The sequence below is a fragment of the Ambystoma mexicanum genome, chromosome 6p, assembly GCF_040938575.1.
Source record: "Ambystoma mexicanum isolate Mex_15411 chromosome 6p, UKY_AmexF1_1, whole genome shotgun sequence".
NCBI classification, from domain to species: domain Eukaryota; kingdom Metazoa; phylum Chordata; class Amphibia; order Caudata; family Ambystomatidae; genus Ambystoma; species Ambystoma mexicanum.
In genome coordinates, this window is record NC_090935.1 from 1,248,531,130 (window position 1) to 1,248,675,308 (window position 144,179).

Consider the following 144,179-nt stretch of genomic DNA (forward strand, 5'->3'; position numbering starts at 1 on the left):
TTCATCCCTTTCTCCTCCTTTGGCTGGTCATCTGGCCCTATCATCCCCACAGGGGAGCGACCAGCGTTACAGAAGGTTTATAAAAACAGGTTAAACCCTGCCCCTTTTCTCTGCACGGAATTGCCATGCTGCAACAATGGCGACTCACGCTACAGTGTCTGGGTTCGTGCTGGGGAAATGTAGCCTGTTTCCCCTTAGGTTAAGTTCAATTCTTGTCAGTTTTTGGGTCTTTTTTTTGTCCCAGGTGTTCTAGGGTAGCTGCATCAGTTTTACTACCATGCGGTCAAGACTGGCTTTCTGTGTGCAGCATCTGCAACAGCTGCAGAGGAACTCTGGCTCCTTGTTCGATCGTTCTCTCTCTCTCAGTAGCGTTTGTATGCTGATTGCATAGTGCTCAAGGCAGGCTCATAGGAGCTCTTGCTCTCTTTATGCTGTCTCTTTCCCTGGCTGGGGTCTGGTATGGGACTGCATGGGGCACTGATGGGTTGCTGTCCTGTGGCTGGTTTTCTCTCTTGATTGCAGTTTCTCTTCCATTTCTGTAAAAGAAAAAAAGAGAACTTGACCAGCACTTTGGTTAAGAGGTATGGGGTGATGCATATTGGTACTAAACATGGATAGACTGGCCCTTGAGGAGGGGACAGGAAATGAGGCCCTCTCAACTGTCACCTCTGGGTATGCGAGGCTCAGAAATGTTCCCTGATAAGCCTCCCGCACCAGAGAGGGGTTCCTTTACCCTCTTGACAAAGGCAGGATACTTGTTAGGCCCCAGGTGACCTTTCTTATAACTTCTTCTTGGGTTAGACCCCATGTGACCTGCATTGTGGCTTCTTCCTGGGTTAGTCCCCTGGTGACATTTAATTCTGTCTTCTTCTTCAGCGCGCGATCTTTCTCTCTCTCTCTCTCTCTCTCTCTCTCTGTCTCTCCCTCTCTCTCTCTCTCTCCCTCCACTTCCACTCTCTCTTTGGTCAGGACCATTGCCCTACCTTTCAGTGTCCTCTCTTTGAGAGATTCCTCCTTTTACTTGGCCTAAACCTCAGCTCATCGTTTCTGTACATTTTTCTTGGAAAACTCCTCTTTCATTCTCTCTGCAGTCCTTCCCCAGACTACCACCTCCAACTGCTTCTAGGCACTGCCTCCCTTCTTTCTCCTCTGTCTGGTGTTAAGGATCTCTGCTCACCATTGTCTATTCCTGAGTAAGCTCCCGTGCATGACCCCTCCTCTTAGTATGAGCTCTCCATTTCTTCTCCACTCTGCCTGTGTTACTGCCTTCCCTTTCCACCACCCCGTCTCTTGTCTTCCACTTTGCCCATGTCACCTCATCTCTTCTTTAGATCTTACAATCTGCTTACCCTCTCCAGGTCTTACAATCTGACACTCCTCTGTAGGTCTTTTAGAGGTCTACCACCTCCAAAGGGGGCTTCACACAGCTCATCACAATACTACCAGAGGCACTCTTTCTATCTGTCTGAAGTTGCGACAGAGGTCAGGGAACCTACAAGAAGCATCCAGGATTGATCTAGGGACTGCCCATGTGAACTCTGACCGCACAGCTGCCATCTTTGAAAGGTCTCTCCACCTCCAAAACGGGCTTCAACTGGGCTGAGAACAACACTGACCTTATCCCAATACCACCAGAGGCACTCATTCCATCTGCCTAAGACTGCCCGTGGAGGTGAGGGGAGCCACAGCAAGCATCCAGGATCGATCTAGGAACTGCCGACCCCAAAAATGCCGTCTTTGAAAGGTCTTTCCACCTCCAAATGGGCTTCAACTAGGTTGAGAGAAACAGAGCTCATCACAATACCACCGAGCTCATCACAATACCGACTAAGACACTCTTTCCATCTGCCTGAGGCTGCCTGCAGAGGTCAGGGGACCTACCAGAAACATCCAGGATCAATCTCTGACCCAAACACCGCCATATTTGAAAGGTGTTTTTATCTCCAAAAGAGGCTTCAGTTTGGCTGAGAGCAACACAGAGCTCATCCCAATAGCACAAGAGGCACTTATTCCATCTGCCTTAGGCTGCCTTCAGAAGCAAGGGGACCTACAAAAAGCATCCAGGATCGATCTAGGGACTGTCCAGGTGACCTCTGACCCCAGAACCACCATCTTTAAAATGGCTTTCCACCTCCAAAAGTGGCTTAAACTCGGCTGAGAGCGACTCAGAGCTCATCCCAATATTTCCATCTGCCAGAGGCTGCCTACAGAGGGCGGGGGACCTACAAGAAGCATCCAGGATCGATCTAGGGACTTCCCACATGACCTCTGACCCCGCTACTGCCCTCTTTGAAAGGTCTTTCCACCAAACAGGGCTTTAACTGGACTGAGAGCAACACAGAGCTCATCCCAATACCCCCAGAGTCCTTATTTCCATTTTCCTGTAAAATTCAGGACACTGTCCTTTGGCCGTACTTTTGCACGGGCGTCCCGCGCAAAGGGGAGACAGAGCTAAGTGTTGCTGCTATATCCTTCTCTATTTCTTCCTGTATTTCCTGTAAACCCCAGTTTGCCACAAAAATGTGTCGCATAAAGCACAAAATAACATCCAAATCATACTCAGCACAACACTCCACTAAAACAACTAATTGCATACAAAGTCTAGAAAATGAGCTACCACCCCATCGAGTTATCTACCATAATAATAAATTAATATTCACCAATCTCCAAAACTGCCTTGTTCTAATATTGTGGGTTGGCAAGCACTTGTTTTTAGTCTTTCGCTCTCTTTGACAGAGGATTTTCTGTGATGCAGGTAAGGTTTCTACTCCCCCCGATGCCAGGGTTGTCTTGATAGAAAAGACAAGCCTGGCAAAAGGGAAGGAAAAAACCCAAGGAAAAACTCTCAGTGGAGTAAAAAAAACCTTGGTGCGGGATGGTTGTCTGCAGTTGGTTAGTTGTCCAGAGCAAACAGCAGCTTGGCTGTACCAAAGCAGGCCAACAGTGTCAAAGGGCCCATGAATTAAGGTAAGTGAAAACAAGGCTGAATCAGAGAGTAGCTGGTCGTAGCAATCATCAGGAAAGGGAAGGCCAGAAACAGCAAAGAAGAGGGTAGCTTGATTACAGGGTTCAAGCGAACAAGGAAGGAACTGGAGCAGGAACAAGGAAGAGAGCGGAGCTAACAATAACAGAAGAAAGCGTTACCGGCAACAAGGAAGTTGCAATGCGTTGAGTTCCTTTGATTGTTTTGAATGGCCGGGTGTTAGTTAGCTCCTCCCTCATTCGTAATACTGCGTGGGGAACGCTACGTTCGAGATTGGTTGGCAAGACCGATATGTTGGTTGGCAAAATTTGAAAGGCGCCATGTCGTGGTTGGCAAAAGCGTACACTGAAGGGAGCGCCATGTTGTGGTTGGCGTACTGAACGCCAACTATCTTACAGGGACCAAGAATGGGAGGACATCTAACATCATGCCCTGTGTCAAGCCGGGTCATGCCTGGTTTCCAGGGATTTAATTGTGAAACCGATGAAGCAGGGCTGGCACATGGATATGACAGGCAGGTTCCCAGGTCCGTTCTGACGGAAGGTATCCCTTCCATTGAATCAAGTATTGCAGGGTACCTCGATGAAATTGTGAGTCACAAATCTGTTCTATTTCAAACTCATATTGTTGATCACGGATGATGGAAGGTGGAGGAGTAACCTGATGATAAGATGCAGTATCTGGTTTAACTGGTTTGAGCAGTGAAGAGTGGAATACTGGATGAATGCAATGCCATGTTGGAGGTAATTGTAATTTAAAGGCCACTGGATTGAGTTTCTTCTTTATTTTTAAATGTCCAAAATACTTTGGTGCAAACTTGGCTTTATGTTGATGTGCTGGCAGATACCTGCTGGACAACCAAACCCGGTCTCCTATCTGATATGGAGGATCAGGGTTACGATAGAGATCAGCGTTCCTTTGAGCTGCTGCAATAGTGGATAAGGCTAGTTTCTGGGGGGATAACGTTTCTTCCACTGCAGGTACTGGCGTACTATGGATAGGAAGGGATGGAATCCAGGTAGGATGATACCTGTAGTTGCATTTGAGTTATCCCAATGGAGGAATGAAGCAAGTTATTATATGAAAACTCTGCAGCTGATAACAGTTACACCCCATTAACTTGGGCTGCTGATATGAAGCATCAAAGGTATTGTTCGAGCGTCTGATTAGTATGTTCTGTAATCCCATTAGATTGGGGGTGGTAACCAGAAGACATACACATTTGAATATTGAGGTTTTTGCATAGATTTCTCCAAAATACAGATGTGTATTGAGTTCCACGATCAGATAGGATTGTCTTGGGTAACCCGTGGGGTCTAAAAATTTCCCTAAAGAAAATTGTGCTCATCTCTACTGATGATGGAATATTTGGACATGGCAAAAAATGGGCCATCTTGGAAAAGGTATCTACCGTTACCATAATCATGGTACATCCGTTAGATGGAGGCATTTCCTCAATGAAATCTGTGGCGATTCTTTCCCAAGGTCTTCAGGATATCGTTGGTTGAAGGAGTTTGCCTGCTGGTCTTTTCCGGGGTGTCTTAATCTGTGCACACACCAGGCAGGATTGGCATAACTGCTCTATTTGGTTGCGCATGTATGGCCACCAGAAATGTCTTTGGACTAGATGCAGTGTTGAACTGATTCTTCTATGACCTGCTATTGTAGAACTATAACAAATCTGCATGGCTATTCTTCTCAATTCTTCCGAAGGTAAGTACAAGGCAGAATCTGAAAACTACAATCCATTTTGAGTCTTCAAGGTGGATAAGGATGGATCAGTAGGCGAATAAGCCAGCCAGACTTCTTCTACTAAGGTTTGCACCATGCCAATGAACGTGGTTTCTGGGAACATCTTCTCATAAGGATCCAGTCTTTTATCAAAGGGAGCTTCCATTCGGGAGAGTGAATCTGCTATAATGTTGTATTAACCAGGAATTAAAAATAAGATGGAATTGGAATTGAGCAACAAAATATGCCAAACAGGCTTTTCGACTGTTTCTGCAGTCAAATGATTGTAAGAGGACCAGATTACGGTGATCAGTTCTCAACTCTGTCTCTTGTTCAGCACCTAAGAGGTGATGCCACCATTCCTTGCAGGACAACTCAAGGAAGCAGAAGCTCGGTCCCCTGATCTGGCATCTCCCTCTATCAGGCCGATTCAAACCTTCCTAATTCAATATAAATAACAATTTTCCTGATCTCCTTTCTGCGTTTCTGCTTCCTTACATCTGGAGCACCTTCGGCTGAAGTTTTCCAGTGATTTAGATTCTCCTTCTGCCTGCAAATACTAGCTGCGTCAATGTCATTTTGGCCTCAAACTTGCTTTCGCCCCAGAGCGGGACCGACTGGCCTCCTCCTACAGTGCCTTGACTCTTCCTCCATCCTGCTTACTCTCAACGGCAGGCCGCCTGGTTTCTTCTGGGCTCTCCTCTGGTCTGCGCAACTCTTCCAGAAGCGGACTCCTGTGGCACCTGGAATACTCTCACCCCAGAACAGGCCCGACTGGCCACCTCCTACGGCGTCTTCACTCCTCCTCCATCCTGCTTGCTCCCGACGGCTGGCCGCCTGGTTCCTTCTGGCTCTCCTCTGGCCTGCGCAGCTCTTCCAAAAGCGGACTCCTGTGGCACTTGGATTACTCTTCCTTCCTGCCTGCTCCGGATGGCGAACCGCCTAATTCCCTCAGAGCTCTCCTCTGGCCGGCGCAGTCCTCCTGAGGCGGTCTCCTGCATTGCCTGGATCATTTCCTACATCCTGCCTACCCCTGATGGCGAACCACTTAACTCCCCCAGGGCTCTCCTCTGCCTGCGCAGCTCTTCCTTGGACGTGTTGCGCTGGAGTCCTGCCCCTCCCCCTGGAGTCTACTTCCACCCGGCTCCCCTGACGGGTCGCTCTGAGGCCAGGCTCCATCTCGCCGGGCACCCCCTCCTGTCTCTTTACAGACGCTTGGCCTTTTCAGCTAATCCCATCCCGGAACGTCCCCACTTGTTCCTGCTTTGATTCGCCCCTGGTGCAACCTGCTTGTCCCCTGTCGCCTACCTCAGCGCCTCCTGGGTTTGGCTGCCCAGCACCGTTTTTTCTCCCGGTTTGAGTCTTTCCCTCGCTGCCCTGCCTCCACTGTGGATAGCCTCCTCCCACGGTCTGCTCTTCTGCCCTGTCGCTGGTGCCCCCAGCCTCCCCACCAGTTTCCGAGCCTCTGTGTGCCTGCTCTGTCTTTATCTCCCCACCTCCTATCGGCAGCTCCTCTCTAGTGTGGCACTTGGGCCGGGTGTCTCCCTGCCTGTATTGCCGCGCTGCTCCTCCTGACTCTCATCACTGCCACCTGACGGCTTAACCCACTGCGGCGCAGCTGGATCTTTGCCGCCCTTCTTCATCGTGGGTCTGCCTGCCTCCTATTGTTTGCCTTCTCGAGCAGTGTTTGTGCCGCCTGGCCTGTTAAGCCTGCCTCCTAGCCCTCATTGCCCTCAGCTGCTGGAACGTCCTCGTCTGCTTCATTGGACCTTCGTAAGTCTTCTTCACCTTGGACCTGCCCGCCACCAGCTGCCTCACTCTACAATTGCCCGGGTCCTGCTGGCTGTGACCCTATCCTACCCAAGCAACTTGGTTCTATTCCTACCTGTATCCCGCTGGCTTTGACGCTGTCCTGCCCAAGCTGCCTGACTCCACACCTGCACTTGGCCCTTTGTGGGCCTTCTCCACCTTGGACCTGCCCATCACCTGAAGCCTGTTTTCAACACCTGCCCAGGTCCGGCTGGTTGTGACCCGGTCCTCCCCAAGCAGCCTGTTTCTACTCCTGCCTGGGTCCTGCTAACTGTGATGCTCTCCTGCCCAGACAACCTGACTCTATACCTGCCTGAGTCCTGAGTTACCCTGCTGCTATCTCCTGCTGCACTTGGACCTCAGTTAGCCCTGCACTTGGACCTCAGTTAGCCCTCACCACCCTGCCTTTCTGTCTCCTGCAACCTACCGCCACACCTGTCTGGTTCCTGCTCTGATACTGGGCACGCCTCTGATTTCCTCTACGTCCAGCCCCCCCACAGGTCTTCTCAATCACGTAGCTGACCTCCGCCTTTGACCAGCCAGCACTGTATATCCTCCCCTGTCCATTTCCCATTTCCACTTCCACCACTGTCTCCTCCTCAGCCCCTTCTTGACCTCCCCCAACTCCCTGTGATTCTCTTCAATTCTACCTCCCTCTACCCTGTCCTTACTGCCTCCCCAGACCTCTTCCTATACCCAGCGACTCTCAGCACCTCCCATCCTCATTCCCTTATAGCACCTCCCTTCCCTTTCTCCCTGGTTGGCTGTTTTGGCTGTTCTGGGCACTGTTATCATCTGCCCTGACCTCTCTACCCGTGTATAGCATCTAGTGTTCCTCCCTACCTGCTTCTTACTTCCCACCTTTGACACCCATACTAGTCCCACGGTACCTACCCTTTTGCACTCCTTTTCTTACAGACCCTTGCCCTATCTATTCCACCACACCTCTTCTTCTTCCTTCCTCTCAGCTCCTCAGTTTACTATTTTCCCTTGCCCCCTAGTTTTCTTCCTCCTCCTATACCCCTCCCCTCCCCCTCTTAACTTCTTCTCTCAACTCTCCCCTCCCCTCATCTGCCTCCTTCTCAAGCTACTCTAATCACTCTCACAGCCCATCCCTCTCTTCTCCCCCCTGACATGAGTGTTCCCTTCCTCCACCCTCCTCAGGCTCTTTACTCCTTGCTCCCCTCCCCCTCCTCTCACCCCCACTTCCTGCCCCTCTTCCTATCCCTTTCCCTCATCCACATGCCCACCCCCTCTCTCAACCTCGCCATCCCCCTTCTGTCCTTCCTCATCAACACAACCTCATCTCTCCCCCTTTCCTTAAACCCTCCAGCTTCATCAACATTGCCCATTGGAACGCAAGATCACTCTGCAACAAGACTGCAGCCGTTTTGGACATGTTTTTGAGACTCAACCTTCAATTTCTCTGTATTACAGAAACATGGATTCCCCCTCACAACTCCACTGTACCTGCATCTCTTACCACCTCCTCCTCCTCATTCTCTCACGTACCCGCCCCTCGGGTTGCAGAAGAGGCATTGGTCTTCTCTATCACCCTAATTTTCACTCCTCTTCCTCTCCAACTCCTCTCCCTGTCTTCCCTTCCTTCGAATATCTTTACAAATCCTTTACTTCTCCTCTCGCCATCTCTTTCCTAATTATCTACAGACCACCTGGCCCCCTCTACTCCTTTTATGATGACCTTGATCACCTTCTTTCCCTCATCTCTCACTCCCCCTCTCCCCCTACTGTACTTGGTGATTTCAACCTTCACCTTCCCTCTTCCCATCAACCTTCCCCTATTCTTTCTATTCTTGACTCCTACCTTCTAACTCCTCTCTTGACCTCTCCTACTCACTCCTCAGGCTCCACTCTTGACCTTATCTTCATCCCTACTTACTCCTCCTCCCCAGTCTCTATTCTTCCCAACTATCTTTCTGACCATGCTTTACTCTCTTTCTCCCTCACTCGCCCGCACTCTCCGTTCACTCCATCCTCCTCCCCTGTTTCCTTCTCTCGTCGGGATCTCCGTAACTTTAGCCCCTCTCTTTTCCTCGACACATGCTCTTCCTCCCTACCCCCTCTCTCTCAGCTAATGATGCATTATCCACTCTGACTTCTTCTATCTCCTTCAGCCTTGACCAACTTCACCCTCTATCCACCTTCCGTCCTACCCGCAAACCCTCTCAACCATGGCTCTCCTCTCCACTACTGTCTAGGCGATGCCTCCTTCGTCGCCTTGAGCGACGCTGGCTCAAGCTACGCTATCCCTCTAATCAAAGCTCCTACTTATCATATCATTCTCTCTATGACTCCTGCCTTAGCTCTGCTAAGCGCTCCTTCTATTCTAACCTCCTCCTCTCCCACTCCTCCTACCCACGTCGTATCTTTCAGACTTTATCTCGTCTTCTCTCCCCGCCTACCGGTGACCATTCTTCTACCTCGCCTCTCTCTCCCTCGGACTTTGCTAACTTTTTCTCATCCAAGATCCTTACTTTATGCCAAACCATTCTTTGCTCCCCTTCTTACTCCCTTCCTCCCTCCGCTCTCACCACCCCTTCCACTTACATGTCTAACTCCTCTCCTGTTACTCCTTCCGAAGTCTCACTCCTATTGTCCAACACTCACACCACTGCTGCCCCCTCTGATCCCCTCCACCCTAATTCCTAAAATCTACCCTCTTCTCATCCCTTACCTCACCTGCTTCTTCAACATCTGTCTCTGCCACCTTCCTTTCTGCCTTCAAAAACACCACAATCATTTCTATACACAAAAAACCCTCTGCTGAACCTCTACTTACCTCCAACTTTCGGCCAATCTCTCTTCTCTCATTCCTTTCTAGGCTTCTCGAAAGCCTAACCTACTCTCAACTCTCTACTTTTGTATCCAATCTCTTTCTTCTCCCTCCTTCTCAATCTGTATTCCGCCCCAAACACTCCACTGAAACTTCCCTCACATCTGTTCTCAACTCCCTCCTCTCTGCTCGCTACTCTAAGCAATCCTCGTCCTCCTTGATCTCTCTGCTGCTTTTGATACTGTTGACCACCGCTTGCTCCTCAATACTCTTTCTTCCTTTGGTTTCAAAGGCCTTGTTCTTAATGGCTCTCCTAGAGCCTCTCCAACCGTTCTTTCGCTGTTTCCTGTGGCGGCCGTACTTCTCCTACTCTCCCCTGGACTTCGGTGTCCCACAAGGCTCTGTACTTGGCCCTTTTCTTTTCTCTCTCTACACTTCTCTTCTTGCTCCCATCATCTCTTCTTTCGGTATCTCTCATCATTTCTATGCTGATGACACCCAGCTCTTTCTCTCCTTTTCTTCTTTCATCCCTGACATCCACCTTAATCTTTCTTCCTGTCTTACTGCTATCAAAAACTGGATGTCCTCCCACTTTCTCTCCCTCAACTCTGACAAGACTGAGATCTTATTCTTTCCCTCTACATCCCATCCCCCGCCTTCCCTCCTCCTTTTATTCTCTTCCCCCCTCTAATCACCCCATCTCTAACCATGCTCGCAATCTTAGCCTTCACCTTGACTCCTCCCTCTCCTTTAAGCACCATATTCCGCTCACCTCCCACGCCTTTCGCTGTAAAGACTGGAGGGGGGTGTCTGTGTTCCTGCTCTCTATATCGCAGAGGCGAGACACAGAGGACCCCAGCCCAGATTCTCTATTCGGTAGCTATAGTCGAGCAATCAAGGCCTAGCTTCTCAGGAGGTGATGCAGGCTGGTTCTTAAGTACAATGTAGTCCTCAAGCACCCATAAAGGAATGTCCACACACTGTATTAGTTAAAACACAGTCTTTATATAATTAAGGTTCAAAGTTATATTCAAAATCACAATAACTCACTTTGTGCTCAGTTAATCTACAATGGCAAATATATACAGTTCTAAGTGGTACCACAATTATTATCAGGTTTCATTAAAGTGCATCAACTGTACTCTGGTCAAATGTCACACAAATCAATTAATAAAGGTAACCAACAATAGACATGGTAGGAAAGCAGTTGGTTAGAACAATTGGCAGCATACTGGTCCCATTACCTAGACGCAATCCGTTGTGGAGATCCCCCCACCTGAGCAACCCGTAAAATAAAGATATGTTACAAGCCCAGCCCATATATTGTTCAATGAGTCTTATTCCCTTCTAAAATGTTTCTACCACCCCAATGTACCTGGAACAGCAGAGTTCTTCGAGGAGGCATCGAGGGATCCTTCCTGAGTGACTCCCTTTAAAGCAGGAGCCACGGATTGTCGATGGGCCTCGAAGAAAGTGAACTCGGCGTCGAGAATCCTCGATGGAAGTTCGGTGGCATCGAGGCAGCAGCTTCGGTCCTGCCGGTGCTCGTGGCCGACGAGTCAAAGACGTCCTGCAAGAAAAAGGCGTGCGGGGCACCTCGATGTCGATTATTCAGGACCGCAAAGAGTTTGTGAAGAACTTTGGCCCAGCAAGGGCCAAAGTTCGAGTCGTTCTGCGTCTCTATGGACTTTGGATGGCGGGAAACCCACTGGCGGATGTTCCTCGGTGCGTCGATGGCCTGGCCTTCTCTGGTGGGATAAGGCGGTCGGCGGTGCGGACGAGCACGTCTGGCAATCAAATGTCTTAATCAATGGGCCGTGCGGCTCCGGTCGTCGATGGCACGCTGTCAAGCGGTTCCCGCTCCTGGGCAACACGACCTTGCCGGGCCTCCAGCGGTTATAGCAAAATTGCAAACCCTGGTCGACGACGGTGGACGGAATGTCCGGTGCTAGTCTTCATTCTCCAGCATGGGGTCTGGCATGGATTCACATGCTCATGAATATTCCCCGTCGTCAGGCTGGGAATCCTCGGTAAAGAAAAAACCAGTATCAGTTTCGTTTCTGATCTGTCTTTCGTAGTAATAACCAATCACTGGTCTCTGCGTCATACTGACCACAGCCAATGACTGCCCTCTACCTAAGCACCGCCTCTGGCAGCCATCTTCAGATTTTTACCGCACGTTCATGTGTTGGGATCCTCGTGCTATTGCTCTCGAGCGTTAGTGCTATTTTTTCGCGCTTTTTACAAAAAACTTCGATTCTTTCGGTCAAAAGAGCCTCAAGCTCCATCGATCCTACATCCGATCAACGGGGACCCGTGTCGGATTCATCTGTGCCCCTCAAGGGTGAAGATTTCGTCGAGCTACACTTCGGAGGACTCCAGAAGCTTCTCAGGCCCTGTCTCGGAGATGGCCCAGGAGAAGGGAAGCTCGACGCCCGGAAAGCTGTTCAGGGTCTGCCCTGGATGCCAGCTGCAGAACGTCTTCAAGGAGGACGAACACTCTTTCTGCCTTTACTGCCTTCATGAGGACAAGACGCACGTGGAGAAGGACTGTGCGTTTTGCGGCAACATGTCGGAACGGACCATGAAGGACCGCCATCAACGTCTCGCCAACTGGCTGGAGGGTAAGAGCCCGTCTGGCGAGAAGAAGAAGAGATCCGAGCGGTCTTCTAAGACCTTTGAGGGCGCCCCGGCGACGGGGGCCCAACATAAGGCCAAGCACCGCGAGTCCGCTGGCACCGGGAGCGCCGAACGGTCGGGCTCTACGGGCGCCAGGCAGGGCGCACCCTCCCCGGCACCATCAACCACGAGCCAACGCTCTGGGTCGGGTAAGAGGAAGGCCGAGCACCCGGCGAAGCTCCTGGAGAGGCCCCGGTCGAGCTCTAAGGCAGAGGAGGAGCGTGGCAGTGCCCCCTCCCTCAAGGATAAGGCGGTGAGCGCACCTAAGGTGGTGAAGGCCTTGATCCATCCGACCAAGCCCTCTATCGAAACGGTCGCGGCGGCCCTGGCTCAGCCTGTGGTGGCTGCACCAGTGGTGGCGACCTCAGGGCCCAGAATCTCCCTGCCTCCTCGGAGGGAGTCTTCCTTTGTGCCCATCGATAAGACCCCCGTGAAACCCTCCGTGGGGAAGAAGAAGGAGGGGCAGGGCGTCGTCGTAGAGTCGGCCTCAACCTCAGAAGAGGAGCTGATCGAGGTCTTAAGCCACGGCCTAGGCGTGGAAGAAGGCCAGCCCGTCGGAATGGACCCCGACGCAGGTGACGACGACGACATCGTCGAGGATACCGACGGGGCCCCTGCTCGCCCGTCGGATTCCCCTCTGCCAGCGCCGCAAGACAACTCGGCGGCCATTTTGTTGGCCATACAGTCCTTATGCTCCGAGATAAGGACGAGGCTACCGTTACCGACGGAGGAACCTCTCCCGTCGGGGGATCCAGAACCGGGACCTTCTGGTGTTCCCCCTACCAAGAAAAGAAGGATCCATCCACCACCTCCTTTTCAACCGTCGCGCCCCTTCCAGCCCTCCTCCCCGTCCACCCGAGGGGATGATACGGGGACTGACACGGCAGCGACGGGTACGGACGACGAGGCATACGACGAGGATTTCCCGTCGTCGCCTCCCACCAGGGCCTCTCCGCCCGACGAGATCGGATCTTTCCACTCCATGATCTCCAGGGCTTCCGAGCTTTTCCAACTCTGCCCTGAGGAGAAGAAAAAGGAAGGCTTCCTTTATCAGCGGCGCGAGGCCAAGAGGAAGACGGTCCTCGCAGTGCCTCTGTTGGACGACATTTGGGATGAGGGCCTTTCCCTCCTCAAGAACCCTTCCACGACGCCAGCTAGAAGAGACCGGTACGAGAAAAAGTACCGGGTCCCGGACACGGCCCCCCTATGCCTCCGGGCGCAGCCTACCCCGGACTCCGTCGTCTCCGCGGCAGCCAGGAAGAAAGCGGGGGGGGGTGCGGCCTCCACATCGACTTCCCGCCGGACGGCGAGGGAAAGAAATTGGATACTATGGGGCGTAGAGTCATCTCGTCGGCAGCGACGACGATTAAAGCGGCCAACGCCTTGGCTATCGTGGCCCGCTACGACAGGGAGCTCTGGTACAAGATGGCTCCCCTGCTGGATTTTCTGCCGGACGACAAGAGGGCGGAGGCCCTTGAGATCCTGCAGGAAGGTGAGGTGGCCTCGGACCACGCCATCACCGTAGCGACGGACATCGCCGACACTGGATTCCGCCAGCTGGGCAACGGTGTTTGCCTTCGACGTCGTGGATGGCTCAAAGCTACGGACTTCCGGCAGGACGTCCAGACCAGAGTCCTGGACATGCCCTTCGACGGGAACAACCTGTTTGGGAAGACAGTGGACGATTCCCTTCAGGCCATCAAGGCGGATACTGAGACGGCCCGGGCCCTTGGAGTCCTGCAACGACGGACGCCCTTTCGGAGCGGCGGAGGCAAGGGCGCCTCCAAAGGTTCCGGCGGCGGTTTCGCTTCCTACCGTCAAGCGGCCCGCTCGTCGTCGCAAGAGGCCTACAGAGGACGAGGCAAGTCTAGCGGACCCCGCCGTCGTCGCCAAGGAGGTCAAGGCGGCAAGGCCGCGTCCAAGCAGGATTGAACCGGCCGTGGGGTCGGGCCCCCACCGAAGCACCCCGGTGGGAGGCCGGCTGGCGGGCTTCGTCAGCGTGTGGGAGTCCATCTCCACCGACCGTTGGGTGCTGGACGCCCTGGCCCGGGGCCACGCGCTCGAGTTTCAAAGAAGGTGCCCGCGCGTCCCCCCCGTGGCCAGGAAAGAACTTCACGTCCCTCAACTTCTCCTGGAGGTAAAGGCGATGCTCAGAAAGGGCGCCATCAAACTCGTCCCAAAGAGGCGTTGGGGCTCCGGAGTCTACTCGAGATACTTCCTCGTGAAGAAGAAGACGGGAGGATGGCGCCCCATCCTGGACCTGCGACGTCTGAACAAGTTCATCAAGGCGCAGAAGTTCCGGATGGTCACCCTCCAGCACGTCCTGGGTCAGCTGGAGGAAGGAGACTTCCTATCGTCGTTGGATTTGGAGGATGCCTACTTCCACATTCCCATCCTAAAGGGGCACCGCAAATTCCTCAGATTCGTGGTCCAAGGGCGTCATTACCAGTTCAAAGCCCTTCCCTTCGGACTACGGTCGGCACCCAGGGTATTCACCAAGTGCCTTGCACCGGTGGCGGCGCAGCTGCGCCGCGAGGGGATCCACGTCTACCCCTACCTGGACGACTGGCTCATCCGCGCCAAGACGAGGGAGCTCGCCGTGGTCCACACGGCAAGGACCGTCCAACTCCTCACGGACCTGGGATTCTCCGTGAACTACGCCAAATCCCACCTGGTGCCCGCGCAAGTCGCACTGTTTCTGGGAGCGAGGCTCGACACAGTGTCCCTTCTGGCCTCCCCGTCGGAGGAGAGGACCAGGACCATCTTGGGCAAGGTGCAACGGATGTTGGTGGCCGACGCGGCCAAAGTGAGGTCCATCAAGTCCCTCCTCGGGATGATGTCTTCCTGCATCTACCTCATTCCCATGTGCAGGCTCCGGATGCGCCCGTTGCAAGAATTCCTGGATGCGCGCTGGATCCAGACGACGGGCAGCTTCGAGGAAAGGATCAAGCTCGACGAGAGTTTCCGACGAGCGATACGGTGGTGGGGCACCCGCGCGCATCTGACGGCGGGCATGGACTTCCAGACCCCAGCCCACCAGGAGACTGTGACCACGGATGCCTCCCTGGAAGGGTGGGGAGCGCACACCGAAAATCTGCACGCAAGGGGACTCTGGCTCCCGACGGAGAAGTCCCTACATATCAACGTCCTGGAGCTCCGTGCAGTGTTTTGGGCCCTCAGGTCCTTCCTTCCGTCCCTCAAGGGCAAGGTGGTGAGGATCTTCACCGACAACACCACCACCATGTTTTACATCAGGAAACAGGGCGGAACCAGGTCCCCAGCGCTGTCCAAGGAGGCGCAGGACCTGTGGCATTGGGCCGTCGCCCAAGGGATTTTTCTGGTGCCGTTTCATCTGGCAGGGATAAAAAACACCATCGCCGACTCACTCAGCAGGGAGCTGCGCTCGTGCCACGAGTGGGAACTACGGCAGGATCTGGTGGATCGCCTCTTCCGACGGTGGGGCACACCCCAGATCGACCTGTTCGCGACGGCGACGAACACCAAGTGCCGGAGGTTCGCCAGCAGGTTTCCCCAGACGAGGAGCATGGGCGATGCTTTCTCGTTCCCCTGGGAGGGCCTGTTCCTCTACGCGTTCCCTCCCTTGCCTCTGCTAATCCGGCTCGTCAACCAGCTCAAGAGGTCACGGTGCAGGATGATCCTCGTCGCACCTGCGTGGCCGAGGCAGATATGGTTCCCGGACCTTCTGGACTTGTCAGCGTCCCTGCCGATCAAGCTGCCGGCGGACGCGGATCTACTCTCCAGGGAAGGAGGCGCCATCCTCCACCACGACCCGAAGTCGCTGAACTTGCAGGCCTGGCTCCTGCAGCACTAGAGTTTGGAGGATACGACATACCGGCCGATTGCAGAGAGGTTCTTGCAAAGGCCAGGGCGTCCTCGACTCTTAAATGCTACGGACACAAATGGAAGAGGTTCTCTGTCTGGTGCCACGCACAGAAGATTAACCCTCTACGGATTACGGCTCCCCAAGTACTGCCGTACCTGCTGACGCTGGCCAAAGCTGGTCTGGCACATGCGTCCATCAAGATTCATCTTGCTGCGATCTCCCGATACACCAGAACCACGGGCCGGACGTCCTTGTGGTCTCATCGTCTGGTGAAAGAGTTCATGAAGGGACTGTTCAGATCGTTCCCGCCGGTGAAGGCTCCGGCCCCGGCGTGGGAGCTCAACGTGGTGCTGACCAAGCTCATGGGACCTCCGTTCGAGCCTCTGCACTCGGCCCCGTTGAAGTTTCTATCGTGGAAAACAGCTTTTCTTGTGGCCATCACCTCCGCACGACGAGTGGGAGAGATCCAAGCCCTTTCCTGCAAGGCCCCGTACTTGACTTTCCACGACACGAGGGTAGTGCTCAGGACGCACCCCTCCTTCATGCCCAAGGTACCGTCGGACTTCCATCTCAACAAACCCTTGGTGTTACCTGTGTTCTTCCCGTCGCCTTCGTCGCCGGCTGAGAGGACTTTGCACTCGCTGGATGTAGCTAGAGCGCTGAAGTTCTACGTGGACCGCACGAAGGGTTTTCGGAAGACGTCACAACTCTTTGTGAACTTTGGACCTGTCAATCAGGGGAAGGCTCTCTCGAAGGCTTCCATCTCCAGATGGCTCTCCGGCTGTATCATGTGCTGTCACCGGTTGGCAAACCGACCGCTGCCTGGCCGTCCGAGAGCCCATTCCACCAGAGCGATCGCAGCTACCACGGCGTTCCTATCTGGTGTGCCCCTGCTGGACATATGCAGGGCTGCTACGTGGAGGTCGACGCACACCTTCACGAAATTCTACTGCGTCGACCGGGATTCCAGGGAGGAGTCCAGGGTCGGCCAAGCAGTGCTGCGCAACCTGTTCGCCTGAGGTGAGCCTGGTGAGGAGGTAAGATGCTTAATGTTGAGTTGATGTGATGCTTAATGTTGAGCCTTTGCCACCTCCCGTGGTTGTGCATGTGTGTACTGCTATGTATTCTTTATTCATGAGCATGTGAATCCATGCCAGACCCCATGCTGGAGAAGGAACAAGTTACTTACCTGTAACTGTTGTTCTCCAGCATGGGTCTGGCATGGATTCACATGCGAACCCTCCCGCCTACCCCTCTGCGGCTCTTCACTTGGTCATACTGCCACTTCACGTGCTTCCAAATCTGAAGATGGCTGCTAGAGGCGGTGCTTAGGTAGAGGGCAGTCATTGGCTGTGGTCAGTATGACGCAGAGACCAGTGATTGGTTATTACTACGAAAGACAGATCAGAAACGAAACTGATACTGGTTTTTTCTTTACCGAGGATTCCCAGCCTGACGACGGGGAATATTCATGAGCATGTGAATCCATGCCAGACCCATGCTGGAGAACAACAGTTACAGGTAAGTAACTTGTTCCTTCTCCTCGGCGATCCCCGTCTCCGGTCAGCAGCCTGTCAAGGGACTGACTTCCAAGGAGCTTCAGCGAAGGTTAGCGGTGCTCGATGGTCCCTCGAAGCTCGGCAAGAGGGCGCCTAACCAGGTCCTCTCTTGGATCAGTCTCAACGTCACGGCATCTTTGCGTTTAAGGTAACAGCAGTCAACCTTCTTCGAGCTTGGCTTCGAGATCAAGCGTCTGTTTCGACTTCAGCTTCTGAACAATTTCTATCAGTGAGAGGCCCCCAGATATACTAGCTGATCTCCCATTCATTCTGCTGGGTCACACTCAGGCAACCAATCACTCAGAAGGGCATTCAGCAGTCATTCAGCCAATCAGGCATACAGTGCATTTAGGCTATTCTCCTCCCTCCCAGACACACGCAACAAGGAATGTGTATTGGGACAAGTACCCAGCCATTCAACACTACACACTGCAATCATACCAGTTTTCGGGCAGAGCAGTCATTGTGTTTCACACTAGAAACCAGACATCCACAACAAGAAGTGCATACTGGTCACACTCCATTCACCCAAGTCCCACCCACAGGGTGTACCCACAACATACAGTCACTGGGAAGGCTTCAGCCAGTCTGGCCTGGACTTCACTACAATACCATATATGGAACTTACACCCAACAGCCAGTCAGGGGGAAGGGACAGAGTCAGGACTTCCCAGGTATTTGGGAAAACAAGGTAACAGGCAATAGAAAGCAAGAGGCCACAGGGGCCATCTTGTTTCCTATCAGGAATCAACTGATTCCAATTACAGGGCCTTGGTATCCCAAAATGGAGGATACTCAGAGCACCTGTCAAATTCAGCATGGAGCTGCCACCTGCCCATACCCTGCTCTGTGGGCCACACACAGGTGCCCAAAAAATGCAGTAGGGATGCAGGGTTGTACCCCCACCCATGGGTGCCATAAGGGTATCCCATGGGTCTGTACACCAAACCAAAAATAGGAAGAGCTGCACTGCCAGGAGTCCCACATGGACTCCTGGGCTGAAAACAATACAGAACACAAATGCAAAAGGACTACAGGACAAGGACCCTGTCCCTCCAATGCATTTCCAGCATCACAGTCGCTACCACCTTTTCAATGTTCGTAAAATCCGTTCCTCACTCACCTTTCATGCCAACAAACTCTTAATCTCTTCCTTCTTCTTCTCTTGTCTTTTCTACTGCTCTTCTTTCCTCTTTGGCCTTCCTGCCTCTCATCTTGCTCCTCTCAAATCCCTCTATCACTCTGCTATCCGCACCCTGTGTTTTCTCTCTCCTCATGATTCAATTTCTTCCTCATTCTATGTTCTTGGCTGGCTTCCCTTCCACTCACAACTTAAATTTAACTTCCTTTGTCTCGTCTGTAAATCTCTTTATGATCTCGCCCCTCCCTACCTTTCCTCTCTCCTCTCATTCCACTCTCCCTCTCGCCCCCTCCGATCTGCTGATCTCTTCCTACTCACTGTCCCCCCGCCTCCCTGTGCCCCTTCTCGTTTCTGATCATTTCAGCCTCTTGCCCCCCTCCACTGGAATTCTCTACCTCTCTCTATCCGCTCCATTTCCTCATACCCCTCCTTCTGTTCTTCCTTGAAATCTCATCTTCTTCATTCCTGTCACGCCGCCTGTCCTGGGGTCTCCTTACCCGCTACGGCGCTCCCCGTCCTGGAGGTTGTATCCCCGCTTTCGGCTTCGGGGTCCGGGGCTGTCCTGGGTCTCGGGCGCTTCCGGGTCTTCTGTGCGCACTGCTTTGCGCATGCGCGGGCGTCCGCTCTCCGCGCATGCGCGGTGCGCAGGATGCTCGACTCGGGGAGATCTGCGGCTCAAGCCTCGTTGTGGGTTATCCAATGCCTGGGAGGCGGCACGGCTTGCGTTGCAAGCCTCCCAGGTGCTGGTGGGCCTATTTAAGGAGCCCTGATCCTTTTCCAAACCGCGTCTCAACGCGGTTTGTACGGATCGTGTCTTCGCTGCCCCTTGTGTTGCCTTCCCGTTTTCCTGTTGTCTTCCTCCTGCCCTTGTCTGCCTGGGGCACTCCTGACTCCTTACCTGTTCTGCCTCGCTCCCTTCTTCCTGCTTCCATTCTGGTTCTGAGTTCCCGTTGGCCCTCCTTGGTTCTGGTCCCTGTCATTCCTTTCCTGCCTGCCTGGCTCAGTCCTCCCTGATTCCATTTGGTTCCGAGTTCCCACTGCTCCTTCTGGTTCTCGTAGCTCTCCTCGCCTGCCAGCCAACTCCTCTTGCTGCCTAGTCGTCGCTCCTGGAGGTACTGTTCTGCTTCTGGACTCCTGATCCTCTTCAGCATCCGTCGGGATCACACTGCCTCCTGTGGACCTTGAACCTTCTACCCAGAGGCTCCCCTGTCAGTGCTTGCACTGTCCTGACGCCACGCAAATCAGGGGTGAGCCAACCCGTGGTGTTGGGAGCCGGTTTACCTCCAATCCGGTTCCATTCGGGCTGGTGTTGGGCTGGTTCCCCGCGCCATCAGTCACGTCTCCACGGATCATCTGACAGCCTGGCCTCATCACCAAGGAACCCAACCGGATGAACAGGTACGCAGCGTTCTCGTGACGCTATTTATAACAATTCCTCGTCCTGTTAACCTCATTACTTCCCTCTTACTCTTTCTCGGTTCTGCTTCTCTGTTATAGACCTAGGTAAATTGTTCTACTTATTGTCTTTTGAAGGTTTGTCTCATGTTTATAATTATGCTTCCAATTCTTCTATGTAATCTTGTTGTTGCTATGTAAAGCGCTTTGGATTAAAGCGCTCTATAAATGTAATTAATACAAATAAATAGTTATTTCTCTAGCACTGAATAATATCTTTCTGAAGTACTCAAGGTCCTGGAGAAATAAGCTAATGGATGTTCTCCAGCATTGGATCTTTCATGGATTCACATGCTGTGAATATTCCCTGTCGTCAGGCTGGGAAAACCCTGGCAACTTTAATAAAGTCGTTTTCCTATGGGAAAAACTTTGACACCTTGAGTGTCCCATCAATGTTATTATGGGTGCTTTGGGCAGCACCAATGGGATGTTGAGTGTATAGCTCCGACTCTGCGGCTTCTCCTCAGATTTCAACCCTCTTCCAAACCATCGGGATTACCTTGCATTCTCGCCCGAGAGAATTTGTCTTTTTGTGAGAAACATTTATTTTCTTCACTTCAGCTTTTGCTGATTTCAGTCTTTCGAAAAGGAAAGGTGTGTTTCCAGTCCTGTTATGGAATCGTCCGGTCCGAAGAAATCTCTGTTCAGGCCGTGTGAGACCTACGGCCTCAAGAATATATGTGAGGGAGACAGGCATTCAGAGTGCCTATACCGTTTGTACTCTAATCATTTGGCCGAAAATTGCAATATCTGTCAGGGGTTCTCTCAAAAAACCCCAAAGGAAAGGAATAAGCATATCATTTGTTGGCTAAACGAGGGAGCCTATACGGCTTCGGAGGTCGGCTCTTCACGCGGAGGCAGGGCTGCCACTCCCTCAGACAGGAGGTCGCCAACATGCCAAAGGTCAAGATCGGAAGAACCGCTGGCCAAGAAACAGTGGACAGGTGAGCACAGACCTTCTTCCAGTCCGGATAAAGCCAAGCTTTCGTCCTCCACGAAAAGGCCTCTGTCGATTAGTGAGGGGTTGCATCATGCTCCAAAAAACTGAAGAAGGGCTCGCACCTGCAAAAATCTGTGGACTTGGCCCACAAATCTTTGTCATCGGATAAAGTCAAATCAAGGCCTAAATCCTCATCCTCATCAGAGAAGATGGCTTCGTCCACGGACAAGCATCACTTTTCATCGGCATCCCATAAATCCTCTTCCAGCCATGAGTCTACGAAGCACAAATCCAGATCGCCATCCAAGCTGTCGCCTTCTCCATAAGTGGTGGTACCGGTGACGAAGACAACATCTACGATTCGTCTCCCGTCGACTACTCCTTTGTCGACGACCGGTTCATCTAACGGCCCTCCCGTTGACGACTACCCTGTTAACCACTGCCTTGTCAACGACCACACCGTCGACTCCTGCTCCATCGTCGACGAGGATGAGGAAAAAACCTCTGACGACACATAATCCCTCTACGAGGCCAGCTCAGCCGCAACTGGCAACAGGAGATCCGTCTCCCAAGGGCAAATCAAAGCACACAGCTGCGCCTACAGAACAACCTCTTTTAGAAAGGTTTCCAATCATACTACCAGAGGACATCCTTCAACATGCAAACACATATGATTTTGAGGCACGTGCCTACGACGAGCAGGCATTTTTTGAGTCGGATCCCGAAGAAGGAGGTTCGGAACCACCTTTTCCGGCTCCATCTGTTTTGGGCCTACAGCGAACAATGCAATCGCATTCCCTCCCGTCCACATCAATGGACTTGGGAGCTGTTCCACCTCAATATCCTCTTATGAATCCTCACTCATTGCTTTTTATGCAAGTACTCTCCACTTTGCAAGCACTCCTAGGGCAACTAGACGCCAGGCTCCCAATGCCTCAGGCTCCATCAGTCCTGCAGTTGCAAAGCATGCATATTGCCCCTCGCCAGAAGGATACTTCTGATACCTTATTAAACCAGGACTCTCGTTCAAGAAAACCGTCCTCAGCTAGACCTCCTGCCCCATCTCTTAGGGCTTTTAGTCCTCGACGCAGGGATCAGGAGGAAGGCGTCTGGATGACTCTGAACAGGACATTGCCCCACAAGAAAACCTCTCCACTGTCTTCTCTTCTTCCAGGAGGGCAGACACTTGGGATACAGAACCGGACCAGGATTTGCTGGGTAGTCTGGCCCAACCATCTCACCCCTATGACATAGACGCATTCCATGCCATGATGGCTAAAGCCTGACAGGAATTCGGTCTCACCCCGGAGGAAGAAAATAAGGAGTGTTTCTTGTTCGCCCACATGGGGAAAGGAGAAAAGCAGTTTTGTCAATCCCAATATTAGATCACGTATGTCAGGAGGGTCTCCGTACAATGAAACACCCTTCTACGGAGTCAGCAGTCAACGGCAGCTTGGGAATAAAATTCAAAGCTCTCAAATCCACTCCGAAGTGCTTAACATCGCAGCCAACACCGAGTCTGTTGTGTCTCCAGGAGCTAGCAGGAAAGCTCGCACCCAACACAAGTGTGCCACTCCACTGGATAATGATAACCATAAGTTGGATGCTTTTGGGAAAGTCCTTACTATTGGAGCGACTACAGTGAAAGCTGCTAACTCTTTGGCCATCATTGCAAGGTATGACCGCAAGAGGTGGCACCGTCTAGCGCCACTGTTAGACCACCTTCCAGAACAGCAGAGGAAAGAAGCTATGCTTTTGGTGCGAGAGGGGGAGGAGGCATCGAACTATAGCATAAGCATTGCTGTGGGCCTAGTTGAGACTGGCTTCAAGCAAGTTAACAACAGGGTGGTTCTTAGGCGTCAAGCTTGGCTTCGCTGCACGGATTTCCGCCAGGAAGTTCAACACAAGGTTGTAGACATTCCTTGTGAGGGTGAGAATCTTTTCGGGGAAAAGATCGATGAAACTTTGAAGACCATGTTATATGGATTTATATAGCGCAGATACGCCCGAAGGCATCTTGGCGCGGAGCAGTAGAAGAGGAATGGTAGAGCAGACACGCATTTAAAAGAGAAGGGTCTTCCAAGACCACCGGAAGGCCAAATTGTTGGAGGTTGCGCAAAGTGCCAATGGCAGCTGATTCCACGCCTTTGTGGCTACCACGGACAAAGCACGGCTGCCAGTTTGTGTCCTTATGACTCTGCAGGGCAGAAGATCTTTTCGCTCCTTTCGTTCCTTTCGTGGAGTCTGAGGAAACGCAAGATTTTCCGGTTCTCGAACCAAGAGATGCAGCAGATCCACCTACTACTCCCAAGGCTGCAGGCGTTCTTTTCAAACTGCCCAATGCAACAAGGATTAGCAAGGTCAAAGGAAACAGGAATCCCCCTCTTCACAAAGAGGCTGTCAAAGCAAAGCACAACAATGACTGCCACATGGGCAGTCAGATAGGAGGGAAGGTGGCATTCCACCTCAGCGAGTGGCGTTCAATATCCACAGACAGATGGGTATTAGATGCTATCCAATACAGCCACTTGTTGGAGTTCATGCGTCCACAACTCCCCATTCCTCTGGTAAAAACATCTCCATCTCACCTTCACATCTTGCGTGGATAGGTTTGTCTCATGTTAAAAAACAGGCCATTGAGAGGGTTCCCCCAACGGCAAAAGGAAAGGGTACCTATTCCATGTTTTTCATGGTCAAGAAGCAATATTATGACAAAAAGAGAAGCATATAAACTGTTAAAATGGATTTCTGAACTCTGACCTGGTGGGCAGAAGTTCAGAAGGCCAGCCTAGTTTCTTAGAACAGGGTAACCTATGGACAAGCCAGACCAATCAAGGTAGCTATGGCAGGTGGTCAAGACTAAGGGCCTCATCACGACTTGGGCGTTAATGCCGGCGGTATTACCGTTGGCGGTATTAGCCCTACCGCTGAACCCCCCGGCGCGAATAGCGCCGGATCACAAGTTTGGCGGGAATGTTAATCCCCAATCCCCATTGAGCCATTCGGGAATGCCCCATTCCCCATTGGGCTCAATGGGGAAATTTTGCGCTAATACCGCCGGCGGAGAGGGACCGTCAGGGGCCACTGGTGCATAAAAAGGGGCCCTGGCGCTAGGGGTCATTGGTTAGTGTCGGAAGTACTCACCGGTCCCAGGCGCACTCGGACCCAAACTTCGCCAGTTCAGTCCATTTCGATTGCAGGTTTGAATGTGGTAAAAAGGACGTCTCTGCGGCTTTCAGTTCCTGAGATACAGTGAGGATTCCCAAATAAGACAGTGGTGATTTCTACGCTCCAGGTGGATGGGTCAACCTGGTTTCACTGCAGCAGGCTTCAGGGGCAAGAGGTTCACAAATGAAGCGCACTTGCAAAGGTTGTTGCCGCGGCAGGGCAACACAGTAACCGCATATGCTCCGGTCCTGGCACACTCGTCTCATTTCAGACCTGGGAACGCTGAGTGTACCGTGGACACAGAGCTAGCAATATACCAAGTTTCGAGGGCCTCTTCGAAACGACACCGGTGACAGAGCAAAGCAACTGGGTAAGCTGGTCAGTCCACTGGTTGGCCCAGGGACACTTCTGAGAAAGCTTACTTGCAGGTTTTGATGAAGGTGCCAAGAATAGTTGGTCCCATTATTCCAATGGGTCGAAGCGTCTTCGCAGACTTTCTAGGATGACCAGATGCAGAGGGGTCCCACGGGACGACAGCAGGCTCAGGGTGCCAAACCTTCCAGCGGGTCACCAGCAGTTCCTCAACTCAGCTTCGTAGTTTCAGGATACATGGATCCTATCCTTCATTCAGTGAGCACTCCAGAGATCGACATGGTATGGGTGTTTTTGGCCTCTTCTTATCCAAAGTTCCCTTCACGCCAAAACGAAGAGGACCCAATGGGAGATCTGCTCACAAACACACACTCCATATGTGGACCAGTCATGGACCACGGTGGTCCCAGTCATTCAGGGCACTCAAGACTCTCTGGCACCGAGGATGTGTATTGGACTCAGACAGTCCAGCCCACATCCTGGAGGCTCAAACACAAGGCATGCAGAAGACTGCGAAAGCATTGTGTTTTGCAGGACAATGCATGACCAAATAAGGACGGACCCGGGTCGACTCGACCTGGGGAAGGTGAAGGGGCAAGATGGCCAAAGGACAGGACAAAGAACCTTGTGGCATGGCCATTTTAGAACCAGGCCACCTATTCGTGGTTAACATGGCAGGAAAAGGGTTAAAAATAATGCGAAAAGATAGCTGTCACCAGCCCCTTCCATGACACATCTGCAGATCTCACAAAAAGTACATTGGGATTTTCTAGGGCCTTTGGAAAATGACTGCAGACCCAAGTACACTGTACTGTAAGGTACATTGTGTACTTGTTACATGTTGCACAAAAGTTGCAACGTGGGAAAAGGACTAAAGGAAACAAAGTCTCCCAGTACTGACTGTCTTACGGGCAAACCTTCCAGCGGGTCACCAGCAGTTCCTCAACTCAGCTTTGTAGTTTCAGGATACATGGATCCTATCCTTCATTCAGTGAGCACTCCAGAGATCGACATGGTATGGGTGTTTTTGGCCTCTTCTTATCCAAAGTTCCCTTCACGCCAAAACGAAGAGGACCCAATGGGAGATCTGCTCACAAACACACACTCCATATGTGGACCAGTCATGGACCACGGTGGTCCCAGTCATTCAGGGCACTCAAGACTCTCTGGCACCGAGGATGTGTATTGGACTCAGACAGTCCAGCCCACATCCTGGAGGCTCAAACACAAGGCATGCAGAAGACTGCGAAAGCATTGTGTTTTGCAGGACAATGCATGACCAAATAAGGACGGACCCGGGTCGACTCGACCTGGGGAAGGTGAAGGGGCAAGATGGCCAAAGGACAGGACAAAGAACCTTGTGGCATGGCCATTTTAGAACCAGGCCACCTATTCGTGGTTAACATGGCAGGAAAAGGGTTAAAAATAATGCGAAAAGATAGCTGTCACCAGCCCCTTCCATGACACATCTGCAGATCTCACAAAAAGTACATTGGGATTTTCTAGGGCCTTTGGAAAATGACTGCAGACCCAAGTACACTGTACTGTAAGGTACATTGTGTACTTGTTACATGTTGCACAAAAGTTGCAACGTGGGAAAAGGACTAAAGGAAACAAAGTCTCCCAGTACTGACTGTCTTACAGGCATAGCGAAAACAAAGAGGTGATGGCTGGAAGGTTTAGAATGAATCTTAACCACTGGCAATGCTCTGGGCAACCCTCCAGACCACCGTTCTTCGCCTGCCAAGCCATTACAGAAGGGGAAAGACCATATGCAAATCAGGCTTGGTCCCACCCCAAAAGGGGCAGTCCAGCCCGAACTGCTAGGCCACATCCCTTCTGCACGAGACCACAAGCATCCCCAAACATGTTTCGCCCTTGTTGGGGCTTATCAGTGAGGAGTAGCTTGGGTCTCTAGGCCCAGCAGGCACGGGACCCACGTCTGGGCATACCCGTCCCACTCGGGGACGTACACATGGAGGGAAAATTACATACAATTATGCAATCTTTCCTAACATAACCTAAGGAAATAAACGGGAGTAGAGCTAAAAAAAAAATGGAAGCTGCGGGGCTCACCTTACTGGAACAGGCGTTGGAGCACCTCTCGTCACACTTGTACATCCTCAGCGTGTTGTTGATGCAGACAGTAGTGCCTGGTGAACGTACGTGTGGGGCACATCCCACGTTGCTGCCTGGCAAATGTCTCTGATTGGTATGCCCGCCTATAGAGCTGCTGAGGCCACTGTGGACCTTGTGGAATGAGCTGTGGCAGCTGATTGTAGTGGTTTGTTGGCCTTTGCGTGGCAGAAACATATAGTAGCAGCCACCCAGCGTGAGATGCCTTGTTTTGAAATCAGCCTGCCTTTATTGGAAGGGCCGAAAGCCACAAAGAGTTGCTAGGAGGATCTGAACGATTTAGTGCGATCTAGGTAGTACTTTAAAGCTCTTTTGACGTCCAGGGAATGTAAAGCCTTTTCAGCCAGAGTAAAAACATTAGGAAAACATTAGGAAAAAAGGTTGGTAGAGAGATTGTAGTGTTTTTATGAAAATTCAATAGAATCTTTGGAATTAAATGTGGATTTGTCCCTCATGAAGCGCAGATATGGTGGATTAATGACCAGAACCTGCAGTTCTGATATTCCTGTGGAGGACGAAATAGCCACCAGAAACATTACCTTCCAAGTGAGAAATTTGATGTCAGCTGTTGACATAGGCTCAGAAGGCAGTTTCATGAGGGCTGTTAAAACTAGGTTAAGACTCCAAACGGGGGAAACCTTTTGCTTGGGGGGAAAAGTTCTGAAAAGGCCCTCTAGGAAGTGCTTAATGAATTGTCGCTGTAAAGCGGGGTAGAAGTTCTTTTCCGTATGAATCTTGATGTCGCCTCTCGATGAACCTTGATAGAGGATACTACGAGACCATCTTTTGCTAACAACAAAAGGTAAGGAAGGAGTTGTTGAGGAGTAACACGCAGTGGCTGCAGGTTAGGTTGTTGAGCACACCAAACAAAAAACCTTTTCCATTTACGGGCATATGAAGTGTTGGTAGACGGAGCTCTTGCCGCAGCCAAAATGCAGCGACAGTCCTGAGGTATGTTTAGGTTTCCGAACTCAGATTGGTCAGGAGCCATGCAGCCAACTTGAGGGAGCCTGGGTTTGATGCCATACCATTCCCTTGTTCTGGGATAGGTGATCCGGCTGGGAACCCAGTTGAAGCAGGTCGCAGAACCAGGTCTGCCTGGGCCAGAACGGGGCCACTAGGATGATTTTTCAGGGAAGTTTGCGAATCATTTTAAGCGTTTTCCTTATCAGGGGAAAAGGAGGGAACGCCTAGGTGAACCTCCCGGTCCAAGGAAAAGAGAATGCGTCCCACCGGGAGTTTGGATGAGGGACCCTGCTGGCAAACCGCTGGCACTGTTGGTTTTCAGGGCTGGCAAATAAGTTTAAAGGGGAAGGCCCCAATTTGCGAAGATCTTTGTCACTTGGGACCTGTTCAGCTGCCACTCGTGCGTCTGGGAGGAGTCCCTGCTGAGGGCATCCGCCTGTTTGTTCTGAATCCCTGGCAGGTGGAAAGCCAGGATCTGAATCTTGTGCTGGATGGCCCAGTGCCAGATGGTTTGAGCTTCCTGGGATAGGATCTATGAGTGTGTCCCTTCTTGCTTGAACAGATAGAACAAGATAGTTGTGTTGTCAGTGAGAACCCTCACTACCGTGCCCTTGATGAGGGGGAGAAAAGATTTGAGAACCCAGTGCACCGCCCTCAGGACATTGATGTGTAGAGAGACCTCCGTGGGTAACCAGAGGCCTCTGACTTGGAACTGGTCCAGATGAGCACCCCATCCTATCTGTAAGGCGTCGGTCACAATAGTGTAAAGAAAATCCAGCTCTACCAGGGGCATGCCCTGTTTTATATTGAAGGGATGAGTCCACAACTGTAGGGCATACGCCAGTAGCCGGGAGATGACTATCTTGTCCGACCAGGAGCCCTGGATCTGGGACCATCTGGATGTGAGAAACTCTTGTGCTGGGCGCATATAGAGGTGGCAGTTTGGAATGAGGGGGATGCAGGATGGCATGGTGCTGAGGAGAGACATATAGGAGCGGACTGTGACAGATTATTCTGGTGTAAAAAAGCCTGCTAGGGTCAAGAGTTTGTCTAACCTCTATGCCTGTTATAGACTGCGTCACGAGGACGTTGCGTACCTGTTCGTTTGGTTGAAGACCTTGATGATGATGCCAGGCTGTCAGGAGTCCTGCGTTGATGTGGTTGATGACGCGAGAAGCCAGCCCAGCTCCCGCCCGAATGGAACCGGGTTGGAGATGAACCAGCTCCTAACGCCACGAGTCTGCTCACCCCTGATTAACGTGGCGTCAGGACAGTGCAAGCACTGACAGGGGGAGTCTTTCCAGATGACGATACTGAGTCCCAAGGAAGACTGGATCCGGAAGACGAAGTCCCAAGGAAGACTGGATCCGGAAGATGGAAGTCCCAAGGAAAAGTACACAGTGGGAGTTGGTAGGTGGCAGGATCCGGGAAGGAAGGTAGAAGTATGGCTCACAAGGTAGACACAAGGCAGAGGAAGGCTGAATGGGCAGGCAGACAAGGTACAAGAGCAAGGCCAACTGACACAAGGCTGAGAGAGGTTGAATGGACAGGCAGACAAGTTACAAGAGCAAGGGCCAACTAAGAGACACAGGGGAACCACCCAACTCAGAAAAGGGGAACAGGAACCACCCAACCACAGGACAGGGGAAGGGAGAACAAGGCAACTACAGATGTACCCGAGGGTACCAGGAACAGGGAGGACAAGGATCAGGTAACAGGTAAGGTAGGCACAAGGAACCGGCGAGGAAACACGATCCTAAACAAACCGCGTTGAGACGCAGTGTGAATGGAAGACCGGGCTCCTTAAATAGGACTGCCGACCCCAAGGAGGCTTGGAACGCAAGCCATGCCGTCTCCCAAGCGTGGGTTGGCTCGGAGAGAGGCGTGGACCGCAAGATCCTCCGAAGCGAGTACTCCGTGCAGCGCGCATGCGCGAAGAGCGCGGAACGGCCGCCCGCGCATGCGCTGACCAACCTGCCCAGGAAACCCGGAAGCACCCGATGACCAGGACAACCCAGGAACCCCTAAGCGAAAGCGCGGGTACAGCCTCCAGGACGGTGCACGCCGCTTCAAGTAAGTGGACCCCAATGCGGGCGGCGTGACACTATGCCCCCTCCCAGAAAGACCTGGAGCCCCCGGCTTCCAGGGACAACGAAGGAAAAAGTCACGAACCAGACGGGGCGCATGCACATGACAGCGTGGTTCCCAAGTGCGATCACAAGCAGGGTAACCCTTCCAACCAACAAGGAATTGGAGCACGCCCCGACGAATCCGTGAGTCACATATTTCCTGTACCTCAAATTCAGGGACCCCCCGTACTTGAATGGAGGAAGGCCGTGGACTGGAACGTCCAAAGACATCCTTCACAAAGGGTTTCAAAAGGGAGATATGAAACACTGGATGCACTCGCCAAGATTGGGGTAACACCAGTCGAAAAGCAACTGAGGACAAACGTTTAGAAATCTTGAAAGGCCCATAGAATCGGGGTGCCAATTTGGTGGGCAGATTGCGTACTGGCAAGTTCTTAGAGGACAACCAAACCAAATCGCCCACCTGGAGATCCGGCTCTGTAGTCCGATTCTTGTCTGCCTGTTTTTTCATGCGCTTCCGTGTCTCAACCAGGGTACCCCGTGCCAGGCGTGCTGCTTTTGGATGTCAGAAATCAATCGATCCGCCGAAGGAACAGCACTGGGTAGTACTGGAGTAAAAGGAACCAACTTGGGATGTAGTCCAGTAGAGCAAAAGAAAGGGCTGATACCAGTAGCAGTATGCGTTGCGTTGTTATAGGACACCTCAGCCAAATCAAGATTCTTCGCCCAGTTGGATTGAGTAGCATTGGCATAACAGCGTAGGTACTGCTCAAGAGTTTGGTTAGTTCTCTCCGTCTGTCCGTTTGTGTGTGGATGATAACCAGAACTCAAGGCTCTGCGGATACCAAGATGATTGCACAATTGATGCCAAAACGAAGAGAGAAACTGCGAGCCACGATCAGAGATGATCTTTTCCGGTAATCCATGAAGCCGGTAAATGTTGTGTAGAAATGCCAGAGCCATCTGAGAGGAGGTAGGTATCTTAGAAAAAGGTATAAAGTGAGCATACTTCGTGAAACAGTCCACTACTACCATAATGCAAGTATTGCCCTCTGAAGTTGGAAGCTCGACAATAAAGTCAGTGGCGATGGTGTGCCATGGGTAAGGCGGTGTTTCAGTAGGCTGAAGTAATCCCAAAGGTTTTCTCCTTAGCGTCTTAGTTTGAGCGCAAACTGGACAACTCTCCACATACCTCTTGACCTCCGTAGCCCAACCCGGCCACCAGAATTGTCTGGAAACCAGCTCCTGAGTGGCCTTGACGCCACGATGACCACCAACATGTGAATCGTGTAATCCTTGAAGGATGTCTAACCGGAGTGAACATGTCGGTAAGTACAGACGTTTCAAAAAGAACAAAAGACCGTTGTGTTCAGTGATCTGTGGCCGCTTCAGGATGTTGACTCGATCAGGGTCCACCAATGTTTCTTGTACTATTCTCTGCAGATGAGGAGAAATCGTCAAAAGAAAATGCTTAGGAGAAATCAATGGAGTGTTCTGACTGCAATCCTTCTCTTCCTTCTCCAGAGAGCGCGATAAGGCGTCAGCCTTCAGGTTCTGAGAGCTGGGGATGTAAGTAATGTTGAAGTCGTAGTGAGAAAAGAAAAAGGCCCACCTGGCCTGGCGAGCGGTGCGACACTGCAAGGATCGTAAAAATTGCAGGTTACGATGATCAGTGCGGACTTCTACAGAAAAACGACCTCCCAGCAAGTGGTGCCTCCACTCCTCAAACGCAGTCTTAATGGCCAAGAGTTCCTTCTCGATGACAGCGTAGTTCTGTTCACTCGGAGCGAGCTTTCGTGAGAAATAGGCCACAGGGTGTTCTTCGTCAGATACTGGATGCTTCTGTAGGAGAACAGCGCCAACAGCGAAGTTGGAAGCATCAGCCTCAACGATGTAAGGCATCTCGTCGTTGGGATGACGTAAAACAGGAGCTGTACTGAACGCCGTCTTCAAACGGTTGAAGGCTGCTAACGCATCTGAATCCCAAAGGAACGGAGTCTTAACGCTGGTCAAACGAGTCAACGAGGCCGTGATACGAGAAAACTGAGGAATGAAGCGCCGATAGAAATTGGCGAATCCCAGGAATCTTTGGAGGGACTTCAAATCATGAGGTTGTTTCCAGTCTCGGATTGCTTGTACTTTATCAGAATCCATGTGGATTCCAGCCTCGCTGATTACATACCCCAGAAACTCCATCTTGTTCCGATGAAATGAACATTTTTCAGCTTTGGCGAACAATTGATTCTGTGATAAACGTAGAAGGACCTCTCGTACATGTGAAACGTGTTCCTCTGGATTTTCTGAGAAGACCAGAATATCATCTAAATAAACCCAAACCGAGATGCCAATCAAGTCACTGAAGATGTGATCCATAAACCGCTGGAAGACGGCCGGGGCATTACACAACCCGAAGGGCATTACCCTGTATTCGTAATGCCCAAAAGGAGTCTTAAAGGCCGTCTTCCACTCGTCGCCCTCCTTGATTCTGACTAAATGGTAGGCTCCGCGAAGGTCTAGTTTGGTGAACTCTCTGGCTGACCGCAATGACTCCATGATGTTTTGAATCAAAGGTAACGGGTACCTGTCCTTAAGGGTGATGTCATTCAATTGACGATAATCGATACATGGCCGTAGAGTGCCCTCCTTCTTCTTCACGAAAAACAGCGGGAATCCCGCGGGGGATTTGGAAGGTACGATGTATCCTTTCTTGACACAATCATCCAAGTAGTTCCGAAGTACCAGTCTTTCGGTCTGAGTCAAGGAATAAACCTTCCCATGTGGGATCACCGCACCCGGAATCAGGTCAATGGAGCAATCAAAAGTTCTGTGAGGTGGAAGGGGTATGTCTCCAGGCTCAGAAAACACTGTCCTCAAGTCAGCATACGCATGTGGAATCTGGGACAAGGAGCACAAACCAAGTGGGTTCTTACCAGTGGTAAGAGAGGTTGAGGTTGGTGACTTCAATGACGTGCTGGAAACACAACATTCCTGAATACAAAGAGTAGAAGTAAACACTAGAATACGAGACTCCCAATTGATCGAGGGATTGTGTCGCTGAAGCCAAGGTAATCCCAACACCACTTGATATGAAGGCGATTTGATGACATCGAGAGCAATTCTTTCCTCATGAGTCTCGATTCGCAATAGCATGCCAACGGTATGCATTCGTATAGGTCCGGAAGATAAAGGTGTACCATCAATGACCTCCACAGGTATCACATTTCTTCTGGTAAGCAATGGTATGCCGTTGTTGATGGCGAATTCCTTATCAATATAATTACCGGAAGCCCCACAATCCAATAATCCATGAACATCAATAGTCTTATCCTGCCACTTCAGACTGATCTTCAAATTCATCAAGACGGCTGGCTGCATAGGCGGAAACGCAGTACTGGCACAAGAAAGGACTTGTAGCAAAGAGGGACCTGTCGTAGCCTTTCCAATAGACGACAGGTCTTCTAGTTTCCCCCTTTCTTGATAGGACGCAAAGGACAGGTACTCAGATAGTGACCGGCAGCACCACAGTATAGACACAATCGTAGTCTTCTTCTGCGCTTCTTCTCCTCTTCTGATAAGGGACCCCTTACTGCACCTAATTGCATTGGTTCAGTAGAGGAATCCGAAGGTACTGGCAATTCAGACGGTAGGGTTGAAGGCCTGGGGAACACCTTCTCAAACCGACGTCTCTCACCCTTTCTCTCGGCCAATCTCTGGTCTATCCTTAAAACTTGTTCAATAAGTTTCTGTAGATCTTCGGGTCCAGGAATGTGCAACAACTCGTCCTTGTATTCCTCTCTTAATCCCCGGCGAAACAAGGTCTTCTGTGTTATCTCTGGCCATAGGGAATCAGTCGCCAGTTGACGAAAACGGCTGATATAAGTTATTATATCGGAATTTGCCTGTTGAATATCCATCAATAGATTCTGTGCTGTGGAAGCCAGATTAGGAGACTGGAAAACATCCAAGAACGCTTTTTCAAAGGCCAAGAAATCGCTAAGAATGGGGCTATTAGTAACAACCAGGGGTGTAGCCCAAGCAAGAGCGTTCCCAGATAAATTGCCCAAAATGTAGCCGATCTTGGCTTTATCATTGTTGAAATGAGTCGAACGGTAGAGGAAATGTATCCGACAATGATTGCAAAATTCACCCACACGTCTGGGATCTCCATCGAATTTGATGGGTGCGGTGTGAGCCATGGTGTTTTCAGACTGAGGAGATGCCCCTATGTTCTGTGTCACCATTTGACGTAAAGCCACGTTCTCCTGACGGAGTGCCGTCATCTCAGCACGAAGAGCTTGTACTTCAATACGAAGACCTGGATCCTCTTCCATCTCAGAATCCGAAGTATCCGAAGGCAGGCGTCTCAATCTGTTATAGACTGCGTCACGAGGACGTTGCGTACCTGTTCGTTTGGTTGAAGACCTTGATGATGATGCCAGGCTGTCAGGAGTCCTGCGTTGATGTGGTTGATGACGCGAGAAGCCAGCCCAGCTCCCGCCCGAATGGAACCGGGTTGGAGATGAACCAGCTCCTAACGCCACGAGTCTGCTCACCCCTGATTAACGTGGCGTCAGGACAGTGCAAGCACTGACAGGGGGAGTCTTTCCAGATGACGATACTGAGTCCCAAGGAAGACTGGATCCGGAAGACGAAGTCCCAAGGAAGACTGGATCCGGAAGATGGAAGTCCCAAGGAAAAGTACACAGTGGGAGTTGGTAGGTGGCAGGATCCGGGAAGGAAGGTAGAAGTATGGCTCACAAGGTAGACACAAGGCAGAGGAAGGCTGAATGGGCAGGCAGACAAGGTACAAGAGCAAGGCCAACTGACACAAGGCTGAGAGAGGTTGAATGGACAGGCAGACAAGGTACAAGAGCAAGGGCCAACTAAGAGACACAGGGGAACCACCCAACTCAGAAAAGGGGAACAGGAACCACCCAACCACAGGACAAGGGAAGGGAGAACAAGGCAACTACAGATGTACCCGAGGGTACCAGGAACAGGGAGGACAAGGATCAGGTAACAGGTAAGGTAGGCACAAGGAACCGGCGAGGAAACACGATCCTAAACAAACCGCGTTGAGACGCAGTGTGAATGGAAGACCGGGCTCCTTAAATAGGACTGCCGACCCCAAGGAGGCTTGGAGCGCAAGCCGTGCCGTCTCCCAAGCGTGGGTTGTCTCGGAGAGAGGCGTGGACCGCAAGATCCTCCGAAGCGAGTACTCCGTGCAGCGCGCATGCGCGAAGAGCGCGGAACGGCCGCCCGCGCATGCGCTGACCAACCTGCCCAGGAAACCCGGAAGCGCCCGATGACCAGGACAACCCAGGAACCCCTAAGCGAAAGCGCGGGTACAGCCTCCAGGACGGTGCACGCCGCTTCAAGTAAGTGGACCCCAATGCGGGCGGCGTGACAATGCCGAGGGTTTCACCTGATTGTGGGTTATTCGGAATTGCGCTCCCAGGAAGACCAAATTCTTTGAGGGTGTCAAATAGAATTTGCTGAAGTTGATGGCGAAGCCTAGACATTGTAGAAGGGGCGTTGTGCTATTGAGAGACTCCCATAGGAAAACTACTATATTAAAGTTGCCAGGGGTTTTCGGAGCCTGACATCTGGGAATATTTACAGCATGTGAATCGATGAAAGATACCAACGCTTGAGAAATAGAGTTACACGTAAGAAACTACTCCCTTCTTGTTTGTCTGCCGATTCTTGTTTGAGTACTGCCCCAATGGCCCATTCAGAAGCGTCTGCTTCTACTATGAACATTTTGTGATGATCTGGAGGTATTAAGATTGGGGCTGAGGTGAGTATCTGTTTTATAAGGTGAAATGCCTTCTCAGCTTCCTGGTTCCACTGGAACACTGTGTTTATTTTTAGACAGGTGCTAATAGGAAGGACCATAGGTGAAAAAGAAGGAATGAACTTCCTATAAAAATGTACTAGTCCCAATAACCTTTGTATGACTTTCACGTTACAGGGAGTTTTCCAGTGCAAAATTGCAGATACTTTATGTGGATCCATTGAAACGCCTTCCTGAGATAATATGTAGCCTAAATAGAGTACTGTGGGAGAATCGAAGATGCACTTTTCAGGTTTTAGCCGTAGATGATTTTCTGGAAGACGCTGCAGGACTGTATTTACATAAGAAATGGGTTCCTTTGAGTTCTGGGAAAATACCAATACATCATCCAAATAAATGATAACAGTTTGGAAAAGAAGATCAGCAAAGAGCTGGTCCATGTACTGTTGAAATACCGCTGGAGCCTTTGGAAGACCAAAGGGCATTACAGCATATTCAAAATGTCCATAAGGAGTCCTGAAAGCGGTCTTCCACTCGTCACCTCTTTTAATGTAGATTAAATGGTAAGCTCCTCAGAGTCAAATTTTGGGAAAATCGTGGCGGACTACAGCATCTATGATATCTGCAATCAAAGGAAGTTGATACTTGTCTTTAACTCTTACTGCATTAAGACCCAGGTAATCCAAATAGGGTTGTAATTCTGTCGTATTTGTTTTAGGAATAAAAAAAAGTGAAGCCCTGACAGATGACACAGATTCTCGGATGAGACCATTAGCTAGGTTCTGGCCTAAGTATTCCTTTAAAGCCTCTTTTTCCAGAAAGGCGGTTAAATCGAAACATCCAGTTAAATGGCACTGATGTATTGGGAAGAAGGGATATGGCACAGTCGTCCGGTCTATGTGGAGGCAAAGTTTGGAGGAGGTCTTTCTGAAAAAAATTATTGAAGTCTGTAATGTGCTGGTATGGTGGTGAGTATCGTCTGGGCAGTTTTCTCATGTAAAGATACAGGAACTGCAGCAATGGGGATCAGTCTTTTCTCTCTGATACAATTGGACATGCAATGTTCTGAACCTAGGAAGACTGTATGATATAGGGATTATGCGTAACAAGCCAAGGTATGCCAAGTATGAGAGGAAAATGCGCAGCCTGTATTGTCGAAAACTATGGTGTCAGAATGATGATTTATCCACATGATGATGGGGAAGTATTGTGTACAATCGGTCCACTTGCCAATTCTCTGCCATCAACACATTCCACAGGTATGGACGTCGATTTGGTAGACAAAGATACATGGTTTTTTGTCGCCCCAAGTAGCGTCCAAAAAGAGACTTGCTGCTCCAGAACTAATAAGAGCCGAAACCTGGATGTATCGATCTCCAAGCAATTGTAAGGACACAGTGAGGACCAATAATGGGCTTAGATCCATCTTGGCGGAACGTATGGAAGTGAATTTGGGCTGATTGGGACTGGTTGATTGCTCCGGGCTCCCTCCGAGTCCCATCTAGGGCTTCAATGTGAAATTTTCCTTCTTCCTGGCAGGAGCAAGATAACAATTCCTAAGGAGATGTGATGGAGAACCACAGTACATGCATAAACCCTGTGTATTACAATGGCTTCTTGTGGACCCCTGGAAGCTCCGATTTGCATAGGTTCTGTGAGCTCATGGACAGGTTCTTGGGTCGGAGGTGATGGTAGTATCGGGCAGAGGTTTCCAGTTCCGGCTTTCCTCCCTTCAGCCGTGCCTTCCTGCAGGCGAAAGTCGATATGAACGACTAACTGAATCAAAGCCTCCAATGTAGGAGATCTTGGAACCCGGGACTTCATCTTTTTATTCCTCCGATTAGCCAAATGTCAAAATGTGGTAGCATAGGCCAGGACATCCATCGTACCTTGGTGGAAATCCAAAAGTTCTTCTTGTACGGTTTAGGCTAGATCCGGGCTGTCGGGCATTATCTTGAACGCATCTTTAAACCCATCCAATGAGTTCAACACAGGGTCATCATTTACCACCAAATGGGTGGCCCAAGCTAGGGCGCTTCCGGATAGGTGGGTTACAAAAAGCTGACTTTGGCTCTATCCGTCTGAAATGAAGCTGGGTGAACGGTGAAGTGGACGGTACAGGCATCCAAAAACTCTTTGAACCTCTTAGGGTCTCCATTAAAATTGTCCACCATAGGAGCTGTACTCGAAGGAACAGGAAACGTGTCCCTTAACTGTAGAGCCTGTGTCAAGACAAGATTCTCATCTTTCAATGTCTGTACTTCCATTGAAAGGTTCTGAACTTCTTCCAATAATTCCTGGAGTTGAGCCATGTTAGGCTCAGTAAATGGGTGTTGCAAACTTTTAGTCTTTGGCTTACGCGACTCTTTGACAGCAGTATTTCTGTGATGCACGTACAATCTCTCCTCTCCCGATGCCAGGGTTGTCTCGATAGAAAAAACCAGCCTGCCAAAAGGGAAAGAATAAACCCAAGGAAAAACTTCCACTGGATTAAAGAAATCCTTGGTGCGGGATGGTAGTCCGGAGTTGGTGAGTTGTTCAGAGCAAAACCAGATTGGCTGTACCAACGCAGGCCAACAGTGTCAGAGGACCCACGAATTACGGTAAGTGAAAACAAGGCTGAAGCAGAGAGTAGCTGGGAGGAGCAATGATCAGAAAAGGAAGCAAAGGGAGGCCAGGAACAGCAATGAAAAGGGTAGCTCCATTACAGGGTTCAAGCGAGCAAGGAAGGAACAGGAGCCGGAACAGGGATGGGAGCGCAGTGAACAAGAACATAAGAAAGCGTTACCGGCAACAAGGAAGTTGCAACGTGATGCGCGTAGTTCCTTTGATTGTTTTGAATGGCCGGGTGTGAGTTTGCTCCTCCCTCGTTCGTAATGCTGTGTGAGGAACGCCACGTTCCGGCTTGGTTGGCAGGTCCGATATGTTGGTTGGCAAAATGTGGAAGGTGCCATGTCGTGGTTGGCAAAAGCATACACTGGAGGGGGCCCCATGTTGTTGTTGGCGTATTGAACACCAATGATCGTACGGGGAACAAGATCGGGAGGACGTCCTAACACTGGTCAAAATAGAGTGCCCAACACCTGGGGTCACAAAAATGAATTATTGGCAATGAAATGACCACGTGCGCCACACCACACTTGAATGCAACAATGATATTTACAGTAACATTGACTCAATAGATAGACCGGTCATTTCCAAAAAATACATATTACCTTTACTGGACAGCCAACACGTGTTTCAAACTTATTATACACGGTCTTCCTCAGGGCTCTATTACCAAAAAATATAAATTTGACAATGAATGATCCCAACATGTTAATACATAAACACACATTGCATACAAAAACAAAACAATGCAAGGGAGACATATTAACAAAAAACAGAAATGGGACCGGGGAAGAGGAGGGAGAATAACACATAAATGACCATCTTTTCTTCATATGAGTAACACTATACATGTTAATTACTTAAGTAAATGTGTTCCGTTCCACCCACCCCTACTACAAGAAACACACCTAAACCACCTAATCTTGTGACCACCACCAAAACACAAGCAGTGACCGCTCAACCAGTGAGCCATCCTGAAGTTCGATAAACTGTATTCATAAAAATATAATTCTTGGGAAAATGAAGAAAAGTGTAAATAGTTACCACTTCTTCTATATGACCATTTGACATCCACTACCACAAAATCTTGAAGTTCCTGGTCCAAAACTCAATTGCTCTCTAAAATCAAAAAATCACACATTGTACAGCATTAGGGGAACAAATGGATCTGTTACCTTTAGTCAAATTCATTAGGTAAAAATCATGGTTGACCACTCCTCACCATGCTTGACGTGATGTTGTAATCCCATAGCAGGGGAGCACCTTGAATGTTTTTTTAGCCCTTCTGGAGCTTGAATTAAGAATAAGGGTCACCTCCCTTACAGGTGGCCCATCAGAATTCCCTGGGCCACACCTGACAGACGCGGCCCAGGTGGTGTGAGTAATGTGGTGCCCCCCACGCTGCCTCTGAGTGCTGGGCTACACCTGACATATACATCCCAGCCTACATAAAGACTTGAAGCCTTTGGGGCCCCACACACTGTTGTTGCTCCTGCCGCCTGCCACCCACTGCTGTGAGAGTCACCATCAAAGACGGCAGGAAGAAGGAAGGAAGATCAAGCGAGCAGCAAGGACCTTGAGACAGCCCTAGCCAGGTTGTCTTACAAGTAAGGTCTTTTTAAATAATTTTTTAATACAGTGCACTGTATAGACTTTGTATATATGTTTTAAGACATTTTATATTTTTAAAGGGCTCTTTTTATATTTTTGTGTTTCATTTCTTTGTAATGCAGCTGCTTATGAGAATTTAAGTTGTATTTACTGTCTAGTGTTTTGCCCCATTTTGTAAAAAACTCACAAACCCCTGCTGAAACAACTAAAAAGAACCGTACACCAGCATTCCTTTTGTCCGCCTTTCCTTGTGTGCTCCAGTTACTCTAACCTTGTGTTTTCTCCCTAGGGGTATTTGGGGAACCTACTTCCCCCTAACCTCTTGATCTTCCCTACCCTTACCTTCTGCCTATCAAAGTACACCAGGGTGATCTCGAACCCAGGAGAGCAGGGTTTGGAGTCAGGTAAGAGGCAGGTCAAGTTATAAGTGAAGGGTTAAGTTGTATATTGTGTGCCCGCATGCTCCCATTGTGTCTTTTGATTGTCGGAAGCAGCCACTTCTCGTACTGCTCGTACTGAGAACAGTACTGACGAGCGTTGGTGCGGCTTCACGATCACGTATCCCGTTGCTGGGTTCCTTCCTCTAACGATTCTGGTGGTGGAGGAATTGGAACGCTGTAGCGGGTGTAGCCATTGAGGAGACAAGGAGAAGTGCGGTGTTCACCTAACTGAGCTGACGATAAGGAAGCGAGGGGCGGCGTTTCCTCTGCGGGGGCTGGCAGTAGAAGGTGAAGAGCGGCGGTAGTACCGAGCGGCGCTGTGCTTCACGTTCCGTGATTTGGAACTCCCCTCCTCCTCGGGGCATTCAGGTATCCAGCGTCTCAAGTGGTGCTGGGCTGGGATGAGTCCTTACGCTTTGTGTTTGGGGCTACACTTCTCCTACGGCATCTAGTGTTCCATAGACTAGCCCTCCCCCCGCCCCCGGCTACCGTAAGTGCAGCACTACGATGAAGAAGGCATAGCGCCTTCACTCACTGGAAGGAGCAGGAGCGGTCCGCTCGGAACGCATTATTGCGTGTGGATGAGAGGGGACAGAGTGCAGTGCATAATATATTGGGTTGCAACAGGGTTGCCTTTACACAAAAGATCCTCGCCCTGATAATCCCACACAAGCCCACCCAATTTTTATATACTCACTCTTACTCTGCCGTGTAACGCTTGTGAAAGCCATTTGTACTACTTGACTGCCTTGCCTGGGTGATTGGGGGCATTGCCTTTGATCCCGTGTTAGGCGCAAGGCGCAACTTGCAACAGCAACAAGCGCTTGACTGCCACACCTGGGAGAATGTGGGCACCGCCCTTGATCCTGGTGCAAGGCGTTAAGCACACTTGCATTTGTGACAAGCAATTTAATGGTCAAATTGCAAAAGCAACACAGCGGCAAAAGTGAATAGACTCTAACTGCTACTACTGCCTGGCCTCACTTTGGTCTTGGGACATACAATCTAACTGCTTGTAAGACTTTTTACCAATCTAGCCCCTCCAATAGCAGACACTTTATACCGGATCTAGAGAGACCACCATATTGAGTTGTGCCGCAAGATCTACAATGCTTACAGTTAAGAAGTGTTCTGCGACAAGATATAACCTCCGCAATCAGGGGCAGGACTCTGATAGCCAGCACTAACAGAGGTAAGGGAACCAAAACAGCACCTGTGGAAAAAGGTGCAATTACTGACTTTTTCCGCTCCTTTGCACCTCAAGTACAACAACCATACCGCCACCAGAGGAGAAAGAGACCAGCAGCCATAGTATGAACAACACCAATGATGGATAAGAGGGAAGTGCAATTGACAATAATTCATTACTAGAACTCTGCTTATCTATGCAGAGATCCATGACCCCCTCATTAAGAAGCAATGCCGGCAATCAGATCGGTGGCTATCAACAGCCGGCCCTTGACTCACAACGTGAAATATACAATAGACTATCTGCCTCCCCCAACCTGGACGTGCATTTGGAGTCATCCGAACCAGACAGCAGTGAAGACCAAGGGGAAGCCGCACGACCCTGGTGGATCTGCAATCCTCGATTGCATCTCTACAATTTGCACTAAATATTCTGTTAAAGATGTGTGGGAGAATATTGGAAGTCACCCTTACCTTACCGGCAGGAAACACAGTTAACAATAATAGCAATTTGGAGCCTGTGCAGAAGGAAGGGAACTTCACTCTCCCTGAATGCCCGGAAATAGCTGACCTGCAATCAACACCACAAACAATTTGGATGTCTATTTTTCACAAAAACCGCAACGAATGGCCAGAAGAGCGATCGCAAGGAAAAAGCACCATACTGTGACCATAACATTACCTGACACAGAAGAGCCCGAGGAGGAAATATCCAGACCCACTGAAGGGAGTACCCCCAAAAAGGGACTGAGAAAAATGAAACGGAAAGCGGCGTGTGCCCGCAAACGCACCACAGGCAAAGAGGGCAAGCTGACTAGTTGGCTCATCCTCGATAAGAGTAACACCTCATACCCAGTTGATGAGGTGGATTTGGAGCCATCTCTTTTTCTAAGCGAGCTGGATGCGAACTCAGTTACGATTATTACAAACACTGATCCAATCTCACCACCCCAGTTCGACTTCGTACTTGTACCGTCACCTGCACCGTCACCTGAGGACAAAGGTAATACTATACTGCCCCACTGCGGAAGGACTTGCATTATCAAGAACTTGTACCAAAATAGCGACCACGATTGGATCACTAGATCAGCTTTGATGACCAGATTACACTCTATCCCCCAGCTGAGAGTGCTGAGATCGGAGGATTTCGAAATTGTCGAACCACTGAAAGTGATGAACTCTAACACATCGGCAATACACTGCAAATTTCTAGCAACAACAAATTTGATACACAAATTTAAAACCAGCCTGTCGGAAGTGGACATTGAAGTGGACGCTGATCCGAATATGGTTGACCCCAAATGGCCGTTACCATCGCCGAGCACCAAAACTGAAGAAACTATGATAGCGCAGCTACCTAAAGGCAACTCTGTGCAAATGGCAGACGTACAGAATGTCCTCAAATGGCTCGCTCAGTCTCTCCCTGCATTGACACTAAGACAATGAGGTTAAAGTCTGGTCTCATGGAACTGTCGGGGTTTGAGCCACCTATTATCTGTGGATGGCTCTATCCCTCTGTTAGCAGGTCATACCTGCATTTGCCTCCAGGAGACGTGGATTACCTCCCGGCCCTATTAAATGGATATACTATTCATCAGGAATTAGCTAAAAAGGGGCCGAGGGGAAGGACATATGGGGGTCTACTCATTGGGATTTTACATCCATTAAAGTCTACTCGCATCCACTCCGATATGGTTGAGTTTGTGCTAGTGGTTGAGTTAGAACTCCCCGGTAAAGACACAGTAGACAAAATGTTATTGATTAGTTTCTACAACCCACCAGGATCCTCCCACAGAGACCTTATTCAGGAAGCCTTTCACGATCTGTTGATTGATTGGATGATAGATCCAGAAAATGACCGTGTAACAATTGTTGGTTATTTTAACTGTCATTTAATGGGTGACATGGGTAGACATAATAAACCCTTGCTGAAGAATATAGGTAAAATGTGGCCCTTAAGTGCGAATCCAGAGGGATTACTATGGGTTAACTTTCTTAAATCATGGGATTTCGAAATCCTAAATGGCAGAACCAGCAGCGATTATCCGGGGCATCCCACATGGAGTAATATAAAATCTAGAAGCACACTTGATTACATCTTTGCAAGCCCCTCAATGGCCACTTGGGTCACTGATATGAGGGTCAATAACAACGATTGGAGTGATCATGCCATACTCACATTTACATTCAATTTCTTGATACAGTATGTTCGGACCAGACCTACTGGTGAATTTAGGACGAATCACGCTTCCTCAAACGTACGCTGGTCTGACAAAAATATCAAGAAAGCAATAGAAGCCACGATAGACAAGACAAGCATGGGGTGCAATGAGCTTCTCGCAATGTCCAGCAGCAAGATTGAAGAATGGATAACATCCTTCTCATATAGGTATGCTACTGTTAAAATAAATATGTTACCCCCAGAAGCTAAGTCGTCTAATGTCTTCGATATAGAAATCAGAGACGCCAAAAGAATATTAAGAGTAGAGCTCCAAAAGCTTAACAAAGACTGCATCACATGGAATAGTTACCAGATCTTAACTAGGAAGTACAAGAATGCTTTTAGATCATGGCTCAGGAAGAAACGCTACGCAGCCAAATTACTCAAATGGCAAAAGACGGTCCAAATATTATGCACAGGGAACTCCTGGTCTATATGGGGACTGCTGTGTAATGCAAGGGGTGATACTAGTAGTTCCCTCACTAACTCTATTGGTGCAGGCCAGTGGGAGGAATTCCTGAGAAGCCGCAATTACCATGTCCCTGGACAGACCCAGGCGATGGTAAATTTGGGTCGACCCTCTCCCCCTTTTAAGGTGACAGTTGAGTCGCTAACTGCCAGGATAAAAATGCTCAAATCATCGAGAGCACCCGGGCCTAATGGCCTGGCAAATGTTAAATTAAAAAGTAATCCGGAGTACTGGGCAGAAGTCCTGAAAATATTATTTGATAAGATTCTTAATGATGGGCGCATTCCGGAATCATGGCAGACAGCAATTCTGGTCCCGATTTATAAGAGGGGAGATCGGGCAGATCCATCTAACTATCGGCTACTGTCCATGTTGGATTGTACGGGCAAATTATTTGCGACGTACTTATTGCATGGACTACAAGCATGGGTGGACAGAGAGAAGATTTTAGATCGATTCCAATGTGGCTTCAGGGGTGGATACTCCACAGTACATAACTTGGTGGTAATGAACATACTTCGAAATAAGGCCAGATCAACTGGCAATCCACCACTATATGCATTATTTATTGATTTCAAGGCAGCCTTTGACGTAGTTCCGAGAGAACTTTTGTGGTCTAAACTTGAGATTTTGGGCTGCCCCAAAGGGATACTCTACTGCCTCAGATTACTACATCATAACACCTCAGTTTCTCTGAAGCTAGACTCCAAGGCGAACATGACTAGTAAGATTCGACAAACCCGTGGCGTAAAAGAAGGCTGTGTTATGGCACCACTATTATATAACCTGTTTGTCCACGACATACCGAAAGCACTAACAGCAGAACACAATTGCCCCCCTAAGATAGGCACTGCCCACTGTCCGGTCCTAGCGTACGCTGATGACTTAGTCATCATGGACCACACAATCAGTGGACTTAGTAGCTCAGCAGAGGCTCTATGGACTTATGCTCAAAGAAATGGCCTCTCAATCAATCTGGACAAAACCCAGATGGTGGCTTTCACCAGTAAGAAGATAGCACGAGTGAGCATTAAAATTCACGAGTCTGCAATCCAATACACACCCTACTATAGATACCTGGGCATTGAGATAGAGCCCAAGGGACAATACACTATGTGTAAGCAAGCTCGAATCACTTGAGCAGCCCAAATCACTGCCTTGATATACAGCTTCTCTACCTCTCACTGCAGGTACACTATCTCGGCTGCACGCCAACTATATCTGCAGGTATTAGCACCCATGATAACCGATGGCCTAGAAGCCTTACAGTTAATGGACCTGGGGTGGCTGCCGATACTTGAGGGGAAATATTGGAAGAAAATACTTGGACTCCCGATATGTATACCCATGTCCATTCTTAGACTGGAACTGGGTCCTATCTAGTTGAAATCTCAGGTACTCAGAAAGAGGGCGGAATTGTACTTAAAAATGACGTCGAATGCAGACAACCCCTTGCTTACTGCTATGCACAGTGAAATTAACACGTCTTCCACATTTCCATTTATGAAAAAACGCATGGATTGCTACCTGGACAAGATTGGCTGGACCAACAGGTTGTATGGGGACATCGCCATCTCACTGCGGGCACTGTCTAAGAAGACTGAACTAGATGACTCGATTGATAATCTTGCACATTTGGAAGATCTGAAATTCTACAAATGTGTCCCATACATGAGATATACCTTTAAGAAACCACTACCATACTTGTCTCTGTGCCCTTCACCTCATCTGAGATGATTCATCCTCTTGCTGAGGATTGACCAGCTGCCGGTATTGGCTACCAGTGGGATTATGAACAATCTTGCTATATCAGAACGCTCCTGCCGGCTCTGTATGAATAAATCTGAGACTGAATCTGGTAAACATGTCCTAACCAGGTGTCCTGCCATGTTAAAAACCTACTCAACATGCTATGGTGATTTTGTCTATAGTGTGGATCATATAAGTAGCAATGACTTCTGGCTAAGGGCGGTCAACGCAATTGGCATGAAACTTCATATTGCAATGTATGACGTATGGTTGATTGTAGAGAGCCTGCTAGGTATAACTATATAGGTGCTTTAGTGCTCCGGTGTATCGGTGCGATAAAGCATTATATATGAATTGATAAGTGTTTACACTGGCAATTTGTCTTTTAGAATTCTTAGAATGTGAAACTTTTATGGAAAGGAATTGAATATAGGTAAACAAAGATTAATGCCTGAGTACTGTTTATATATCATGTAGATTTGAATTTTCTTCATTTCTAGTACATCGAAAATCCTCCTTTACTTTTCATTTTTGTTCCTTTTTTCATTCTTATTTTTAATGTTTTTTTAAATGATTAATCAAGTTGTAATGGTACTTACTTTTTGTAATTCGTATTGATTTATGAAATGTGAAAAGCTTATGTTAAGCTATAACACATTAATAAATAAATTGTGTGATATTGTGTGCCGGCCTACACCGGTCTCCCTATAAGATGCGTTGGAGGATCACCACTGCTACACTCACATTGTATTGGGCTGGTTAGGCCTAGTAACCTTATAGTTGTGTATTTAGCTGCGTTCCACGTGGCATCTGCAGCCACCATTTTGATTTCCAAATGTAAATAGTCCTTGTGACGTCAGACACTTAGCGCCTGACGTCACACATTATTTTCATAACCAAACATTAGAAGCGCGTCATAGCGCGGTGATTCCTATGCGAGTCATGCTCGCTATTGTTATAAACCCCTTTCTTAAATAACAAACTAATTTAATCCAATGCATATTTATAAAGAATATATATGTATATGATTCCTATCCTTGTCTAGCAGCACACCTCACTGTGTGCAACTGCAGAATTGGTATAAACTGAATATGGTACTTTGTTGCCTATGTTATTCAATCTCTATCATTAATAAATATATATGAATTAAGAGTACCTTATTTGCACATTGTAACCCTGTTAGAGGGGGTATTCGTATTGAATAGCTGGTTTTAATTCCTTACTCTAAATATTGGAGATAATATCACCAAAATGACACTCCTCTAGGACTCATTGCTCCATTGATTGTGAACCAAACGTGCTATTGTAAAAGGTAAGTGTAATGACTAATTCAATACAGCTATTAAATCCATCAGCACTTGTCATGATTACTCTAAATTCACACTGTACCAATACTAAAGGTTCCAATGCAAAAAATCCAAACATGCCTTGGTAAAAAGAAAAGAAAAGGAAATTGGCTATGCCTCTTACACAAACTCAATGCTGCTGATAGTTCCATGGGGTGTCCCTACCCACCTCTTTGTAACACATAACATTAGGGAATGTTCTCCATACAAACAAAATAAACCCATTTCACCATAATAATACTCGGAGATTCACAACTAATCCTGGTAACACCTGAGTTTTGTTGGTAATCAAAAGCCAAAAAAGTGTTTGTCCTTTCAATTGTTCATTAATAGCAAAGAATCACATACTCTCACTCGATACAATGTCCATGTCACTCTATATATCATACTCAACCAGGGATTACAACCTCCACACATGTTCTCTTGTGGAAATGCAGGTTATAAAGCCAGATCTAGCCCTCAAGTGGCCTGACAGCTCTTGATTTAAAGAAAGACCCCCATCTTGTGATCTGTATTCAAACCACTATGTACAGTTCTGTATTTACAAACAGGTTGTTCCTCCATCTCTCATAGGGGTTCCTCCCTGTCTCCTCTGGGATCTCTTTGTATTATTTTCAATCCAATGAACTGTATTCCAGCCGTATCATCCAGTTTTTGCCAATGGGTTGACAGCGGTAATCGCGGATCATCATTCCATAATTGAATTCTCATGTTCTCTAATCCGTACTCAGAGTTCACGGATCATGCTATGTGAGAAACCTGACAGTATCCTCACTCCTACTCCCCCTGTATCCTCTTCTCATGTGGCCAGGGAAGGGCCTTCGCTTTTGGATCCTGGCCCTGGGTGTGGAGAAGCGAGGGAGAATCAGCTGGGTGGAGGGTCCTTGGGGATTGGGAGTAGGGTGCCCGCAGGAAAGACATGGTATCCCCCTTTCCCTATTGAAGACCAACTTAACTCTCCCCAGGCCTTTATAGGCTACTGTAAAACCTCTCCCCTAATTTCCCCACTTTTTACCTCTAACAATACTGGGATGAGGAAGAGGAGACTAAGAGTGATGAACACTAAAACCTAATTTCACCACTCAGTACTGGGATGAAGAAGATGCCTGCAGAGTGCTTTAAAGGTCAGGCATGTCCCTTTAATTATAGTCGGGCAATCCCAATTGAGAATCCACACCTCCATGAGTTCTTCTTTTACATTTTTCAGACAGTTTCTGGCCAAGTGGGCAGTTTCTCTACATAAAAGGAAAAAGGAGGCGATGGCTTGATTCCCTTAGGTTCTTCTGTTTTACCTTCCTCTCTACCTCTAGGGACAGGTCTTTTAACTTCCATTCTTTCTTTTGATATCCATTCCTTGGTTTTATAGGATCCTCCTCCCCAATCGAATACTTGGGTTTAGGGTCGTTGAGTACGTTTGTGATCTTTCCGCTCCTCACTTCGGTGTACCGAGTGGAATTGTTTGGCTGCATCCAAGTGGTTTTGGCAGTCTCAATGGCCATGGCTAGGGTAAGTCGATTTAGTTGTAGTATTGCCTTTTGCAAAAAGGGGGTAAAGAGTTGGTGAATTGTTCTAACATAATAATTTCTACCAATTCTTCCATGGTTTGGTTGTTAATCCGAAGAGTGATCTTGTTTTTAATTCGTTCTCCGAATTCATGGGGGGTTTCTCCGGGGTTTAGTCTAATAACCTTAATGTTTGCCGATAAAAGTTATAGGTTTGGCTTGCCCTTTTTAACCCCTTAACTGCCAAGGGTTCTCCCCCATAGTGCCAAGGCCTTTTTTGGTGATTTCAGTATGTCGCCATTCAATCCTTTTCTAACCTTTTTGTTACATGAGATATCTTGGCCAAATTTGGCCCCTTTTCTTCCCACATGTAAGTGGACATAACAGCACCAAGGAGTCCTAGTTTGCTGTTTGGGGGTGAGAGAAAATAAACAAAAAAGGGAAAGAAATTGGTTTTTTTCAGAAAATGAGAATAAAATGATGTACAAAGAAGCCTGTGGTTTTTTCCTTGTAAGAGCTAGGAACAATTTTCTGTGCTGAATTCACCATTTTTCAGGCTTTCAAGAACAGGTTGAGTGGAAACAAAAAAAACAAATTGATATGGTTACCAGCCGTTGTGAGAGGTAGCTGATTTTGTCCTTTTTTTTCAATGGGACATGCCTGGACGGAATGGAAGTGGAGGGTGGGAAAGCTGAATGGGAAGACAGAAAGGCATACATTTCTGAAAAGTAGACAACATTCCAAGTTTAGGAAGGGGTGATTTACGCAGGTCAGGCAACAACTATGTAGGGAAAAATTCCATAGTTTGGGGAAAAATTGGGAAAATGACAGAAAAAAAGGTATGTGGTGGACATGGTTGGCCCGGTAAGGCAATGGCTCCTGTGAATCTTGAGAAAAGCAGTGCTCCGCTACAGTCTCCGGACTCTTCCAGTTAGGAAATCATACATTTTTTGTAATGTTTCACAAAGCAAGCAATATCACAAACCAAAAACCGAGCCATGGTACACAGGATTTTTATGCTTACGGCCTAAACAGACGTATTTTGCATGTGTAAATAAGGAAATCAAATGTGGTGGGGAAGGGCAAGCATACATTTTTTGAAAGAGCACAGGCAGACCTTTTCAAGGGTAGGTGACTTGTGCAGGGAACAAAAGCGTATAGTGCCTAAAGCAGCGACTAGATGTCAGTCACATTTGGGAAATGAAACGGTTGTATTACAAAGTGCAGCAGCAAATGTATGTAAACATTACAAAAACCAAGCAAACACAAATGTCCTACCTTCCCGCGTTCCCACAGGTTTCCTGATGACAATGGTAACTCACATGTGTGGGTGCACCTACATGGGCGCAAAGGGACAATGCTAAACCATTGGTAACCCCAATCTTTCGGCAGAGCAGATTTTGCGGGAATTTGCTCTTGTGGACAACCTACAGATTTGTGCCTGGTGTGTCGCAGCCATCAAGGAAAACAGGGAACCCCATGCATTTCCAAAAAGAAGACGTCCGTGGGAATCCACAAAGGTCTGACTTGCGTAAATTGTCCCAGAATGAATTACCCACAATCCCCGGCAAAGTCCAAAATGTGGCTAATAAAATACAATTTTCAGACATTTCCCCCTGCCAACCCTCCGAAACATGCCGCCAACAAAACATGTCCTACCTTCCCGCGTTCCCACAGGTGTCCCAACAAAAACGGTACCTCACATGCGTGGATGCACCTACCTGGGCGCAAATGGAAAAAGGTAAACCACTGGAAACACCAAGTCTTTCGCAGAGCAGATTTTGCGGGATTTTGCTCTTGTGGACAACCTACAGATTTGGGCCTAGGGTGTCGAAGCCACCAAGGAAAACAGGTAACCCCATACATTTCCGAAAAGAAGACACCTGTGGGAATCCACAGAGGTTTGACTTGCGCGAATTGCCCTATAATGTATAACCCACACGCCCCGGCAAAGTCCAAAATTTGGCGAAAAAAACACAATTTTCAGACATTTCCCCTTGCCAACCCTCCGAAACATGCTGCCAACAATACATGTCCTACCTTCCCGCATTCCCTCAGGTGTCCCGACGAAAACGGTACCTCACATGTGTGGGTGCACTTACCTGTGCGCAAAGGGAAAAGGCTAAACCACTGGTATTTTGGCAGAGCAGATTTTGCAGGAATTTGCTCTTGTGGACAACCTACAGATTTGGGCCTGGGGTGTTGCAGCCACCAAGGAAAACAGGGAACCCCATGCATTTCTGAAAAGAAGACACCCATGGGAATCGACAGAGGTCTGACTTGTGCGAATCACCCCAGAATGTATTACTTACAAGCCCCGGCAAAGTCCCAAATTTAGGAAAAGAAACACAATTTTCAGACATTTCCCACCCGGAAACTACTGAAACACGCCACCAACAACACATGTCCTACCTTCCCACATTCCCACAGGTGTCTGAATGAAAGAAGTACCTCACAACTACCTGGATGGAAAAGAAAAAGTGTCGACCGTCCACAAGTCCAACGGCAGTCCCAGGGAGCCTCGGCAGGGTCCCCATCCGTTCCCCAGGGGAATTTCTGTAATGCTGCCTAGCCAGAGCTCTAGGATGGTCAGGGGTGATGTCCCTGGCCTTGAGTGGCTGTCCCTCATGTGGGTTGACCGTCCACAAGTCCAGCGGCGGCTTCAGGGAGTCTCGGCAGGCTCCCCGTCCTTTCCCATAGGGAGAAGGTTTACGCAACGCAGTCAGAGCTCAAAGATGGTCGGGGGTGATGTGCCAGGCCTTGGGCACCCGTCACCCATGTTGCTCGACCATCGCCAAGCCCAGCCTGGAGCTCTGGCTGGGCTGCGTTACAGCTTATCCCTTCAGGAAACGTCAGGGACCCTGCCGCGGCTCTCTGGAACTGCTGTTGGGCTTGGGTAGGGCTAAACTATATGGGAGTCAGCCGCCTAAGGCCAGAGACATCACCCCCAACCATCCTGGAGCGCTGGCTCAGCTGCGCTACAAAATGTAACTCTGGGAAGGGAGGGGGACCCTGCCTGGGCTCTCTGGGACTGCAGCTGCACTTGGGTATGGTCAACCCACATGGGAGACAGCCGCTCAAGGCCAGGGACATTAACCCCGACTTTCCTGGAGCTCTAGCTGGCCTGAGTTGCAGCTTCTCCATCCGGGAAAGGTCGGGGACCCTGCCAAGGCTCCCTGGGACTGCCGCTTAACTTGGGAAAGGTCAAGCCACATGGGAGACAGCCGCCAAAGGCTAGGGCCATTACCCCCGATTTTCTTGGCGCTCTGGCTGGCCTGTGTTACATCTTCTCCCTCTGGAAAAGGTTGGGGACCATGCTGGGGCTCCCTGGAACCTCTACTGGGCTTGGGGACGGTCAAACCACATTCGAGACAGCCGCCCAATGCTATGGACATCACCCCCACCCATCCTGGAGCGCTGGCTGAGCTGCGTTACAGAATTTCCCCGTGGGGAGGGAAGGGGACCCTGCCAGGGGCTCCCTGGCGCTGCTGCTGCACAAGGGGATGGTCAACTCACATGGGAGCCAACCGGCCAAGTTCAGAGACATAACCCCCCTGACTATCCTGCAGATCTGGCGGGCCTGCGGTACAGCTTCTCACTCCGGGAAAAGATGAGGACCTTGCCGGGGCTCCCTGGAACAACCGCTGGGATTGGAGATGGTAGAGCCACATGGTCGACGGATGCCCAAGGCCAGGGACACCACCTCCAACCGTCCTGGAGTTCTGGCTGGGCTGCGTTACAGCTTTTTCCTTTGGGGAGGTATTTTCTTCCCATCCTAACTGCTTGGCTAATCGCTCGAAATTCAGAAATAAATTTCCTAAATCTTCGCCCTCTTGGTATGGTTGGAGTATCCCTTGAGGTAGCAGCGGTCTTGCCTGTAACTCAACCAATTTTGTTAAATTCTCTTGAAGCCTAGCTTCGGCCTGAATCTGATAGGTGGTGTAAGGAACTAATGGTGGCAACAGTAAAGACAGACACAAGTGATCACAGTTCAAGGGTGTTTATTGAACTATAAATGGAGGGTGGAAAAACGCCTAAACTAAACCTAAATCTGAGATGGGAGCAAGCGTTGACCATCAGATGAAAATAAGGCAGTCCTAGTGAAGTTGTGTCAAAATAAAGAGGCCTATACTAAGACAAACATATAGCCAAATCCTTACAATTAATCACAGAAAGAGTGTGGGATAGGGTATCAAAACAAAGGAAACCGTGTTCAAATAATAAGTCACAATGTGATTGCCTTGAGGTCTCCCTTCCCCATGTTTTTAGCACGGGACAAGGTGGGACTCTGGAGCACAGCACACGCTCGAGCCTTCCCAGCACGAGCTAACAGTTTCGGATCAGCTATCAGGTTATTCGAGGGTTAACTATCTTTTCAATAAAAGTCTCACGCCCTTGAGGCCTGATGCTCTAAACAATCAAACACAAAAGTTCAGTTCTACAAACACTTTAGGTGATGGACTCAACTCTGGGTCCCCCTCTTCTGGGTGCTGACCCTTCAGAACACTTTGGGTGATGGCTTCACCCCTGGGTTCCCCTCTTCTGGACGCTGACCCTTCAGAACACTTTGGGTGATGCCTTCACCCCTGTGTCCCCCTCTTCCGGGTGCTGACCCTTCAAGACACTTTAAACTAATTAATAAGACAGTTCCTATTTCAGCGTACTTTGTTAACTTTCCACCCCTGCATCTCCCTCGGTCGGGCTTGGACCCTAGAAAACAAGGGGGATTCTTCCCTTCCCCTTGTTTTACAATGTTTCATGTTTTCACAAATTTGAATGTCTTTTTAAACAGGTTTTCGGCCTTTGCCCCTGGTTGTCGGCTTCCCTCTGCCGGGTTCGCTCTCGTCGACTTTTACTGCGTCCCTTTTCATTAGCATCCCTTGCCCGGGTTCACTCTTGCTAATTTCCACAGTTCATGTATTAATTTTCAACATGCAGGATTCACTTTCCTCAGCTTTCACAGTTCTTTGTCGGTCAAAAACTTTCGACGGTACAGAGGATTTTACGCGACCCCTGTAGGACCACTTTGACCGTCTTTGCCACTTTCCAAGGGCTTCTGGTTACAGTAGTTTCTAACTTCAGGTAATAGCCCAGAGTGTCCTGCTTGAGCACCCATGTGGTGTTGTAGTCCTTTGTTGCTGGTTTTCCCCCTTTTGTCAATGTATCATTAAGCTTTTCAAAGTTCAAAATAACTGTTTTTCGTTAATACAGTTTGTTTTCTTATCGATTCTCCCCTTGGTCTTGTATCGGTCTCCCAACTCACTAGCTATGTTGATTTCACTGACGCTGCCTTGTTCTTGGAGCCAAGATCGGAACTACGGCAGCTGGCAATTCTACCCGCCTTGATTATAGACACAGGAAGCCCTGGGTATCTCTGACACAGGATGCAGGATTCTTGAGCCTCTTTTCCTGGTTTTACGCTTTCCAGTCTCAAGCGCTCATGAGATCAACGGGCCGATACCCTTCTGTTTGGCCGTATTTCTCCTCTCGTTAAACTGCCATCTTGGAACTGCTGTCTTCTCGTGTGCTTTGCCTCACTCAGAGTGTGCTCTTGTGCTCTGCTTTTTATCCATGTGGGGAAGCTTAATGGAAGTCAGGTGTATGTGATGGTAAGTAATAGCCTGACCTTGTCTGAACATTGTATTGGGACACGTCAGGTATACAGCTCAGGTGTTAGTCCGTTTTCTCTCATAGCGGGCTGTCCTTGAGAAAGTATTTGTGTTGTAAAGGAGGCGGGGGTTCCTGAATAGCCTACGTTGTAGGGGGCGGTAAAGGTGTTACAGGGAAGGGGATATCGCGTCTCACCATCCGGTGTCCCATTCCCCGAAGACCCCTCACCCAGGTGATCCTCCCACACTGGTCCAACACAGGAACTGGATCCAAAAGCGATGGCTGAGTCCTGGGCACCTGGATGACAGATCCCGGGGACTAGTGAGTGAGACACTTTCTGGTTTCTCACAGTGTTGGCGAGGAGGGATCCTGCAGCGGGCCCTCTCAGCGGCAGGGCCTGTAAATCTGTGAAGCACTCTCTAGGGCACGTCAAGGGCTCGCCACCCCATCTTGAACGTGGGCAGGACTCCCTGCTTGGCATTAATAAGCCTCGGACCGGGGCGGTCAACGAAGGTGATCACGAGAGGGGATCCTGGTAGCTCTTCCACAGTGAAATAAGCACAATGATTCCTGCACACTGAAAATGGCCAAACAACAGAAGGTGTCCAAAAGCACAAATATATCTGCCCTGTTACAGCCTCAAGAGAAAGGGAAGAATGTGGAGACTGTGAAAGCCATTATCCACTCTCCAGCAAGACCCCTAATACACTAGGACACTTGGCAACAAAGGAATACTTGCAATCCTTCATGTCAGATATTAAAGTGGAGTTCAGGAATTGCATGGTGGAGCTCTCAGAGAAGATGTAACACCTAGATGGCCATGTCACGGAAGTGGAACATAGCGTTGGGGAGGTCGAAGACCAGGCCTCAGAACCAATGAGAATAATTGCAGACCTCCAACGCCGAGTATGGTCACTGGAAAGGGAGAGTAAGGCCATGGTTAGCAAACAGGAGGACATGGAAAATAGGACAAGGAGGAATAACCTCTGCATTAAGGGAGTCCACCTACAGCCCCTGGCCAAGCCCTGATTGAATATGCTGGGAAGGTTTTTCGGATGTTGCTCCCAGAGCACAACAAGGCCTCCCTGCTGTTATATTGGACCCATAGACTGCGTGGTACACAGAGGGCCGCCCAGGACCTCCCCACAAAGGTGATCACACAGGTTCACTTTTATACCACCTAGCAAGACATTGTGGCAGCTGCTAGAACACAGAATGAATTAATCTTTAAAGAGTCCTCCCTTCAAATAAACCTAGATCTAGCTGGTGCCACAAAACAGAAGCAGAGAGGAACGAGACCCCTGGCCTCCTTCTTGCAAATAGGAAAGTCTGTTACAGATGGGTGTTTCCAGCAATTTTCAATTTACCATGGAAGGTGCCATGCGCACAATCAGTTTGCTAGTGGAGGCGGAAGACCTACTGGATGGCCCTGGCTCTGGAATCAACAAGGAAGCCCCCCTAGGGTGTTTCTCGCCGCCGGCCGGACAGGACACAAAGCCTCTGCGAAGCCTGTGGTCGAGTCAAGAAAATCAGAAGCCCCTTTGAGACGTAAATAATAGCAGACCTGAATCATCCTCATTCAAACACTGCTTGAATAGAGTTTTCAATTGTACCAATCCAAGGAATCTGAAGTCATTAGCGCCCAGGGCTTCACACAGCCTTGCTGTCATGAGGGCAGGTCAGTGGAAGGTTTGGTCTAGGGGGAGCGCCATTGATTCACCCTTCACGGCGCGCGGAGCAGCATTCTAGTTGTTCCGTTTTGATTGTATTCATATTGAGGGAAGCCACGCCCCCTCAGTGCGTTGCAACTGTTTCTTCGTTCTATGCTACACTGATGCCTGCGGTTCCAGTGCCTCTGTGTTCTATTCTTCCTCCTGGTAGTTCATTCTCTTGTAGTTTCACCTTTGCCCTTGGAACCTTTTTGTTTACCACTTTGCCGTTTTCTCGGCTCCCTCCTTTGTTGTGCTTTCTGTCCGCCCGCTCTCGAGCATTTCATTTCTGTGAACCCCTCCTACTCCTCTCTCGGCATCTCTAGCTGCTCTGTGCCGGTCCCACCTTCTCTCTGCCTTTCTGCCTTGCTTGCAGCTTTCCTCAGGCTTGGGCTCACGCTGCGGTCGGTAGCATTTCTCTCGTAGTACAAACCCACCCTGTTTCTTATTTCCAACTCTTCAACATATGGTGAGTTCTTATTGGTTTTGGCATTCTTTCTCTTTCAATATACACGGTTCCTTTTTCTTTACTGTTTATTTCCTGCTTGAATTGCATTACGCTACCTTCCTTTCTTTTCCATGCAGTTCTGTGTATTTAGTAATCTCCCCTGGCCTTCTGTAGTTACCTATCTCATTACATCCACACTTCGGATTTACTTACCTGCCTTGTCTTCTGTTGGATTCCGGAAAGAAAAAAGGAACTTAAACATCTTGCCCCTGCTGGAGTCCTGCTGGAATTTCATACTTGCTTTGTCATTTGTCTGATTCCTGCCTGGACTTACTTACCTGCCTTTTGCTGGATTCTTGCGCACATCCATTCAGGAAAGGAGTTCTGCCACTTCAAGAAACGACGATTGAGACTTTACTCAGCTCTGTCTACGTTAAAGAACTACAGGGTTTTTTTGTGCCACTGGCTTTTTCCCCTTAACGGGTTGTGCAGGGGAATCACCACTTTGGTTGCTGTCTGTCCTCCAACACAACCACTGTGGCGAGTTTCCGGAACAGACCCTATCTCTTCCCCAAAAAATGAACTCCGGACAGGACTACAGAACCTACAGAATCTGATTTATCTTCCTGTGAATCGGATACCGAAACACAGGTGAGCCCCATTGTTGACACTTACCCAGACCATGAGGTTGGAACCGCTCATTGGTGGTTGGGGCGATTTGCCCAATTCAGCTGCTGCATGGTTTGCAGTGGTTCAGTTTTGGTTTCAAAAGTTGAAAACCTGGTTGCTCCAAGAAGCTGAAGCGATAATAGAACCAGAAGTGTGCTGACGCTCACCCTAACCACCTCCCCCCTCTCCTCTGTAGAGAACTCAGATACCCAACTGGCGCTTCGCCTCTACCGAAAGCTGACATTTGTGACTCTTAACGTAAAAGGCTTACATTCTCCAGTTAAGCGTAATTCAATGCCACAGCGACTGAAGGACCTGAAAAGCTCTGTTGTATTTCTTCAAGAGACTGACCTGACCCCACCAGACTTTGCTTGCCTGTAAAGCAGACACTTTCTGAAGCAATGCCTGGCATCCAGCAGAACTAAGAAAAGGTGGCACAGCGATCCTCCTAGCGAGGGGTGGTCCCCTTTGTAGAGCTAAAGATGTAACATGGACCAAGTGGTAATAGGGGATGACTTTAATGGGGTGCTGGATCCCCTGGCCGATAAAACATACTGACCCACGTTGAGGGACTTTAAAATTACACATGGGGTTACTACGCCTGTTTAAGTCCTTGGGGGTAATCGCTGTTCGGAGGGTTTTGCACTGCGGGGAAAAAGACTTCTCATTCTTCTCTCACATACATCGCACTTCAACCTACATAGATTTACTCTTAGCAATCCCCAGCTTATGCCGTATTTAGACGACCTGGTCATAGGATCAAGGGCGCTGTCAGATCATGCCCCAGACCGAATTCATGAACCTGATCCCTCGCTACACCCCCATGGAGTTTATATGATGCGATGCTCAATGATACGGTTCTTAGGGACCGGATTGCAAAGGGCAATCGAAAATGATTTCCGGAAGAATCTCATCAGATCCACCTCGATTGCGACAGTGTGGGAGTCCATGAAGGCAGCAATCACGGGGGAATTTATAGCCCATGTGGCCACCTTCCGAAAATGCTGATTTGAGACGAAGGCTCAGTTGGAGAAGGCACAAAAAGAGTTGGTTTCCAAAGGCGAATCGGTCCCTCCAGGTAGCCCATGTTGGGAAGGAGGGATGATCTTCCCAGACCCCCAAGCGATTTCAAATGAGGCAGAGCCCTGGATAATAATAATAATAATAATAATTTGGCACTTATATAGCGCTACGAACCCTCAGGTATCTGAGCGCTGCTTATTATTACCCACGGTGTGTGGTGCTCATTTATCAACCTCGGAAGGATGAAAGGCTGAGTTTTGGCCCCGCCGGGATTTGAACCTGCGTTAGCAGGCTCTGCACGGATGTCAAAGCGAGCGCTCTACTCGCTGTGCTACTTGACCGGCTTATGTGTGCAGTAAAGGGTCGGGGAGGTTACAGGGGGAGGAGGGTGTCGACAGGGAATATAGTGCGGGAGGGTGGTGCATGTTTCAGCTTTAGAGAACATTAGGAACCAAACGCCATTTTAGATAGTAGCAGCCATATTGAAATTGAGGCGCAGACCCGAGCCACATACACAGAAATAAGTGTATGCATGCAGGAATAAGGAATAGGTTGTAGCTTAGGCACCGGTGAGAATGTCGAGCACTGCAGAGATTCATAGACCCTTCATTGTCCCATGATGCCAGCATTCGTATACCAGAAGGAATGCACCCTGCAAGTCACAAGGGGGCTGAGAGCCCTCTGCGAGAAGCAATCCCACGAGAAGGAGGGCACGAGCCTCTGACATTCCCCGACCCAGCTCTAAGTAATAGCACCCAGATGCCCCATTCTGAAGACCCCCAGCATTCCAAGGTACCAGTCAGCCCCAAACCACTGATTATAAAATTGTTAGACCCCCAATCAATCAGAACAGATCAGAAAGCAGGGACCAGTTGCCTTCACCATAGGTCACGTGATTTGTGCTGCAAGGTGCCGTAAGAGGCAAAACAACAAATCTAAAATTAGGGTGGGGAGCTTTGGACAGGTGCTGATGGGTCTGGAATTGAGCTGTAGTCTGTTAGATACAATGACCTCAAAGTATACTCATAGCCCTTGTCTGCAGTACCAGGCGCACATTAGGGTAGAGATAAAGCATGTATAATTTTTCTTCGCATAATGACTAATTAATTGTAGTTTCATGCCTGATGACGCGCAAGGAGGAACCCACGTGGAAGAAGATGGACAGAAGGGGCTGAGACCAATGGCCTGGCATCCGTTATGGAGCAGGGTCTCACCAGCCAGCCATTTGGATTTGTACATTATGTAATTTACGTCACTGATGACGCTGTGTCTCTTCATAAAGTGTTGCTGGTACTGTGGCTGTAGAGTACTTTGCTGTTGCATCTTTATTTCTGTGGAAATAAAATCTAGTTCTCTTTGTAAGAGGTGTGCTGGGCCTTTTTCCCTAGTGAGTTGCATTTTTTTCTACATTTTTGGTGACCCTGAAGTGATCCCAGCGACCCCCACGAAGACGGAGGCTTCCAGGCCGCGTCTCTGGAGTGGCTGCACCCATCTGAAGTGACCGTGCCCACCTGCAATGACCAGTCGCAAGCACGCAACATGCAGTGGTGCACAGGAGCCGTTTTTAACAGAATTCCTGTCTGTGTTCACAAATGATAAGTCAGGATCTGGTAGCCGGAGGTCTCCCTTCCCCACGTTTTGTTCACAGGACAAGGTGGGACTCTGAAGCACAGCACACGCTAGAGCTTTCCCAGCACGAGACTACAGTTCCATTCTTAGTGGTTGTGATGCTGGAAATGCATCGGAGGAACAGGGCCTCCGTATCCTTGTCCTTTATTGCCTTATCATCTATGTTCTGTCTTGTTTTCCACCCAGGAGTTCATGTGGGACTCGTGGCGGTGCAGCTTTTCCTGTATTTGGTTTGGTGAACAGACCCTTGGGATACCCTCATGGCACCCATGGGTGAGAGTACGACCCTGTACTCCTAGTTTATGTTTTTGGGCACCTGTGTGTGGCCCACAGAGCAGGGTACAGGCTGGTGGCAGCTCTGTGCTGAATTGACAGTTGCCCTGAGTGTCCTCCATTTTGGGATGCCCAAGCCCTGTCATTGGAATCAGTGGATTCCTGATAGCAAACAAGATGGCCCCTGTGGCATCTTACTTTCCATCGCCTGTTACCTTACTTTTCCCGAGGTTCCGGGGAGCCCTGACTCTGTCCCTTCCCCCTGACTGGCTGTTGGGTGTAAGTTCCATATATGGTCTTGTGGGGAAGTCGAGGCCAGACTGGCTGGAGCCTTCCCAATGACTGTATGTTCTGGGTACACCCGTAGGGTGGGACATGGGTGAATGGAGTGTGTGACGAATACGCATTCTGTGTTATGGGTGTCTAGTATCTGGTGGTCGACACAAAGACTGAGACAGCCCTGCCCGAAACTGGTATGAATGCAGTGTGTAGTGCTGAATGGCAGAGTGCTTGCCCGAATCCACATTCTGTGTTGTGAGTGTCTGGATGGAGAAGAATGGCCTGTATGCACTGAGTGCGCCTGATTGGCTGCCTGACTGCCTGAATGCCCTTCTGAGTGATTGATTGCCTGAGTGTGACCCAGCAGAATTAATGGGAGATCAACAGTATATCTGGGGGCCTCTCACTGCTAGAAATCGTTCAGAAGCTGAAGTTGAAACTGATGCTTAACTTTGAAGCCCACTGGAAGAAGAAGAACTGCTGCTGCTTTCCTTCGCTAATCTGAAAGCTGCTGTGCCTTCAAGAAACTGATCCAAGAGAGGACCTGGCTAGGAGACCTCTGCCCGAGCTACGAGGGACCATCGTTGTTAAGATGGATTTCTGAACTCTGACCTGGAGGGCAGAAGTTCAGAAGGCCAACCTAGTTTCTTGGAACAGGGTAACCTATGGAGAAGCAAGACCAATCAGGGTAGCTATGGCAGGCGGTCAAGACTAACTCTCAGGAGGGATGAGGGTGACTGAAGGACTTCAATGAGCACACAGAGCAAGGACACTTACAAATTACTCCAGACAGGTGTTATATCAAATATATATATACATTTATTACAAGGCCTTTGTAACATAGACCATAGCAAATGAATCGCAGTAACACTAAGTAAACCAACACATCACAAGCATTACAATATATATACAAGACCATTGGGGTCTAAAGGGAGAAATGCACGAAATATGTCGACAACCTAGATGAGAAGGAAACAAGCAGTGCAGATTGTCTTTAGGCCCAGTTCGACATCGACAATACACCTAACTAAGAGGCAGCCAAGCACTAAGAAGAGAGGATCCTTGTGCTCAAAAGTACATGCAATGCAAATACACGCGGTTGTTCCAATGGGCAGAACAGGGTCTCTTCAGGGGTCTTTAGCAGCTCGGGAAGGTGGATGAGGTAATGCAGAATAAGTTCCCACTATTCAAGAAGGACCTCCGCTTGAAGGCAGAGGCAGTTTGAGAGTTTGGGATGGAGTCACTATTTCACAATGGCAGTGGAAAGGAGAAACACCCTCAGGGTCCACTTGTGTGTAAAAATGGGCCATTGTGCTAGGGGCCACCGGTTAGGGTATTGAGTACTCACCAGTCCCCGATGCAAGCAGACCTAAACTTCGGCAGGTCAGTCCTATTCGCTTGCAGGTTCGAATGCGGCAAAAAGGTCGTCTCGGCACCTTTTAGTTCCTGAGATACAGCGATGATTCCCAAACGAGACAGTGACAAATTCTCCGCTCCGGGTGGATGAATCGACCCAGTTTCACTGCAGCAGGCTTCAGGGGCAATAGGGTCACAAATGCAGCGAACTTGAAAAGCACATTGCCGTGGCAGGGCAACACCGTAACCGTGTTTACTCTGGGCCTGGCGCACTCGTCTCCATTCAGACCTGGGAACGCCAAGTGTACGAAATTCGGTGTGAGTGTGACGTGGACACATAGCTAGCAGTACACCATGTTTTGAGGGCCTCCTTGAAAAAGCGGCAGTAACAGAGGAAAGCAACTGGGTAAGCTGGTCAGTCCACTGGTTGCCCCAGGAACACTTCAGAGAAAGCTTACTTGTAGGGTTTGATGAAGGTTCTGAGAATAGTTGCTCCCACTATTCCAATGGGTCGAAGCGTCTTTGCAGACCTTCTAGGACAGCCAGAAGCAGAGGGGTCCCACGGATGACAGCGGGCTCAGGGTGCCAAACCTTCCAGCGGGCCACCAGCAGTTCCTCGACTCAGCTTCGTAGTTGCAGGATACTTGAATCCTATCCTTTGTTCAGTGAGAACTCAGGAGATCGACACGGCAGTGGTGTTTTCGGCCTCCTCTTATCCAAAGTTCCCTTTGCGCCAAAACGGAGAGGACCCAATGGGAGATTTGCTCACAAACACACACTCCATACGTGGACCAATCACGGATCACGGTGATACCAGTCATTCATGGCACTCCAGACTCTCTGGCACCCAGGATATGTATTGAAATCAGACATTCCAGCCCACATCCTGGAGGCACACACACAAGGCATGCAGAAGTCCACAAAAGCATTGGGATTCGCGGGAAAGTGCATGACCAGATAAGGACTGGCCCGGGTCAACTTGACCTGGGGAAGGTGAAGGGGCAAGATGGCCAACGGACAGGACAAAGAACCTTGTGGCATGGCCATTTTGGAGCCAGGCCACCTATTTGTGCCAAAGGCGGTTAACGCGGTTAACATGGCAGGAAAAGGGTTAAAAATAATGCGAAAAGATAGCTGCCACCAGTCCTGTCCATGACACATCTGCATAGTTCATAAAAAGTCTAGCTAGAGTATCTAGGGCCTTTGGAAATGACTATAGACCCAAGTGTGCTGTATGGTAAGATACATTGCACACTTGTTACATGTTGCACAAAAGCTGCAACATGAGGAAAGGACTAAGGGAACCAAAGTCTCCCAGTGTCGGTTTCACCATAAATAGTGAGCGAAAGTCCAGAGGAGTGCAGCTGAAGGCTGTGCTTCTCTGGCAAAGTCAGTCAATGGTGTCTAAACAGCAGCAAAGAGTTTGGGGTTTAACACATGGAGGGAAAATTACATACAATTATGAAATCTTTCCTAACACTCGCCCCTCCGAGACTAAGGACTGGGGGATCTAATCCACCCCTGGATGAGTTTCTTGTTGAGGTCGGTTAAACATTCTGGACAACCCATCAGCATTGCTATGTTGGACACCTGGCCTATGCTCAATAGTGAAGTCAAAACCTTGCAGACCTATGGACACCTAAGCAACTTTGGATTCTCTCCCTTCATGTTCATTAGCTACTTTAAGGGCTCATGGTCAGTTTGCACAGTGAAGTGGGTCCCATAGAGGTAGGGCCTCAGCTTCCTTAGGGCCCACTCAACAGAGAAACATTCTTTCAAAGGGATTGTGTCCTCCGACGTATTACTTATCTTGATAGATTACTTCCAGCTTGCTGACTTCGGAATTTCTTTTCAGTAGAGGGCGCTGCGCGTCGACGTCCCTCGAGTTGGTGTCCCTCGATAGCCTCCGTATCGGCGCCGACGTCATCGTGCATATAAATAGACTTGCGCAGCATCCGTTGCTCAGTTCCGTTTTTTCTGCGCTTCGTGGGCCTCGGAATCGTGTTGCTCAGTTCTTTCTTCAAGTATTTCTTATTCCTCGAAGATATCTTCTTCATTCGATGGCTTCCTCTTCCGAACCGTCGACCCCACGGTCTGGCTTCAAAAAGTGTCGAGATTGTGGGAAGAAAATGTCGTTGACGGATCCTCACAGGATCTGTATGTGGGCCTGGGATCGGAGCATCACTTTTTGGAGTGCGAGGACTGTATTGCCATGACGGCGAAAGCCTTTAAGGAGCGTAAGGGGAAGCTAGAAAGAGGTAAGACTCTTAAAACTTCAACTTCTTCGAAAGTTTCCTCGGCAGAGTCGAGACATTCGTCTCCTCGCCGTCACAGGAAACATTCCGTTCAAGGTCTCACAGCGGTTCCCATCAGTCTTCGAGATCTAAACACTCGAAAAAGAGGTGTCGTCGATCTCCCTCTTCTTCGTCTTCTTCCACTTCCCCGGAAAGGGTCACCTGCCCCACGAAACACAGCTCTCCAGCTAAGTGGGAGAAATTCCGTAAAAAAATGATTAGTGTCTTCGAGAAAGCAGCCTCGACCCCCCTCGGAGACGGCTAAAGGTGATACCCTGGGTGAAAGACCCAAAAAATCAAAACACCGCGAGTCGTTGCACCCGATGAAAGAAACTGCCCGAGAGAGTCATGAACCCTCGAGCAAAGGCAGTAAGACCGCATCATCGACGCCGTTGTTGAAGGTTCCTTCGACTCATAAATCTGCGTCATCGACGTCTTTATCGAAGGGCCCGTCGACACACAAATCGGTCGAATCAACGCCGTCCTCGACGCCGCTGTCGACACCGATAAAGGACAGACCTACTGCTGTTACTACATCTCAGTCAGTAGACGTACCGAGGGCTTCAACCATGACCTTGAGGATGTCGTCGATAACCTTGATGACTCCGAGTAGGATTCCGATCCTCTTGAGTTCTTCAAGGTCTCTTTATACTTTTTCGATGCCTTTTTTTTGGTTTCATCGAAGCCTTTGACTTCCGCGTCTACAACTTCGTCGTTTTCTCAACCGGTGACTACAAGCTTTCCCCTTCTGCTCTAGAAATGGGTTTTAAACCATACCCAAGGTCAGATTATTTCAGAGCTTTGTCCTCTATATATGAGGAAGGGGAGGATTCTGACCATGAAAGACCCTTTGGGTTACAGAGGACCACTACACCTATACCAGAGGAATTTATCTCTGAAGAGAACAGATTGAAGGACCTTCAAGACTCTTTGCATGAGGCAAGTGGTTTAGATACTTCTCCAGAAGTAGAATTCGCTGAACCAGACCCAGGGGAACATGCTGAGCCCCCTTATATGGTCTTAATGGCCAGAATAATAGAGTTCATGGGGTGGTCTACACCTTCACCTTCTTTTCAACAGGATGATCTTAAGAACATTTTACTTAAAGGCCTACAGGAAGATCCTGTGGTTCCCTTTCATGCTGCATTGCAGAGAAAGATATCTGTCAACTGGGAAACTCCTGAGGTTATCCCGGCAGTTAACAAAAAACTATCTGCCAAATATAGAGTATCTGCTTCTGACCTTGAATATTTGAGCAAACATCCAACTCCAGAGAGTTTGGTTGTACAAGCAGCAACTTCATCGAACAGTAGATCTGCATACCCTACTATTCCACAAGACAGGGATGATAAAAGGTTTGACGCTATGTCAAAAAAGGTCTTCTCGGCATGTAGTATGGCGCTTAAATCAATTATCGCTACTTGCACGCTCGCAAGATTCAGCCATACACTTTGGGAGTGTACTTCATCTGCAGCTGACTGTCTCCCGGAAGGAGAGGAAAAGGAAGCATTTTTGAACATCATTAAAGATGGTAAAGACTCAATGTGTGAGTCCCTTCAAACTGGCATTGATTCTGCTGACAGTATCAGCAGGGGCTTGGGGGCAAGTACTACAATCCGCAGATTTGCGTGGTTGCGAAAGTCTGGTTTTGCTCCAGATGTAAAGGCCAGACTTTTGAATCTGCCCTTTGACGGCACTTCTTTGTTTGGTAAGAAGGCTGATGACAGCCTAAAGAAGTTACAAACATCCAAGGCAGCAGCGAAATCTCTTGGAGCTGCAATCCATCAAACTCTGTATCGCCCCTCAGGAACCTCTTGGAGGGGTAGGTCCTTTCACTTTTATTCCACATTCGGAAAAGGCAGAGGAAAGCCGGCTCAAAGGGGCCAAAAACGATTCACTCGCGGTGGACGGGTTAAAAGTACAAAAGCCGCAGCAGCAGCAGGTGCCTCCTTGCCTTCGGCATCTGCGTCAGCCGCCTCTAAACCACTCTGAGGTCTCTCCTCACAAGACACCAGTAGGGGGCAGGTTAACTCAACATCTGACGGAATGGCAGGCTATTACGTCAGATGCTTGGGCATTGGAGACAGTTGCCCAAGGTTACTGCCTGCCCTTTCTACGCACCCCTCAGAGTCATCCACCAGGGAACAACTCTTTGAAGTTTCCCGACCCGCTTCTTTCGCAGGAGATTCTAGACCTGCTAGAGAAAGGTGCCATAGAACCGGTACCTGTAGCGGAGAGGAACAAGGGTTGGTATTCCCCCTACTTTCTAGTACCAAAGAAGGACAGAGGACTGAGACCCATCTTGGATTTACGAGAATTGAACAAATTCCTCAGGAAGGACAAGTTCAAGATGGTAACTCTCTTTCAGATCCTTCAGGCCCTCCAGCTTCAGGACTGGCTGGTATCCCTAGACCTTCAGGATGCTTATTTCCATGTACCAATTCATCTCAAACACAGGAAATACCTGAGGTTCGCAATTGGCAACTCTCACTATCAATTTCGAGTTCTGCCATTTGGGCTGACTTCCGCCCCGAGGGTCTTCACCAAGCTAATGTCGGTAGTGGCTGCAAGTCTAAGGAGGGAAGGGATCCACGTCTACCCCTACCTAGACGATTGGTTGATCAGAGCAGTATCTTCGGAACAAGCTCAGATCCAACTAGATTGTCTGCCACTTCCTTCACAAACTGGGCTTCTCCCTCAATTTAAAGAAGTCACAGATGATACCATCACAGAGACTCCAGTTCATCGGAGCGGTCCTGTACTCTTCCCTGGCGAAAGCCTCGCCACCAGAGGCGAGGGCTCAAGATATTCTGCAGATGGTCACCAAGTTTCAAAATGCCCAACGTCTCCCAGCCTTCGACTTTTTGAGGTTACTAGGCTTCATGGCATCCTGCATCTTCCTTGTGCCAGAGGCTTGCCTGAGAATGAGATCCCTCCAGTGGGCACTAAGAACCCAGTGGTCGCAATTCTCAGGAAGAATGACAGATCTCCTTCAGGTCCTGGACAAAGTGGCTCGAGACCTTCAGTAGTGGGCCTGTCGGGAGAACATTTTGAAAGGAGAACTGTTTTGGCAACCATGTCCGGAGATAACAGTAGTCATGGATGCCTCACTCACGGGGTGGGGAGCCCATGCCAACGACTTGACCATCAGCGGTCGTTGGTCTCCATCGGAGTCCAGACTACAAATCAACCTGTTGGAGCTGAGAGCTATCAGATTAGCGCTGAATGCTTTTCTGGAATCTGTACAAGGGATACATTTCCTAATAATGACGGACAACACAGTGGCCATGCACTACCTCAACAAAAGAGGAGGCGTAGGATCACTGCCACTGTGCAGAGAGGCGATGCTGCTCTGGTTTTGGGCAATTCAAGAAGGAATCTCTCTATCAGCACTTCACTTAGCCGGAGAGAAGAACTTGACAGCGGACGCTCTGAGCAGGCAGAGCACAGTCTCCCACGAGTGGGAGATAGCTCATCAAGTCCTTCAAGAGATCTTCATCCTTTGGGGAACCCCGCAAGTGGATCTGTTCGCCACCAGTATCAACAGGAAGTGCAATCAGTTTTGTTCAAGGGAATTTCCCCTGAGAGGAGCTCTAGGGGACGCGTTTGTAGTGGACTGGGAATTCCATTTCTGTACGCGTTTCCTCCGGTCCCTGTCATTCCTCAGATGATCAGGAGGTTGAGAAGATTCCGGAAGACTATGATCCTAATTGCCCCAGACTGGGCCAGGAGAACGTGGTACCCGGACCTTCTGGACATGTGCATCTGCCCACCGATTCGTCTTCCGCACAGGGAGGATCTTCTCTCGCAGAAGGGAGGTCAGGTTCTCCATACAGACATCAGAACCCTCAACCTTCATGCTTGGTTTCTGAAAGATTGAGATACAAGGATTGGGACCTCCCAGATGACGTCATGGAGGTGTTGCTTTCGGCTAGAAGGCCAGCAACAAAGACTTTATACCGCTGCCGTTGGAACAAGTTTTGCAGCTGGTGTAGAGAAAAGAATATCTAACCCTTTTCATGTGGTACACCAATGGTGTTATCTTTTTTGCTCTATTTGGCGAATTCAGGTCTTCCAGTTGGAACGATCAAGGGCTACCTCGCAGCGCTGTCGATCTTCAAGCGCACTGCGGAGGAGCCATCATATTTCAAATTACCCCTAGTAATTCAATTTCTGAAGGGCTTAACTAATGTCTATCCCCCAAAGCCGTTTCAAGTTCCCTTGTGGGACTTAAATCTAGTCTTAAATTTCCTGATGGGTACTCCCTTTGAACCACTCCATTCTTGTTCATTAAGATTTCTCACCCTTACAACAGTCTTACTAGTGGCTTTGACATCTGCCAGAAGAGTGAGCGAATTACAAGCTCTATCTTACAAACCTTCTCATATAATTTTTCACAAAGACAAAGTTGTCCTACAAGTGAAACCTAATTTCCTCCCAAAGGTAGTCTCTGAATTCCACATCACTCAGAAGATAACCTTACCTTCATTCTATCCTCCTCCCCATCCAGGGAAAGAGGAAGAGAGGCTACATAGGCTGGATCCAAGGCGAGCCTTGAGTTTTTATATCAGCAGACTTGCCAGGATAAGGCAAGCAGACCAACTGTTTATAGGTTATGCAGGACGCAAATTAGGATTGCCAATCACAAAACAGACCATTTCAAGATGGATTATTTTAGCCATTCTAGAATGCTACAAATTGGCAGGGAAAGAGCCCCCTCAACACCTTAGGGCTCATTCAACCAGGGGTATCGCAGCCTCTTCGGCCCTCCAAAGAGGGGTACCGATTCGAGACATATGTGCGGCTGCCACATGGTCGTCCGCACATACCTTTACAAAATTCTACAATCTGGATTCCTCCTCTAGCCAGGAGACAAGATTTGGCAAAGCTGTGTTACACTCTGTTCATTCTTAAAGGTAAATATTACAATTTTACTCCAACCTCTTTTTACACACCACTGCTATGGGAGTCTATCAAGATAAGGAATACGTCGGAGGACACAGTCCCTTCGAAGAACAAGTTACTTCTTACCTTATAACATTCTTTCAATGGAATGTTCCTCCAACGTATTCCTTATCGCCCCTCCCATCCATCCCCTCAGTAAAACTTCCCTTGTGGTTGCAGCTTACGCTCCTTCAAGGTCAATAACCAATTCATGCACATCTACTCTTACGCTTCAAAACGGAACTGAGCAACGGATGATGCGTGAGTCTATTTATACGCACGATGACATTGGCGCCGATACGGAGGCTGTCGAGGGACACCAACTCGAGGGACGTCAACGCGCAGCGCCCTCTACTGAAATTTCTTTTCCGAGGGCAGCAAGCAGGGAGATGTTCTATCAAAGATAAGGAATACGCCAGAGGAACATCCCATCGAAAGAACGTTACAAGGTAAGAAGTAACTTGTTCTTCTCTACTGTGGACCATCTGAGCTCTCTGTCCTTAAAATGGCGACTAATGAAACCAATGGGGTGTTCCTTACCCTTCTCATCTACTTGTGATAGTACAGCTCCAATCCCAGTGTTAGAGGCATCTGTCTGCACAATAAAAGGTCTTTGGTAATCAGGGGCCTTGAGAACAGGGGCCTGGCACAAGGATTATTTTAAGCCATTGAAGGCCTTCTCACACTCTTCAGACCGAGTTACGTTCTTGGGTTACTTTGGAGTAGTGAGAGCAGTCACAGGGGCAGCTATGGTACCATAGTCTGCCATGAAATGTATCTAGTACCCAGTGAGTCCCAAAAAGGCTCTCACTTGGGTCTGTGTAGTGGGGGTAGGCCAGTCCTGTACTGCTTGTACTTTACTGGGTAGAGGCTGTATCGTCCATCCACCTACTTCATGTCCAAGGTAGACCGCTGAGCCTTGTCCAATCTGGCACCTACTGGCTTTTATGGTCAAGTGGGCCTTCTGAAGATGCCTGTAGCACGATCCCAAGGTGGTTCACATGGTCTTCCCAGGTGGCACTGAAAACTGCTATATCATCCAGATATGCAAGACAGAATTCATCCAGCCCATTCAACACATGATTTACAAGCCTCTGGAAAGTAGCAGGGGCATTCTTCAACCCAAAAGGCATTACCCTGAACTGGTAAAGAAAGCTGTCTTCTCCTTGGCATGTTCTGCAAGGGCTATTTGCCAATAGCCTGCAGTGAGGTCAAACGTGCTGACGTACTTGGAGGCACCCAAACGATCCACCAGCTCATCTGTTCTAGGCAAGGGGTGTGCATCTGTCTTGGTGACAGCATTCAGAGCCCTGTAATCCACACAGAACCTCAATTCAGAAGTACCTGCCTTTGTAACCAAAACCACTGAGCTGGACCAAGGACTGCTGGAGGGTTCAATCACCCCAACATCCAACATCTTGTTGACCTCCGTCTTAATGTAAGACCTTACTTTGTCTGACATTCTGTATACCCTACTTTTGGTCGGAACACTCTCCTGTGTCAATGTTATGTTTGCACCAAGGGGACTGTAAAAACAAGGGGGAAAATCGCCTAAGCAAACTTTTCACCTCAGCCTGTTGATCAGAAGTCGGGTGAGGGGCCATTTGGGCACCCTCAATGGAGCTTTCTGAAGGACTGCTTTGGAAAAGGTCGCAAAGAGGTTCTGACTCCTCCTCAACATCTGAAGCCAGTAGCAGTGCAGCGATTTCAACTCATGGGATGAAAGCCTTCAGCCTATTTACATGGAACACTTTTGGAGCCTGTCCCGCCCTTCCAAGGTCCACTAAATAGTTGACCACACCCATTGACCCCACCGCTGTCTAAGGGCCTGACCATTTGTCCTGTAAAGCTCGAGACCTTATAGGATTCATGATCAGGACTTGCTGACCAGGTGTGAAATTGATGAGGGAAGCTTTCTGGTCATACCAATGTTTCACCAGAGCTTGTCCTGCCTTCAGTTTTTCACTAGACAGACCCATCAGGAGTACCCTCCCTTTTCTGAGCCCTAGCACATAGTCTACTACGTTGGTAGTAATGGGGGGAGTGGGCATCTCCCATCCCTCCTTGACTATGGCTAAGGGTCCCCTTACAGGGTAACCAAACAGAAGTTCAAAGGGGCTGAAGCCAACACCCTCTTGTGGTACTTCTCTGTAGGCAAACAGTAAGCAGGGTAACGGAAGATCCAATTTTCTCCTTTGAGGTTCTTCCAGAGCCCCAATCATGCTTTTCAAGGTTCTGTTAAACCTTTCAACCAGACCATTGGTTTGTGGGTGGTATGCGGATGAAAACTTATCGGTGACACCACATTCCTTCCACATGGCCTGCATATACTTCGACATAAAGTTGCTGACTCTGTCAGACACAACTTCTTTAGGGAAGCCAACCCTAGTAAATATGCCAAGCAAAGCTTTTGCATCTGACTTGGCAGTCACAGTTTTTAATGGGATGGCCTCAGGATACCTGGTGGCCTGGTCGACCAGCACCAGGATAAACCTATTGCCTGAGGATGTTTGGGGGTCAAGGCGACTAACAATGTCGATCCCTACCCTCTCAAATGGTACCCCCACAACTTGGAGTGGCACTAATGGAGCTTGGATTGTTTAGCCACTCTTACCAGATAACTGGCAGGAGGCACAACTCCTGTAGTGACTTTCTACGTGCACCCCCATCCTGGGCCAGTAGAAGTGCATGGATAACTTTTGCTTGGTTCTCTTGATTCCAAGGTGACCAGCAAGGGGCACTTCATGCGCCAGCTGCAGGGGGAAGGGTTTTACAGCAAGGGGAACCACCAACCTCCTATGGTCTCCTTCTGTAGACTCTGTAGGCTCACTATACAGGAGCCCACCTTTCCAATAAATCTTGTGCTTCCCAGGAAGTTCACCCTCAAGATGGGAGCAAGCCTGTCTCCTGAGGCCTTCCAGAGATGGGCACTCACGTTGGCCCTTACTAAATTCTTCCCTGTCGGGACCACCTCCTACTAACAAGTCTTTTCGTTCCGGATGGTCGTTTGGGTCAATTACTTCAGGTATCACCACCTCCTCGTCAGGTCCTGGTGATTGACCAACTACCTTCACCTCAGTGGTAGGTGAGTTAGGGGGAATATTCTCTTTCCCTCTTTTTGATTTCCTTACTCCTTTAGCCTTGGGTTTCCCCTTTGGCTGGGGCATTGCAATGGTCTTGGCCAGTGCTGCCCTTGTTTGAGATCTTGGGCAGGGTCTTTCAGCTGTATCTCCCACAAGTCCTAAAGCTATGAGATCATTTCCCAGCAAGACCTTTCCTGGGACGCTCCTCTGTATGCTCACTGGAATCCTGACTGCTGTACTATTTATAGTAAGATTTACGGGTATTACTGGGAACATGAGAGGTGGGCCATCAGCCAACTTAGTGGGTAACAGAGGAGCTCTGGCAACTTCCTCTGGGTCTACCCAGGTAGAATCCACCACAGTTCGACTACACCCACTATCCCTAAGAGCCGGAGTATCTACTCCATTGATCAGCACACTGTCTTTAAAGTAGTGCCTGGTATTATCTGGAATCCTTACATAAGCCTCTGAGACTTAAGGCTCCCAGGAACCCACGGAAACTAAAACTACCTCAGCTTCTATCCCACTGGGGAAGGAGTCTGAGGAGAAGGATGCCCCTGTAATCTCTTCTTCCTCATAGGAGGAGAAGGCCAGATTAGCACAGTGGACCCCCAAGGTTTTGACCATACATCTGGGATTCCCCTTCACATGGTCAGTTGCTCCACAAGCAAAACAAGATCCATTGGGTCTGTTTACATAGGGAGGCTTACTATAACCAGAGTTCTGTTTTGGAGGCTGACCTCCCTGTGAGTTCTCTTGTGTGTTACCCTTATTTTTCCTTTTGTGGCTCTTCTGGGAGGACGTTTTATCAGACTCCTCACGCGCCTTATCTTTGGACTTTTTCCCCTCCTCCTGCTTACCAGGATGAGTCTTGTGCTTATGGAACACTCTACGTGACACCCACAAATCTGCTGCTATGGCAAGTTTCTTAGGATCTATCTCCTTTGAATTTGCCAAGTGCTGCTTAAGCTCAGGGGAAGAAGATACAAAAATATGTTCCAGCATGACAAGACATATCATACCTTCAAAAGTAGAGACCTTATAACCTTCAACCCAGCCAGTCAAGTTCTTTAAAGATTCAGTTACATAACATACCCAAGTACCACCTTCTTTCTTTGTGTACTCTCTGAATCTTTTTAAGTATTGGGCAGGAGTCTTTCCAAACTTTAAAAAGAGAGTTTGCTTCAACATTGCAAAATCTGCTCTCTCAGCTTTTGACATTTTGACGTCAGCCAGAATGGGGCAGTCTGCTAAGTAACCAAGCAATTTTATCAGCATCGTCAACTTGTTGAACCTCACATGCGTACCCAAATGTATTCAGTCCATAAAGTCATTCTTTTCCTCATACACACTGCGCAGATCCTTAGGAAACCTTGGATAAGAGGAGGCCCCAGACCCATGTCCAGGACCCTTGTATCCATTGGCAACCTGAAGCCTGGCCAGTTCCAACTGGTGATCCCTGTCTTTCTGTTTTTCTGCCTGCTCTATCTTCAGTTTGGTCATGTTAAATTCAAGCTCCTTCTGCCTAAACAGTAGTTCTCGTTTCTTGAATTCTAGCATGGCCTCACCTTCAGCACCGGCAGAGGAAACATTAGACATTACATCCTCCAAATCCTCATGATCTCTATGAATCAGTGCAGCGGCAGAACTACCAGTTCTGCCAGTGATAGCAGCCCCAACTCCTTCTGCACTGTCATCAGAAGCTATGGCACTAAGCAGAGCTTCCTGCAGTCTATGATTCTTTGGATCATTTCCATTTGTGTGCCTTGAGCAGAGATACCTCTCTCAGCACACATCTTTCTCAATGTTTCAGATTTAGAAGCATTTAAAGTTAACAAGGTACTTGTTTCCATATTGTTAGATAGGACTATAGCCTTTTTCAGTTATACTACAACAATTCACTATGTGTCCTGGTAGAAAAAACTTGAAGTGCCTTCACTAGTATGCAACACTGGATACCTTCAGTCCTATCCCACCGCTGTACAGCAATTTGTTAAGATGGATTTCTGAACTATGACCTGGAGGTCAGAGGTTCAGAAGGCCAACTTAGTTTCTTGGAACAGGGTAACCTCTGGACAAGCCAGACCAATCAGGGTAGGTATGGCAGGTGGTCAAGACTAAGTCTTAGGAGGGGTGAGGGTGACTGAAGGACCTCATTGAGCACACAGAGCAAGGACACTTACAAATTACTCCAGACAGGTGTTATATCAAAATTATATACACATTTATTACAAGGCCTTTGTAACATAGACCATAGCAAAAGAATCACAGTAACACTAAGTAAACCAACACATCACAAGCATTACAGTATATATACAATACCATTGGGGTCTAAAGGGAGAAATGCATGAAATATGTCGACAACCTAGATGGGAAGGAAACAGGCAGAGCAGATTATCATTAGGCCCAGTTCGACATCCACAATACACCTAACTAAGAGGCAGTCCAAACTCTAAGACGAGAGGAGCCTTGTGCTCAATAGTACATGCACTAAAAACGCACGCGGTTGTTCCAATGGGCAGAACAGGGCCTGTTCAGGGGTCTCTAGGAGCTCAGGGAGGTGGATGAGGCGATGCAGAATATGTTCCCATATTCAAGGAGGACCTCCACTTGAAGGGAGAGGCAGTTCGATAGTTCGGGATGGAGTCGCTATTTCGCAATAGCAGTGGAAAGGAGAGGGACCCTCAGGGGCCACTTGTGCGTAAAAATGGGCCCTTGCGCTAGGGGCCACCGGATAGGGTGTTAAGTACCCACCGGTCCCCGTCACAAGCGGATCCAAACTTCGGCAGGTAAGTCCACTTAGCTTGCAGGTTCGAATGCGGCAAAAAGGACGTCTCGGCACCTTTTAGTTCCTGAGATACAGCGATGATTCCCAAATGGGACAGTGGCGATTTCTCAGCTCCGGGCTTCAGGGGCAGAAGGGTCACAAATACAGCAGACTTGCAAAGGACGTTGCAGTGGCAGGGCAACATGGTAACCGCGTTTACTCTGGTCCTGGCACACTCGTCTCACTTCAGACCTGGGAACGCCAAGTGTACGAAATTCGGTGTGAGGGTCCCGTGGACACAGAGCTAGCAGTATACCAAGTTTCGAGGGCCTCCTTGAAACGGTGGCGGTGACACAGCAAAGCAACTGGGTAAGCTGGTCAGTCCACTGGTTGGCCAAGGGACACTTCCGATAAAGCTTACTTGCAGGGTTTGATGAAGGTGCCGAGAATAGTTGGTCCCACTATTCCAATGGGTCGAAGCGTCTTCGCAGACCTTCTAGGACGACCAGATGCACAGGGGTCCCACGGGATGACAGCGGGCTCAGGGTGCCAAACCTTCCAGCGGGCCACCAGTGGTTCCTCGACTCAGCTTCGTAGTTGCAGGATACTTGGATCCTATCCTTTGTTCAGTGAGAACTCAGAATATTGACACGGTAGTGGTGTTTTCGGCCTCCTCTTATCCAAAGTTCCTTTCGCGCCAAAACAGAGAGGACCCAATGGGTGATCTGCTCAAAAACACACACTCCATACGTGGACCAATCACGGACCACGGTGGTCCCAGTCATTCATGGCACTCCAGACTCTCTGGCACCTAGGATGTGTATTGGAATCAGACATTCCAGCCCACATCCTGAAGGCACGCACACAAGGCATGCAGAGCAAAAAAACATTGGGATTCGAGGGAAGGTGCATGACCAAATAAGGACTGAACCGGTAGACTCGACCTGGGGAAGGTGAAGGGGCAAGATGATCAACGGACAGGACAAAGAACTTCGTGGCATGGCCATTTTGGAGCCAGGCCACCTATTTGTGCCAAACGTGGTTGACTCGGTTAACATGGCAGGAAAAGGGTTAAAAATAATGCAAAAAGATAGCTGCCACCAGTCCTGTCCATGACACATCTGCACAGTTCATAAAAAGTCCCGCAAAAGTATCTAGGGCCTTTGGAAATGACTATAGACCCAAGTGTGCTGTATGGTAAGATACATTGCACACTTGTTACATGGTGCACAAAAGCTACAACACGAGGAAAGGACTAAGGGAACCAAACTCTCCCAGTACTGACTGTCTTAAAGCATGTCGGTTTCCCCATAAATAGTGAGTGAAAGCCCAGAGTAGTGCAGCTGAAGGCTGTGCTTCTCCGGCAAAGTCAGTCAATGGTGTCTAAACAGCAGCAAAACATTTGGGTCTTGACACATGGAGGGAAAATTACATACAATTATGAAATCTTTGCTAACAATTGTGCACCAGCTGATCTTTGACAGAGCTCCCTGGTAGACGGACCTAGGAAAGATTGCTGACTGGAGACGGGGACCGCCGCAGAATCACCAAGAAAAGCACGAGGTCATTGAAGTCCAGGATCGTCGACAACCGCCATCGCCGACCGGTGCCAGAGTGCTCTTCTGCCTAAGAACATTTGAAATAAGGACTCCGTTGCGCATCCTTTTCGACTGCTTCCGTCCTTCCGGAGAAAGTAAATGCCACCGAGGAGAATCTGTCGGTGGGTTTCCCGCCAAACCGAAGACCGCAGAGACACTGGACAACTCAATGCCCTTGCTGGGCCAGAGTTCTTCACTGACTCTTTGCGGCAACAAACACTTGTCATCGAAGTGCACCCACGCCTCAAGTCAGGACGTTTTCGAACGATCGTCAACGAGCACAGCAAGAACCGAAGCTGCTGCGGCAACAACCTTGTTCACCCTTTTTCCTCGTGGGATCTCGACGATCCGTGACTCCTGCCTTAAAGGGAGTCACTCACGAGGGATCCGTCAACGACCCGACGTCGAACTCTGCTATTCCAGGTACATTGGGGTTGTAGAACTATTTCAGAGGAAATAAGACTCTTGTGAACAATATATGGACTGGTCTTGTACAATATATCTTTCTTTACAGGTTGCCCAGGTGGAGGGATCCTCATACAGAACTGTGCCTGGTGGTAGGGGCTCGGTATTCTGCCAATTGTTCTAACCAACTGCTTTTCCTCCTAATCTATTGTTGGTTTTCTTCATTACTTGATTTGTGTGACATTTAAACTAAGTACAGTTGATGCACTTTAATGAAATCTGATAGCGATTGTGGTACCATGTAGAACGGTGTATATATTTGCAATTGTAAACTGTGTTTTAACTAATACAGTGTGTGGACATTCCTTTGTGGGTGCTTGGGGACTACACTGTATTTAAGAACCAGCCCGCATCACCTCCTGAGAAGCTAGGCCTTCATTGTTCGCCACGATACCAATAATAGAGAATCTTGACTGGGGTCCTCGGTGCCTCTCCTCTACCACATAGAGAGCAGGTGTACAGACACCCCCCTTCAGTCTCTTTTCTACAAAAGTCTCTGGCCTCCAAGGACCTGATGTGTTCAAAATAACAAATAAAAGGTTCCTTTCCGTATGTACCTGAATCCCCCTCTTCTGGGCTCAGATCCGCAAACGTTCCTAGCGATATCAGGACCTTCGATGGCTAAATCTTTTTCTTCCGAGGGCCTGATATGTTTATAATAAAATAATAAAAAAATCCTTTCTAATTGCAAAAACCTCATCAAGATATTCTGAGATTACCTCTGTCGCCCACCCGATAGCACTCATTATAGGCCTCTCGTCCGGTAACTTTGTATATGGTTTGTGTATTTTTTGGGTAATAAATATAGGGTGGGCATCGTGGGGTCTGTAATTGTCAAGAACAGTTTTTCGTCATCCGTTAGATGTCCTGATGTATGCCACTCATTAATAAGGTATTGCATTACAGTTGTAAGAATCTAACTTAAGACAATGATTTTGCTTTTGAGCAAGTACAACACCTATATTGTGCCTGTTCCTACCACCTATCAGGCTTTACTATTATGTATATGTGATAGCTGTTTCACTGGTACTCTATTCTTCTTGTAAATAACTGTGCTCCTATTGGCTCACATTATACTCAAAATATGCACTGTTCTTGTAATGATAGTTGAACTCCCTTCTAGTCCCAACTGGCATTATTGTTAACACTATTCTAGTTGTAAGAATCTAGCTTGACCCAACGATTTTTGATGTTAAACAAGTCCAATACCTGTAATGTGCTTGCTTAATCACCCCAGTTAGATTTTATTATCATGTATATGTGATAGATACCTTTCCCCATTACTTCTTTTTAAATAACTGTGCTCGCATTGGCTCCCATTACACTCATTGTCAACATATGACACATTTACCTCAGAGGTGCTGTGGTAACATCACATTTGGCCTTAAGACCTAGCCATTGCACATGCATACCCCACAACAAATTGCTATACCAAGTAACCCATTCTATAAGTAACTAGGATTTATACTTCAGCATCCGTTCCTTTGACAATTTATTTGTTTTTTTCCCTAGCTAGCCACTCACAATAGATACTGCTAGACAAAATTGACTTTGCCCACTTACAGATGGAAATTAGCCTCTCTTGATTTTTTCTACTCATGCTGTTCAAACACAGCATTTGTTTACATATCCATGGATGCTGCGTGGCGTGCGTGACGTCATCCGCACGACACGTGCGTCGTGCATTCGTGATGACCAAACGCTGAAAGAGTACTACTTAGTCTATGGCATCACTACCAGCAAGACAGATTTGGCGCCTAATCGTAATGAAGATGGGGATTGGGCCCCTTTACTTTGCACAACAGGTGACTACTTTCCAGCTCAGCATGTATTTTAGCTTACCAACCTGATACCTATAGACATTCATGTGTCTAACACTCTTCCTGGTTCTTTCAGTATTCAAACCGATATCTATTCATTTGAACCGCTCTACCCATTTTTCTATCATTTCCTGCTATCTAGCATCAGGGTATGTTTCCTGATTTTTCACTGATCTGACGATACTCCTTATCAGATATTTTGATTTTCTTACCATTCTTATTTGGCAATCTTTATTTCTTAAGGTGGACCCACGTCTTGGGCTCATTTAGCCATCCACTCTCATATTGTTGATGTGCCTATCCGGATACACGGTATGCAACACTTCCTACCTCTCCAACACTTGGCCAACATTATGTTTACTTGATCACCCTATTTACTCTAATTGGCACTGGCCAGACAGGTAATGCCATCCATCTCACGGGTGACTCAACCTCCTAAGGTTTACAAATATTGGCCTCACGGGTGACTCAACCTCCTAAAGTTTTACAAGCATTGGTCTTTTGCTAGCACCAGCTACTTCCAATCCACACCACACTTGTCTATGAGATGTTCCCATGTGTACTTTCTGGCCCCTTACATCTTTTGACTCCCTTCCTTTTTTCACAGTACCTCGTTATATCTTTGTTATGTGTAACTTGTTCTTAACAGAGCATGGTGCTTATCATTATAGTGTTTGGATTTTTTTTTTCTTTGATATATGCATCTATGACCAATACGCTTCATTCACATCACCAAACTACTGAGTCATGGTATGGAATTCAACTGAATTTTATTTATAATATGATTTCACAATGATTTCATTTATTTTCTTTGACTAAATTTCCTTTATGCCATGTATGTTTATACTGTATCACTAATGCTTGATTTATACTTATTCCTTTTGTTGACATCATTTTGACTACTGTACAGCCTTGATAACGACCCAGAGGGTCGAAACACGTGTCGGCTGGTTCTTGCTGATACAAATATAAAGATTATACCTGTTGCATTACAAGTCTGGATGTGAAAGAGAAATTAGTTCAAGAAAATACCCATTTGGACTACTGACAGTTTTAAATGTCTAGGATTTGCGCGTTGGACTTATCTTCAATTTCTATTCTCTGTATTCAGAGATACTTTCACCTTTTGTGTTCACAAGTATTAATGTTTTTTAAACAATCCACTGTGGACATCCCTCTGTCGGGTTCACTCTTGTCAACACAATGTTCATTGGGGCATCATGCTTTGCCCCTATTTGTCAGCATCCCTCCGTCGGGTTCACTCTTGCCAACCACACAATTCCTTCTCCTTTTTGCCTAGGCAGGATTCGTCTCCCTTAGCTTTTCGATTACGCGCCAGTCAAAGACTTTCGACTGTACAGGGGGTTTTGCTAGACCCCTACATGACCACTTTGATGTTTTTCTTCCGTTTCCTATGGCCTTCTGGTTTCGGTAGTTTCAATACTAGGGTATTTAATCAGAGTCTCCCGAGTGACACCCACGTGGTGCCGGACCCCTCTGCAGCTGCTTTTCTCCTGAGGAGTTAACAGTTCTTTGATTTCCTTTTAATTTCCCACTTTCAAATTTCGTTCAACACAGTTCGGTTTCTTATCGGCTCTCCCCTCGACTCACCGGCTGTGATGAACCGCTTGGCTATTCTTGTCTCTGGCTCTAGAGTCAAGGACGGTACCACTGTAGAAAGCTTATCTCCCTGTCTTGATTATCACCATAGAAGGGCTCTGTGTACCATTGACATCTGCCGCAACAGATGCTGGCTATTGTTCACAGTCTTAGGATACTACAGGCTTCGCGGGTCTGGTTTGAAAAGCCCAAGGCCGCTTCTCTCCTTGTCGCCCCTTCGGTTCTAGCTGCCTTTCTCCTCCTCTTGAACTGCCATACTTGGATAGCTCTCTCGTCATGCCGTCTGCCTTGCTCGTAGTGCACTGTCATGCTCCACCTTTTATCCCTGTGGGGAATGGAAAGGGCTGTCAGGTGTGTGTGATTCTGGTCAAATGCCTGACCTTGCCTGACCCTTGTATTGGGACATGTCAGGTAAACGATCCTGGTGTTAGTACTTTGCCTTTTATGGTGGGCAAAAGTGTTTGTGTCGGAGAAGGGTGGTACAATTTCTGAGTATCATACGGGGTAGGATGGGGAAAGATGTCATAAGGAAGGGGGTTTTTGGTTAACTCGAGAGCTTTGTGAATTGAATATGGAAGATTGTAGGAAGGGTAATGTTTTGTCAAAACAAACTCAGTGTTCAGGGAATAATAATCAGAGGGGCAGGGAGGAGAATGCCTGGGAGTATTCAAGTAGGATACAGGAAAACAGGGATTCTGGGAGAGATAAGTTCCCGAATGCAACAGGGTTTGAGTTCCTAGGGGATTTATGATATACAGAGGGTTGGATCTGGGCCAGAGAGAGTCATTGGGAGGAAGTGAGGCAGATGTGGTACAGCCTACAAAAGGTTCCAGGGATCTCCGGGTATAATAATGCTTCTCACCTGGGTTATTACCCCCGAGTACTACCCTGGGGTCCTCTACCCAGGTGATACTCCTTCAGTAGTTCTCCTCCAGGGTTGGGACCTGAGAGCGTCAGCCCTTACCTGGCCACCTGAATAAGGGATTCTCGAGGTTGGTTTGAGCGAATACCCTTAGGTTTCTCACAGTGAGTTTTAACGAGCTCAACAAAAGTCAAGTTGATGTTAAAGGAAAGTAACTGTGATTTGAAAGATGATGGTTGCGTGTGTGCCGATAAAACGCGTATGAAAATAGCAATTGTTAAAAGAAGAGGATACAGAGTAACAGCGTAATAGCGTGGTCCTGCGAGATGAGCTCACACATTCGAAAGTCTCTATGAAATGTTATGAACTTTTGTAAGATGTTGCAAGCGGAAAGAAACTTAAACAAGAGGAAAATTAAATATGTGAAAAGTAAAACATGCCAAGAGGGCAAAAGTAAAATGTAAAGAACTTTGAAAAGAGTCAAAAAGGCAAGTGAAAGAGTGTAAGTACTACAAGTACCAAGAGGCATTGGTGCTGCAAGAGAAGATTGTGAATTCAAGGAATATGGAAAGAGATGTCGAAGTGGTCATGCAGAGGTCTATGTAAATTCCTTTCAGTTTCGAACATGTTTGACAGTGAAAGAGATGTAAGATAAAACCTGGGCAAAGGAAACCCCTCAAAAGAGCAAGAGGGAAGCCTGTACAGAACTGAAAGAAATTGTCTGATAAAGTGAAACCAGACAGGCTTGAGCCCGGAAGAGGGAAGCCTGTACAGAACGCGAGAAAGACAGACATAAGTGATCACAGTTCAAGGGTGTTTATTAAACTGTATAAATGGATGAGAAAGACGCCTAATCTAAACCTAAATCTAATATGGGAGCAAGCTACGACCATCAAATAATATAATAAGGTAGTCCTAGTGGCGTCTTGTCAAATAAAAAAGGGCCTATACTAAAAAAAACTATTGCCAATCCTTACTGCTAAGTTACAAAATAGTGCAGGATATTTTTTACAAGAAAAAGAAAGAAGTGTTCTCAAAATGATAAGTCAGGATGGTAAAGCTGGGGTCTCCATTCCCCATGTTTTTAGCATGGGACAAGACAGAACGCTTAAGCACAGCACAGCACACTGCTAGGCCTCGCCAGCACAAGGTTACAGTTCGTTTCCAAAATATCAGGGCATTCTTTCATACAAAGTCTCTTGCCTCAGAGGACCTGATGTGTCACAACCAATAAAAACAAAAGTTCCTTCAATAAATCTTCACGGGGCGAATACTCTTGGCTTAGGATCCCCCCTCTACTGGGCTCAATCCTTCGTGCAATCTTGTGCATCTCATCAGAAAGTGGGCTTCCCTTCCCCTAGCTTTCCCTGGGCCTCCCTGCGTCAGGTACACACTTGCCTTTGTTCACAATTTCACAACCTTATTGGAAAGTAGGGGTTCCCTTCCCCTAGCTTTCTCTTGGCATCCCTCCGTTGGGTTCACACTTGCCTTAATTCACACAACAGTTTCGTTATACCCCTTAGGTTCTTCCTTTACCTAAGTCTGGTTCTCAGCCCTCTGTCAGGCTTTCATTAAAGCCTCCAGCCAAGTTTCCCTTTACTTTCCTTCTTGTCAACGCGTCAGAGACTTTCGATTGTACAAGGGCTTTGACTCGACCCTTGGATGACCCCTCTGACTCTTCACGCCAGCCTCTCCTAGGGCCTCCTGGTACTTGTAGTCTCAGCAAAGGAGACCAGTCAGAGTCCTTGGAATGAGCGCCTACACGACGCCGGACCACTCTGCATCTGGACTTTCAATGGGGTTTGGTTAAAAGTTCAAATACACAAGTTCTTTGTCAAAAGTTCTTTGCTCAACAATTTTGCCGCTTGCAACCTTGGGCCCAGCACAGTTTGGTTTATTATCAGTAGTCTCCGACTCACCGTCTGTGCTGAACTGTTGGAGTTTCTTGTCTCGGCAGTCAAGGACGGCACCACGGCAGCAAGCACTTCTCCCTGCTTTGACTATCAGCGTGGGAGGGCCCTTTGTAACTTTAACACTTGCCACACCATACACCAGCTGGACTTCCCGCGCTTATGATTTCCCTTTCGGAGACTTCGCAGGTTTGAGTTAAAAAGGGCAAGGGCAATTCCCTCCTCGTCTTCCTTTCAGGTCTTTTCTCCTACGTTTGAACTGGTGGTCCGTTATAGCTGCTTTCTCATGTATTCGGCCTTGCTTGTCGTGTGCTCTCTTGCTCCGCCCTTTATCCCTATGGGGAAAGAGAACAGGCCGTCAGGGGTGTAATTATCATCAATTGCCTCACTCTGCCTGACCCTTGTGTTGGGACATGTCAGGTAAACGGCTCTGGTGTTAGTCCGTTGTTTGTCACAGTGTAAGAAAGTATTCGGGTTGGAAAAGGTGTTATACACAATAATAGCCCTTGTACTAGGGGGGTTGGTAAACTCAGACGGGTGAAATTTGTAGGGTTTGTGAAACAAATGGAAATGACCGGGATTATTATCGTGAAATTAACAGGGGGGATTGTGGGAATGGTAGCGTTTTGTGAAAGCACACTGGGGGTTCTCTAAATAATAATTAGAGGGACGTGGAGAACAATGACTGGGAGTTCTCGGGTAGGCAACAGGAAAATAGGGATTCTAGGAGTTGCTGTTTCCTACTGTAATGGGGTTTGGGTTCTTAATAGGTTTACCAGATGCGTAGGGGTTGTTGGATTCTGTTAAGGGCGATTTATTGGGTGGAAGGGAGTTAGATGTAGAGCAGCCTATAAAAGCCTCAGGGACTTCGTCCTCCTCGCCTTCTTCCCCGGCATAATACCACGTTTCGCCTCGAACTCTTAACCAAGCATAACCCCGGGTTCCCCTACCCAGATGATCCTCTCTCGCTCGTCTCAGATTCCAGGGTTGGAATCTGAGAGCGCCAGCCCTCCCGTGGCCTGGCCACCCAAATAAGGGATTTCCGAGGTCTACTTGGGAGAATACCTTCAAGTTTCTTACAATATGAACTGAGTATTGATGACAAGGCGCGTGAAGCCTAAGGAAGTGATTGAACCACCAGAAATTGAAAGCCTAAGACTGAACTGTACCAGTAAGCCAAAGTGTGCAAGACTGATACAACTGTGCCATCCACCTATCCTTTGTTTATCCTTTGTTTATTAAGATACTTTCTAGACCCTGTGGTGTTGAACCTGGTGGAGGGAGTTGGTGCTGAAGCCATTCTGACGTTTCTTTTTGACACAATATTTTCTTTTTTGTATTCCCTTAACACATTTGTTACCTAGAGAAGGAGGGCAAGGTTAAGCTTTCTTAGTATAGGCCTTTTTATTTTGACCAGACTGACTTGGATGTATTAGTTATCGTTTAATGTTCGAGATTCCTCCCATTTTAGAGTTAGGGCCAGTTGGGAATTCAACCATCCCAAGCATATTCGTAAATAAAGGTTTTTGAAACTTGTATCCATTGTGTCTATGTCACTGCTCGAATCCAAAGCAGCTCCTACGTGTACAGAATGGCTGAATGTGCAGGCCGAAGGTCTTTTGGGGGCCATTCTGTGACTACCTTGTTTGAGTAACTGCAGATTGAGATGATAAGACTGTGAGGGCCTTTGATGGTCTGGCGGGTTCATGGCATCCCTCAGGAGTCTAGAACGGGGTCATTGCATATGAGCAGTTAGTATTGTATGCTAGGTGCTCCCCTGAGGATGTTCAGATGCCTGTCTACTGTGAATTGTGACATGTCTTCCTATTTCTTAAATAAAGTTTAAAAAAAGAAAATAAGAAACTACAGGCATCATAGTATACCAGGACTACATATTTGTGTATGGGAACGGAAGGTTTTACAACATAAGTCTCTAAATGTAAATTCAAAGATACTGTGACAAGGTCAAGTCCGCAACCTTGTAAAAAGGGATTTAACACCCTGCACTATTTCCATAGATGTGTGACGAATCCCAGGGTATCGACACTACTTATATAGGGGGAGGCAGTGCTGCTGATATGATATGGAAGTGGGAGTATTTTACCCCCATTTTTTTTAAATTTGGGAGTAAAATTATTTTTTAGGGAATAAAAATGTAAGTCCAATTCCCAATGTAAGTATTTTATATGCGAGTAAAAATAGGTTTTCACTGAAAAAGGAAATGTTTTTGCAATTACTTCTTTGCTCCTAGTTATTCATACACATTAAAAGATATACGTTTATTTCTTTCGACCCAGCAGTAATAATAGTAGTTTCTTCCTCTACACTACTGGTCCACACATATCCATTGAGCTGTGTAGGTGAAAGCAGGGGCATACCATTCTACAGGTCTGTTTCCTATTTTTTGTTGGGAATATTTGTACTGCCTATTTTTGTTTTTGGTTAGTATTTGCCTATTTTTACAGAGTAAAAGTAGCCGATACACTCCTTATCTGTAGGGCTGGGGGGAACCCTTTCCCATGAGGTCAGGGTTCAGAGGCTGCTACCCGATAGTCCCCCTGGAAGTGGCACTCAGCGGGTGGATCTCATGGGAGGGGAGCCCCCTGTGGGACAAGTGACCACCATATTGAGAGAATGCGGTATCCCTGCCAATCAGCTGACCACAGACCCCCTTCCTACAACCTTAACAACAGCCCCTTACCTAATAAGGTAATGACTATTTGTCACCCTACCATTTCCCTAGACACCACCGGGACTATGAAGAGCATAACCGACCCAAGAGAGATCAAGGGTGGAAAGACCAAGACAAGGAAGAATAGGGGGGACTTTAATATGTACTGCTGACAACCACTGTGATGAGGGCAAAGTGCGGAAGCATGAGGAACAACTTTAAGAACCACAAGGAATATTCTAGAAGTTACTGGCTTCCAATTGTTCCAACTAGAGTAGAAATAGAGGAGGGAAACCAGGAAGTGTTGTCAAGCCCTCCCTGGAGGAGCAAGGAGCACAGAAGTTATGCTGCAGGAGAAGGGGCTGTGGAACAGAAGCCAGGCCGGAGAGAGTGTGAACCTTTGCAAGCCGGCGAAGTGCTAAGGACTGGGGGACGCCCAGGAGAATCCCTCTCTAAAGGACTTTACAAAGAGTCCAGATGTCAAGCCAGCCCTGGAGGAGCAAGGAACCAGACGCTGGTTCTATAGTGAGAGACCCGAGGAGAAGAAAACAAGACACTCTCGAGGAGGGTCAACTGTCTTCAGTAGGTCCACAGAACAAGGACTTGTCCGGTGATGGGGAAAGAGGAAACCTGATCGCCGAAGACTAAGCAAGGAGAAGACGTGCAGCCGAGGACGTGAGAGAAAGCCTACCGCTGCTGAGCCACCAAGGGCAGGATGCTGAATGCGAAAGCAGCCTCGAAGCTTCGCTCTGCTCCTAGGACAGATAGGCGTCAACATTTTCCGCAGGTAGGGTAAGGGTTGGGCCGGCTGGTGGGACCCAGAGAGGGCCAAGTAGATTAGAGAGGTGCTTAAGGGGTTAAGGACCCATTGCCAAAAGAAGAGACACTTTCTGGACTTCTAAGATCTACAGTGAAGTCTGGCAGGATAATGAAGCAGACTTGGAACTACATTTGTGAACTGGAGGAAATAACAAGGCAAGAGACTCCCACTTGATACTTGGAACTGTGTTTTGTAATAAGGTCTGCAGTCAAGTCTGGCAGGATAGTGCACCAGACTTGATCCTACATTTGTGAACTGGAGAAAAGAATGGGAAACCCCCGATGCTTTGGAACTGTGTGGTGTATATGTTTGGAAGAGCATTTAAGATTAAGAACGTTTAAGTTAAACTCATTGTATTTTTCATCAAGAACTGAACATTTGAATCTTTATCCAGAATGAGATAAGCCTCCTTCTGGATGAAGAAGACACCCAGTTTTTCCTTAGTTGGTCTAGAGTGTAAGGAATGGAAATAGGTTTGGACAGAGGATAGTGGACATTTTATATTACCGGACATCCTGGCTGAGTCCTTAGTATTTTTGTTGAAGTAGGGCAAACCCTCATAGAAATAGGGCAAGATATGTGTTTCCATTTCTTTTACTTTTATAAATAAAAGTCTTTGCCAGCATACATACCATCACTGTGTCAGACTCATACTTTTGTACCCTTACAGAGGTTAGAGTGGACAGGAGGGCTACAGACCCAGCCTTAACCCTAAACGGCACCCCAACAAAACAGGCCCCAAGCCTTGCCTTACCTTACCCTGGCGGATGTATCCTTATGTGCAGAACCATGATTCCAGCCTTGACTCTGAGTGCCTATGCCCGATCAGTATTTTTTTTACTGTTTCAGATGCTGCTACACGAGATGGAAGACAACCCGGCGAGCACCAAGATCCGAGAACAGAAGCCAGAAAGACCTGAAGCAGTGACCGGCATGAACCAAGCGCCAGCGCCGCAGCAACCTGATCACTGCAGCAGAGCAGTTAATGAGCAGCGCTGACTCCAACCGCACTGCAGTACAGAGCAGCCACATAGCAAGCAGCACTGAGTGGGGGCACAATAAATGGGACCAGCAGAGCTCGATGGTAGTCCTGCAATGAAAGACAATCCACTAGCTCAGCATGGACTTAAGAGGGGAAGGTTCCTCAGACTTACCCTAGGGGCTCCCGCCAATGTGATCCTGGGAACGAACTTTGGCAGACATACACGCGCGTGGAGGGGATGGAAACAAGGATATTGGAGATAGGCAGCTGGCCGGTCATTACCATGGGAGGGATATATAAGCTGGAGACAGGAAGCCGGATGTGTGGTTGAAGCAGGTGAGGTCAGAAGAGGAGGTGGACAGCGATCAAAAGACCCTCAGGAGGAAGGACTCTTTCGCGACCTCTGCGACTCCCTCTCTCTCTCTATTCTCCCGTCTGGGCCGACTCATTCTGCAGGGCACACTCCTGATGCACTGATCTCTTCTGACCTTCCCCTCTCTGTCCCTCTCTCCACTCCTCTCTCCTGGAGTGATCACTTTCTCCTATCCTCCCACCTCACCCTCCCTACCCCACAGGCAAATCCACTTCCATCATTGCCACCCACCTTCTCGGTCATCCGACCCATAAAGCGCGTGTCAGTTGAGGCTTTCGCTGCCACCTTCTCGCCCCCACCTCCCCCTTCGGCTGACTCCCACCCTGACACAGCCCTCTCCACGCTCCACTCTGCTATATCTGATACTCTTGATATCCTTGCCCCTGTCATGAGAATCCGCCTGAAGCCCAAAGCCAAATGTAACTCCAGGTATGACTCGGATCTCTTCACCCTAAAACGCAAGTGCAGGGTGGCAGAGAGGAAATGGCGTGCTTCATGTTCATCCTCTTACAAACTGGCCTGCCGCCTGCTCTAAAGGCAATATCGGCTATCCGTTCTCAACATGAAGAGAGCCCTTATCCAAGCCCGCATCTCTGCGGCATCTAGCAATTCGGCCGAACTCTTTAAAATCTGCAAGGAGCTGGCCAACCCTGCTGCAGTCTCTACCTCTCCTGTCCCCTCCCAGGCCCTCTGCACGGCGCTGGCCTCTCACTTCATCTCTAAAACTCAGGACATCCTGTCCTCACTCTCCTCCTATCACCTCCCTCCCTCTCTTCCCTGCACTTCCTCTGGCCCTTCTGCAGCCACCCCTCCTCCCTCCTTCTCTGCCTTTCCCCTTTTCTCTGCTGACGAGGTTTCCAGACAAGTCTGATCTATGAAAGTCTTGTCAAAACAGGTTCACCCCTGTTCCTCCAAAACTGTCAAGGACCACATCGACTCTCTGGCTCCTGCCCTGGCTGACTTTTGCAACCACTCCTTCGCATTTGGAGTCTTCCCATCCCCCTTAAGCACTCCCTTGTGCACCCTCTTCTTAAGAAACCCTCTTCCGACCCCTCCTGCCCGACTTACTATTGTCCAATCTCCATCACTCCCTTCCTGGGCAAGCTCCTGGAGAAACTGGCCATCTCCCAGCTTAATCTCCATGCTGAATCTGTTGGTAGTCTTCATGACCATCAGTCTGGCTTCAGAGCTGCCAGAAGCACGGAAACTGCTCTCCTGAACATCCGTGAGTACCTGCTCTCAAACCTTGACTCCAACACTCCTTGTGTTCTCATTTTGCTCGATCTCTCTTCTGCCTTTGATACTGTCAACCATGCCATCCTGCTCAACCGTCTCCGCGATAACCTGGGTAACACTGGTCAGGCTCTGGTGTGGCTGACCTCTTTCCTCTCCAATCGACCCTCCTAGGTCCAACTGGGGTCCTTCCTCTCTGACATCTTTTTCTCTACCTGTGGTGTCCCCCAGGGATCTAACCTCTCTCCCTGGCTGTTCAACCAGTATCTGGCACTCATTGCCCACCGCATCACCGCCCTCTGCCCCAACTTTCAGTGCTATGCGGATGATACCCAGCTCATTTTCAGGCTGCCCTCGGCTGCCTCCTCTCCGTCCCTCATCTCTGACTGTCTGTCTGCTATCCAGGAATGGTGTGCCGCCAATTACCTCTGCCTTAATGCCAGTAAGACTGAGTTTCTACTCATCGGCACACCCACTCCCTCCTTCCCTGCAGCTCTCTGGCCGGCCTCTCTTGGCTCTCTTCCTGCTCCTACCTGCAAGGGAAAAAACCTCGGGGTCACCTTCGACTCAACACTCTCCTTCTCTCCTCACATATCTGATGTCTCTAAGAAGTCACACTACCAGCTGCACCTCTTCAGAGGTATTCTTCCTTTCCTCTCCTTCCCCCAGAAGCTCACTGTCTCCCGAGACCTGGTTCTCTCAAAGCTGGACTACTGTAACAGCCTCTATCTAAATCTGCCTGCCTCTACACTCCGCCCTCTGCAACTTATCCAGAACAGGACTGCGAGACTTGTCCTTGGCCTCAAGCCCAGGGACCGTATCTCTCCAGGACTGAAATCTCTACACTGGCTCCCAGTGGCTGCGAGGATTAAGTTTAAAACCCTCTGCATTGTCCACAAGGCCTTCTGGGGTGTGGGGCCTAAATACCTTCAACTCTCTCTTCCTAAATATCTTCCTTCTCAAGCTCTTTGCTCATCCGCCTCCAACTCCCTCGGGGTCAGCCGCTTCTCCAAGCAATGAGTTGGGGGTAGATCTCTCTCTGCGGCGGGGGCCTCCCTCTGGAACAGCCTTCCTGCCTCCCTTAAACTTGAGGAGAGCCATCTCCGGTTCCGAAAGCACCTCAAAACCTTCCTCTTTGCTTCTGCTTTCTCTCCCCCTCACCCCTGCTAATTCTTGACTGAAACTGCACTGAATCTGCAACTGGGCCACTCTCACCGATCTCGGTCCTTGGCCCAGCCACTCTCCACTTGCACTGACAACCCCTGCACTGCGGGACTGTTCTCTGTATCCCTACAGCCCCCTTCACAGCACTTGTTCTGCACTTACCTTGCACTTGCCACTAGCTGGCCATTTTATTTATTATTATTCTACTTGCCCTGTACTGCACTTTCCCCCCTCCCTTTCCCCTTGCACTTTTCCCTTCCCTCTACCCATGCACTTGCACGATCTGAAAGACACCTGGCCTAGTAGGATCGTTGTCTGTCTTCCCTTTGTTCCCCCTCCCTGCCTCGTCGCGCCTTGAAACACTTGTGTATAGGTGCGTTACAAATGCCATACCATATCATATCATATCAAGGCGGGAGTGGCAGATTGTGGAGAACCCCATTCCTCATCCCCATGGATCTCCCTCCTCCTGAACCACACTCCCATGCAAGCCTGTACTCCATGCCCTGCCGGCCAATGCACCACCCCTCTTCCCTGATGGCTTCCCCGGAGTTGCAACTCAGCTCATTTCACTCCATCGGGCACATACCTTTTCAAACTTTTGGGGACATCCTCTGTCTCTATATACCCTTTTCTCCAGTTCCACACAGTGATACATCCCCTCCAACCATTTATGTACGTTAGGTGGTGTTGAGTTACCCCAGTCCACTGCCAGGGTTTTCTTGCCCAACATCACAGTCGTCCTGATTAGGCTCTTTTCCCTGCTGGTGAGCCCTGTGTCCCCCCAAATGTGTAAAAGCGTCACCTTAGGGCATGCCGTTATTGACTTGCTAACCATCCTGGATAGCAGACCTTTACCCGCTCACAAAATAATTGCACCTGGGGCACTCCCATAACATGTGGAAGAGGGAGCCCACCCCACATTTCAAGAATAGTATCTCCTACTGTATTTGGTGCAATCTCATGGTTAAGCTAGCTTCTTTCAGTGAAATTGCCGCCTCAGCCCAGCCCTCTTACTCCAAGGCATCCAGGTCCCCCTCCCACCTATCCTTGATCATTCGATATAATTGCGATATTGTTTTGTTTTGTGTTTTTGTAATTTTACAAGAGATAGAGATCAAACACAACAAAAAAGCCAATCAATTTCAAACAACCAAGAACAAGTAATGAAATAAGAAAAAAAAAACATCCACCCTCCCCCCTACTCCCCCCCTGAAATCTCAGAAGCATTAGTGACAAAGCCATATCTTCTTTGTGATTGAGGAGTGACAACCAGGAGAGATAGAACCCTAAAATCTCATCCAAGCTCAGGCAAAGTTCCCTTTAGTATCTAGTCCGCTCCTGGATCAGTGTCCTCTTGAGGGAGTATGATGCCAAGTAGTTCCATGCTTTTAGGGCACCAAACTCTACGTGCTCCCTCTTTCAAAAAGTTCAACAAGGGAGCCCAGACAGACAGAAATGTCCTATGTTGACCCTACAAGGAGTGTGAGAGCCATTTCAGGGCCACGATCAACCACAATCTTGCCACCCACTCATGCCTACGGGGGGGGGGGGTTCCTTTGACCTCCACCTGCGCGCCAGTGTCATTGCTGCAGCCATCATCATAGTGACATACACTATAAGGCCCGACTTCATAGGGATGTCTAGCAGCACGATTTAGGCCCAGCATGGAGAGACCTCTGTTACCGCTCAACGTGATTCCCAGTAGCCATCCAATGGCCCGGTGGATAACACACCAAAAAGTGACCAACCCTGGGCATTCCCACCAAATGTGGGCCCAAGAGCCCCGTTCCCCACAGTTCCTCCAACAGAGCTGAGATGAGCGCTCAAACATTTTATTAAGTCTGACTGGGGTTAAGTGCCACTGATGGATTAACTTCATCCACATCTCCCGGGTCTGGATGGATCTTGTTAGTTTCGGGATCTGTTTCCACAGTTCCTGCCATTCTCTCTCATCAATTACAGCGCCCGTGGCCGCCTCCCATTTCTCCATGTAAGCTCTACGTGGAATGCCCTCTCCCATTTAAATAACCTTGTAGATGGATGCTATGAGGCCCCTGTCTCTCTCGTGTGTATCCAGGTACTTCTCAAACAAAGTCAAGGGACATGTGCCTGCCTGTTTCTGGTCTGGATGGGACAGCCAATGCCTCAGTTGCATATATCCATATCTGTGGGTTTCCCTCAGCCCGAACTCGGATTTACACTGCTCGAAGTCCTTTAACTTATCACCCTCAAACATGTCCCGAAGCATCCGACACCCCCCTAGGTACCACTCATCGAATGCCGAGGTTTTATACCCGGTGAGAATTGCGGATTATCATAAGGAGGCACATAAGGGGAGGGGAAGGTAGTTATATGTGCCCTCTCGATTGCTGCATCCCAAGCCTCCCCTACAGTCGAAGTGATTCGGCTCCTATACATCTGAGGAGGTCTATCCGCTTTCGGGAGCCAAAGCGCTCCCTCCAGATTCCCAGCTACCACCGCCCTGTCCATCGGCCTCCACGGCTTGTCCCGGTCGTCCCTCTGCCAATCTCGAAAAACCCTCACCAGAGCCGCCAGGTAGTAAGCTCTAAAGTCGGGTTTCCCCAGGCCCCCCCCCGACTGGCAAGAGTCCTCATGAGAGCTGTGGCCACCCTGGGTCTTTTGCGGCACCAAAGAAATGGGTTAGTAAGAGTATGAAGGGTTCTGAAGAAGGAATTGGGAACCGCTACCGGAAGAGCAGCAAAGAAATACAGCAAACGCGGCAGCACTGCCAATTTAAGAACATTAATGCGCCCCAACCAAGAGATGTACAATGGGCCCCAGTCAACCAGCTTGGACTTAATTCTTTCCAACAGTGGGAGGTAGTTCGCCCCATAAAGCTCCTCCACCGTTTTGGTAAAATGGATCCCTAAGTATCTAAGCCCCCTGCTTGACCATCTGAAAGCGTAATCTCGCTTAATACCCTTCTCTATGGCTGTTTGCAGGTTCCGGCCTAGGATCTCCGACTTATTGGTATTCACCTTCAGTCCCGCTACTCGCCCAAAGCGATCCACCTCCTCTTGCAACGCTTCTAGTGATGTCTCAGGGTCAGTCAGTGTGAGCAACATTTCATCCGCAAACGCGGCTACCTTATGGGTTCGCCCACTAAACACCATGCCCTTTATCCCTCCGCCCTCTCTGATCGCTTCTAAAAAAGGTTCCAAATGAAGTGCATAGAGTAACGGAGACAGGGGGCAGCCCTGCTTTGTACCCCTCTCAATTTGCACCGGTTCTGAGATCCGACCATTGATCACTAATCGAAGGGATGTACTTCGATAGGCCACCTTTACCTAAACCCCATTTTGACCATAGTGGCGAACAGGAAGCCCCACTCCACGCAGTCAAAAACCTTTTCGGCATCAACTGCTAAAAGAAGGGCTGGAATCCCCCTAATCTGGGATTTCTCAACCAAATGGATCACTCTCCGCACATTATCAGTGGTCTGGCGCCCCTTTATAAAGCCAGCCTAATCATTTTGTACCAGCTTGGGCATGAGGGAGTCTAATCGGGATGCCAAGAGCTTTGTGTAGATCTTTGCATCGACATTTATAAGTGCAATCGGTCGGTAAGATCCACACTCCTCTGGATCCTTGCCCTGTTTATATGTAAGGTTTACTTTGGTCTTGTCCATGGACCCAGGGAAGACACCGCACAAACCGACGCAGTTAAAAAGCCTAGTTAGATGAGGGACCAGAACCTCTTTATGATTCTTTTTTTTAACTTTGTTTATTTTAAATCAAGGCAGGATGACAATTACATAACAACTTGTGCAATCATTTAAGCATGTTAACCCACAGACATTTTCTTACTCTCTTCCCCTCCTCCCCCCAGCTCCCAGGTCGGATTCCTCCTTCTAGAGCCGTCTGCCTCGCGCCCTGCCATCTATGTGTCCTTTTCAGGGTTTTCTCTTGATCCCTCAGGGTCCAGCGTGCATTAGTGGGTTTATAGGTCACTGCCGGGAATCGCTGGTCGTATTCCAATACTGTGGCCCAAATATTCTGGAATCTGTGGAGTGCACCCGTCTTTGCCGCAGTTACCTTTTCCGCAATCAGTATGTCCCAGAGTTTCGTCCACCACTGGGCCATGAGGGGGCCTTCTGGGGACTTACAGGCGCGGGCCAGCACCGTTTTCCCAGCTAGTAGGCATTGGGTCAGCAGCTTTGCTCTATTTCCGGCACGTGGGTAGATCGTGGGGATTGGCGCTCGCAACAGGACGGGCTCCGGTTCTAGCGCGATCGCTGACCCGATGATTTGTGCGATGGTCCCCAGGCATGCCTTCCAGAATTGCTGGATCTTTGGACAAGTCCACCACATGTGGAAAAAGGAGCCTGGGTGGCCGCACCCTCTCCAGCAGGAGTAGTCCACTTGGGGGTTCATGTGATGAAGTCTCAGCGGTGGGTAATACCACCGTAGTATGATTTTGTATGCACTTTCCCTGTTGGTGATGCAGGTGGATGAGGCATGCATCTGAGTCCAGATGTCACCCAGGTCTGGTCTTCTATCGGGTGACCTAGGTCCGCTTCCCATTGGACCATGCAGCGCGTTCTCGTGCTCAGGAAGTCACCCAAAAAATCGCCTGTAGAGGGTGGATACCCTCCCATGGGCCGGGAGGTCCCTGAATGTCAGTTCCAGGGCAGTGGGAGGACACGTTGCTGCCTGTCGGGTTAGGGGGTGAGCACACCAGTGACGCAATTGAATGTAAGTGTACCTGTCCCTTTCTTGGAGTTGAAACTTTTCTTTACATTGTTCAAATGTGAGGGGTGTCTCTCCCACATATAGCTAGTCTATGGTTTCAAGGCTGCCGTTTATCCAATTTTGGAACTTGCGGGGGTTCGCTCCAGGCGAAAAAGCAGGTTTATGAAAGATCGGGGATTGTGAGCTCAGACCTCTCGGAACCCCCTTTCGTTTCAGTGCCCAATCCCTGGAATTTAGAGTGTGTCTGGTTGCCAGTAGAAGGTCTCCCCAGTGCGTTCCGAGGGGGGGTGGGATGTGTGACAAGAATTGCAAGGGTAGGGGCATTCGTGACTGTTCCAGCTCCACCCATCTGGGGTGGTTTGTAATTGTTTGCCATGCGTGGACCTGTGCCAATTGGGCAGCCACCCTGTAGGCCTGTAGGTCCGGGACTCCCAGTCCTCCCAGTTTGGAGCCCCCCAGTAGCGTCTTTATGGGGATTCTCGCCTTCTTACCTCTCCAGATAAATTTCAGCATCTTCCTCTGTAGGTCTCGGAGGGCTGGAGTGGGGATCACCACCGGGAGGGAAGCACAGGAATAAAGGAACCTCGGGAGGAGGTTCATTTTGCACGCTGTTATGCGTCCCAGCAACAAAATCTCTTGGGCCGCCCAGCGTTTCAGGTCTCCTTCCAGTTCTCCGAATAGCCGGGGAAAGTTCGCTTTGTATGTATCTTTCGGGTCTGCTGGGATATAGACCCCCAAGTAGGGGATCGCCCTTTTTTCCCACGTGATTGGGCACATTTTAGCCAGTGGTTCCCGGTCTCCTGGGGTGAGGCCGATGCTTAGGGCCACTGATTTGGCAAAGTTTACTGAGAAGCCGGATACCTCTCCATAGCTGGTTATTTCGTCTAGCGCGTGTCGCAGAGAGGAGCTGGCTTCTGAAAGCATGAGTAGGACATCATCGGTGTATAGGGCGATTTTATGTTGCGAAGGGCCGACCTGCGGGCCTTTGATCTGGTTGTTTTGCCTAATTCTTTGGCCGAAGGGCTCCATGGTCAGGGCGAAGAGCAATGGCAACAGCGGACAGCCCTGTCTAGTCCCGCAAGTCAGGGGGATCGGGCCGAGTTATGTCCGTTGATCCTCAGGAGTGTCTTTCGGGCTGTATAGTTAGCCAGGACCATTGTTTGGAATGCTGTCCCAATGCCGAAGGCCCCCAAGGTGTATTTCATAAATGTCCAATCCACCCGGTCGAATGCCTTGGTCGCATCTAGGGCCATTAAGACCAGTTTCTGGGAGTTCCGGGTAGCAAGGTCCACTAGGTTTAGGGTCCTCCGGATGTTATCTCCTGCAGCCCGGTGCAGAATGAAACCTGCCTGGTCTGGTTGAACGATCTCCGGAAGGACGCGACCAAGGCGGTTCGCCAGAATTTTAGAATATAGGTTTGCGTCAATGTTCAGTAGTGCAATCGGCCTGTATGAGGCCAGGTCCCTCGGGTCTTTCCCAGGTTTGGGCAGGAGGATGGTGGTCGATTCCTGCATCGAGGGGGTTACCGACCCCGTTTCCCTGAAGGAGTTGAAAAGTGTCACCAGGAGAAGAATCAGCTGTGGTCTAAATAGTTTGTAGAACCTGGCCGAGAATCCGCCTGGGCCCGGGGCTCGTGTTTTGAGTGATTTAATGGCGTCTCCAATTTCCTCCTCTGTGATGGGTGCGTCCAGCTCCTCTCTTGTTGTGTCGGGAAGTCGAGGCAGTACATCTTCCCTTTGTTGTGGTTGCGGTTGGTTCTGTGGGGTGGCCGTCATGACCTTGGTGAGGTGGTCCACCGCTAGTTGTTGTTTTTTGGGTTCCGAATATTGGACAACTCATTTGGGGTCACGCAGGCCTGCGATCATATTGGTTCGTCTTAGTTTGGCCAGTTTGGCTGCTAGGATTTTATTGGCCTTATTGTTCTTTGCATAGTATGATTGTTTAGCCTTAGCCATGAGTAGGGCGGTTTGTTCCGCATAGTGGGCATCCAATTTCTTCCTGGCTGTACGCATAGCTCTCTGTGTCTTAGGGGACCAGCCTTTTTTCTTATGAGCTTCCTCTGCGGCCCCTAGTTCTTCTTCCAAGGCTATCCGGGACTGTCGCCTGTTCCTAAGGTAGGCCGCTCCATGGGCGATCAGAGTGCCTCTGATTACTGCTTTCATAGCATCCCAATTGTTTGCCACTGAGGTATCGGAAGCTGGGTTTTCTTCAAAGAAGTTCTTGATGGATTTCGCGATCTTGTCCCTGGTTGCCATATCGTTGAGGATAGGGTCGTATAAAGTCGATCTGCGTGGGCTGTCAGATTTAGGGTTCTGTGCCCGGATCTCCAGGATCACTGGGGCATGGTCAGATAGGGCTCTCGTGCCGATGGATACCTCCTTGACGAAAGCCAGAGTTTGGGGGGAGGTTAGGAGGAGGTCGATCCTCGAGAAGGTCCAGTGGACGTATGAATAGGAGGAGAAGTCTTTTTCGGTGGGGTGTAGCACCTGCCATGCGTCCACCATCTCTAAAGATCGGAAATCTGGAGGAGGCTCAGCGCCTGGGTGAAGTCGCTCGGAGTCGGCGGGTGCGATTTGTCTCTTGTGGGGTCTGGAACGCCATTGAAGTCTCCTCTGATTATCGTTTGGCCCTCTATGAAGCATGAGAGGGAGGAACCACCTGAGCCATAAAAAATTGATTGTCCGACATTGGGGGCGTATACCGAGATGAAAGTGTATAGATCTCCCAGCAGAAGGCATTTGACCGCTACAAATCGGCCTTCCGAACATGTTTTTGTTTCCAATATCTGTGGGTTTAGGTCCTTCCTGAAGAGGATTGCGGTGCCCCCTTTTTTAGTTCCTCCTGAGGCGAAGAATTGGAGGGGGTACCATTGGGAACGGAGCCAGCCCACATCTGTTTGTAGCAGGTGCGTCTCTTGGAGCATGGCTACTGCCGCCTCTTCATCCCCAAGTTTTAGTAGGATTGCTTTTCGCTTAGCAGGAGAGTTCAGCCCATTGACGTTTAGGGAGAGGAGCCTTAGGGTGTGATGGTCTGCCGCTAGGTCACTCTCTGTGAGTTGGGTTGGGGGGGTCAAACGGGGGTGGATCAACTGCCATTACTGTTGAGAGTTAGGAGTGTATCGTCCTGCACTTGGGGTTTTAACACGCTCCCCCAACGCGGGGGCGTAACTTTAACCAGCGGGTGGGCCGACATTGTGTGTGCGACGCACCCATGGCCAACTGGGTGGATGAACGAATCAAGGTATAGAGTACCGTGGGTTTCCAAGGATTCAGCGTTGGAACTTTCCTTGGAGTGGGTATGAACCATGGGTGTGGCCCGCCGCCACCGTCGAAGAGATCTATTTATCTGGGAGTGAGCTGGTGGTTCCATAGTAGGTGAGGGGTGTCAAGCCGGGGTTGATGTCGCCCAGATCCATGAGGCATGCACCGTCCCAGCCTACCTCCTCCTGTGGTTTTGCTGTACCTTCGACCATGATGATCGCCTTGGCTTCGGGGATGGGGGTGGTTCAGCTTCCCCAGCCCCCTCCAGATTAGGTGAGGGGGACTCCTCGGGTGAGGTTGGATGCATGATTTTGTTTGCGTCTTCCAAGTGGCTGATTCGCCGAACAGTGCCTTTATATGAGAACTGAAGCGCCGTTGGAAATAACCATCTGCACCGCACCCGTTGGTCTTGGAGAAAGAGTGCCAAGGGGCGGAGTGCCCTTCTTTTCTGTAGAGTGAGTAACGAGAGATCTTGATAAATCTGCAGTGAGGTGCCCTGAAACGAGAGGTTCGGCTAATCGCTGAGATGGCCTCTTTAGTCATGAAGAAGTGAACCCTGGTGATCACATCTGGGGGAGGGTCTGACTCCACTCCTCGGCGTGGGTGCAGTCTGTGCGTTCGGTCTAGCAGTAGTTGGGATTTGTCCAGATCCGGGAGCAGGGCCTGGAAGAAGTCCCCTATGTATTTTGTTAGCTTGTTGTCGGGGACAGAGGATGGAACCCCTCGGATCCGGAGGTTATTGCGACACGTCCTGTTTTCAAGGCCCTCTTGTTTAAACTCCAGGATCTCATATTTATCTTGTAGGGTATTGATGGATCGCTGGATTTCCTCTAGGGAGGTAGTGTGGACTTGCGAGCGGTCTTCGATCTCTCCCAGCCTCTGTTCAACCTCTGTTACCCTCTGGTCCATCTGCTCTACTTTGGAGGTGAGTTCTGATAGGCAGGAGCGGAATTCGGACTTGATGTCTGCCATGAAGGCCACTACGACCCCTCTAGTAGTGAGAGCATCCTTTTCCTCTGGATGTTTCTGTGGGGTCAATTTGGGAGGATCATGCTTTTTGCCTTTGTCCGCTACTGCAAACATAGTGGTTATGCCCGCTGTTTTATTGGCCTTTGTTTGTTTAGTCATGGTGGCTAGGTGGGGGGGGGCGCGTCAGGCAGGTCTCAGTGTTCACCGGGGAGCACTCAGAATGTGAAGGAGGCCTTGTAGGGGAACTCTCCAAATGGGCACCCCAACGGATCCAGTCCTGCGGATTTTGCGTGTTGCTGAACTGGTTGGTTGAGTGTGTCCATTAACCAAAGTGGAAGCCGAAGGTCCGTTGCGTTGATCTGGGCTGGGTCCGCGCACTGGCTCTTTATGATTCTTAAAGAACTCAACCATAAAACCATCAGGGCCTGGGGCTTTATTTGGGGAGAGTGCAGAGATTGCCTTCCTGACTTCGTCAGTAGTTATTTCCCCCTCAACCTGTTCCTGCTCATCCCTCGAGAGGGTCGTGAGATCAACTCTATCCAGGTAGGTCTGTTGCAGTGTGGGATCAGGATTACTTGATGTATATAAGCTAGCATAGAACTGGCGGAACTCCCTCTCTATTGCTTCGTTGTTCGTAAATCTCTGCCCCCCCTTTATAGCTAGGATCGTCTTACTCTGTTCGTTCTTACATAACATTTGAACCAGCAGCCTATCGGCCCTATTTGCTTTAATGTAATGCATTTGTCGCAGGCGTAATAAGCTACGCTCGACCGCTCTAGTTTGGATAAGGTTCAATTGCCCTCTTAACAAACAGACTTCTTTAGCGGCGGCCGGTGTATGCTTGGAGGCCAGCCTTGCTATTGCTTCCTTAAGTTTCTCGCCCAAATTCTCTTCCTCCATCCTTAACTCCCTCTCTCTCCTGGCTTTAATTGCTAGAATGTTCCCCCTTATCGTTGCCTTGAGTGCATCCCACCATATTTGTGGTGAAGTATCCTCCCAGGCGTTCTTTTCCACATACTCCTCCAGCTCCTGATCTACTTCCCTGACCAGGACCGGATCCTTAAACAGTGCCGAGGGATAGCGCCACCTCCACAAACCAGGAGGTCCCAGCGGTCTATGGAGGGTTAATGTCATAGGGGCATGATCTGCTATTGCTATGGGCCCGAGAGAGAGAGCTCAGTAATAAGTCCCAAGAGAAGGGCCGAGGTCCAGATTGTCATGCGCCCCTTCTATGTGAGGGTATGGGACCGATGGCGACGCAGCCGCCATGGAATTTCTCCACCACGTTGTGCCGCACTGTGTTCAGCGGTCTAGTCTTTCCTTCTGTCATGGCCGCCGCCACCGGCTTTTCTGCAGTTTCCTCCCGGCTGCGGTCGCATTGCAACTGTTTGCTTTCTCCTTCGTTGCCAGCGCTCCCGTGAGTTTTCCTCTTGGCTCATCAGCCCCCCTTTCTGGCATCTTCGTCTTTTCCCCCTTTCTTGCCTCCTTTCGCTAACCCCGGGTTTCGGGGGCTTTTCTTTATACCTTGGCTTTTCTCTGCCGTGCTCGTGCTATCTGGCTCTGTGGTCTGGCTCTTCCCCGGCCCTTCCTTGCTTACTTGGATTTCCACTCTTTCCTCTTCTCTCACGTTCCATTTCTCATTAACGGAGTGGAGCAGTTTGTTCGTGGATTTATTGCTTACCTTTGTTTCCAGAGACCTTCATCGACATACCAGTGCTCTTTGTGGTTTTTGCCTTCACGGCTTTTTCCCCATCTGGCGGCTGCGTATCCGGGGCCTCTGGTTTCCGGATATTTTTCCGGTAACCATTCTGGCTTCGTTCCGCGGTCGGCCATACCTGTATAAAAAGAAATCAACAGTGGGAGAAAAGAAGAAGAAGAAGGCTTCCCCCACACCCTCTTCAGGTGAGGAAGAGAGTGAGACAAACTATTCAGAGATTGAAGTCGATTTACCTGACAGCTTGCAACGCCAGAAAGATCCCGTAATGGCAACCGCCGAACAGGTCCAAGAGCTGGTAGCGGCTGTGCAGTCCTTGAATATGGAAGTGCGAAATTTAAATCAGGAGTTACAGACCATCAAGGCCGAAAACAACATACTCCGACAGTTAGTGGCGACTCGTGAATCCCGCAATACGCATCTTCCTCCAATGCCCCTGTCATCAGGAAAATATGATGGTTCTTCTAAGAAACTTAAGGAATTCATTGAGGCGTGTAACATACAATTTGCCTTTCGGCCTACTTCTTTTTCTACCGATTAAAGTAAGTTCGGGTTTTTGGTTTCTAATTTGTCAGGGAACGCTTTGGCCTGGGTGAGTCCCTTGGTTACAGCAGATGATCCGATTTTGAGGGATTGGAGTGCCTTCCTTGAAAGGTTTAAACAGACTTTTGAAAGGCCAGAAGTCAGGTATATGGCTTGTGAAGAATTGTTAGAGGTCCATATAGGGCAAATGGATCTATTATCGTACATCACTAAGTTTAAACAACTTGCCACAGAAGCCAATTGGCAGGAACAAGCCCAATTTACCATCTTCAGGAGAGGACTAAAGGAGGAATTGAAGGACGAACTTGCAAGAATTTGTTGTCCGGCATCCTTCGCTGAACTGTTGTCAGTCACTCTACAGATTGAGCATCGCATCAACGAAAGGAAGCAAGAAAAGAAGAAGGCCAGAGGGGCCTTCAGTCTTCCCAGTCCTTCTGGATCTCCTACTGTTCCCCAAGGTTCCTCTAAAGAGGAACCCATGCAGATCGGCAACATGAGAGCGACGCTCACTCCGGATGAAAGAAAGAGATGCCAGGAAACGGGCCTCTGCATGTATTGCGGATCTGCCTCTCATCTACTTCGTGATTGTCCCGATGTCCCACCAAGAAGGTCGGGAAACGCGGTGCCTCGAACCTAAATGGGACCACTGTTCGAGGAGTGAATAAGGGTCCCTATGTAACCTTGTCTATCGCCCCCTCCTGCCAGAATGAAGATGCTTGTTTAATGGTGGTTTTGCTCCATCTGTCTTGGGGGCAAAATTCGGTTGACACGCTGGCTCTCTTAGATTGTGGTGCAGCGGGAAGCTTTATGGGCACAGTATGAGCCAGCAAGATAGGTATCCAACAAGTCCAGAATAAAGAAGACCTCAAGGTAGAAGGAGTGGATGGCACACCTCTCTGTTCTGGCCCGATCACCCACTCCACTGAAGCCATTCAGGATCACAGGGAAGAGATGTCGTTTGATATCATAAGGGCAGCTCACTTCCCCATAATTCTGGGCATTTCTTGGCTCCGTCGTCACAATCCAACAATCGATTGGGCCACTAATACCCTCAATTTCCTCTCCTCCTACTGCAGTCAGTCGTGTTTGGCTTCCCAAAGATATCAGACTGCGGTCTTGCAGACCTTAGAGTCTCCTATTCGAACCATACACTCGGTTCCACCTCAATTTTCCGAATACTCCCAAATGTTTGTCGAGAAGATGGAACATGACCCCCCCCCCACCACCCGGAGGACTGTTCTATTGACCTTATTCCCAAAGCTTTAGTACCATTTAGTAGGATGTTTTCCTTGTGCCTCAAAGAAAAAGGTGTTCTTCGACAGTACTTGGATGCCAACCTCAAGAACGGCTTAATTCAACACTCCAAATCACCAGCTGGGGCCTCTCTATTCTTTATCTCGAAGAAAGATTCAGAGGAACTTCGGCCTTGCATTGACTATCGAGGACTCTACAAGGTCACCATCAGAGACACATATCCCATCCCCCTAATATCAGACATACTGGAGGCAGTCAAAGGGGTAGTGATTTTTACCAAGCTAGATCTGAGGAACGTTTATCATCTCATGTGCATCCGTGCTGGAGAGGAATGGAAGACCGCATTTAGAACCCCGTACAGACTCTACGAATATAGGGTAATGCCCTTTGGCTTGGTCAATGCACCTGCGGTCTTTCAGCGGTTTATGGACTGGATCTTTTCAGACTTATTATTCCATTCGGTCATATTTACTTGGATGATATTCTAATCTTTTCCAAATCCGTCCAACAACATTCTACTCATCTACATGAAGTACTCAGGCGCCTTCAAAATAATCATTTATTGGTCAAACCAAGTAAATGTCTTTTTCAAGTATCCTCAGTTCCTTATTTGGGGTTTATACTTTCCAGTGACGGCGTCCAGATGGATCCCAAGAAGGTTTCTGCAATCACCGACTGGCCTTCTCCTTCTTCCATAAAGAAGGTTCAAAGATTCTTGGGATTCGTCAACTTCTATCGCAAATTCATCAAGGACTTTTCCTCTACAGTGGTTCCCATCACCTCTCTTCTCAAGAAAGACCAATTACCTTTTAGATGGTCTGTGGAAGCGGAAGAGGCTTTCAGATATTTAAAAGGAAAATTCTGTTCAGCCCCCATACTGAAACAACCTGATCAAACCAAGATATTCATAGTGGAAGCTGATGCTTCTGCTGATGCGGTGGGAGCAGTACTACTGCACGAGCATGAAGGAGTGGAACACCCTGTGGCATATCTCTCCAAGACTCTAAACCCCAGTCAGAAGAATTATTCTGTTATCGAGCGAGAGCTTCTAGCCATCAAACTGGTGTGTGAGGACTGGAGGCATCTTCTTCAAGGAGCAGTTGGTCCTTTCACCATACGCACGGACCATAAGAATTTGAAATCTTTAAAGAACATGGAGTGTACAAATGCCCAACAGGCACGATGGGCTCACTTCTTTGCTCAGTACGACTTTGAAATTACCTATTTCCCAGGAGTTCAGAATGTGGTTGCAGACTCTCTTTCCCGTCGATGGAACACCGAGGGACCCTCGTCTCCGGTCAAGGAGAAGCTCTTCCCAGATCAAGTATTTCTCCCGGAGCCACAGTGACTTTTCTCTCCCAAGTCACGGCTGCCAATGAACGATTACCGCTCCCTGAGTTTATAACCTCTAAGTATAAGGTTGTAAAAAAGGACGGGTTGGTATTTGTCGACAAGAAATTATACATTCCATTACCGGATCTGCACCGTCAAATTTTATCATGCTGTCATGACCATAAGACAGCGGGGCATCGAGGCATAAAAAACTCGGAAGATCTAGTCAGAAGATCAGTCTTTTGGCCTGAAATCTCTACCGATGTCAGAAGACATGTACAGTCCTGTGTCTCATGCGCTCGCAGTAAACATCGATTCCAGAAACCCATAGGTCTTCTTGAGCAGATTCCGTTACCCTCAAGACCCTGGGAGCAGATATCCACGGATTTCATTGTAGAATTGCCAGCATCTCGAGGACACACCTGCATAATGGTTACTGTGGATTCCCTCACTAAGCTCGCACACTTTTCCCCTCTTCCACCTTCCGCATCTGAAATGGCAGAAGTATTTATCCGAGATATTTTTCGCCTACACGGTCTACCTACTAAAATCATTTCGGATCGGGGGAGTCAATTCGCCTCTAAATTCTGGAGAGCCTTATGTCATCAGTTAGGGATAGCACGGGCTCTCTCATCAGGCTTCCACCCACAAACGAATGGACAGACCGAGAGACTCAACGGCACTCTTGAACAATATTTAAGATGCTATGTCAACAATGCCCAAGATGACTGGTATGATTTACTGCCAACTGCCGAATTTGCCTATAACAATTCTAAACACTCAGCTCTTGGTCTCAGTCCTTTCGTTTGCACATATGGACAACACCCCAAGGGTATACTCCCAGTGTCATCCTCCAATTCTGTATGCCCCTCCATTGAGGCTCGTTTATCGCAAATCCAGGAGGCTCACAAAATCGCTGAAAGAGCATTGGTCGAAGCTCGTTCAAGCTACAAGAAATTGTCAGATCGGAAAAGAACGGAGGTTCCATCTATTGGACCTGGCTCCAGAGTTTGGTTATCCACCAAATACCTACCTAGATGGGTATGTCATTCCAAATGATCTCCTAGGTTTATAGGTCCTTTTACTGTGGAATCTCACATTAATCCGGTAGCCTTTCGCCTCTGCCTACCCAGGAACATGAGTAAGATACATCCTGTTTTTCACTCCTCCTTATTGCGTCCAGCCTCTGAAGACATCCACACTGTTCCAGTACCCCGGCGCAAAGGAGATGACACCACAACCAAAGAAGAGTATGAAGTGGAGGAGATCAAAGACTCACGTTACCACATAGGGAGATTGGAATTTCTTATTTCCTGGAAAGGTTAGCCCTCGTCTGAAGACTCTTGGGAACCCAGTTCACATGTCCGAGCTCCACGTTTGCTGCGGAGGTTCTACGGAGCCCATCCGGGTAAACCGTGGTTCGCCCGCACTGTGGGGGGCATACTGTCATGCGCCCCTTCTATGTGAGGGTATGGGACCGATGGCGACGCAGCCGCCATAGAATTGCTCCACCACGTTGTGCCGCACTGTGTTCAGCGGTCTAGTCTTTCCTTCTGTCATGGCCGCCGCCGCCGGCTTTTCAGCTTCCCGGCGGCGGTCGCATTGCAACTGTTTGCTTTCTCCTTCGTTGCCAGCGCTCCCGTGAGTTTTCCTCTTGGCTCATCAGCCCCCTTTTCTGGCATCCTCGCCTTTTCCCCCTTTCTTGCCTCCTTTCGCTAACGCCATGTTTCGGGCACTTTTCCTTATACCTTGGCTTTTCTCTGCTGTGCTTGCGCTATCTGGCTCTGTGGTCTGGCTCTTCCCCGGCCCTTCCTTGCTTACTTGGATTTCCACTCTTTCCTCTTCTCTCACGTTCCATTTCTCATTAACGGAGTGGAGCAGTTTGTTTGTGGATTTATTGCTTACCTGTGTGTCCGGAGACCTTCATCGACATACCAGTGCTCTTCAGGGTTTTTTGCCTTCACGGCTTTTTCCCCTTCTGTCGGCTGCAGATCCGGGGCCTCTGGTTTCCGGATATTTTTCCGGTAACCATTCTGGCTTCGTTCCGCGGTCGGCCATACCTGTATAAAAAGAAATCAACAGTGGGAGAAAAGAAGAAGAAGGCTTCCCCCACACCCTCTTCCAGGTGAGGAAGAGAGTGAGACAAACTAATCAGAGATTGAAGTCAATTTACCTGACACAGATATAGTCGATACTAGAGTGGGTTCTATGGACATATGAGTAAAATGTGTATCCCCTGTCCGCCCCCTGTGTTTCCCTCCATGCATCGACTAAGGCCAAGTCCTGGATTTTCTTATTAAATCCCCAGAGGGCCCGCCCGCCATACACCATACCTCCCTGCTTCCATCTCTGGACGGGTCCCATGCCAACTTAAAATCCCCAGTTAAAACTATACGTCCCTTGGCAAAGTCCCTTAAACGGGCAAGAGACCTCTGGAGAACGGCATCCTGACCAGTATTGGGTGCATACAACGTGGCAACGGTATATACCTCTCTTCTGCCCTCCAGCAGCAACGCCAGGTACCTCTCCTGATTGTCGTTCTGTATGGACTTGATCAACAGGTCTAGCCCATCCCTCAGGGCAAGGATCACCCCTCCCTTCTTACATGTCTGTGTGGCCTGATGGAGCCGGCCATATCCCCAGACCCTGACCCTCCACTGATCTCGTGCCTGGATGTGGGTTTCCTGCAAGGCAACTATGTGTGGATTCTCCTTACGTATGTAGAGTTCTACCTTTTTCCTTTTAACTGGAGAATTCACGTTCAACGATAATATCTTAAGTTGGCCCATACTAAATAGAGACACTGCTCGTAAAAACTAGACCCACTGCGCTGTGCTCCTCTATCAAGGATTGGTGACTGGCCTGCAGAATTGCCCACCAGGTCTGTAATGTCCTCCTCCTCACTTGATAGGAATGGTTCCCCCAAAATGCCGTCCTCCTCCTCACCTGATGTTGAAGAGTAGTGGGTTCTCCTTCGACGTGGTTTCTCCCTTTGAGACTTCTTCTTGGAGAGCAGATACGGTCTGCCTCGAAAAGAAGCCACCGTGAATCTCAACAGAGAAAACTCACGATGACCCCCTCCCGTGACAGCCAGTTGTTATTGGGGGAAAAAGCCTCCGAGGCCCAAAAAACCCCCACAAGTTGACAGAAGACTCCTGAAGCAGGTCCGTTGAAGCGTGGAGTACTAGAAGCAGTATCCAGAGAAATCGGCTCCAGGCAGAAGCGGTGGAATCACAAGAAGGAAACGAAGCAGCGTGAATGGGCGCCACAGAGGAGAGAGCTCCTGAGATACTGACAGGAGAAAACGGCCAGCAGGGAGATACTCCGATAGAGCAGGAAGCGAGGAAAAGGGGAGAGAGCAAGCGGGAGAGAGTGTAGCAGGAAATGGGGGGTGGAAGATCGCTAAGAGGAGATAACGCTACTGAGCGCACGCAACGAACGGGAAAGCAAGTTGCAACGCGCCAACCCGCTGAGATTCGAATAGAGAAATACTCGGCGGGCGGCCATGTTGGAAAAACACTAGACTGCGCCGTACGTTGAAACAAAAAACGTAACGGAACCGTCTAATGGCGACGGAACTTCCACCTTCGCCAAACCCTCCAAGCGCCAATGGTCGTGACAGTATGCCCCCTTCGAAGGCCCCTTCCTCCAGGCTTACCCGGGTGGAGACGGTGGAATCGTAGAAGCAATCGGGGGGCAAAAACCTGTGCAGCTGGTTCCCAAGTATCCTCGGAAGAGGGGTAGCCTTTCCAATGTATGAGGTACTCCAGGCATCCTTGATGGTACCGAGAGTCTCGAATTTGGGAGACTTCATATTCCTCCGAGGTAGAAGTAGGTTGAATCACTAACTTGGGAGAAGCTTGTTTCCTGGCATCAGGGACAAAGGGTCGAAGGAGGGAGGAATGGAACACCGGATGTATCCGTCGGAGAGTCTTTGGCAACTTTAAACGGTAGGCAACAGGGTTGATCATTGTCTCTATCTTGAAAGGTCCAATGAAACGAGGGGACAACTTAGAAGGGCGGACCCAACGGGGTAGGAACTTGGTGGACAACATGACCGCTGTACCCTTGTCCCAAGAAGGCACTTGTCGTCGATGTCTATCGGATAGTTCCTTATACCGTCGGCTAGTCTCACTTAGACTTCGTTCCGCGGTGTCATGAGCTTCATTCAGACGATTGAGAGTGGTCTCTAAAGACGGGATGTTGGTCTCATTCCAGGCTGTTGGTATGATGGATTTAGGATGGAACCCATAAGTGCAAAAAAAAGGGCTGATGCCCGTTGCGGAATGCACAGCATTATTATATGCAAACTCAGCTGTGGGAAGTAGAGTGACCCAGTTGTCTTGTTGTTGATTTGTGAAACACCTTAAATACTGTTCCAGTGAACCATTGAGTCTTTCAGTCTGGCCATTAGTTTGAGGGTGATAACCAGAAGAGAGAGCCCTCTCCATGCCCAAGAGCTTACATAAGGCCTTCCAGAACTTGGAGGTGTATTGGGTACCACGATCAGATACGATCTTCTGGGGTAAGCCGTGTAATCTAAAGATATCCCTGAGGAATACCTCAGCCATGAATGAGGCTGCAGGCAGCTTGGATAAGGGAGAGAAATGAGCGAGTTTGGAGTAGGTGTCGACAGTAACCATGATGCAAGTACAACCCTGGGAACTAGGTAGTTCTACGATGAAGTCGGTAGAGATGGATTTCCAAGGACCCGAAGGAACAGGTTCTTGTTGTAACAATCCCAGTGGTTTTTGGGTAGAATACTTGTTCTGTTGACACACAAAACAAGACCGTACATAGGTCTTGGTATATGTCCTCATGTTGGGCCAATGAAAAGAATGTTTTAACAGTTCCAAAGTTCCTCTAATTCCTCGATGTCCGGCGGTCTTGGCGTTGTGACACCACTGAAGAGCCTGTTGGCGATGTTTCTGCGCGGGCAAGAACAGTTTTCCCTGGATGAAGTATAGACCATCTTTCCTACAGACAGGCAGCTTATTGACGTCTAGAGCAGGGACATCTGAAGAGGTTTCCCTTACCTCCTGCATAAAAGAGGACACCGTTGAGATAATTTGGGTATGTGGGAACATTAACTCCTTTCTGTAGGTAGGGTTCAAGTCGTCTCTGCGGGACAAAGCATCAGCAATCTGATTTTGAGTACCCGGGATGTAGGAAATGGTAAAATGAAATTGAGCAAAGAAATGAGCCCACCTGGCCTGTCTAGTGTTGTAACATTCTTGTTGTCTGAGGACCTGTAAGTTTTTATGATCGGTGCGTATTTGGAAAGGATGAAAGCTTCCTTGGAGTAGATGTCTCCACTCGAGGCAAGCCAGCTTCATGGCCAAAAGCTCCCGCTCGATGACTGAATAGTTCCGTTGGCTCGCAGTCAGTGTCTTTGAGAAGTAGGCCACAGGGTGTTCCTGGCCCTGGTCCGATTGCAGAAGAACAGCTCCTACGGCTGCCGCAGAAGCGTCGGTCTCCAGAATGAAAGGACTCAGCTGATCGGACTGTCTAAGTATAGGTGCTGAACAGAAACTTCGTTTCAGGCGGAGAAAACTATCCTCAGCGGCTGTTGACCAGATAAAAGGTTCAGAAGACTTCTTTAACAGCGAGGTTATGGGTAGAGTGAGCTGTGAGAAGTTGGGTATAAACTTTCTGTAAAAGTTGGCTAGTCCCAAAAACCGTTGTATCTCTTTGACGGAGGTGGGGGACGGCCAACCAAGAATGGATTCGACCTTTTTGGGGTCCATCGTAATCCCTTGCTCTGATAGAATGAATCCTAAGTAGGATACTGAAGACTGGGCAAAGGTACATTTCTCCGGCTTTACTAGAAGGTGATGTTGTTTAAGCCTACTTAGGACCTCTCCAACTTGAAGAATGTGGTCTTTTAGATTGCGAGAGTACACCAGAATGTCATCCAAGTAGACCACGGTATTTTGACCCAGAAGATCTGAAAATAGACGGTCCATGAACCTCTGAAATATAGAGGGTGCATTTACTAGGCCAAACGGCATTACTTGATATTCGTAAAGGCCGTAGGGAGTGCGAAAAGCCGTCTTCCATTCATCACCCGCTCTTATCCGAAGTAGATGGTAGGCGTTTCGTAGGTCGAGCTTGGTGAATACTACAGAGCCCTGAACGGCTTCCAGGATCTCATGGATGATAGGCATCGGGTAACGGTCTTTGATGGTCACTTTGTTGAGACCCCTGTAGTCTATACACGGTCTCAACTCTTTGCTCTCGCGTTTAGGAATGAAAAACAAAGAGGCGCCTGCGGGGGATTTAGAAGAACGAATCAGGCCATTGGCGAGATTGTCGTCAAGGTAGCGCCTGAGGACTGCCTTTTCTGACAATGAGAGGGGATACATCCTGCCGAAAGGAACCAACGCCTGAGGAACCAGATCAATACCACAGTCTTCGGGTCTATGCGGTGGCAGTTCAATGGGTACCTGCTCTTTAAACACTTCGGTAAATTTGGAATAGCAACTGGGTATACAATTTACGGTATTCTGTTCCGTAGCACATACCGTCCTGACCAATTCATGTTGGGGTTCAGGTAAACACTCCTTCAGACAATACATGGAATGAAAGCTTAACAGGTTGTTTGTCCAATCCACAGTTGGGTTGTGTTTCCGGAGCCAACCGATACCCAAGATGACAGGGAAGTGAGCAGCTCGGATTATGTCAAATGATATCTGCTCCTTGTGTTGCTGTATAGATACTTGTATAGCTTCAGTGGTATGAGTTATGAGTCCGGAACATAGGGGTGTTCCGTCCACTCCTTCCACCTTTTGATCCTCCTTTTTTGCAATTCTAGATAGACCCACCTTATCCGCCCACAAGGTGTCCAAAAAGTTTCCTGCGGCTCCGCAATCCAACAACGCTTGCGTGTCAATTTCCTTGTCTCTGAAGCGGAGCGTGATGCCTATCACCATCAGGCGGAGGTCCTCTGGCGTTCTGGCAGAGGTAACGGATAGTGTGGTGTAAGAACAGGGAAGCACCCCTCGGTAGTCCGTCCTACCAACTACCGAGGGCGCTCTCGTTTCCCGACCTTCGGGGGGGCACATCTGGGCAGTCCCTCAACAGGTGGGCAGCAGAACCGCAATACAGACAAAGATTTTCGTCACGTCTCTTCCTCTTCTCTTCGGCGGTCAAGGGAGGTCTAGTGGTTCCGACTTGCATGGGTTCGTCTCGGATCTTTCGAGTAGCAGGTGAGGAGGCGGGGGTGTGAGAGTCCGAAAACAGGTTAGGGCCACGGCTCTTCTTTCTTTCGTTTTTCCGTTCGGTTAAGCGGAAGTCTATTCTTAGTACTGCTGCTAATAGATCCGAGAAGGAGTCAGGACGAGAAATCCTGGCAAGTTCGTCCTTTAGTTCTTCCCGTAAACCTCTTCGGAAAATCGTGTACTGAGTCTGTTCTTGCCACCCAGCTTCCGCAGCCAATGTCTTGAATGTTGCTATGTAGGACAGTAAATCTGAGTTCCCTTGCCGCACATCCAGTAAATCCTCACTAGCTATGTGGGCACATTCCGTCCGCAAAAAGGTCTGTTTAAGGAGATCCTTAAAGGCAGTATAATCCTGTAACACAGGATCTGACTGGGAGACCAATGGGGTTGCCCATGCCAAGGCGTTCCCAGTTAAGTGTGTGATCATGAAACCCACCTTTGCATGATCCGTGGAAAATGCATAGGGTCTAAAGGTGAAATGAATATTGCAGGCGTCAAGGAATTCCTTCACCCTTCTCTCAGTGCCATCAAACTTTCCTGACACTAAAGGCAAAGGGGGTAGATCAGTAGCCTGTTGTTCTCTAGCTGCTACTCTTTGTTGGAGTGCTGCGTTGTCGGTCTTGAGTGTTTGGACCTCAACATTAAGGTTCTGAACTGCGGCCACCAGCTCCTGTAACTGCTGTGGCGTGGCCATGTCTTCTTCTTTTAGGCGTTGCAAGCTATCAAGGATTGGTGACTGGCCTGCAGAATTGCCCACCAGGTCTGTAATGTCCTCCTTCTCACTTGATAGGAATGGTTCCCCCAAAATGCCGTCCTCCTCCTCACCTGATGTTGAAGAGTAGTGGGTTCTCCTTCGACGTGGTTTCTCCCTTTGAGACTTCTTCTTGGAGAGCAGATACGGTCTGCCTCGAAAAGAAGCCACCGTGAATCTCAACAGAGAAAACTCACGATGACCCCCTCCCGTGACAGCCAGTTGTTATTGGGGGAAAAAGCCTCCGAGGCCCAAAAAACCCCCACAAGTTGACAGAAGACTCCTGAAGCAGGTCCGTTGAAGCGTGGAGTACTAGAAGCAGTATCCAGAGAAATCGGCTCCAGGCAGAAGCGGTGGAATCACAAGAAGGAAACGAAGCAGCGTGAATGGGCGCCACAGAGGAGAGAGCTCCTGAGATACTGACAGGAGAAAACGGCCAGCAGGGAGATACTCCGATAGAGCAGGAAGCGAGGAAAAGGGGAGAGAGCAAGCGGGAGAGAGTGTAGCAGGAAATGGGGGGTGGAAGATCGCTAAGAGGAGATAACGCTACTGAGCGCACGCAACGAACGGGAAAGCAAGTTGCAACGCACCAACCCGCTGAGATTCGAATAGAGAAATACTCGGCGGGCGGCCATGTTGGAAAAACACTAGACTGCGCCGTACGTTGAAACAAAAAACGTAACGGAACCGTCTAATGGCGACGGAACTTCCACCTTCGCCAAACCCTCCAAGCGCCAATGGTCGTGACATCCTCTTTCTTCGCGGTGCCCGGCCTCATGTTCAGGGTATACGGGCTAACCTGCTCGCTCTTCCTCTCCGCTCCTGAGAAACCTCTCCCCCATCCCCCTCCCCAAAGCCCAAACCATCCCCTGGGCGGACTCAGCTGGCAACATGCCCCCCACATCACCAAAAGACGAGAGCTGAGCCCCAACAGTAACCCAGTGTTCCCCAACGCAGGATATCCCAATCCCATCCCAAGTCGTGCTCCCCCTCCCTTCCCTGTCTTGAACCCTTGTAACTGCATTTGCTGTCAAATAGCCGAAACCAGAATTATGCAGCAGGTGCCCTCCCCGGACTTACTCTGCTGAGCCTCTATGATTGCAAAACCCCAGCTTCAACTGGGCCATCCACGCGGACCCTTTCCTTGACCTTTTTCGTTTGACCTTAGCCCACTCCCAAGGCATGTCCAATCTGTCGCGACCGGTAGGGCCATCTTGATCTGCCAATGATTGCTCCTCAATGCCCAGTAATCCCAGGCCTTGGTCACAAGATGTGATCCTGCGTTGCTGACCTTGCCACATAAAAACTAATGCAAAAGGATGGAGCCATCTGTACCTTCCCTGTTTCTCATGTAAGAATTTCAAAACTGGTTGCATCTGCCTCCTTTTGTTGAGGGTTATTAGGGATAGATCTTGAAACAAAAAGATCTCACCACCGTAGCAATATATATGCCTGGCTTCCCTCGCTTTTCCGAGGATCCTTTCTTTTGTCTCAAAGCTGTGAAAAGCCACAAGAACATCCCTAGGCCTAGAACCTGGCTCCGAGCGGGGGGAGCCCACCCGGTGAATCCTGTCGAGCTGAAGGTCTGCAGCCGTGTCCCCCTCAAGAAGGTCCTTAAAAACGGCCGTAAGGGTCTGCGCCAAATCCTGGTTCTGCATGAACTCTGGTAATGCTTTGACCTGTATGTTGACTCTCCTGGAGCGATTTTCTAGATCCTCCACTTGTATCTCCAAGTTCTGGGTAGCCTGCGCCAGTGTTTCCAGAAGGTTCTCTGCCTTACGCGCATCCTCCGTCAACTCTTGAATGGCCCGTTCATTGGTACCTACATGCTCCTCAACATTGCGGACATCCCGCTTTATATCTTTTAGTCCCTCAGCCAAATCCTCCCTCAAAGTATCCATTTGTTTTTGGCTCGCCAATGTGATTTTTACCCACCATTTCTCTGAGGAGCTGTCGAAGGGCTGAGTATGTAACAAGCCCATCTTGGCGGTCAGAGGGAGATACCTCGCTTTGCCCACCCTCTCCATCCTCTGCTGGGTGTTTCCTCCGATGATCAGTTTCCTGGTCGTGATCTTTGGCCCAGAGTTTGGCCAGGGAGGTCTCACGACCCCTCCCAATGCACTTGGAGGCTGAGGGGGGGGGGTCCCAGAGTCTATTCCTGGACAAATGGCAGGCACCAGACTTAGCTTCCGCCTCGGAGAATTTGGGGTCTCGCTCCTCCACCTGACAACCAAGAGAGTAGGAGGCCCGACAGTCCATCTCCTCCAATATGCCAGGTCCTCGCAAATGGGCCACCAGCACACCCCTACGCCCGGAGGACGCCGTATTTCTTCAATACGCTTCAGTACCTCCCCAAGTTGCGGATCTGCCGCACGCACCTTCCAACTCCCCGCTGGTATCAATGCGCTCTCCAGCAGTCTGAGACAACAGCTTCCACAGTCCAAGCCTGCACAAGCCACAGACCCCTCACCTCAGCCTAACATCTTCTTACCACGAGGTGTCACAGCGTCGCCTGGGGCTCCTTCCCCACCTCCAAAGCGGACGCCCAGCAAGACCGTGGTGCTGGCCTGCCGAAATCACAAGGGCCACACTACAAAAAGATCCAGCTAGAGTTCGCTCAAGGTGCCCCAGGGGGAGATCGCCGTACGCAGCAGCCACACGCTGGAACGAAGTGGCAATAATGTAGGATCGGGAGCAGGATCAATGAAAGTTACTCAGCACAGCCTATCCTAATAATCCTCCATCCCGCGCCACTCCGAGTCCCCAGCAAGCGCTTTATCCCAGCGCAGCTGTCCACGAAGCAGCCTACGAGTGTGTATGGTTTCCCCGCACTGACTCAGCTCCTCCTCTCCGCCGAGCCGAAGCACTTCACCCACGACTCCCCGCCCGCATAGTACTGCAAGGCCCAGGGCGGAGAGTCTCCACAGACGACGATCCAATGGGCCGCAACAGCCCGCCACTCAGGGGAAAAAGTCACCGTCAGGGCGAGCGGCGGGCGCTGCCGAGAACACCTCAGTCAGTGGACCCGACACCTCCACCGACCGCCGCCGACCGCCGGACCGCAGAGGCAGAGAGCAGGCGCGATAGACACCTCCGGCAGGGCTCTCCACTGCTCCCCACTGCACCGGCTGCAAGGATCTGCGCCCAGTCGCCTCGCAGGGTTGGCGCTCGGATGATCGGGAGCTACTTCGGACAGCTCCAGCACGGGCAGCGGCAGACGCCCGGTAGCTCCCCCACCAGCAATGGCCACAGTCCACGCCGCCAACAACTGAGTACGGGCGCTATTCTGCACAGCTTCGCCACCACTCCTGCTGTCGCCTCGTACTGTCCCAACGCTGGATCCGTCTCAACTCCGGTATGTCTGATATGCGAGCGCCGGGGAGAGCTACTAACTCTCTATCAGCCGTTTCGGGCAGCATACAGGACGGGAGCTCAGGAGCTACGATGTTCAGAGAACGGCGGCCATCTTGGAATCCTAGAGCATCTCAGTTTTAAGCACTTACATCCCCCTATTCAACAGTCCAACAACTGCAATATTTTTTTTTAGATTTATAGTTTGTACAAAAACCTTTATCTTTCCTTGATGATCATTTTCCACACTAACAAGAGAAATAAGACCATTTCCCCATATTTAAAATAAATTAAAAAGGATTCATTCAAAACAGAGAAAGGAGGCCAAAGATTGGAGGAAACCAAGTTGTAAAGAGAGTGATAGAGAAAAGGAGGAAAGTTTCTCCTATTGGATGCATGGAGTATTGCTGCTCCATTAAAGTCGATATTTGGTCGATGCAGTGGAGTGCGGTACAAGGAAGACTTGTGACCGCAGTTCCAGTTGCCTGGGCTTATCCTCTGCACTTGAATTTATGGATATTCCCAAGTAGGTAATTTCTTTAACCAAAGGGAGTTGAATTTCGTTCAAGGACCATCAGAAAGGTTTCTTAAATCTGCCCCCCATTTTTCGCAGGACCATGATTTTAGTTTTTCCCTCATTGATTTGGAGGCCATTTTTGAGGACATACTTCTGCAGGCTAGCCAGTCTCCTCTGCAGGCCTATCAATGTACCCATTAATTTTAGGTGGAAATGTTCTGGGTTCATTTAGATTTTCATATAGGTCAGGGAGGAACAGATTGAACAGCGTTAGGGCTAATTGGCATCCTTGCTTTAGCCCTCTCTGAGTGGGAATTTCTCTTGATAACAATCCGACTGCATTCAATTTTACCTGGACTCTAGTATTTCTATAAAGAGCCTTGATTGCTTTCAGTAGGTGTGGAGGGCAGTTCCAGTTTACCATCTTTCCCCATAATAATTTCCTTTCAACACTGCCAAAGGCCTTTTTTGATCTATGAAGGCCACCTATGTTTCAGCTCCATTTTATATTGCCTTCATTTTTAGCAGATTGGTTAAGGTCTGTTCTTACTCCCTTAGTGAAGCCGGCTTGTCTAGGATCTCTTTTTCCCATTTTGGTGATAAACCTGCAACTGTTTCAGCAGTATGCCTCCGAAATGTTTTCTTCCAAGAACATCCAGCAATGCGGTTGTTCGATAATTGTTTGGATCCGTTCTATTTCTTTTCTTATAGATCGCTTTTTACCAAGGTTCTGGTATCTTTCCCCCTTTAGGACATCCTCAAAAAGTCACATAATAAACGGTGTGCACGCTGCAGAGTTGGATTTGATTGTTCTGTAGGTTAGGCTCTCTGGACCCAGAGCAGTTGCTCCGTTTGCTTTATTGATCAATTCATCCAGGTCAACCTCATCAAAGGTGATAATCTTGTCTCCAACCTCCTGGCAGGTGCGATTTTGCTCCGTTGGGGTCTTGGATCCAAACAAATTCTGGCAGAAAATTACCCAGATCTCCTCCGTCACCACATTTGTCAATATTGCGCCATGGGGTGCCGATGTTTTGTTAATTAATTAGCAGATGGCCCTGATATTTTATTATGTAATTTCTTTCAACATTGCCTCTGCATCAGCCTGGTTTTGTTCTGCTTTATGGGCAATTAACAAGTTTATGTACATTTCCTTCCTTTTTTTTTATTTCTCCATCTGCTCTGGAGGCTCTAATTTTCTGCAGGTCCGATCTTAAAATAGCTTTTTTCCCACTATATCATCCTGTATATGTTTATGGACAAATCTTGTTTTGACCTAGGCGCTGAATAATGCCTTAAACTCCAACAGGAGCAGGAGATAATTTACTGTTCCTCCCTGGTCACTCTGTCGCACGTAACAGGAAGTGGTTTTGTCGACATCCTTTGGTCTAATAGTGGTCCGATTTCTCCCTTCCGATATCATGATGTCTCTTAGCTCAGATTTATTTGAGATCTGGGTCAAATTTGCACACATTGTCAATCTCAAAGGGAAGGGGTCGCTTTTTGTTGTTGTTTCCACTTCCAAACATCCAACATGGTTTCTAATATCTTGACAAGCAAAGATATAATCCAAGGTCTTGGTTTTTGTTCCATTTGACCAAGTCACTCTCCCTAGAATATCTCCTTTTGTTTGGCTGTTTATCATTTTAATGTTCCTGGAGTCCATGGCCATTATCCATGCAGCCGCTCTAGCCTCAGCTTTATTGGATAGACTTTCGAAGTGTGTTTTAATATTGCCCATTTCATCCAGGCATGCAATATTGAGATCTCTGCAAATTAGCATGTGTTGAGGTTTTGGCAAGGTTAAGTGTTCATCTAAGATGTCTGTTATGGCATCAATGAAAGTTGTTGACAGCATTGCATCTGGGTTCCAGTACACATTGAGTACGAAGATGTTCTGCCGTGGGGTTTCAGAGTTTTTCGGGATCGATAGTATGGTCCATTGTATGAATGGGTTTGGGGTCCAGGATGAACTGATCCCATTCCTTATCGTAGATTGAGGAGGGTGAGGAGGCCTGACAAAGGTTGATCTTTTTCTCACTTGTATGCAGGGTTTGGGTGGACAGTCTAACCTTCCCCGATCAGTGGGGTTGTTATCCAGGTCTCCTGGAAGCAGAGTAGTTGACATCTTTTTAAATTCATTTTGGTGTTGTTTTATAGATATCTGGATCCTCTTAGATTCCACGAGATCAGTGATATATGGTTTCTCTAATTTATGTTGGTAAGCTATTTATCCATTCCTTCTGGTTGTTTCACTGGGCATCGGCTTGCATTGGTCTTAAAAGTCTCCACTTGATTCCTTTGTTGGCGTTTTACTTGTCTCATTTTGTTGGTGTGATTAAGGGTTATTATCAGCCAGTGGTAGAATCCCGCGTTGATACTCCTCTCCTCCTTTAATGTACTATTTCCTGACTGAGGTTTTTCATTTGGGTCCTGGATTCTCGTCTTTCCCTTACTAGTGTGTCTTCTGTCATATTCCTTCCGTATTCCATTGGAGATCCTGTGCTCACTTTCAGGCCAAAATCCTTGGTCTGGTAGAGATTTTTAGTTTTCTTCATCGCAAGTGGGGGGTGGGGAGATTTTAATCCTTTACAGTGTAGATGTAAAATTACACTATCCGAGTGTTCTTCATTTGGGAACTCTACCATTCTACTGTCCTCCGTTTTCAGGAATCTATACTCTGGTTTATGATGGAGTAGTCGAAGGACATTGTGGTAGTTCAGGATCAAGCCATCATCTGCTAGTAGGAGCTGATTAAAATGGAGGCAGTGCTTCCTCTTTCATTTTCCTGCCACCCAATTTTGGGTTGGCGATTCTCAAGGTTATTGTGTTTTTAGTTGTTTATAGAGTTAATGTGTTTTTAGTTGTTTATAATCCGGGGTTCCCAGATCTTTTTTTGTTCCCCTCTCTCGCGTCGGTAAATGCCTGTAATCTTTTATTAGATTACATACTTGACCTTCCTTGTTTCTTCTTGAGAGTCTATTTAGTTTTGAATCGTGTTTGGAAGCTTCATTCCTTGTTCCGTCCTTCACCTCCTTCGCCATTTTATTTTGGGGTTGTCACGAGGATAATGTCCTGTTTTATCCATGTTTCGCTTGTGTTTTTTTTCACCCAAAATCTGTTTTTTCCTCCAGGGTCATGGGTGTAGTTGGATAAAATGAGTTCCCTCTCTCCTCATATGATTTCCTGCTGGGCTCAAATATTACTCTTCTGATCCCCCTCTCCGCCAAGCTTTGGTTTCTGCCCCATGCGTCATCTGCCTCATCTATTGAGTATGTTGAAAGGTTCATCAAATCCAATTCTTCACTTTAGTTCTGACTCTCATTTGATTCCTTTCTCATTGTTTTCTCTGTAACAACAGGTCCCTTCTCCAATGGTTTCTGATTTTCTGATTTATTTAAAGCTGATTTGTTTCTGAGTCTTGGGTCGCGGTTTGTATCCTTAGGTGGATATGAGATGTTATGGAAGAAGGTTCATGCCGCTTTTGATTTGGGCTTCTCAATATGTGGAGGTTTTTACGCTTTTTTTTGCCTCTTTAATCTCTTGTAATGAGTCATTATGTTTCCTATTTTCAATTTTTTGAAAAATAGAGTAGGGAATTTGTTTTTTTGTTTCTATATGACCCGTGTCCTCATTTATTAGTATTGGTGGTTGTGAACTTACATTTTCCTGTTTTTGTTAGGTAAATCCAGCACCAACACAATTGTTTTATTTGTGCTTCCGCCATTGGGAAGCGTTTTCAATGTTTTCCTCAGCTCATCTGCAACTATTGTAGAGGTAGGCTTTGCAGTTGTGATCAGTCCTTTTCATTGTGAGATGTTATCTACTAATGCCTTACCCGATCTTGTAACCTCTGCTGATGTTATATTTGTCAGAGGATGAATATTTTGTGGGCTTAGACTTTCACGTTCCTTTAGTATTTCCAATACAGGATCCTAGTAGGCGTTTTCTTTTCCAATCTCTCAACATCGAGAGAATCTTGTAGCTTGGTTGCACTAGCTGCTTCTTGGCCAACTCTTGATTGCAGTGATGTTATGTATGTTTCCACAAATATTAACTTAGAATGGATCATTGCCAGAAGAGTTGCTTGGTCTTTGTAGTTCTCATTTATCACCTTGTATAGTTTTAAGAATGGGGCCAAAGAGAAGTTTAAGGCCACCATCACATTGCAGTGAGTCTGGAATGGAGTTGAATTCAACGGATTTCTAATATGGTTAAAGTTGCGTGCGCTTCGTAGAGAAAAAACAGAATCATCGAGTGAGGAAACCAAGGGAGTACCTAGTGAAATTTGTTTTTTCTTGTCTCCAGTATGTTTTTTAGGGGATTTGTTTAAGTGATCTTGGTCCAACCTCTCTGAGAAACCTGAAGGTGTCTCCCTGACTAGTGCCTGGGGATCTGTCATCCAGGTGGTCAAGACACAGCCATCGCTATTGGATCCAGTTCCTGGGGGCGTACCAGTGAGGGAGGATCATCTGGATGGCGGGTCCTCGGGGAGTGGAAGGGGGACATTGACAGGTGAGACACGGTATCCCCCTTCTTATAATAGCTTTTTCCCAGCCTACCACGTAGGATACTCAAACACTCTAACCACCACCCCATTTCCGATATGAAAACTTTCTTACACCACGAAAGACAATGGACTAACATTACAGCCGTTTACCTGACATGAGCCAATACAAGGGTCAGGCAGAAACAGGCAATTGACCAGAACCACACACACACTTGACGGCCCTTTACTTTCCCCAGAGCGATAAAAGGTGGAGCACAATACGAGCAAGACAGCCTGCACGACGAGACAGCTATCCAAGCATGGCAGTTCAAGAGGAGAAAGGTGGCGAGAATCGAAAGGGGAACAAGGAGAGAATCGACCTTGCCCTTACTGTCACAGACCCGCAAACCCTCCGTAGAAGGAATCGTAAGACCGCGAACAATAGCCAGCGTTTGTTGCAGCAGATGTCAACGATACAAAGAGCACTCCTATGCTGATAAGCAGGACAGAGAAAGACACCTGCCACCGTGGTACCGTCCTTGACTCAGGATATAAAGAAAAGCCAAGCGGTTCATCACAGCTGGTGAGTCGAGGGGAGAACTGATAAGAAACCGAACTGTGTTGAATGAAAGTCGCAAAGTGTCACACTGCGCCCGCGGCCGGGTGCCTCCCACCCAGCTCCACTTACCTGTCGGCAGCTTCCTTGCTCCTCGCTGGGTCAGTGGCACCTCTATCCACATTGGCGCTTTCCTCGGCGTTGTGGTGCGGGGGTCCTTGCAATCACTTGGCTTGGCCATTTCGGGATCACCGCGCATGCGCAGACTGTCCTGTCCTTCATTCCATGCATGCGTGGTGTTTAGGGCCCTAGGCAATGATGGCTTGCGTTTCAAGCATGATGTGGTGCAGGCTCTACAAGAGCATCAGGCGAGGAGCCAGGCATTGCGTCTTAACGTGTGTTTCACTGTGTAACGCTCCAGGATCCTTCCTGCTCTAGCTTTGCTAGCTCTTGTGCCACTGTGCCTTGCATTGCCTTGTTTTGTCCTAAAGCTCCCCTTCCTTGTTGGGGCCTTGCCCTCCTGCCTTTAACTCGCTGCCTTCCTTCCTTCCTGCCTTGGCTCCTCTCCTTCCTTTTCGTTCCCTTTTACTTTCTTCCTGCCAGGGTCTTCTGCCCTGCCTTCCTGCATGCAGCCATCCCTTTGCCTATACGGCTTGCTTGCTCTTGCCTGCCTCTGGAAGTCCTAGCCCGTAATCCATCCCAGAGCTCCTGGTTGGGACTCCAACAAACCTTTTGGATCAGCGTCTGCTGCCTACGACCACCTGCGAGAACTGAACCTCGGACTGTGTCATCACCTGCCTTCCCAGTCAGTGCGTGTACTGTTCCTGTGCCACGATAATCTGGGAAGAGCCATCTCCTGGCTTGGTGAGCTGATTCAGGACTCCCTAGTCACATTCTGGTGGGTCCTGGGTTGGTTTCCTGCGTTGCCTAATCTACTCAAGACAGCCTGGCATCAACACCGCATTCTCCAGGACCATTAGGTACGAAGCGCTAGGGAGATTCCCTGCTTAACACAAATTGAAAAAAGATGAAAGATCTCTAACCATTAAGGGAAAACCAGCTGCAGGGGGGTCCGCCACCAAGTGGGTGCTCATCCAAGAGACTGGTTGATCCCAAGTTGATTGAAACTACTTATACCAGAAGGCCCTAGGAGAGCTGTGAGGAAAAGGTCAAAGTGGTCATACAGGGGTCTAATAAAACCCCATGTACAGTCGAAGGTCTTTGACCTGCACGTGATAGGGGACCTGAGGGAAATTAATCCTGCATAGTGAGTTCAAGAGAGACTGTGTGATTGCCAAGAGTGAACCCGACAGAGGGATGCCTATGAAAAGGGGCTGAGTCTGAAGTCCAGACGAACAGTGTGTTGATAGGAGTGGCCCCGCAGAGGGATGTCCACAGTGAACTGTTTAAAAAGACATTGGGCCTCATTACGAGATTTGCAGTAAAATCTTGTCATTACCGGCATGGTGATAATAACGGGTCTGAGTAGCCTTGACGCCGCAAATAACGGCTGATTACGAGAGTGCGTGCACGCACGTAGCGGCAAGATAGTAACGGCCTTGCCGCCATGCCGGTAACGTCCCACAAACCCCCGATACCGGCATCATGAAATGCGCTAATAACTCCTCCACCTCTGACCACCCCTAAATAATGGACCCGGCAGTACTGCTAATGGTATTACCGGGACTGTCATCAGCGGAACCCTAAGTAGCGTCATCGCACCGGAAGGGGAAATGCACCAGCGGTAATCTTTAAAAGCACAATCCATTGCAATCCTTGATACACAGGACCCCGTTTTGAGAAAATAGTATACAGAACTCCAAGAAGATGTCAAAAGCCACACAAAAAAGCGCTCCCTGCCAGCGCAAGGCAAGATTCAGTGATGAGGAGCTGAATATGTTGGCTGATACCTTAGCGGAGCAGGCGGACATGGTTTTCTGCTCAGACCTGAGGCGTCCGGCACAGCTCCGCAAGAAGCAGATTTGGGAGGATGTGGCACAGAGGGTCAGTGTGGTTGGCACCACCGCACGCACCTTGAAGGATTGTAAGAAGCAGTGGGACGATCTACGCCTACGTGTAAGGAATATCCTGTCGGCTAATCGTAGCCAGGGGCAGGCAACAGGCGGTGGGGCCCACTCCCCCATAAAGCTCACAAGCTGGGAAGAAACGTGCAGCACCACCATAGACATGGAGGGAATTGAACGTGTTGGTGCAGCGGAGTTCGGAGTACCATCATCAGGTGATGAAGGTGAGTGTCCCCACAAACAAATGACATGCAAAGTCCAATACCGGCCAACATATGTGATAGTGTTGCGAGCCAATACATGACCCATCATTCATACATACACCTATCCCTGTCTACATGTTGGCTCCACCACTGTCACATCAACATGCATGCTGCACCCATACCCAATACACACCCGTCACACAGATAAACAGCATGTGTCACAATGCACGCAAGCCACAAAACACCTATAGGCCCCACAGCAGACACCACGGCAAACATATCAAAACCTGTGGGATGCCAATTCCACCCCTCCTAATATAGCACGCACCCTGTCCGCCACAAGAACAGGCATGCAACGATCCACGCGGCACAAACTGCACAGACACCAATGCATGCATGATGCAAGTACTACCATCACTGATGCCCTGCATCTCTTTGCCCCCCATAGGCACGGATGTAGACAGTGATGACCATGGAGCAGGTGCCCAGGCCACCACACCTGCCAAAAGGGCCAGGGCCAGGGACGATGACGCCAGACCATCGGCGTCAAGGGGCAGTCGGAGGGTCTGAGTGGCACGCAAGGGACACACCAGTGCACCACTATCTACACAGCCACCAGCACAGGACCAACCAACACCTGCCGCCACACCCCAGGAGTCAACTGTCACACAAGACGTGGCCACAACTGTAGATTCGGAGCATGAGGGAATGCAGTCGGCTGCCACGAGTTCTGTGGGGGAGGTAGCAACATCCGCGCCCCATAGTAGAGATGAGGAAGAGGGGCTTGATGAGGAGCACACCCACGAGGGAGGCACCATGTCGGAGGATGCCGTGCAAACCCCAAGTCCCCAGGTCACCCCACACATCACCCCACAGGGCACCCCTCAGCCTGAGTCTGGAGGCGAGGGCACACATGCGGAGTGGTCCCCATCTGTGAACAGCCCTGTATTGGCTGCTGCAGTAAATCTACCATCCACCTCCACCGCGATCTGGGACATTGAGGGCCGCATGACAAGGAGGGAGGGCCGGCAACAGGCAATGCATGACTGTGTAAAACATTACATTGCAGATGGGGAGGCAAGTAGGTGTGAGATGCGTGCCAACAGCGTGGCCATCATCAAGGCCGTAAACAGGAACAGCAAGCTGGTGCATGATGGTTTCACAGCAGTAGCCCAGATCCTGGCCAGAACAGTGGACAACATGGAGCAGCGGCGTCCAGCGCCAACCGAGCCGCAACCATCCACATCATCTGCCACACCTGCCAGCTCTACACAGACTAGCCCTGTGCGCAGGTCCCTGCGCGGAATGCAGCGCACTGGAATGAGACCCCCTTCTCCGAAGAGGGACCAGAAGTAGCAGGGGCACCCTGCATGTGTTGACTGGAATTGCAACATGAGACATTTAGTGCACTTCATGTGTGGGGGTGTTGGGAGGAGGGTGTGTGTGGGGGAATTGGGGGGCAGGGGGAAGGGGGTTTGTGGGGGTGTTGGTAGGGAGGGGGGAGGGAGTGTGTGGGGGTGTTGGGGGAAGGGGAGGGTGTGTGTGAGGTGGAGGGCCTATGCACGTTGTATGTACCACCTGTTTAATACATCCGTTGTGTACAAAAAACACATGACTGGACATTGCTTATTGGGTGTGTGTGAATTTATTGGTTTACAGTGCACAGTGTCCATCTACCCCCACACCCAGTGCCCAGAGTCCCACATTCATGGTACCCTCTGCATCCATGTCCTTTAGAAAAATTGGTCTATCACAGACTGGGGCGCATAGCACGTCCCTCATGTGCATCGCCACCTGGCTGATGTGCAACCCCTTCTCCTTCATCATCTTCATTGTCCCCCGGTGGTTGATGGTCAATGTCAGGAGGCTGAGGTACGTCCTGTCGGATGCACATGTTGTTCAGCATGGCACATACCATGATGATCTTGCCCACATTCTCAGGCCTGTACAGGAGTGCCCCACCTGACCTGCTGAGGCAGCGAAACCGTGCCTTCAACAGGCCGAAGGTGTGCTCGATCACAACAAGGGTACGTGTATGAGCCCGATTGTAGTCCTCATCGTGCCTGTTCTGCGGATTCCTGACAGGGGTGAGGAGCCAGGGCTTCAGGGGATAGCTTGCATTACCTGCATGGGAGCACAATAAGGTATGTGTGAGAGTAATTCTTCAATTCCATATGTTCTCAGCTTGTACATTGTTCATGTTCATATGCAGGATATTTCTGATGGCAGCCATTGACTACACATATGTTTAACTATCTGGCCTGTTCACATCTTGCCAAACCATGGTGGTGGGCATGTGTGACATACATGACTGAGGGGACTTGACATCACACTCACCACTCACCCACACGAAGTGAGGGGGACCCTGATGTGCTCCCATGTGAGGGATGAGTGGCAGGTGATGTGACCAAATTCATTTAGGCCAGTGTTTGATGATACAGGCTGATATACACCATGTCACACGTTGTTTGGAGTATCATGCTTGCAGTAATTTCATGACGCCATGCACATGTCCCTACACGTCTGTACACATGTAATCATGCCACGATGTGTTTGGTGTTTTGGTCCACAGGTGTAGGGATGCATTCTTTTGATGATGCAGGGTGTCCACTTGCATGTTGGTACGTATGTGCAGTGGGTGTTTACCACTCCAAACGCGCTCATATAGGTGTTGTTGAATACTTGATGGGTTGGATTTACAGCAGTCTTGTCACAAGTAGATTATTGCGTTGGCATTCATCTACACATTTAGCCATGGTGGTATGCGTTGTTCCTGTGGTGGAGGGCCAGTGACAGTGGATTCCCAGAGCGGGATTTCATTGTACGCACTCATGCATGCATGATCTGTGAGGTGCTTTGATGCGGTCTTGTATTTTAAGCCTTGTATCTGCATGTTGGTGCACTGTGGTCATGTGGGTACGGTTTTATGATGAGCAGTGGACATGATGAGGGTAGTGCGTTGCCTGAGAGTGTTACATTTTGACATTGGTGTGCGGCCAGAGTATGTCGGCATGCATTGTCAGTGTCATATTCAGGTTGGGATGATTAGGGGCGCAGTGTTTTCCAAAATGGACAGTGTCCAGTCACCACCATGTTCACGCCCATGGGCCAGAGGACAGACAGGTAGCATATGCATGTTTCCCTCCAACGCACACAGTTAGCATATGCATGTCCCCCCCAACACACACAGGTAGCATATGCATGTTTCCCCCCAAACACACACAGGTAGCATATGCATGTTTCCCCCTTCCCCGCAAAGACTACCATGGGCCTGTGACTAGATTTAACTTACCCAGCAACTAGGCACGTGGTGCAGCATGTCGCTCCATGTAGCGGGGTAGCGTGGAGTTCCGCAGCTTCATTGCATCGTGCATTGATCCGGGGTATCGGGCACAGCAATGTGTGATCATCTTGCTGGTGTCACATACCATCTGCACATTGATGGAGTGGTATAGATTGCGATTGCGGTACACCACCTCCATGGCATGCAGGACCACCAACTCACGTGGGTGCAGTCGAGGGCATTGATGCAATGTGGCATGCCTGCCAGTGCATGTAATCCGATTTTAGTGTCACTCACCTCCTGGTAGGGATATGTAGTTCCCTGCGTGCTTCAGGAGGTCATCCAGCACTTGGTTCAGCATGCGTGAGAAACATGGTTGTGATATGCCATGCAGCTGCCCCACTGGTAGATGCCTGTGGCCAGAAAGTGGAGCACAGACACTACCTTCCGTAGAGGGGGGATGGCGGTACAGATATTGCGGTACAGGTATCAGTCAGGCTGACTATGTCATTGTGTATTAGATCCACTATGGCGGTGATGGTGTCCCGGTCCAGGCGGTACAGGGTGTGGATCTATGCAGGAGTCCAGTTGAATGGAGTGGCCCTTATGGGAGGGATTGGTGGCTGCCTGCGTGGTACCCCTGCTTGCACTGGTGGTACTTGCTGGGCCAGTCTCACCCTCCTTCTCCTCCTGTGTCTCCTCTGTAGTACCTGATGTAGTGCCTGCTCATGGATTAGCAGTGCAGGCATGTCCTCCAGCTCCAAAATCGCAAGAGCAAGTGGGATCATTCTGGTCTAGGAAGGGGTGTGGTGTGTGCTCCTTTTGTGCTGGGACAGACTCCATTGCCTTCACCTGTGCTGATTGTGTGCACCTGTGGCAGTTGGGGACAGAGCAGATTGCTATTAACGGGCGATACGCGATGCCGGTAACCCTTATTACCGCCATCTGGATGCCGGTAAGTGCATGTCCGTGTGACTTGTAATGTCCTCCTGTTTGCGGCAAGCCGGTATTGCCGCCACAAAGGACGCATGGCCACGCACATGCCGGTACGGTAGTGCACGGTATCAGCGCCTCCATGGGGTTTCCTGTAATACCGCTATGTGGACTCGTAATGGGCCGGTACGGTAGACGATGGCGGTATTCCCATTCCGGACTTATTTTCGCCATACCCAAGACTTGTCATGAGGCCCATTGCCACAGGTGAAACTGTTTTGAGAAAAAGCTGTAGTGAACCCGACGGAGGGAGGCTGATATTTGAGAGGGGTCTGAACCCAGAAGAGGGGGGCCCAGGGGTCAAAAGGCATCACCCAACGTACATTTGGAAAGGAACATTTTTTTTGTTATTTTGACCACATCAGGTCCTTGGAGGCAAGAGACTTTTTGTAGAAAAGAAACTTAACCGCTGAAGGTCCTGATAGCTGAAAATGGAACTGTCGTCTCATGCTGGGAAAGCTCGAGAGTGGTCTGTGCTCTGGAGTTCTGTCTTGTCACATGCTCAAAATGTGGGGAAGGGAGACCCTCGGCTACCACATCGTGACTTATCATTTGTGAACACAGACAAGAATTCTAATAAAACGGCTCCTGTGCACCACTGCAGGTTGCATGCTTGCGACTGGTCACAGCTTCTTTCTTGCTTGTGAATCCTATCACACACTCTTTTTGGTATTTAGTTGTTAGTATTGGCAATATGTTTTTTAGTATAGGCCCTTTTAATTTGATAAGACGCCACTAGTACTGCCTTATTATTATTTGATGGTCATAGCTTGCTCCCATCTTAGTTTTAGGTTTTGATTGGGAGTTTTTCCAACCTGCTTTTAGCAGGCGTTAAGTACCAAGGCGCTAAGCGTCCTTGGCGCTAATTACGTCACCATAATTAAAAACGGAGTTTACACCATGGTGGTAAAGTAGGGAACTTACCACCTGGGTTGGAATGAGGGCCTATGGTCCTGATTTTCTCTATTCTCTTGGGCAGTTCTGCATGGTAATACACTGCTTCCACATTTAATGGTTCTTCAAGATGTTGCTGCTCGTATTTAACTTGGGTTTGTATTTGCTATTGGTACTGGAGGCACTTATAGTTGTTCCTAGGGATCAATATTTCCACCATTTTCACACAAACAAGTTTCCCCTGGTTTGTGTCTTGATGTACAGGCGGTTTTGACATTTAACTCTCCCCTTGCAGGTTTCTTCTCCTTGGAGTCTCGTTGAATGATTGTTTGGTTCTGAAGATCTACCTGGATTAGGGGGAGAATTTCCGGATTATACTCTTTTTCCAGATTATTTGTTGTAAAGTTCTTGGGGTTGGTGTCTACAGCTCGCTCCAGAAGGTTTCGGTTCTCCTTTCTGATCCAAGTCTGCAAATTTGTTTTGCTCTTCCTTGCTTTCCGAGATTTCACATGCCAGGATCTCGGCATCTGTCAAGTCATACAGATCATCAGTTGTATCTTCCAAGACTTCGGCGGTTGATGATGGAGGCATACTCTGTATCCTGTCCAGTCCCGGGCCCTTTAGTTGTTTCAGAATATCATATAAATATGAACTCTGGGTCAGGGTGTAAGGCCTAGTTACTTGCGGATTCATGGAGTCCGTTTTTTTGGGATTTTAAGAGTTTTTTAAAGATTTTCGCATTGCATGCCTTTTCCAGTGTCCCCCTGCATCCTTTGCGAATGATTGCCTTTCTTGTAGTGGTGGGACGAGTGGAGTGCCGCCTGTCTAAAAGAGGATGGACAAAGAGGGGAAGCTGGCCCTAAGCCTACAATGAGTAATTTGTCAGTACTGCCAGAATGTCTATCCTCTTTTTGAAAGGCAGCACTCCACTCTCAAACTAGGGACGGAACACTCTGCAGAGCCGGGTGTTCTTCCGGCAGGGGTCATAACAGGTAACACAATACCAGTATTGCCAATTTGAAGAAACATTAGTAATGCCTACAGTCCTGTTCCTGTTTTGTGTGATATTGTGATTGAATGTGACAGGAAAGTCTCTATACCCCCTGACGTTTATCCAAAAAATAGTATTTTCCCCTTGAATGTTTATTTGCACATTCGGTATCACTAACCCTCTGTCACTGACAGACCTACTCAACGTCTTTAGTGTGACTCTCAGGATTTTAGTTCCCCATATAATCTCCCTCTGTTGCTTCTCTATGGTTCGGGACACACCTGCTGGCACCTTGACTGGACTGTTCTTGGGAACGTAAATGAGACGCTTCAAAGACATTTTAAATAGATTTGCTCTTCCTACCATTGAGATAGGAAGAGTTGCCCAGTGTTGGCGTCGCCCCTGAGCCTACCCACGACTGGGTCCAAATTATTTTGAAGAAACACAGATTCCTGTACCTCTGCTCTAATACCCACATGTTTAATGGACTATCTCGCGATTGGGAGCATGCATCCCTCTGGTATCGCGGCCCCTTCTTCTCGTCCCGACCTAAGTTCCGATTTTCCCCAGTTTATCTTGAGGCCACTCGTCTCTCTGAACTCCCGAAACATATCCATTACTCTTGGCCCGGTACGTTTCGATTCCCCTAGCTAGAGGAGGACATTGGGCCTCATTACACGGAAGGCGGTGATCCAGGGTGCTATCAGCACCCTGGACCATGCCAGTAAATTACCGGCACCGCCTTGGCGAAAAAGGGGATTTAGCGCCCCATTCCAAGGTTGGTGGGGCGGTAAATCCCCCTTCCGCCATTGCCCTTCCCCATTCCCATTTCTGCCCCATAGGGCTCTATGGGAATTGGGAAGGCGCTAATTACGGCACCGCAATTTTGCGGTGCCGTAATTAGCTCCGAGGTCCCTTAGCGGGTTGGTTTTTAACGCCTGCAAAAAGCAGGCGTTAAAGCACCAACCCGCTAAGGGACCTCGTAGTAAGGCGGTAATTGTTAACGGTCACCGTTACCATTAACGGTGGCCGTTAACCATTACCGCCTTCCGTGTAATGAGGCCCATTGTCAGTGTATAAAGATCCAAGGCACACCTGTTCACCCTCACCCTAGCAACCGGATAGGTGTACAAATGTTTCACCCAGTCTACAAACCTAGGCCCGAAGCCAAGCCCCTCCAGCACCACCCAGAGATATTCCTACCCCGACTGAATCAAATGCTTTCTCTGAGTCTATTGCCATCACTGCATGTGGTCCCTCCAGCGAAGAGGCCGCACTCAGGGCGTTGTATAGTCTCCTAAGATTGATCTGGGTAGCCACACCCGGAACAAACCGGCATTGGTCATAGTTTATTGGCTAGGACCTTTGCTAGTATTTGCGCCTCGCCTTTAATCAAGGAGCTTGGACGGTACGGACTGCATTGTTCTGGTGGCTTCCCTTTTTTGTGTATGGCAACTATCGTTGCCTGTCTCAGATCCTCTGGCAGTGTGCCCACCTCCCGGCTTTTCATGAACATGACCCTCATCTTCTCTGCTGGCCCTGGCTCCACCATTTTCCACAATTCGCAGGGAATCCGTTCGGGCCTGAAGATTTCCCAGACTGGAGCTTGTTTACTGCTGCTTGGATTTCCTCGCCAGTCGGGTCCAGCTCCAGTCTGTCCCTCTGCTTCTGGCTCACCTGAGGTAGCTCTTTCCCTCCTAAGTATTGCGCTATCCTAGCAGCATCCCCGGTTATCAGGCCCTGATTGATTCCTCATAATATCCTGCAAACGACTCTGCTATATCCTTGCTCGTGGTCGAAACTGCCCTATCCACCCATCTAATCTCCATTACCCACCTAGTCGCCTCATCCTTTCTCTCCAGCCACACCAGAAGTCTGCCGCACTTGTCTCCCGTATCAAAGATCCTCGCCTGTTTATCCCAATGGGCCACCCTAGCCTCGTCTCGGGCCACCGTTCAGTGCTGTGCCCTAGTTAGGTTGAGCCTGTAGTGTGCCGAACGTGTTGTGTCTCAGCTGCCTCTACCACCCGTTCCAACTGATCCAACCTCTGCCTGCGAGCCTTGAGCTGTTGTCTTACCACCTGCATTGCCCTGTCACTTAATACCTCTTTGTAGGCTTCCTAGAGCATGGAACGTCTGTCCACTGTGCCCGAGTTATTCTGAAAGTAGACCTCGGATTCCTCCCTGAGGGCTTCCACTATCTTTAAATCTTTCATTTAGTATGCATTCAGCCTCCAACCCCCTCTCTGCTTAATCTCCACCCCCCGTATTGTGACAGAGGGGCATGGTCTGAAATACCCCTCGGAAGGAATTTGTCCATAGTCGCCCTAGTGCCTGCCATAGTGATCGGGAGAAATACACAGTTAATCCTCGAAAAGGATGAGTTCACGTTTGAGAAAAAAGAGAAATCCCCTTCCCGGGATGCATATCCCTTCAGACGTCCCTGAACCCTGTGGTCTTTATGAAGGAGCTAAGCTTCTTTGGGGAGTGTATCAGCCTACCCCGGTATGGTGTCCTATCTACCGTTGGCGGTGACGTGTCGTTAAAGTCCCTACCTCCCGCCAACAGAGTGATGCCCCCCCCACACCCTCATGAATGGCCAGCAGGGTTTGTACCCAATTTAGCATTTCCGGTTTTAAAGATGGAGGGGCATAAACATTAATAATACAAAGTGTTTCTCCCCATAGTGTTCCTCTCAGGAGAAGCATTCTCTCTCCCTGGCCCCTTTCCACGTGGTGCAGCTCCACTGGTATTGATTTCTTAATAAAAATTGCCACCCCTCAGGGTGCCCTTGCGAACCCGGCATGCTCACCCACCAAATATCTGTCCCTCCCCAAGAATGTACATGCCGCACCCAGCATATGTGTCTCCTGGAATAGCACCATGTCTGCTTGGTGGGTCGCCAAGAATTTTGCAACCACGGTTTGCTTAATTCTATCCAGGAGCCCACTGACATTCCATGGCATACAGCTGAAGGACCTGTTCTGTAGACTATCCACATCCGCCATTCCTTTCATGCATACTGCGCCAATGATTCCCAGAAGGGCCTATGCTCGCCCCCGCTTGATGAGTGTGCTCCCCCCTCTCCATGTGATTGCACCGAAGAGAACTTTAACAGAACTGAATACTTCCCCAACAACCCCCTTCCCTCCCAACGCTTCGCCCCAACCTGAAGCCTATCACCCCACAACTATGGTCTGAACAATGTTCGTCCCCAACCTCGGGCGGGCAATCCGGGGGTTTGTGCTTGCTACGACTTTCCAGCTCTGCTCCAACTATGTTTCTTTATGTTCAAGCCATCCTCGGATTACAAGTCCAACTGTTACTGGTCTCGTTCCCATGTCACTCCATGGCTCAGCTAGGCAGTGTCCCTTACGTCACTTGTGGCTGTTTCCGTCGGCCCAATCCTTCACTGTCCGCCCTGTCCCAGGGTTCCTGTGGGGCATGGAAAAACCATACTCCTTTGGGCCCTACCACTCTGAGGGTGGCCGGGTAGAGCATTGCACATTTAACCTCTGCTTCACGTAGCCATTTCTTAACTACTTCAAACAAATGCCTCGCCTTTTGCACTGCCCTCATGAAGTATGGGTATATCGTTACTCCGGAGCATTTCACCATCATGGGTCCTTTCTTCCTCAACATCTGCAATATTACGTCACGATCAGTGGAATTTAATAGCTTTGCTATCACATGTCTGGGGTGGGCCCGTGGGATTCCGCCCCTGCTCGGGATTATTTGGGCCCTTTCCAGCCAGAAGCATTGTGACAGCCCTGTTGGCCCCATCCAGTTTGCCAGACAACCGTCAAGGTATAGGTCCATGGAGGTGCCCTCCATTTTCTCCAGGAGGCACAGTATCCTAATGTTGTTGCAACGGGCCCTCCCCCGCATCTTTCACCCTCTCTTCCAGAAATGTTGTTCTGCTTTTCTGGTCTTGAATATCTTTCTTCCTTGGCTGCATTGCATCTTCCACTTCCTCTGTTCTGCCTATCCCACTCTCGCCGATATCTTCTGTAAATCCTGTCTCAAGAAGCTCACCTCTGCCTTCACTACGTCCACCTTGTACTCCAGTGAGGATTTAGATTCTTGGATGGCTAGTAGGAGATCGCCTAGCATGGGAGATGCCTGCAGTGTATCCAAATTAGTGTCTTTCCCTCCTTCTCCGCAGCTCGAGGGTTCCTTTGGGGACAAAGTGCATGAGTCCATCCTCGCCTGGACAGGCATTTATTTCCATTTCTCTTTCGCCATCCCTGTGCTTTCTGTGTTGTCTGTCACTCACCATCCTCCCCGTGGGTGGCTCTGTTCCCCACACCTTCTGGGCAGCTCTCCTTGCAGGCACATCCTTGGGGAGTCCCTATTCCCTCCCATACCCCCATTCCCCCCCACCCACCTGCTGGGGGGAGAGCGGAGCAAGTATTCAAGGCTCCTTGCAATTTTTTGCCACACAGCTGACCCCCTGCTGTGTCTCTGCTTCAGTCTTTTGACAAACTTTCCTTATGGTGGTTTCCTTATTTCTGGTGCCTGAGCAGCTAATCTCTCTGTGCCAGAGGGTTCCCCCCCACCCCAACCCGTGTCTGCAGCCTGTTGTGTACCAGTACCTTGCTGCCCTGCACCCCTTTCTTAGGTGGCGCACTCTCCCCTTTCGTGTGCCATTGGTCACTTAGCTTGTCAGCTGCAATTGTAACATGATCTCTGCCTTGTACCTTGCACCCGTAGCTCCTAAAATGCATTTTCAGGGATTCTTTGGGGACTGGAAGCAGCAGATATCGAGCTGCTAGGCCAGAGCTGTACGAGAGCCCCTCTCCTCCACAGCGCTCACTGGAGTTCCAATAGACCCCCGCAAGGAAGTGCTCACCTCTTCTCTGCCTCTGTGCAGGTGCCCTGCTGCTGTCTACTCACTCAACCAGTGGTCGGGTGAATCCGGGGCCTTGCTCCGGCTCCTGGCACATTATGCTGCCCACCCGCATTGTCTGCCGCCTCAGGGACATCCTCCACCACGTCACGCTGACATGTTGTTGTCACCGGTGCAAGGTGTTTGGGAGCGGATTTCTCCCTTTTGCTGCCTTGCTGCATGGATGGTGGTGGCGCAGGACTTTCTGATTCAACAAATAAAGGATATCAGGTTCAAGAGAGGAGGGAGTAACCCTGATAAAAATTGTTTACCAATATAGAAAACAGACTCCCCGTCTGGTTAGGTTGCATGAGGGGTTCACTAGACAGTAGGGTATATATGTCACATATACTCATATCAACATAGTAGGACTTCTATGGGTGTGCATGGAAAATTCAACCAAAATGCACTTAAATCTTAACAAAATCTAACATCTTTAATGTACAATTATAAAAGACAATCAGCCTCATTCCGAGGCTGGAGCTATCCATGGAGTAAAGAGCACCATGGTAAGCAACCATGGAGCTATTTACTCCATGGATATCCGGCATGGTGAATGGAGTAATTACCGGTCCATTCCAAGGTTGGAGGGACCGGTAAGTCCCCATTCACCATACCGGTTCCCCATCCCCATTCCTGCCCCCATAGGGCTCAATGGGAATGGGGAAGGAGTAAATTACGGCACCGTAAATTACGGTGCCATAATTTACTCCAAGGTCCCTTTGCGGGTTGGATTTTTAACGCCTGCTAAAAGCAGGCGTTAAATGCCAACCCGCAAAAGGGAACTCGGAATATGGTGGTAAGTGTTAACGGTCACCGTTGCCATTAACGGTGACCGTTAACCCTTACCTCCAGCCTCAGAATGAGGCCCAATGTAATAAAACATCGTAAAAACACATTATAAAACATCCCAAATTGACAAGTGCAATAATTCTGTGCAAAAATAATAGGTACACACCTAAAGATGGTGTCAATACAAATATATACAGTACTCTTTATTGAAAGAGCAGAGTTTCAGTTAATCAATTTGAAAACCACACAAAATATAAAAGAGCAAGGAAAGCAAGGATATGATACAGGGTACCTTAATTCAAAAAGTAGCGCTGTAGTTGGTGCATTAGTACTCTAATGCCTCGTTGATAACAGGTGTGGTTTTAAATCCCATTCACAACACTTTGTTTTAGTGTAGAAAACAACCCTACATGTTTCGTTCCTACACAAATTAACATGATTACAGGAACTTCTTCAGGGGTATAACATTTCCAAAGCATAAATTGACATTCGGAGGTTGCAAGGGTACCCAGCACTGGGTTCAAAAGTGTCCCATAGGTCTGATAATATGTGACAACACTGGTATGTGTCCCGCATGGATAAATTCCAGTGAAACTAATTCCACTTGCTAATCTCTCGTTAGTAGAGAAGTAAGCGTCTAGGCCAACCTAAGTATACAAAACTGAAGAAAGGGACCGATTTAATGATGGTCACCATTCTCAAACCCATAATATCATTTATACAGGGTATGTTAGCGATGCTTACCGTATCTTAGTCACGTTAAAGCGTCCTCAGTGGCTGCGATTAGTCACTATGTTATAGTCACCACTACTCCCAGTGGACATACACAAAACATAAAACACGTCCTGTAATCTGTCTATTTTATCAGTAATATGGAAATACCTTGATCTTAAAGCACATCAATAATTGCCTTGTGTTTACCAGATTTTATGAACTTACTGGTAGTTCAGTGTGATTTCGATCCCAACAGAAGATGAAAGATGTGGAGAATGGGATGAAAAATAGCTTGCCTGTAGCAAAAAGAAAGAGGAAGACAAATATAAATGTTCTAGTTGGTGCCATGACGAGTCAGAGTCTGGATGTTATATAAAGGTATAGATGTTAATTATATCCTTCAGATACTCAGGCGTTATCAGTTAGTATCTAGAATCCCAAAGCAGGCGTAGAAACAATGAGGTTCTAGAAGTTAAACATAATCTTTGGGCATTACCAACGGTTGGGACAGTCAGAGGCCCGCATAGTTATATGTAAATAAGCACTCTGCGAGTGGTAATTCAGGTTAACATAACCGACGGCAGTATTGTTCACTCATGCCAATCAAGGTAGAGTTTAACGTACGTTCTCATGCTCGCGATGGAGCAGGACAGGAGAAGGAGAAGTATGCAGTCCTCTACGTAGCATGACCCGCTGAGTAAAAGGTCCATGCTGTATTGATATTCGAAATCGTACTGCCCACAACCCGTCATAGGGATAATGCGTAACTCGTGGCAACAAGTGCCTGCATTGTGAATAGAGTTAATGGCAATTTGGTCGTCAGTGGATAAGACATCAGTCAGCTTACCGTGATTTTACAGTCGTATGGAGGACGGGCCACCGATGCGGATTTGTTGATATACAACCGCAAAGGTCTGTGTACCATAGTTGCTGGGCTAGACCTTTAGCGTGACATCACAGGTTATCGCTTGCGTAATCGGCTCGATTGAAACAATAAAGATTGAAAATGGACTAGCCGAGTGCTCTCTTAGTGGGTCGCCATCTTAGGACTTTCCCCAGCTGTTCCGCCACCCAAATCCGTCGGGATGACTTTAAATGCCTTAGTTTGGAGGCTCCTGCAGCCTCGCTCGTGTGCTGTTGGAGCGGAGCTAGACAGCAATCTAGTCTTCCATGCTGCGCAACAGTGCCCCCTATGGAGAAGAGTTTTGGAACAGGTGAGGCATTAGTTTAGGATAGATAGTGGTTTTGTAGAGTGAGTGTTTGTGTGGGTGTGAGACATGTGTAGGGAGGAGAGTGTAAGGTGTGAATATGAGAAGGCTGGTACAGAGTGAAAGCAAGGTGTCTGAGTAGAAGGAGTGTGGAGTGGGAGAGTAGTAGTGTGGGAAGAGAAGTAATAGTGTGGCAGGAGGAGCAGTAGTGTAGGAGGTGGAGTACTAGTGTAGGAGTTTGAGGAGAAGTAGTAGTGTGGAAGTAAGAGTTATGGGGGAAGAGTAGTGTGGGAGATATATTAGTATTGGGAGAAGGTTATAGTAGTATGGGTGTAGTAGTAGTAGTGGTAAAGTAGGAGGAGTGAGGAAGAAGTTAACATCAATGGGTGGAGGCAGGATACAGAAGTGAATTATCAGAGGGACAGGAGGTTTGTGGTGAGGAGACAGGGAGGAGTAGGTAGAGTAGAAGGGAGAGTTGAAGTTTGACATTAGTGGAACCATATAAATCTTAATGAGTAGCTGCAAGGCATCACATTCTAACTTTCACTATTAGGACACTAACCTGTGAGTGAGAATAGGGAAAGTTAGAAAGCCACCGATGGAGTTAATGAGCCTGCTTTCAGGGGGAACACCTTTCTTACAAGGCAGCTATTAGACAGTAGGGGTTACAAATCAGTAGAACTAATCAGGGGTTATGGACACCTGGGTTAGGGTAGAGGTGTGTGGGAAGACGAGACAGAGAGGGACGGCCATAGGCCCCACAAATAATGTTATAAAGAGCCTTGAACCATCTTTGAGACTGAGCATTTTCTGTGCCATCTATGACACTACTGAAGTAGAATATTTAGGAAATGTCAATAAAGGCCAAGTGTATGAACCGGAAGGAAATGCGTTGAAAGCCATCACGGAATCACCATGGCTATCAAACAAGGATGAGGTCAGATCATTCTTAGGTCTAGTGAACTATTATAGTAAGTTTGTTAGGAATTAAGCGGATTTCACAATGCAACTGTGCTCACTTTTTTCAAATTTGTGAAATTTACTTGGAGCAGAAAACGTGAAGAGGCTGTAAATCTAATTAAGGACATAATATGTACAGCAGAACTAGGTGGGTTTGAAATAGGCAACCTGTCTATAGTGACGGTAGATGCCAGTGCTAAGAAGATAGGAACAGTGCTTTTCCAGAAAATGTGAGAAGAAAGAATAGTTGCTTTTGGTACTCTTGTTCAGAGAGGAATTGCCATAGCATTTCGGTGCTGGACTGCCCATGTGGGCGGGACAAAGACTGATATGCAAATGGATATTTCCCATCTGTGAAAGGTACAGTGAGCAAAAAGCGTGTGCTGCAAACTCTCATCTCAGAACAGGTTATCATGCCATGTTCTTTCTGGAGAGGAGCGCCTGCTACCTTCTTTGAAAAGAGAAAGAATAGTTTGCCATGGTTCTCGCTCAATCATTGAGACTTAAGCAAAGTACTTATTTATTGGAAGAGAGTTACTTGCACATGCTTGGGGACTGTACTACTTCTGACAATATATACGGGGCAGACCTTATGCGTTTCGTATTGACCACAAATCTCTTGCTGAGGTGCTGTCGTCAAAGGGATGGCGAAAGCCACACCCTGCATAGCATGGCTGAGTTTGAAGGGTCAGGAATACGATTTTAGGACTCCATATGTACCAACAGTCCGAATTCAGATGGCTGATATTCATTCATGCCTATCCAGTGAGGAATCCAAAATGGAGGTAGAGGGTGTTGTGACCAGTGTTCTGCTTGTGGACAATGGAGCAGTTTACACAGGAATGGGAAGAGGAGTTATGCATTGATAGTATGCCAACTAGAATAATACATTGGATTAGTGGGGGTGTCTGGAAAAAGGTGTATGAACAGAGCGTACCCTACTGGGAGGTATGGGATGAACTGTCTGTGGGGGATACTGTGTTACTCCTGGGGCATCAACTAATACTGCCTACATCGCTAAGTAAAAAGTTAACCAAGGTGACTCATGAGGGTCACCTAGGCATAACCAACACCAAGGCCCTCATTACAACCCAGGCATTAAGGGGTTAACGGCGCCGTAAAAGGTGGCGGCGCCGTTAAACCCTTAACGCCTGATTACGAGGTCCCTTTGCGGGTTGGAGACTTTAACACCTGCTTTTTGCAGGCGTTAAAAACCAACCCGCAAAGGGACCTTGGTGCTAAGTACGGTGCCGCAATTTGCGGCACCGTACTTAGCGCCTTCCCCATTCCCATTAAGCCCTATGGGGCAAAAATGGGAATGGGGAAGGGCCATGGCGGCATGGGGAATTACCGCCCCGCCAACCTCGGAATGGGGCGGTAATTCCCCATTCCGCCATGGTGGAGTCGGTAAGTTACCGGCATGGACCATGGTACTATTAGCACCATGGTCCAACGCCAGGGTCGTAATGAGGGCCCAAGAGTCAAATTAGGGGAATATATATATGGCCTGGTAGGGATCTGTTTGTTGAGAGACTATCTAGAGAATGTTGGCTGGGTTGCAATTCAGGCACAAGTACCAATGTTCACAAACAGGAGGTATCATCTAAACTGCCTCCTACTTAAGAATGGAAAGGTTTAGGAATATATGTGTTGGGTCGGTATCACAACTTGGGTCCAAGAAAAAAGTTCAAACTAGTAATGATGGATTTTTATTCAAAGTGGCCTGAAGTTAAGTTGGTGTCATGCACCAGTTCTGATGTCAGGTGGTTTTATAGAGTAGATATTTAAAAGACAGGGGTACTCTGAGGAGATAATTAGTGACACTGGCTCCCAATTTAGAAGGAAGGATATAGTGGAGTATTCCAAAAGAATGGGGATTAACTGGATGTTTTTTGGCTAATTATCATCTGGAAAGCAATAGATTAGTGAAGAAATTTAACAGAGTAGTAGGAGAGACTATTCAGCTAGCGTGGATGAATAATATGGATGTGGTGAATGTGATTGAATCAATCTTCTCCAAACAGAATCACAGGGATATCGCCTTTTAGTCAGACAAGAGACAGACAGTCTCATTCCATACTTAAGTGTGAGTTGGCAGCACTAGAAAGTTGGAGCTACTGCACCTGATTGGTGCTTTGGCGTGTATCCTGCTGCATGTGCTAGTACTGTTACTTCTAAGGACAGTGCCCCACTGTCCTGGAATGAGAAAGCAGGAAGGAGGATCGAGGCCCTGCATAGTTGCGCTACATACTATGGAATGGATGAGCATAGAGTCTCTCTTAATAAGTTAAACACTTGTTTTTTTTAGCAGTGTGTCAAGTGTTTTATTCATGATACACTGCTAAAAAAAAAACTAGTGTTGTTCCATACTCAACCGTTCATGGTCAAAACCACTTCTATGGAGGAAGAGAGTGATCCCATAGTCATTCACCAAAAGCTGGCTGAACCGCAAGGTAAAAATAAAAAGGAGTCTCAGGTGAACCAGAGATTTCTCTTCAGGAATAATTTCAATAAAGGTGATTTTGTGAGAGTTAAAAAAAGAAGACTCACTACGAAGAGGACTTCAAAATTCAAGTCATGCGACGTGTGCAAGACACCACTCGGCGGAGCGCTGTGCGACACTCTCTGCGGTGCCTTTGAGCAGCATGTGCCTCTACCCATATTGGCAAATGTGCAGGCGTGGGTGTTGGAATGCTCGACTCTGCACCTGTGCACAATTCCCGTTTCCCGGGAAGCTGCTGCTGTCATCATCCAGCCTCATTCAACCAGTGCTGGTCTATTAAACCCAGCTGACTACAATAGTCACCGTGTCTTAATGCAGTAGCGATATCTGGGTACCCGCTTGCCTTGGCCTGCCTGTTCCTCTTCTTGCTACACCATTTCTTCTGCCTGGAATCTTTCTGCCTGCCTTGGTCTGCTGCCCCACGTCTTGCCCTTGCGGTTCCTTGCTTGCCCCCCTACTTGCCAATGCCCTTGGGGGCAGTCTACTTCCTATGGTGTAGTATTTCGTTTTGCACTCCTCCTTCCTGTATCCTGCTTCGGTTGCAGTTCTCCCCCCTGCTTCCTGGATCTTTCAGGACACCTGAAAAATCACCTTGGGCCGCCCATGCTAGTGCTTTCACTGTCCCAACACTATGCAAATTCTGGGAAGTTGGCCCGTCGTGTAGGGAGCAGATCCCAGTCCATCCTCGGGTATCAACCGCCTGTGGGCGAATCGGGTCCAGTTCTCTGCACTGCCTGTTCAACCAGAAGAGAGCAATGCTCTGGACCCCAACAAAGCAGATACCCAGCACAGGTGAAACATGCAGTTTACAGATTAAGATGCTTCAAACCCAGAGAAGACATGGATGCCACGCCAGGCCCATCGTGACTAATCTTCAAGAAATTATGTCTAGAGGTTGCCTCTTTAAGACAGGAAAAAAATGTTAAGACGTTGGATGGCGATCCTTGGAACCTATCAGAGTTTTGCAGTCACTGTAAAACACAGTTCTTGCTTCGCCCTACCCATTTTTGCTACATGACAAGTCCTGTATTGGGTCCATCCTGGGCAATCTAGCTAGGAGCGCTCTAGCCTACTTTATGTCCTATGTAGTGAAAGGTGGTTTAGGAGTATCAGATTTTGTAAACTACCACCTGGCATTTGGAACAAGACACTTACTCCCACTTATTGAGAATTCGCCAGATGTTTGGACGCAGGCAGAAATGAGCAGATGCACTCCACTGTCACCCAGGGTGCTACTATCTTCGGAAGATGCAAATGGATGCAAATTGTACGCACCGATGAAATTTCTGAGAGAATGTTGGCAAAGCCTCTTGAAGCTGACCTAAGAAGATGTCTCCTGCTCAAGTAATTAATCGCTGTACCCAAATTCAGAGATTAAGTTCAAAGGGAAATGCTGTTCGGCCAAATTGGTTTCTGAGCGGTACCCAATGACTGGGCAAACATTTTGGAGAAAAAAATGTATCACTTTTAAAAATTAATGTCTCAAAGAGGTCTAGAGCATTGCACACTTGGGGAATATCGAAGACTAAAAAGGGCTGTTGGTGGGAGAATCCCTAAGGAGTACAAAGACTGGGCTGAGTTGTTAGAATTCAAGTTGCAAGGACACTGTCTCAAAGGTCTATACACATTTGGCAAAATTCAAAGAGTCTAATAGGAAGCTACTCGATAAATGGTCAGAAGTATTAGACTCAGAAATGAGTTTGAGCAGGTGGAAGAACTTGTGCAGAAATGTGACGTTGACATCACTACACTAGGGAGAAAGGGCGAGGTAGATCAAAATTCTGAACAGAGTGTACAGGACACAGCAGAAACTGTATGAAAGGGGTTTGCTAGTGTCAGAGGCATGTTGGAAATGCAAACACAGAGTCGGATCGTTTGAACAAATGATGTGGGTGTGTAGCAGTTTAGGGGAATTCTGGAAAGAAGTCACGACGGCTATGAACAAAGTACTGATGCTTGATGGGGATTATGATTTTGCAAGCATTGTGTTGGGCGAGGAGGAATTTGTAGTGGATCTGTCTTTCCCGCAGCGATGTTGGTTCTTCAAGGCATCGTTATCTGCAAAGAAAATTATACTGCAGGTTTGGAAGAGCGAGCAGGTGCCTTCTGCCTCTACCTGGGTAATGGGTTTACAGCAAATGTCTGCAATGGAGAGGGTGATCTTGTATAGGAATACGAAATTCAACCTTTATGAACAAATCTGGGAAAGATTCCCGGAGCTGTAATTTATGCTTGCTTACACTGTACCTATATTACCTTTGTAATATTCAAGAATCAAATAGGGTGAAAAGGCTAAAGCTTAAAGGTATGGCTTTTTGTAGTCCAACTAGTGTTATGGGTGACTCCTTAATTTTCCTCTTACATTGAGCAACTACAAAATCAAATTTTGCTTACTTTGATTACCATAAGAATTGTCGCAATTCAACGGGGTCAACGGTAAAAAAGCCCTAAACCGTTAAACATTGAATCACAAAATAAGAATGACTCCGTAATTATTGCGCCAAAATTTTCACAGTTGATTTGGTTTTATTATGGAACAAATATTAATGTTTTTCAGTTTGATCCAACTTGGTTCGTTGTAATTATATTGCAAGCCCCAGTGAGACACGTGTTTCGGCTTAAAAAAGCCTTTTTCAAACCTGGGCTAATTCTGAAATACCACAAAGTGTCCACCAATTCATGATTCCCCCAAACACATTAATAAGTTGAACATTATACATCAATTAAGAAAATTCATAAAAATGCATAATTGAGACAGAGAATAAGGATGGGTACAAGGGAGGAAAACATGGGTGGTAGAACAAAACACATTTAAATACAATTATTCATGCACAAGTATGGACCGGAAGGTAGAAAAAGAGGAAAGAAGGAACAACAATCCAAATCCAAAATACGTAGTGGACAAGAATAAATTAGGCAAATCCAAAAACATAAAACAATGAAACAAAAATAAAACAAAATAAAGTAGAGAGAGACAAAAAACATTCTATTAGTAATCTATGCCAAATAATGCCTTCTCAAATTAAGTTTGAGTATTATTATAAGTAACGGGTGACTTACCCCGATTGTATACAAGTATATATATTCGCTCAATGCGGTTGTTATGAATTCTCTATTGGGTTATATCCCAAACTTTCTTCCTGCCAAATTGCATTAAAAGAAATTGTCACTAACCCTTGGTCTAGGCCGAATATGATTATCAATTGTATATATTAAATGATTAGCCTGCCGTGGATTCCATGGTCATTAGTTGTATTATCTTAAGTCTGCGATCTTGCGTTCGTGATCCGCTCGATCGCGTACACATTATACAAGGTCAATTGAAAAAACAAACAACTTAGTAATAATTTCAGCCTCATAATAGGTTTAAGGTATTAATACGAGCGAAAAGGCAGTACAATTCGCTTACCGCGAACAGATCCTAGTCTCCCGCGTTGGCTCCGAAATCGTTGTGTAGGATGCCGTCGCCATCTTGGAAACCATAGTTATAGCGGTTTCCATGGCGACCAGGCTTCTCTCAGCCATTTGGTTACTAAGTTACTCACGCGTTGCCATATCAACCCCGTGTTGATGGCCAATGTACTTTATGACTGCTTGATTGCGTGCAATTATTACAAATCGGTATCACTAATAAAAGTAATAGCTGGTTTAATAATGTTGACTCGTGCAAGTCCACTGTATTTAATCGGGTCAAACGAACGGGGACGCCTTGATCATCGTTGTTTAGGATGCCGTCGCCATCTTGGAAACCATAGTTGTAGCGGTTTCAATGGCGACCCGGCATCTCTCCGCCATTTTGGTTACTTAGTTACTCACGTGTTGCCATATCAACCCTGTGTTCATGGCCAATGTAC